This window comes from Felis catus, chromosome C1, assembly GCF_018350175.1.
Source record: "Felis catus isolate Fca126 chromosome C1, F.catus_Fca126_mat1.0, whole genome shotgun sequence".
Taxonomy (NCBI): Eukaryota; Metazoa; Chordata; class Mammalia; order Carnivora; family Felidae; genus Felis; species Felis catus.
The window spans coordinates 77,851,690-77,983,965 of record NC_058375.1 but is presented as its reverse complement, the minus strand read 5'-3'; the positions used below and the strand labels follow the sequence as shown (position 1 = coordinate 77,983,965).

Sequence of the window (132,276 nt, the reverse complement as noted above, 5' to 3'; positions counted from 1 at the left end):
TTATCACACATCATGCGATTTGCAAATATTTTCCCAGACTGTCTATGACTTTTCAGTCTTATAACGGAGACTTTTGAAGAGCACAATTTAATTTGTATTTTAAATTTCTATTTATGTATTTATTTTTTAAAGTAGGATCCACACCCAATGTGGGGTTCAAACTCATGACCCTGATATCAAGAGTGGTACACTCTGCTGAGTCAGCCAGGTGCCGCCCAAAATTTCTTAATTTTGATGCCATCCAATTTATCACTTTTTGTCTTTTATAGATGGTACTTTTGGTCTTGTATGTAAGAAATCTTTGCATAACTCATGGTTAACAGGATTTCTTTCTCCTATGTTTTCTTCTAGAAGTTTTATGGCTTTATATTTCATATTTAGGTCTATGAATAATTTTTTTCCAAAACTTTTTACTGTTTATGTAAACATTTTTAATTGCACTATAGTTAACATATGGTGTTCTATTAGTTTCAGGTGAATTCACCTGACAAATGCACTAATTCACCTGAAACTAATAGTGATTCAACCACTCTCTACATTACTCAGGGCTCACCATGATAAGTGTTCTCTTAATCCTCTTCACCTGTTTCACCCATTCCACCCCCCCCCCCACCTCTTCTCTGCTAATCATCAGTTTGCTTTCTATAATTAAGAGTCTGGTTTTTTTATATATTTCCTTTTTTATTCATTTGTTTTGTTTCTTACATTCCACATGAGTGAATTCATATGTTATGAATTCAAAAAAAATTTGAATTTGTCTTTCTCTGATTGACTTATTTTGCTTGACATTATACCCTCTAGATCCATCCATATTGTTGCAAATGGCAAGATGTCATTATTTCTTATGGCTGAGTAATATTCCTGTGTGTGTGTGTGTGTGTGTGTGTGTGTGTGTGAGAGAGAGAGAGAGAGAGAGAGAGAGAGAGAGAGAGAGAGAGGTCTGTTTTATCCATTCATCTATGGATGGATACTTTGGCTGTTTCCATAATTTGGCTGTTATAAATAATGTAATAATGCAGGGGTGCCTATATCTTTTTGAATTGGTGTTATTGTACTCTTTGGGTAAATACCCATTAGTGGAATTACTGGATCATATGGTAATTCTGTTTTTAATTTTTTTTTTTTGAGGAAACAGGTTTATGATCCATTTTGAGTTAATTTTTGTATAGGGTACAAAGTATGGATTGACATTTATGTGTTGCATGTGGATGTATAATTGTTTTGGTACGATTTTTTGAAAAGAGTGTTCTTCCTCTACTGAATTGCCTTTGTGCCTTTGTTGAAAATCACTTGATGTGCAGGACTATTTCTAAGCTGCTAGTCTGTTTCATTGAGCTGTGTGTCTGTATTTTCTCCAATACCACACTTGTCACTACTTTTGAAAGTAGTACAGTAAGTCTAGAATTCAGATGAGTCCTTAAACTTTGTTCTTCTTTATAAAAATTGTTTTTGGGGGTGCCTGGATGGCTCAGTCAGTTAAGCCTCCAACTCTTGATTTCAGCTCAGGTCATGATCTCATGGTTGTGGGATTGAGCCCTGCAATGGACTCCACACTGAGCGTGGGGCCTGCTTAGGATATTCTTTCTCCCCACTACCCTCACTTATTCTCTTTTTCTGTCTCTCTCTCAAAATAAATAAATAAACATTGGGATATAAATAAAAATTGTTTTGGCTACTCTTAAGTTACTTAACCTTTTCCAAAAATTTTTTTTTAGTATTTACTATTTTTAGGCAAAAATTGTTAATTGAAATGCATTGTATCTATTGATTTTGGAGAAAAGTAATATTTTAACAATATTATGTTATTCAGTCCATAAACATGACATATCACTACATTTATTTAGATCTTCTTTGATTTCTTTCATTAGTTTTTTTATCATTTAAAACATGCAAATATTGCATGTATTTTGCAAGATTTATACCTTAGTATTTCTTTTTTTATATTATTGTAAATGCTACTTTTTTCAATTTCCAGTTGCTTATTACTAGATTTTTGGTTTTTGTCTTGGATCCTGAGACCTTGCTGCACTCACTTATTAGTTCTAGTAGCTTTTTGAAAGACTGGGATTTTTTATGTAGATAACCATGTCATCTGTGAATAGAAACAGTTTTATTTCTTCTTTTCCTGTATGTTTGCCTATTATTTCTTTTTCTTGCCATATTGCACTGGCTAGGACGTCCAGTACAATAATGAGCAGGAGTGGTGAGAACGGACATCTTTACCTTATTCCTGATCTTAGGGTGCAGAAAGCATTCAGTCTTTCACTGTCAAACATTGTATTAGCTAAATATTTAATTAGATGCCATTTATCATGTTGAGGAAGTTCTTTTCTGTTTCTGGTTTTAGAGAGGTTTTTTTGTTTTGCTTTCTTTTGTTTTTCATAAATGGAGGTAAAATTTTGTCAAAGGCTTTTGCTTCTCGAGATAATCATAGTTTTTCCTCTTTAATCTTTTTGACTTGGTTAATTACATATAAAATTTTTTAATGTTGAACCAACCTTTCATTCCCAGATTAAACCCTACTTGATCATGAAATATATATTTTTTGTAAGTTGTTGAAATCAACTTAATACTTGGTTGATGATTTTTACATCTATATTTCTTATCTATTTTCTTATATATTCTGGAAGAATTTATATAAAATTAGTATTATTTCTTCCTTAAATGTTTGGAAGAATTATCCAAAAAAACCAGCTAGGCCTTGAGTTGTTTTTTTAATTCTTTTTTCTCAAAGATTTTAAAATACAATTTATTTATTTATTTAAAATATACTTCAAGGGCGCCTGGGTGGCGCAGTCGGTTAAGCGTCCGACTTCAGCTCGGGTCACGATCTCACGATCCGGTAGTTCGAGCCCCGCGACGGGCTCTGGGCTGATGGCTCAGAGCCTGGAGCCTGCTTCCGATTCTGTGTCTCCCTCTCTCTCTGCCCCTCCCCCGTTCATGCGCTCTCTCTCTGTCTCAAAAATAAATAAACGTTAAAAAAAATTTAAAAAATAAAATAAAATAAAATATACTTCAATATGTTTAATAGTTACAGAACTATTCAGTGATCTGTTTCTTCTTTGCTATTTTGTCTCAAGAAAATTATCCATTTCATGTAAGTTGTTGAATTTATGGCCATAGCTCTCTTCATGCCCTTATTATCTATTGAATGTGGATTTGTGATGTCCTCCCTTTTACACTTGACATTCATAATTTGTGTCTTTTGTTTTTCTTGGTAAGTCTGGTTAGAGGCTTATTTTATTATCTTTTTAGAGAAGAAAGAGCTTTTGGTTTTATTTTCCTTTTTTTTTTTTTTTTTTTTTTGCTATTAATTTCATTGATTTCTGCTCTAATTTCCTTTCTTCTGCTACATTTAGGCTTAGTTTGCTTTTCTCTTTTTAGTTTCTTAAGATAGAAGCTTAAATGATTGATTTGAAATCTGTTATGTTTTAATGTAAGCATTTAATGCAAAAAAAAATTTCCTCTTAGTGCTTCCACTGCATTCCATAAATTTGAATATGTTGTGTTTTCATTCTTATAAAATTCAAAGTATTTTCTAATTCTTCATGTGATTACCCTTTTTACAATGTGTTACTTAGAAATGCTTAATTGCCAGGTATTTGAGGGGATTTTGCGGATATATTTTTTGTTGTTAATTTCTAGTTTCAATCCAGTATTGTCCAAGAATTGACCTTGGAAACTATCTATTCTTTTAAATTTGTCAGAGTTTGCTTTATGTCTCCGAATATGGTCTACTTTGGTGAATGTTCCAACTGCATTTGAAAAGTTGTTGTTACCTGGAGTGTGGTATACATGTTAATTAGGTAAATTGGTTGGCAATGCTGTTCAGGACTGTTAGGATCCTTACTGATATCCTGTCTACTTGTTTTATCAATTGCTGAGAGAAGAATGTTGAAATCTATCAATAATGGGGGATTTGTCTGTCTTTCTTTCTATACAATCCTACTGTTTTTGCTTTAGATAGTTATATTTTGGAACATTTATAAATATGATAAAATGAATTTTTATAATTACCTCCATTTATGCCATTCTCAGTGTTCTTCATTCATTATATAGATACAAGTTTCTCTCTGGTATCATTTTCCTTCTATCAGAGAACTTTAACCTTTCTTGTAGAATAGGTCTGCTGGCAATAAATTCTTTCAGGTTTTGTTTATTTGAAAAAGTATTTATTTCTCCTTCAATTTTGAAAATATTTCCAGTGGATATAGAAGTTTAGGTTGACAGAATTTTCATTTTAGAACTTTAAAGATGTCCCTTCATTGTCTTATGGCTTTCACAGTTTCTGATGAGAGGACTGCTGTGTTTTTATCTTTGTTCTTCTGTATTTAATGCCTTTTTTACTTTGAGTATCTCAGTATTTTCTGTTTGTCTTTGCTTTTAGCAGTTTAAATATGATATATCCAAGTGTGTGGGATTAGGGGTGGGTGGGTATTTATCTTGTTTAGCATTTTATAAGCTTCTTGAATTTATGGTTTTGTGTCTTTCATTATGTGAAATAATGGAAGAAAATATACTAGTCTCTGTCCCTAGTTCCTGTCACAGAGCTCCTAAATCCTTGTAATTTCTTAAGTGATGAGACCATTAGGAGCATCGTTTGTTCTAATATTTGCTCTTTAACCTGTACCTGACACGGGGCTCCTAAGACCTTCATAAACTCATAGTGGTGAGAGCACGAGGAACATCTTTTGTTCTAATGAGGTGACTCTGAGTGGGCTCCTGGATGGCTCCTGGATGGTGACTGGTTACCAGAAAGGCCAAGCCATTATTAGAAGCTTGGACTTTCAGCTCCCTGCCTCCTCCAGAGGGAGAGGGGCTGGAAATAGACTTAATAATTGATCATGCCTATGTGAGGAAGCCTACATAAAAATCTCAATTTTCTGGGGCTCAGAAAGCTTCCAGGTGGGTGAATACATCCATGTACCAGGATGATGTACCTCAACTTCACAGGGACAGAAGTTCCTAAACTCAGGACCCTTTCACAACTTGTCCTATGTATCTCTCCATCTGACTTTTCATCTCTATCCTTAATTATATCCTTTAATAAACTGGTAAACAGAAGTGTTTCTCTGAGTTCTGTGGGCCACTCTAGCAAATAATTGAATCCAAGGTGAAAGGAGTTAATGGGAACCTGTGAACTGTAGCCAAGTTGGATAGAAGTTGTGAGTAACCTGGTGACATACTAATTGCAATGGACCTCTGAGGTGGGGGTCAGTCTCATGGGATCTGATGCTATCTCCAGGTAGATAGTGTCAAAATTGAGTTAAATCAGAGGACACTGAGATGGTATTGCAGAGAATTGCTTGGTGGGGGGAAAACCCCTACTATGTGAGTAGTAAAAGAGGCACACAGGAGAAAGAACTGAGGGTTTCCCCCTACTTGGAAGGAAAAACTGGAGGCTTTTTCCAATACATAATAATCTTGAAGAATTCTCAGCTATTGTCCTTTCAGATATTTCTCTAATTCCATTATCTCTCTCTTCTCTTGAGATTTTGGTTTTATGTTACACTGTTTAATGTTGCCCTACAGCTTTTGGACATTCTGTTTTGTTGTTTCCACCACACCTTACTTTTTGTGTTCTTTGCTTTTTTGTTCTGGTAATTTTTTTTTGATCAGTATTTAGGTTCACTAATTCTTTCTTTGGCTGTATTGATTCTATTGATAAGCCCATCAAACACTATCTTCATTTCTGTTACCAGGTTTTTCATGTATAGCATTTCCATTTGATTTTTTTTTTATGGATTTCTTTCTATTCTAATTACCCATTTTTAACTTTTTTAAAGTTTTATTTATTTTGAGAGAGAGAGCAAGCATGTGCAAGGATGAGCAGGAGAGGGGCAGAGAGAGAGAGAGAGAGAGAGAGAGAGAGAGAGAGAGAGAGAATTCCAAGCAGGCTCTGAGCACAGAGCCTGAGTCAGGGCTTGATCGCACAAACTGTGAGATCATGACCTGAGCCAAAATCAAGAATTGGATGTTCAACTGACTGAGTCACTCAGGCACCTCTGAAATTACACATTTGATCACACATTGTCCATTTTTCCTCTAGAGCTTTTAATACGTTAATCATAGTCATTTAAACTTTTAAAAATATTTTCAGCTATGTATCATCCTTTAGTCTTTTTCTTTCTTTTGATTGCTTTACCTTTACCAGTGGGATTTTTGTTTTACTTGATGTTTTGTATGTCTCAAGTTTTGTTGAAAGACATTGTGTGTAAGACTATAGAGAAAGATATCTATTTTTTGCCTGAAAATTAACACGTGTTTTCTTTTGCTATGCTTTTAGTATGGAGGTTGTGTCAATCTAGTCAGATGTTGATTGGATTTGTTGCTATGGTTACCCCCAACAATACCATAAATTTCAAATTTCTCTAGTGTTACCCTGTGTTTAGGGTGGAGACTGGTTTGCCAGTGAATTTTTCTCAGTATCTGCTACATGCTCATCTTTAAGTCTTTCTTTATGCTTGGTGATAGAGAGATGGTCTCTCTCCATGCTTTTGCTCCTCTGATAGCAGTAGACTGCTTCTGTTACTGAATGCTTATTACCCTGGTGGTAGGAAGTACAGGAGGGAAAAGGGCATTCTCTGCTGTCCTAATTCAACCTCACAGGCAGACACTATGGATATTAGGATATCAGAGCATCTTGGATTTCAAGGTGAGATCTTCTCAATGATCTTTCCTGTCCCCAGTGACAGGGTCTCTCTAATGGTCTAGAGCCATAATACATTTCCTTCCCCTGTCCCAGATTAGGTTTATTTCTGTTTTCTTCTCCCCAGTTGTAGTAGGTCATGATCAGTGCCCTATAGGTGGTGGAGTTTGCTGGGGTCATGATCTCACAGCCTGTGAGTTCGAGTCCCACATCAGGCTCTGTGCTGACAAGCTCAAGCCTGGAACCTGCTTCTGATTCTGTCTCCCTCTGTCGCTCCCCCTCCCCTGCTCGCGCGCTCGCTCGCTCTCTCTCTCTCTCTCTCTCTCTCTCTCTCTCTCTCAAAAATAAATAAACATAAAAAAAAGTTGGTCTAAGTTCCTGGATAATATAGTGGTAGATTTCCTTGTGAGGTCCTGCTTTGTCCTTCACAACTTCTAGGATGTGAACTGCACTAGCAAAATCATTTAACCATCTGCATCAATTAACACAGAGTAGCATTAGTGATTTTGGGTTTTTGAACCAGATCATAGCCAAGAAGTGTGTTCATTCCTTTATGACAATTCCCAGGCATCGATATCTGACTTGTTGAAGCATGTTGCCCAGTGAACATCAAACTCGTCATCTGTCTCATGTGACCCCTGGGAGCAGCAGGGAATTGACTGGAAAGCGGCCATGAGGCTGGAGGACAGAGCAGGGTACAGGAGGCCTCAGGGGCTGGCATTGGGGGGTGGCTGCTGCTGCACTGCAAAGGGGTAGAGTGGGCGCCGAGCATGATGGTGATGGCGGCACACAGTCTAAGGCTAAAGGGAAACTGGGTGAGGCTTTGTATGTTTTATTTATAAGAAAGTGACAACTGGTTTCTAGAGTGGCTAGATACCATTTTACATTCCCACAAGAAATGTATGAATGATCCAGTTTCTCTGCATCCTTGCCAGCATTTTGTGTAGTCACTATTTTTTATTTTAACCTTCCTGATAGGTGTGCAGTGAAAGCTCATTGTGATTTCAATTTACATGTCACTGATGGCTACTAATGATGGTGAACATGCTTTCATATGTGTGTTTGCTATATGTATATGCTGTTTGGTGAAATTTTGTTCATGTCTTTTGCCCATTCTAATTAGTTCTTTTTACTGTTGGATTTTGAGATATATCTATATCTATCTATATAGATAGATATATCTTCTTATATGCCATTCCTTGTCAGACATGTGGTTTGTAAATATTTTCCTAATCTGTAGCTTACCTTTTCACAGAGCAAAATTTCTAATTTTGATGAGACCCAGTTTATCAGTTTTTTCATTTATGGACCATACCTTTGGGATCAAGTCTAAAAACTCTTTGCCTAACCGTAGAACCTAAAGATTTTTTTTTCTAAAATTTTTATAGTTTTCTATTTTACATCTGAATCCAAGATCCATTGTGTGTTACTTTTTGGATAAGATACAAGTTTTAGGTTGAGTTCCCATTCCCATGGATATCCAATTGCTCCAGCACCATTTGCTGAAAAGACTGTCTTTTCTCCATTGAATTGCACCATTGTCAAAAATCACTTGAGCCTATTTGTGTGGGTCTATTTCTGAGTTCTTTGCTCTGGGGTCCATTATTCCACTAATACCACATTTTCTTGATTACTGTAGCTTTATAATAAGTCTTGATATCGTACAGAATTATTCCTCTCACCTTTTTTGTCAATGTTCTTCATTCTAGCACCCTTGCCATTCTGAGTTTTAGCATAAGCTTGTCTATGTCTGTGAAAAACTTCACTAGGATTTTATAGGATGTGCATTAAAACAGATTAGTTTGAGAACTGAATCTTTCCTGTGTTGAGTCTTCCAATCTATGAACACAATAGGTTTAATTTTTTCTTCAATTTCTTCCATAAGCATTTTGTAATTTTCAGCATACAGATCCTGTACATTTTGTTAAACATATACCTAAGTATTTCATTTTCTTTGGAGTGATTATAAATGTTACTGTTTTTAAGTTACCGTATGCTCATTAGTAAGAGAGATCAGATTTATTTTTGTATGTTGATACTGTATCCTGTGACCTTGCTTATGTCATTTATTGTAAGTTTTTTTGTAGATTTCTTGGGATTTACCATGTAGAAAATCATGTGCAAAAATTCAGCTAAATTAATTCAGAAACTGCTTAAATGTTACAATTTCAAAAAAAAAAATCCCCATAGCTTATGGTGAAATCCTGTACTTTTCTTTAAAATTGTAAATAAGAATGATTACTATCGCTTCCATTATTTGATATTATTTTGGGAAAGTATAGCTAATGAAATTGAAAAAAAAACCCAACTGAAACAATCTGTATGACTTTTCTTTTTCTTTATTACATTGGGTGGAATTTCTAATTCTATGTTGAATAAGAATGGTTCAGAGTGGATATTCTTGCCATGTTCCCAAATTAGGGGGAAATCATGGAGTCTTAAGTACAACATTAGCTGCAGATTTTTTCTGGATGCTCTTTATACTTAACACCATTAAGTATAACATTAGCTGTGGATTTTTTCTGGATACTCTATCAGATTGAAGAAATTGCCCTGAAAAACTTGCTGAATCCAAACAAGTTGGATTTTTTTTTTTAATTTTTTTTTCCCAACGTTTATTTATTTTTGGGACAGAGAGAGACAGAGCATGAACGGGGGAGGGGGAGAGAGAGGGAGACACAGAATCGGAAACAGGCTCCAGGCTCTGAGCCATCAGCCCAGAGCCTGACGCGGGGCTCGAACTCACGGACCGCGAGATCGTGACCTGGCTGAAGTCGGACGCTTAACCGACTGCGCCACCCAGGCGCCCCTAAACAAGTTGGATTTTGGATTACACTGATTAGTTTCAAATGTTGAGACAGCTTTGCGTACCTGGAATAAATCAATTTTTCATGGTATATAATTATGTTCATCTATTGCAGCATTTACAAAATTTGCTAATATTTTCTTGAAGATGTTTGTGTCTAACTAAATTCATGAGAGATAATGCCTGCAGCCTCTTTTTTTTTCTTTTTTTTGGGATTTGGTTCTAGTATCAGGGTAATACTGGCCTTATAAAATGAGTTGGGAAGTGTTCCTTCTTCCCAATGATAAAATTTGTCCTGTCATGGGACACGTGGCTGGCTCAGTCAGTACAGCATGAGACTCTTGATCTTGGGGTTGTAAATTTGAGCCCCACACATTGGGAATAGAGATTACTTGTAATCAAAATCTTAAAAAAGAAAATTTTTGTCCTGTTGCTAAAAATTATATAACCAATTTCTGGAAGAATTTTCTGGAATAGATTTTTCTGGAAGAGACTGTCTTAAATTAGCATTAATTCTTCTCTAAATGTTTGGTGTAATTTTCCAGTGGAACTGTATAGGCTTGGAGATCTCTTTCTCAGGAGCTTTTAAATTATGAATTGAAATTAATGTTACAGGGCTACTCAGATTATTTCATTTTGAATTTTGGTAGTTTATTATTTGAAGAATTGGTCCACTTCAATTTTTTTAATGTAGTTATTGGTAGTGTTCCTTTCTATTTTTTTTTAACAGTTGTAGGATCTTTGGTGATACTCACTACTTCATTCTTACTGTTGGTAATTTGTGTCTTTTTGTTAGTCTTGCTAGCTGTTTAAACACTTTACCTTTTCTCCCTCAACCACCAGCTTTTTTTTGTTTGTTTTTTTTCAATTTCATTAATCTCTGCTCTGGTCCTGCTTTGGATGTGCTTTTTCTAGGTTGTTGAGTTAGGGAATTAAGATTATTGATTTAAGACTTTTCCTTGTTTCTTTTTTTTTTTTTTAATTTTTTTTTCAACGTTTATTTATTTCTGGGACAGCGAGAGACAGAGCATGAACGGGGGAGGGGCAGAGAGAGACGGAGACACAGAATCGGAAGCAGGCTCCAGGCTCTGAGCCATCAGCCCAGAGCCCGACGCGGGGCTCGAACTCCCGGACCGCGAGATCGTGACCTGGCTGAAGCGGACGCCCAACCAACTGCGCCACCCAGGCGCCCCAACTTTTCCTTGTTTCTAATGCAAGCACTTGGCACTTCTAAATTTAGTACTCTTTAACAGCATCCTACATATTTTAGTATGTTGTATGTTGACATTCATTTCTGTGTTTTTAAAATTTTCTTGTAAGATTTCCTCCTTGGTGGTGCCTAGGCAGCCAGTCAGTTAAGCATCTGCTTCTTGATTTTGGCTCAGGTCATGATCTCGCAGTTCATGAGTTCGATCCCCACATCAGGCTCTGCACTGGTGGCACAGAGCCTGCTGGTGATTCTCTCTCTCCACCACCCCCCCCCTTTGCTTGCATTCTCTCTCTCTGTCAAAATAAACTTAAAAAGATTTTGTCTTTGATCCATCAATTATTCGTAAGTGGATTGTTTAGTGTTGTGATTTTCCTATTGTCTGTTATTGATTTATGATCTGATACTATTATGATTAAAGAACATACTCTACATAATTTCAATTGTTTTAAATTTGTTTCATGACCCAGGAGATAGTGTCTTGGTGAACATCCCATGGATGCTTTAAAAAAAAAAAAAAAGTGCATTTTGTTGTTGGTTATAAAATGGCAGTATCTATTTACACTCCCCAATAGCAGCATATGAGTTCCCATTGATCCTCTCCAACATTTTATAATGTTAGAGACCTTATTTTTGCTAATTCAATAGGTAAAAACTGGTATTTCTTATGGCCTCAAATTTTCATATGCCACACATAAGAAGGCTGAGTATCTTTTCATGTTTATTAACTACATGACTTTCCTCTTAAGTGAAATGCCTGTGTATGACAGAGAATTACTTATATTCATATGTTGCTCTGTAGTCAAGTATGCCCAAGTGGGTTGTGGCCAGAAGGATATGAGTGCAAGAAGTCTAAGTCTCTACCAAGTCTGGCCCTTAAAAACATCCAGTGTGATCCTATCTTGCTCTGCCACATCAATATTAGAGACCATATGTTCCAGGTGGCATAATTACAAGATGGAATAGGGCATCTCACACTGCCATACTTTCCATGAAAATGGAATATCCTTTATACATTTGCTTTAGAGTAAAACATTTTGTAGTAAATTTTTATTTCACTTTCATTTTGATAGTTTTGCTGGGTACAGAATTCCAAGCTGGTAACTTTCTTTTTTATTTAATCAAAGACTAGTGATAAACATAGATACAGCACAATTACCTAAGATCATTCTTTATACACACAATGTATATAGATTACATACAATCTGAAAGAAACCTGCATTCAGCAGTGAAATGTTTAGATTTTCCTTCCCTCCCTAAAGAAATTTTTTTTAACCACCCAAATTTAGAATTTCATCAATACACACTCTCCTGTGACAAACAGTTCAGACATAGAGATTGCAAAAACGAGATGCTAACATTATGAAACTTTGTTAATAAAAAAAAATAAACAAACAAACAGAAGCAGCCATGATTGAGATACATTGTTACTGACAACTGTGTCCTAAGGGACAGTATCAAAAGGTTGTGATGCGAGGAAAGCTATATATACATACACAATAAGAAAATAAACTTCACAATTAACACAGGCATGTTTAATTCTGGAAAAATCATAGCCCTTCAAAATTTCTTTGCATTTCAAGCTGACAGTTATTTTTCTCTCAAAAATTTGAAGATTTAATTCCACTCTTTTTGGTGGTCATTGTTGCTAACAACTCATTATTTCTATTTGGTGATCACTCCATTTCTCTGACTGCCTGCTTATGGTATTGTTAAGACCATTGAAAAATAGGTATGGATTTCTTTGGGATGTACTCTGCCAATCCCTGCTATAGATCTCTTAATAGCTCTTGCATTTTCTTTCTCCTTGTCTGTGCTATATCCTGGTACATTTACTGTATATAATTTCTAGCTGATTTTCTCTTTATGTGTCTAATTGTTTTAACCCATCCATTGAGTTTTGCTTTTGGTTTACTTCAACACTTTCTTTCCTACAAATCTTTTTCCAGATCTGCCCATTTTCCTCCAAAAATCTTATTTCTTTAAACATTTTACAAATAGCTAGTCTACTGCAGTCCTGGAAAGAAGGTGATGAACTATATTTGTTGTTCATTGTTTCTGCTAACTCTCACCCACTGTGGCTTGCTTTTTGTATCATTCATCTTTGATACTAATTTCTTGACCTTAATTTGTGGTGATCCTGCTTATGTCTCTAGCCAACCTGGGACCACTCCAGCTTCTTGAAAACAACATTCCCTCAACATTGGTCCTGGCATCTGACCTCAAGAGAGCCCTACCATTTCAGTTGCTTACTGCTCTCCTCCCAACTAAATGTGTGTGTGGCAGGGAGGGGGTTGGTCCTCAGAGAATTTCCCCTGCCTCTGAGACTGGTAACGCCTTAAAAAATGGGTCTCATGCAGGATATATTTGTAATACTAGAAACAAAATTGGTAGGTCTCTAAACTTAATTATAATCTAATCCCAATCAAAATTCTAATTTTTATTTTCACTCAACTTTTACAAACTGGATAAAGTGATTATAAATTTCTTAGAGTGAGAGCTATTGCCATTCAAAGGTTCGCTAAGTAAACTGTGGCAGCATAATTGATAGTTCATTTAGAAAAAAAGAAATCTGGTTCCCTATCTCTTACTATATATAAAAATGTCTTTAATCCACCTGGAATCTTAGTGTAAAATTTAATTGTCTGGATTTTAGTTATTGGCAATGACAAAGGAGTGGTTAAAGTTAATTAGCTGTTTTGATCATTAGCAGGGAGGTCAAGGGACTGTCCATTAGAGAGAAATATTGAGACAGAGACTAAACTCTCTGGGAAACAAGGAGTGAACCAGGGATAGTAAATGACTATGGGTGGTATAGTCTGATGATCATGACAAACTTAAAGCTGAGGATAAAAAGGAGGAACTGCGAAGGTGTGGGGGGGAAGATGGTCTGCAAGTGGCACCCCAAAGGTAAGAAAAACACCAGTGAAGAAACGGACTAAATGAGAGCTTGCAAGGGAGAGCCCAGGTTCAGTCAGAGCAGTGGTTCTCCAACTTTAATGTGTATTAGAATCACCGTTCAACTAAGGATTATTGGACCCTGCACCCAGAGTTTCTGACTCAGTAATTCTGAAGTCTGAAAATTCGCATTTCTAAAACATTCTCACATGATGCTAATGCAGCTGGTCCTGGGACCACATTTCCAGACAACTCAAGAAGAAAAAGAGGGAAAAAACAAGCAAAATCTTGATTATATCGGGACTGATCTCGAATCCCAGAAAACAATATGAAGCAGTTTTAGAAGTTGGAGAGTAGTAAGAGATGGGGACAGAAATGGGGTCCTCACAAAACTAGGCTTGAGTTGAAGGCAAATAAGTTACATGCAGTATTTCATGCGTAAAATTAACAGAAATAAACTCCATACAAGAAGTTAAAAAAAAGCGACAGTCTTTTACTAAAAAATAATGCCTAATATAGGAAGGTTCAGTTAGTTAGTAAGCCGATATTTTCTCTGCTAATCACTACATGTATCTGATATAAATTCCTTAAAAAAAAATACACACAGGTATATCTAATCTACAGATGACCTTTTACGAAAATAACAATGCATACTATTCAGTATATATATATACACTAATTTCTTGGTTAAAAAATAGCTATAGTTGAGTGGATATGATTACCACTTTAATTCTAGCTGTTTCCTGAAGGTGTCACCACCATTTTAGCTACTAGTTGATCGTAATTTAAAAAATGGCTGTAGTTTAAAGTATTTCAAAAAATTATATTGATTATAAAACAAGTGAAGTCAAGAAAACTTTTCCTCTTTCTCTCAATAATACACACAAACTTTGAATTTTTACTTTAGATGGTATCTTAATACTGCCTGAATCATTTTACACTTCAAGAGTGCAAAATGTTAAAATATATGAAGCAGATACACATGATTGATACATAATTGCAACTTGAGGATGATGAAACAAAAATAATTTACAGATTTAAAATAAATACTATATAGTTAAGTAAAAATGTAAACATTCATTGCTATCACATATTCACATTAAGAAATGTATAAGTTCCTATAGAAACTTACATCATATTTACTATTATTTTGCTCAAATTTAACATCAACCAAACCATAGGTAACATTTTCTTTAAGCTAGATTTCATTATCAACTTTGTATACAGAATCAGCAGAGAATTTTACATAACCTGATGCTCAAAGCAACCAAGTATTATTTGTTAGAGGTTCTAAATGTTTTTGAAGGCAGATAGATACTTGTTATAAAAGTTAAAAACTCAACAGGAACTGGTTTTTATATACCTTTATATATTTTTTTCATTTTTAAACAAGGGGCTATCTCTTTCGGATTTTCATTGCTTATACAGGCCTATAATACATAGCAGACTATTATTTATAAAATAAATAAAATCTGGGAATTTATTCAATTTTTAGGGATTCAAAATTATAAAATTTCCTGTAAATTACACCATTTAGAAAATGAACATATAGCTATTAAAAAATATAGTGAAAATTGTTTAATCATTTTAGAGCAGTCAAAAATACAATATAAGATTGGTATCCTGGTGTTTGAAAGCAATCATTTTACCATATGCATTTTAATCTTTTAAATCATTCATTTTAAGCTGATGGTTAATTTAAAAAGTTTTAATCAAAGTTGTTTTCAAACATTGTCATAATATCGCTTTGAAGAGTCATATCAATGGTACCAGCCATCTGTAGAAAGAAGGAAAAAATTCAATGTTACTTTTAAAAAATGTATGCCTTCATTATAACTATATAAAAATGATTACACAACATTTGAAACAAATTATACAAAATGAACACTATTTAACATAATGAGTTTATGCAGTTTTCTATTTCTGTTCAAATACTATCTGATTTTTGTTAAAATATTGCTCACATCTGGGGCACCTGGGTGGCTCAGTCGGTTGAGCATCTGACTTCAGCTCAGGTCATGTTCTTGTGGTCTCTGTAAGTTCAAGCCCTGCATCGGGCTCTGTGCTGACAGCTCAGAGCCTGGAGCCTGCTTCAGATTCTGTGTCTACCTCTCTCTTTGCCCCTGTCCTGCTTGCCTTCTGTCTCTCTCTCAAAAATAAATAAACATTAAAAAATATATATTGCTCATGTGATAAGTAAAGGTTTTAAAACTTACAAGAACACTGAGAACAAGTTTAACTTCTCCCTTCAACTAAGAGAGTAAAGTCTCAATGTTGGCAAAATATTAAGAATGTGAACTGAGATTATATTGTTTCATCTACCTCTGTAATCAACATAGTGTGCTAAGACACGTAAAATTATTTTCTGAATAAACCAATAACTTAACTATTTGAGAAAACTATTAACATTAAAGTTACAGGCTTTCCTTGATTCTGCCACTTACTCTGTAACCTAGGACAAATTTTGTAACCAAGTTTATTTTATATATTGTCAAATGTAGGTATTTATGAAGATCGAATCAGATTGCATATGTAACATTTAGCACACTGTTTTTCATTAAATGCTAAAAAGCCATTAAAAATAACAAAGTAAACAAAAAGCAAATTAAGACAAAGGAAATAAATGTTTCCTATATTTGAAGCCTTCTATAAATGCCCATGTGGTACTAGTCTTTGGCATCTGAAATGATACCAACTATGAAATTAAAAAAAAAATTTTTTTATCAGTAAATAGTAACAGCCCAGAGTGATGGATAAATGTGCCAATTTGCAATCAATTGGTTAACTTCCTTGATGAGAATCAGTATTCTTGTTGGCTATGTGGGAGAAGATTTAGAATTATGATTTAGCTACCAAAAAGATAATATATATGTGACTCTTATAAACTATAAATATTTCTTTAAATATGCCATAGGAACAAAAGAATTTTTTTTTGAGAGAGAGAGTGCATGTGAGCAGGAGAGGGGTGGAGGGAGAGAGAATTGTGGGGCTCGACCTCACAACTATGAGATCATGACCTGAGCCAAAATCAAGAGTTGGATACTTAACCAACAGAGCCACCCAGATGCCCCAAAAATAAATTCTTAAAATCTTTACCCAGACCACTTTTTTTTTAAAAAAAAGGTTTTATTTTTTAAGCAATCTCTACACGTAACTTAGGGTTGAACTCACAACCTCAAGATCAAGAGCTGCATGCTCAGTTGGTTAAGTATCTGACAGCTCAGAGCCTGAAGCCTGCTTCAGTTTCTAGTCTCCATCTCTCTCTGGCCCTCCCCCACTCACGCTGTCTCTCTCTCTCTCTCAAAAATAAATAATGGGAAAAGAACACTAACCATCTAGAATTCTATATCCAGCAAAAACATATTTAAAAAAATAAAGGCCAGTTTAAAACACATCCACACAAAAACCTGCACACAAATATTTATAGTGGTTTACTGTAAATGCTGTAAGCTGGAAACAATATGTCTGTCAATAGATGAATGGATAAACTGTGGTACATCCATATAATGGAAGTATTTAGTCAGCCAAAGGAAAAAAAAAAAAGCTATTAAGCTACAAAAAGACATAGAGGAACCTTAAATTCATATTACTAAAATGAAAGAAACCAATCTGAAGCAGCTACATATTATATGATTCCAACTATATGACATTCTGGAAAAGGCAAAACTATGGAGATAAACAGATCAGTGGTTGGAAGGCATGAGTAGAACGCACACAAGCAAATTTTTTTAAAGAAAAACAGACTTAAAAAATGTTTTATTTATTTTTGAGAGAGCACAAGTAGGGTAGGGGCAGAGAGAGAAGGGGACAGAGGATCCAATGTAGGCTCCATGCTGACAGCAGCAAGCCCTATGTGGGGTTTGAACTCACGAACTGTGAGATCATCATCTGTGCCGAAGTCAGACACTCAACCGACTGAGCTACCCAAGCACCCCCAGGTGACTTTTAAGAAAGGGAAATTACTCTTATTTTTTAGTAGGCTACACCCCCAGCGTGGAGCCCAATGCAGGGCTCGAACTCACAACCCTGAGATCAAGACCTGAGCTGAGATCAAAAGTCAGATGCTTAACTGACTAAGCCACCCAGGCACCCCAGAAAGGGAAATTAATCTGATGGTACTGTAATTGCTGATCTATGTCATCATACATTTGTCAAACCCATAAAAAGTACAACACTAAGGGTGAATGTTGAAGTAAACTATGGATTTTGCTTGATAAACCAAGGTTGACAGTGATGTGTTAATGTTGGTTCATGGACTGTGGGGTGCTGATGGTGTGGAAAGTTTTGTGTTGATGGGAGGAGGGGAGGAGTATGTGGAAACTCATTGTATTTTAAGCTCAACTTTGCTGTGAATCTAAAATGCTCTAAAATATAAAGTCTATTACTGATATAAAAAGGCCAAATAAAGATATTTTCAGATACACAGAAGCTGAAAGAATTCATTACCAACTGACCTACACTACCAGAAATGTTAAAAGTCCTTTAGGAAGAAGGAAAATTGTATCATTTGGAAATCTGGAGCTAAATGAACGAAGAGCACTGGAAATGGTAACTACACAGGTAAACATAAAATTTTAACTTATTTAAAACTTTTAAAAAGATTATTTTATGGCTTAAATATTAGCATAAAAGCAGGGAAGGTAGAAATGGAAGTACACTGTTGTAAAGCTATTCTATCAAATGTGAAGTGGTATAGCATAACTCACAGGAACAGTGTGCTAAGCTAATATATGTACTAAAATCCTAAAGCAACCATCAAATAACAAAGTGTTATTGATAATAAGTCAATGAAGAAAATAAAATGGGATCATAAAAATGCTTGATTAAAAGAATTCAGGAAAAAAAGGAGATAAAAAATGGACAAACAGAAAAGAACAAGATGTTGCACTCAAACTTAACCATATCAATAATCATATTGAACGCAGTTGATCTACACACTCCTATAAAAGGCAGAGATTGGATTAAAAAAAAAAAGATCTCAATACATGTTGCCTACATGAAACTCACTTTAAATATAAAAACACAGGTAGGTTAAAAATAAAAGGATGAAAACATTTTTTAAATCATGCCAACACTAGTCATACAAAAGTTGAAGTGGTTATATTTCAGAGTAAATAATACCAGGAATCAAGTAAATCATTTTGTAATGAAAAGGGGTCAATTAATCAAGAGGCCATAAAAACCCTAAATGTTAGGTGCCTAACAATGCAGCTTCAAAATACGTGAAATAAAATAGAATTACAAAGATAAAAAGACAAATCTGCAAATCATACAATCATAGATGCCAATGCCCCCTCTGGTTGGGGCACCAGAACATACATTCTGCTCATGTGCACACAGAATATTTACCAAGGTAGACCATAATGTGGAACATTAAAAAAGTCTCAATGGGGGCGCCTGAGTGGTGCAGTCAGTTAAGCATCGGTTATGAGATTGAGCCCTAAGTTGGACTCTGCACTGAGCTGAGAGTGGAGCCTGCTTGGGATTTTTACTATCTCCCTCTGCCCCTCCCCCACTCATGCTCCCTCTCTCAAAATAAAAATTAAAAAAAAAAAAGTTTCAATGGATCCGATACATTATATATTCTCTGATTACACTGGAATTTAATTAGAAATTAATAAAAAATTACTAGCCAGATAATTCCCAAATATTTGGAAACTAATATACTTCTAAATAAATAATCCATGGCTGAGGGGCACCTGGGTGGCTCTGTGGGTTAAGCATCCGACTCTTGATTTCAACACAGGTCATGATCTCATGGTTTGCAGACTGAGCCCCACATCAGGCTCTGTGCTGAGCCAGCAGTATGGTGCCTGCTTGGGATTCTTTCTCTCCCCCCCTCTCTCTCTGCCCCCTCTCAAAATAAAAAACAAAACAAAATAAAAATGAAAAAATAATCCATGGATGAAAGAATAAATCCTAGTTTTTAAAACATCATTTTCTGTATATTAAGGCTCCTAAGCAAGTCAGGTTTTTTTCTTTCCAATCTTATTAAGATATAGTTGACATATAATAGAAGTCAACTTCTTCCTCTAGTGTTGAACTAAAGAAACACTGACCTGGGGCAGTTATGCAGATGGCATAACTCTGGGCCACAATTTATAGATAGTTTACTGATTTTTTCAAGAGTAAAAACTGTAAGTAATGAACCACTGTATGTGCCAGGCACTTTCCTATGTGTTTATTACATGTAAATTCATTCCATCTTTAGAATAGGTATTATTTATTACCGACAAGTAGACTGAGGTACAGAGAGGTTAAATATATTGCCAAGCCCAAAAGTCTAGACAATGGGAGAACTAGTATTTGAACCACATAGTCTAGTAGCTCTAAGACAATACTCTATGATTATATTCTAGATCTTCGAGTATAAAATTTTTATTTTAGGCTCTGATTTTAAAACTTGATCCTCACTAAGATGTAACTCCACTGTCACGGAAAATCACCCTGAATATATCTTTGAACATGTAAAAGACAGTACTCTGTTAAATCTTTCCTTAGATTTAATGAACTAAAATTTACTTACTGCTTCTCTCCTCCTCCGCTCTTGCTCTTTCTCCCTTGCTAAATTACGGTCTTTGAGAAGCAAGAGTTTGTATTTATCTTGAGTTTCCAAAGACTGCTGATGTTCTTTCTGCTCTTTTCCAAGGCACTGGTTTTGCATTTTATTTGAAAAAGATTGTTGAATGCAGCCAAGGTCCCTTAAAGAAACAGTATAGCTCAAAGTGGGTTTCAAAAGTTCCTTAAAAGTTTTTATTACATTACAAAGATATGTCATTAAAGTATAAATATAAAGCAGTGTTTTAGATTCCCCTTGTCATGTTGTGATGTTGGTTTTTGTTATGATGCCATTTTTAAGCTTAACTTTTGATGTCAAATTTTACAAAGACAATCTATATTAACAAAGAGAAGTTTACATAGAAACTGTGACCAAAGTTATATACAAGTGTATTATGTGCTTACACATAGAATGGAAACATTAACACATTTCTGGAAAACAACGTCTTTCTAATTTAGTTACATTAGTATCTTTGATAGTTTAATCACTTGATAAGTTCTATCCTCTTCAAAGTAGATACTACTTGTTAATTAAAAAAATCAATAAAAATTTGCTTTTTGCAGTTATAATTTGCTCTGTATTCTACTAAATAGCTTAATCATGGTCACTTGACAAAAAAGAAATTTAAAATATTTAAAATTATATGTCCATCATAGGGAATGGAGATTGCTACACATAGTCAATGCATGCAGATATGAATGAATACTTGAATAAAAAGGAACTGATAAATGGAAAAAAAAAAGTCCATATCTCCCAAGTTATAATCCAGTAAATTACAGACCTCTGATTTTCTTGCAATACTTTTGTTTCCTTTGTATTTTGTTCCACATGTTTCCGAATTAGTTCCTGTGTTCGAGCTTTTACTTCTTTTTCTATTGCTGCTTTTCTAAATTGGTTGAAGAGCTCATCTGAGGACTTTAGTACACCTGATGTTTTGACTGGTTTGCCTAAACTTTTCCAAGAGTCTGCATTCTTGATCTTTATATCCTAAAACAAATAGTTGATTCAGTCTGTGTCTACAGATGTCAACATTTTGGAAGGAAAACAATACTTTTTGATATAGTAATAGATCACAGTAAGATTCTAAAGAACTTCCTGTAATTTTATTAAACTTAAGTTAAAGGTAACTGATGTCAGAAAAAATATGAAAATATGATTAACAGATAAACTCAATCATCTAAGACCAAATTAAAATAGCATACTTACCAATTATTTCAATTTAATGTAAAACATATACAGTTGACCCTTGAACAACATGGGGATTAGGGGTGCCAATGCCTGCATAGTCAAAAGTCCATGTATAACTTCTGACTCCCCCAAAAAACTAATTGCCTACTGTTGACTAGAGGCCTTAACCAGTGACATAAGCAGTCAGTTAACACATATTTTCTATGTTATATGTATTATACCATATTCTGACCATAAAGTAAGCTAGAAGAGAAAATGTTGAGAAAATCACAATGAAGATAAAAATATATTTACAATACTATACTGTATCAAAAAACTGTACAAACTGTATCAAAACTATATCAAACTGTATCAAAACTGTATCAAACTGTATCAAAAACTATAAGGGGATCCACACAGTTCAAAACCTCTGTTGTTCAAGGGTCAACTGTATATTTAAAAAAACATATTTTTTAACATTTATTCATTTTTGAGAGACAGAGACGGAGTGTGAGTGGGGGAGGGGCAGAGAGAGAGTGACAGACAGAATCAGAAGCAGACTCCAGGCTCTGAGCTGTTAGCACAGAGCCTGACACAGAGCTCGAACTCACGAACTGCGAGATCATGACCTGAGCTGATGTTGGATGCTTAACCGACTGAGCCACCCAGGTGCCCCAAGGGTCAACTGTATATTAAGAGTACGAGAATCTGCAAGGAATATAAACATAAGTAAACCAGTCACTGTAAATAAAGATATTTTTGGTCCTATAGGGAAAATAAACCAAATATACAAATTATTAATAAGAGGCAAAGAAAGATAATGCCATATTTGTTGGGAACCCTCTGACATGCCTTTGTTTTTCCTTTCTTAATAATTAACTGATTGTGACTGCTGTTCTTAAGGGAGATGTGTCATGATCTAGATCAGTGCAATCCAACAGAAATATATATACTTTAAAATTTTCCACTACAGGGATTATATCTGGAAGAAGGTGGAGGAGGAGGATCTTAAGCTTACCTTGTTCCATGGATACAACTAGGTAACAAGCATATAAATGTAAGTAACCTTGAAAATCACCAAAGACTGGCAGAGCAGCCTCTACACAGCTAAATACAGAGAAGAGGCCATGTCAAAGAGGGTAGGAAGGGCTAGAGGTGGTGGGGAGCTAAACAGACCCAACAGACTCTCTGTGGGACGGTCTGTGGGAGGGAGGATGCTGAGCATAGGGAGAAGAGAGAAACGGACACCCTAGGCACCAGGAAGATGAAGCTCCATAATATTTGGCTTTGAAAGCCATAGAGGCAAAATTTCACAAGTTCTTACAATCAGCAGGACTTTAACACTTGAAACATTAAAAATAAGAGGGCTCTGAACTCAGAAACCAGGAAAGCAGAGTCCAAGTCCTTAAATATTCCCTGGGCACTGAGACCATCCAAAGTGATGCCACAAGCCTGGCAGTGTGCAAGCAGCCCTGAAAGGGGCCAGCACCACTCCAAAGTGACCCCTACCATGGGAAGAGAAAAAGATAACCACACACACCAGTTCAAATGCAGCCCCAGCAATAGGGTGGGGGCAGACATCTAGTCTGGCTGCAGTACCCAGCCACTAATGAAAGCTTGTCATGGTGGGGATCCTTGGTGGTTCAGTCGGTTAAGCGACTGACTCACTGTTCATGAGATTGAGCCCCGCATTGGGCTTGTGCTAACAGTACAGAGCCTGCTTGAGATTCTGTCTTCCTCTCTCTCTCTCTCTCTCTCTCTCTCTCTCTCTCTGACTCTCCCCCACCCTCTCCCTCTCTCAAAATAAACAAACATTAAAAAAAAAAAAAAGAAAGAAAGCTTGTCAGGGCAAAACACCTATGCTACTGTGTCTCTGGCAAATGCTGGGTCTGAGTCAACTCAAATCCAAGGCAACCAAAGACTGGCTCATTAAGAGCACTGGGACTAAATCCTACCTACAACAGGCACAGAGAGCCATTGCAGATGACTGGGCTGAAGGCAACAGTAAGGCACACACAACACACATAAGAGACACCTCTGAAACTCCAGGTTCTGGTGAACAGGGAGCAACTGTGTTACAGGGCTCTATAGAACCTCTTTTTCAAAAGGCCATTACTTTCAAGTATAAGAGGTGTAGCTGACTTTCATAACACACAGACACAGACATACAGAGTTGGACAAAACAAGGAGACAGAAGAATGTGTCCCAAATGAAAGAACAGGAAAAATACACAGCAAGATACCTAAGTGAAACAGATAGGTAATATGCCTGATAGAGAAGTTAAAGTATTGGTCATAATTATACTCACTGGACTTCAAGACAAGAGTGGAAGAGACTTCGGTGAGACCATTAAGAAAGAGATAGAAAATATAAAAAAGAACCAATCAGAGATGAGAAACTCAGAAACTGAAATTAAAAATAAAACAGGTGGAAGAAATAGTAGACTAGAGGAAGCACAAGAAGAGATTAGTGACCTGGAGGAAAGAGTAATGGAAAACAATCAAGCTGAAAAGGAGACAAAAATATAAATAAATAAATAATGAAACGACACTTAGGAAAGTCAGCAACACCATCAAAGGTAATAATGTTCACATTATAGGGATCCCAGAAAAAGAAGGGACAAAAGGGGGGCAGAAAATTTGAAGAAATAATAACTGAAAACTTCCAAAATCTGAGGAAGAAACCAGAAATCCAGATCCAGCACAGAAGGCTCCCAACAAAAATCAATCCAAGGAGGTCTACTCCAAGACATGTAGAAATTAAAATGGCAAACTATAGTTTTAAAAGCAGCAGGAGAAAAAAAAGTTACATACAAGGGAAAACCCCACAAGGCTATCAGCTGATTCTTCAGCAGAAACTTTGTAAGCAAGAAGGGAGAAGACATGATATATTCAAAGTGCTGAAAGAAAAAAACAATCTGCAATCAAGAATACTCTAGGGGTGTCGGGGTGACTCATTGAGCATCAGATTCTTGATTTTGGTTGAGGTGATGATCTCCTGGTTCATGAGGTCAGGGCCTGTGTCGGGCTCTGCGCTGACAGTGCGGAGCCTGCTTGTGATTCTGTCTCCCTCTCTCTGCCCCTCCCCACATGCTGTCTTTCTTTCACTCTCTCTCCCCCAAAATAAATAAATACTTAAAACAAAAGAGACAGAGAATACTCTATCCTGCAAGGCTATCATTTAGAATATAAGGAGATAGAGTTTCCCAAACAAAAGTTAAAGGAATTCAGCCCCACAAAACCAGCCCTACAAGAAATATTAAAAGAGGATTCTTTGAGTGGAAAGAAACATCCTAAGTAGGAATAAGAAAAGTAGGAAACACAGAAGTAGTAAAATTAAGTATAGCTATAAAAATCAGTCAAGGGATTTACAAAATAAAAGGATGTAAGGTATAACACCACATACCTGAAACATAGGTGGGGAAGACAGGAGTGAAGAATGGGTCCAAACTTAAGGGACCATCATTTTAATATAGACAGCTATATATAGAAGATGTTATATATAAACCTAATAGTAACCAAAAATCAAAAACCAGTAATAGATAAGCAAAAAAATAAATAGATGAGAATCCAAAGTCTGTCACTAAAGAAAGCTGGCAAACCTTGAGAGAAGGGAGCAAGAGAAGACAGGAACAGGGAAGAACTACAAAGCAAACATAAAACAAGCAATAAAATAGCAATAAATCCATTCTTATCAATAATTACTTTGAATATAAAAGGACCAAATGCTTCAATCAAAAGACAGAGGGTTTTGGAGTGGATGCAAAAAAGCAAGACCCATCTATATGCTGTCTCCAAGAGACTCATTTCATACTAAAGATACATGCAGGGGTGCCTGGGTGGCTAAATCAGTTGAGTGACTCTTCATTTCAGCTCAGGAGGGTTCCCCAGGGTTGTGGGATTGAACCTTGCATTAGGTGTAGTAACAGAAAAGCAGTTCTCATGCAAATGGAAGTAAAAGGAGAGCCAGGGGAGCAATACTTATATTAGACTTTAAAACAAAGACTGTAACAAGAGACAGAGAAGGACACTATATAATCATACAGGGAAAAATCCAACAAGATAGAACAACTGTAAATATTTATGCAGCCAACATGGGAGTATCCAAATACATAAAACAGCTAATAACAAACATAAAGGAAATAATCAATAGTATTACAATATAGTAGGGGACTTGAACACACCACTTACACCAATGGATAGATCACCCAAACAAAAAATCAACAAGAAAACAGTGGCTTTGAATGACACATAGCACCAGATGGATCTAATAGGTATATTCAGAACATTCCATCATTAAACAGTAGAATACACATTCTTTTCAAGTGGAAACACAACACTCTCCAGTATAGATTTCATGTTAGGCCACAAAACAAGTTTCAAGAAATTCAAAAAGAAGTCATACCATACATCTTTTTCTGACTACAACACTATGAAACTAGCCATCAACCACAAGAAAAAAAATCTGAAACAACACAAATACATGGAAGTTAAATATCATGCTACTAAACAACAAATGTGTCAACCAAGAAATCAAAGAGGAAATCAAAAAATACATTGAGACAAAAGAAAATGAAAACGTAATGGTCCAACATGTTTGGGATGCAGGAGAAGCTGTTCTTTTTTTTATTCTACAAATTATTATTTTTTTACATGTAAATTTTTTTTTTAATATACATACTAGTTAGCATATACTGCTATAATGATTTCAGGAGTAGATTCCAGTGATTCTCCCGAGTATAACACCCAGTGCTCATCCCAACAAGTGTCTTCCTTAGTGCCCCTTACCCTATCCCCCCCCCCCACCTGCAAAAGCTGTTCTAAGAGGCAAGTTTTTAGCAATACAGGCCTTTCTCAAGATGCAAGAAACATCTCAAATAAGCAACCTAAACTGACACCTACAGGAGCTAGAAAAAGCTTTAAAGCCTAAAAGTCATCAGAAGGAAGGAAATGATGAAGATTAGAGTAGATATAAATGAAATAGAAACTTTTCCCCTAAGATCAGGAATAAGGTAAGGATGTCTGCTCTCACCACTTTTATTCAACATAGTGTGGGAAATCCTAGTTACAGCAATCACACAAAAGAAAGAAATACAAGGCATCCCAATTGGTAAGGAAGAAGTAAAACTTTAGCTGTTTGTAGATTACATGATACTATATATAGAAAACCCAAACATTCCACCAAAAAAACTACTAGAACTGATAAATGAATTCAGTGAGGTCACAGGGTTACAAAAAAAAAAAAAATCAACTTACATAAATCCATTGCATTTCTATATGCTAATAATGTAGTAGCAGAAAGAGAAATTAAGAAAACAATCCCATTTACAATTGCACCAAAAACAGTAAGACAGATAAGAATAAACTTAACCAAGGAGGTGAAAGACCTGTACTCTAAGAAGTATAAACTATTGATGAAACAAACTGAAGATGACACAAACAAATGTAAAAGTATTTCATACTCATGGGTTGGAAGAACAAATATTGTTAAAATGTCCACACTACCCAAAACAATCTACTGATTTAATGCAATCCCTATCAAAATATCTATAGCATTTTTCACAGAGCTAGAAGAAATAATCTTAAAATTTGTACAGAACCACAAAAGACCCCAAATTCCCAAAGCAATATTGGACAAGAATGAAACTGGAGGTATCACAATCCCAGATTTCAAGATATACTACAAAGCTACAGTAACCAAAACAGAATGGTACTGGCACAAAAATAGACACATTGATCAATGAAACAGAATACAGAGCCCAGAAATAAACCCATGATTAATCTTTGACAAAAACAAATCTTTGACAAAGGAGGCAAGAATATGTGCTGGGAAAAAAGACATTCTCTTCAACAAATGGTGTTAGGAAAAGTGAACTACTTTCTTAGACTATACACAAAAATAAACTCAAAATGGATTAAAGATTTAGACGTGAGTCTTGAAACCATAAAAATCCTTGAAGAGAGGAGAGGCAGTGATTTCTCTAACATCAGCCATAGCAACATTTTTCTAGATATGTCTCCTGAGGCAAGGGAAACAAAAGCAAAAATAAACTATTGGGACTACATCAAAATAAAAAGCTTCTGCACAGCAAAAGAAACAATAAAAAGAACTAAAACACAACCTACTGAATGGAAGAAGATATTTGCAAATGTCATATTGGATAAACAGTATCTAAAATATATAAAGAACTTAACACCAAAAACCACAAATAATCCAATTTAAAAATGGGCAGGAGACATGAAAAGGCCATTTCTCCAAAGACAGACAGATGGCCAAAAGATGCATGAACAGATGCTCAACATTACTCATTAGGGAAATGAAAATCAAAACCACAATGAGATCACCTCACACCTGTCAGAATGGCTATAATCAAACACACAAGAAACAAGTGTTGGCAAGGATGTGGAAAAAAACAGACCCTTGTGCACTGTTATTGGTGGACATGCAAACTGGTGCAGCCACTGGGGAAAACAGTATGAGGAGTCCTCAAAAAATAAAAAATAGAACTACCCTATTCCATTACTGGGTATTTATCCAAAGAATATGAAACACTGATTCCAAAAGATATATACACCCCTATTTTTATTGTAGCATTATTTACAATAGCCAAGTTATGGAAGCAACCCAAATGTCCATTGATAGATGAGTGGATAAAGAGGTAGTATATATATACAATGGAATATTACTCAGCCACAAAAAGGAACGAAATCTTACCAGTTGCAACAACATGGATGGATCACTTAGCATCTAGCTAAGTGAAATTAGCTATTCAGAGAAAGACAAATAGCATATTATTTCACTCATGTGGAATTTAGGAAACAAAACAAAAAAGACAAACCAAAAAACAGACTCTTAATTGTAGAATACAAATTAATGGTTACTAGAGGAGAGGTGGGTGGGAGGATAGGTGAAAGAAGTGAGAGGGATTAAGAGTACACTTATCATTATGAGCAATGAGTAATGTATGGAATTGTTGAAATCACTTTTTGCACACCTGAAAGTAATATAACACTATGTTAACTACACTGGAATTAAAATTTTTAAAAATATTCTAATACATTAACAAGTTTAAAAAGTGTAAAATTTTAGCATTTATCCAAATATACTCAAAGCATTATTATTTCAACATATACTCAGTGTAAAAGTTTGAAGATAATTTTATATTTTTTGTAAGTCCAAATTGGTGTTTATTATATATTTATAGCATATCTCAATTCAAATGCTAAACTGATTGGAAACAATCGATTTGCAACTGCATTTCATGAAACATACAGCTGAAAAAGTAGATATGCACAATCAAGCTGTTCCAAACATACTTAAATGTTTCAAAAAGTGAACAGAGTACCAATTTTGAAATTTAATTAAATAAGGATTAAAACTTAGTTCTTCAGTTGCAGTAGCCACACTTCAAGGTTTCAATAACCATATGTGGATAGTGGCTACCATATCAGACATTGGACAATTCAAATCTAGATGGCCCTTCTAAGAGTTAACGTGCCACATCATCTAGTATAGATCATGTGCTATGCCACAAAACAAGTCTGCATAAATTTAAAAAGATTGAAATTTATCTAGCATCATTCTTGACCACAACATTATGAAACCAGGAATCAATTACAAGAATAAAACTGGAAAATTAACAAATATGGAGATTAAACAACATTCTACTACTGAACAACCAATGGCTCAAACAAGAAATCAAAAAGTAAAAAATATCTTGAGACAAATGAAAATGGAAATATACTAAAATGTATAGGATGCAGAAAAAGCAGTTCAGGAGGAAAGTTCACAGTGATAAATGCACACACAAAAAACAAGAAAGATCTCACAAAACCTAACTGTATATACCTCAAGGAACCAGAAAAAGAACAAAGCCCAAGGCTTACAGAAGGAAGAAACAAAGACCAGAGTAGAAATAGATTTTTAGGGGCACCTGGGTGGCTGGGTGGATTAAGCATCCAACTCTTGATTTCAGCTCAGGTCATGATATCATGGTTCGTGGGTTCAAGCCCCACGTTGGGCTCTGTGCTGAGTGTGGAGTCTGCTTGGGTTTCTCTCTCTCCATATTTCTCTACCCCTTTCCCACTCACAGCCACTCTTTCTCAAAATAAACAAACTTAAAAAAAAGAAAGAGTCCTAAAAGACATTAGAAAAGATCAGTGAAACTAAAAGCTGATTTTTTTTGTAAAGATAAAGGAAATAGACAAACCTGTGACTAGACTCACCAAGAGAAAGAAGACTCAAATAAGCAGAATCATAAATGAAAGAGCTATACAACTTATACCACAGCAATACAAAGGAAGATAAGAGTCTACTATAAGCAATTGTATGTCAATGACATGGACAACCTGGAAGAAATGTATAAATTTCTAAAAACATAATCCTCCAAGACTAAATGATGATGAAACAGAAAATCTGAACAGAATAATTACTAGTGAGGACACTAAGTAATCAAAACCCTTCAAACAAACAAACAAAATCTAAAACCAGATGGCTTCACATTTAAAGAATTAATACTAATCCTTTTCAAGCTCCCCCTCAAAATTAAAGGGGAAGTCTTTTTTTTTTTTTTAAAGTGTATTTATTGTGTATGTGTGTGTGTGGGGTGGGGGGGAGGGACAGAGAGAGGGAGACAGAGGATCCAAAGCAGGCTCAGTACCAACAGAGAGACCAATATGGGGCTCGAATTCACTAACTGTGAAATCATGTCCTGAGCTGAAGTCAGATGTTTAACTGACTGAGTCACACAGGTGCCCTGAAGGGAAAGTCTTTCAAACTCATTTTATGAGGCCAGCATTACCCTGATACCAAAACCAGATAAGGACACAAGAAAATTATAGGCCAATATCCCTAATGAACATACATACATACAAAAGTCCTCAACAAAATATTAGCAAACCCAATTCAACAATACATTAAAGGCATCATATATCACAATCAAGTAGGATTTATTCCAGGGATACAAGGATGGTTCAACATCCACAAATCAATATGATATACTAGATTAACTAAATGAAGAATAAAAATCATATGATTACCTCAATGCAGAAAAGGCATGTAACAAAATTCAACACCTGTTTATGGTAAAAACTCTCAATAAAGTGGGCATCAAAGTAAGATGCCTCAACATAATAAAAGCTGTATCTGACAAGCCCCACAGCTAATATAACAGTGAAAAGATGAACGTTTTTCCTCTAAAATCAAGAACAAAATAAAGATGCCCACTCTTGGCAATTCTATTCAACATAGTATTACAAGTCCTAGCAAGAGCAATTTGGCAGGGTAAAGACAAGGCAGTCAAATCAGAAAGGACGAAGTAAAACTGTCAGTACTTGCAGATTACATGATAGTATATATAGAAAACCCTATAGACTCAACAACAACAAAAACCTTTTAGAACTATTAAACAAATTCAGTAGAGTTGCTGAACACAAAATTAAATGAAAATTGATGCTGTTTCTATACACTAATAACAAACTGTCAGAGACACTAAGAATACAATGCCATTTACAACTATATCAAAAAAGAAAAAAAATATCTAGGAATAAACTAAGGAAGTCAAAGGCCTATACACTGAAAACTGTAACCATGGTGAAATAAACTGATGAAAGAAATCGAAGAAGACATAAATAAATGAGAAAATATTCCAAGCTCCTGGATTGAAAGAACTAATATTGTTAAAATGTCCATACTACTCAAGGCAATCTACAGATTCAGTGAAATCCCTATCAAAATTTCAATGGCATTTTTCACAGAAATCAATCTTTAAATTTTTATGGAACCACAAAAGACTTCAAATAGCCAAAGCAATCTTGAAAAAGAACAAAATTAGTATCATGTTTCTGAATTTCAAACTACATTATAAAGCTATAGTAATCACAACACTATGGTATTGACGTAAAAACAGATACATAGGTCAACAGAGCCCAGAAATGAAATTATACAAATTTGGTCCATTAGTGTACAACAAAGGAGTAAAGAGTATAGAATGAGCAAAGAACAATCTCTTCAATAAATGGTATTTAAAAAAAAATTTATTTAGGGGCACCTGGGTGGCTCACTTGGTTAATAAGCATCTGACTTTGACTCAGGTCATGATCTCACAGTTTGTGGGTTCAAGCCACACATCAGGCTCTCTGCAGCCAGCGCAGAGCCTGCTTCAGATCCTTTGTCCCTCTCTGCCCCTCCACTGTTCATGCTGTCTCTCAAAAATAAACACTTAAAATAAACAAAAATGTTTATTTATTTGAGAGAGAGAAAGAGAGCATGTGCATGCATGAGCACAGGAGGGGCAGAGAGAAAGAGAGAAAATCCCAAGCAGGCTCCATGCTGTCATCACAGAGCCTGACATGGGACTTGATTCCATAAGCCATGAGATCATGACCTGAGCCAAAATCAAGAGTCAGATGCTCAATCAACTGAGCCACCCAGGCACCCCTTTGGTAAATAGCATTGGGAAAACTGGATAGCCACATGCTTCTATACAACAAAGGAAACCATCTACAAAATGAAAAGGCCACATATTGACTAGAAAAACTGTGCCTGTGTTCATTACAATACCCAAGACATGAAAACAATCTAGGTGTCCACTAATGGATGAATAGATTAAGACAATGTGGTACACATACAATAATGGAACATTAAAAGTAATGGACTATTATTCAGGCAACAAAAAGAAGAAAATCTTGCCATTTGTATGACATAGGTTGACTTTGAGAGTGTTGTGTTAAGTGAAATAAGGCAGATAGAGAAAGATAAATACTGTATAATTTCACTTGTATGTGGAATTAAAACAAACAAAACCAAACTCTTGATAAAATGAATTGGTGGCTGTCAGAGGAGGGTAGTGACAAGTGGGGAAATTGGGTGAAGAGGGTTAAAAGGTAGAAACTTCTGGTTATAAAATAAGTCCTGCAGACGTAGTGTATAGCATGGTCACCATACTTAATAATACTGTATTATATTTGAAAGTTCTAAGAGAATAGATCTTAGAAGTTTGCATCACAAGAAAAACGATTTGTAACTGTGTGGCACTAGACTTACTGTGGCAATCATTTCACAACAAATACAAATATTTAATCATTATATACAAATACTGAATCATTATGTTGTACATCGGAAAACCAACATGTTGTATGTCAATTATTTCTCAATAAAAACAAAAGATTTAACCTGCCTAGCTATGGTAGGAAAGTATACAATACCTAAACATCCTCTGTTGAAATTTATTTTTTGATAATTTTCTCCTTAATAAGTATGCTTACTTACTCTTTTCACAGATTTCCATGAAATACTAGGAGAACTTGTCAAGAGTCCCAAATAAAGCATAAGAAAATTTATGACTATATATACTCACAGGCCCTTAATTTCTATCCTGAAGTACTAAAGAGAGTCAAACATCACCAGGAGTCACCTAGATATCCTTCACAAGTGCTTCCAAAATTGCCCATGAACCCTATTTTTGTTCTTACCCATGGAATGAGCTAAAAATGAGTTGCAGAATTCCTTTGGATACTTAAGTGATTTAAAGCATGTCATCTTCAGGGGGAGGGGCCCAAGATGGTGGAGCAGCATGGAAGTTTTTTGCATCTCTGGCCCCTGAAATGCAGCTACATCAACACCAACACATCTTTCACACCTAGAAAATTGATCTGAGGATTAACACAGCAATTTGCATAACCTGAACCACAGAACTCAGCAGATGCAGCACAGAGAGGTGAACTTGGGGAGAGAAGTTGCAGAGGGTAGGGAGCTGTTTTTGCTTGCAGAGAGAGGACAGAGATAGGAGGGCAGAGTATAGGAAAAGCACCCCCCCCCCCAAAAGCAGCTGAAGAGAAAGAGTGCAAACACCCATAAGTGACTTAACAAGAAAGGGAGAAAGAAAAAAGGAGAAAGGAGAGGGTTTGGATACCCCTAAGACTCTATGAACAGGGGAGTGCAGAGTCTGAAACTCTGCAGCTCAATACCTGGTGGAGCGCTGGTGGGAAGGGTGAATCCTGAGGAGCAGACAGCAAGGTCTGAGGGGTCCTCAGGCCACATGGGGAGAGGTGGTTCCGAGGCTGTGCAGCCTCCACAGAGGCAAAGGTGCCCATGGACTCCAGCAAACAGCCACATTTGCTAGTGTTGGAATAAGGATGTTATGGGGTGGTGAAGCTTGGCGCCAGATGTGTGTTGCAATTTACCATAATCCCTGAAACACTGCTGCTACACGATTGCACAAACTTTTTTGGGCGTGGGCTGGCATCCAGCTGCAGGCTCTGGGCATTTGCAGCAGCGTGGCTGAGTGAGTGTTTCTGGGGGCAGGCCAGAACCTGGCCATTGCTCAGAGAGACAGTCCCACAGAGTGTCTGAGTGGGTCAAGGCCGCAGGGCTCTCAGAAGTGATGGGTTTGGAAACACAGCCCTATCTGAGATAAAACTCGGGAGGGAGGTACTGCCTGGCAGGCTGATGGTTTGGTAGCAGATGGTGTAGAAGCAGGGAGTGGATAGAAGCTGGAGAAAAAGGAGAGGTGCTTGACTGCCAGTTGGGGAGAACACAGAATTCCGATACCAGAGACAAGGTAGCTGGGTGATGCCATTTTCACCTCTCCCAAGCATGCATATACAAAAATACATGCACCAAAACAATCCACCCCAGTAAACTAAGCAGCACCATTTAGTGGAGAATGGACTGGCTACACAAGCCCTGTCCAACTGTGCCAACCCCAGTCTAGAGGAATACCAAAAATCTCTCTGCCTGCTTAGTTTACAGACTATAGAGTACTTCATAGTTTGACTTCTAGGGAAAACTGAATGTAATTCCAATCGTATTCCATTCTGTTCACTGGTCCATCTATTCAATTTGTTTTCTTTTCTTTTTCATGAATACAAAGAGAAAAAATTATTTTTATTTTCTGTTCTTATAAAAACGAATTTTTTTCTATATTTTTTTACTATTTCGTAAATTTTTATTCTATTTTACTTTCATCATTTCATTTTATGCTATTTATTAATTTTTTTTTTTAATTTTCAAACATTTTCTTTTTTTGTTTCCCTTTTTTCTCAATTCTATCAAATGTCTTTCAACAACCAGACCAAAACACACTTAGGATCTAGCATCCTTTATTTGATTTTTTTGTGTTGTTTTTAATTTTTTAATTTTAATTTTTTATTTTATTCTATTTCTTCCTCCAAAATGACAAGACAAAGGAATTCACCCCAAAAGAAAGAACGGGAAGAAATGACAGCCAGAGCCTTAACACAGATACAAGAAAGATGTCTGAACCAGAATTTAGAATCATGATAATAATACTAGCTGAGTTGAAAACACAGAATCCCTTTCTGTGGAGATAAAAAGTAACATCTAGTCAGGATGAAATTTAAAATGCTATAACTGAGATGCAATCTTGAATGGATGCCAGGTGGCAAGGATGGATGAAGCAGAGCAGAGAATCAGTGATATAGAGGACAAACATATGGAGAATACTGAAGTAGAAAAAAAAGAGGGAAACTAAAGCAAAAGAACACAATATAAGAATTAGAGAACTCAGTGACTCATTAAATAGGAGTAACATCTGAATCATAGGTGTCCCAGAAGGTGAAGAGAAACAAAAGGGGGTAGAAGGTTTATGTGAGCAAATCATAGCAGAAAACTTTACTAACCTGGGGAAAGTCACAGACATGAAAATCCAGGAAGCACAGAGAACTCTCATTAGATTCAACAAAAACTGACCATCAACAAGGCATATCATAGTCAAATTCACAAAATACTCAGGAAAGGAGAGAATCATGAAAGCAGCAAGGGAAAAACAAAAGGGAAGACAGATAAGGTTTGCAGCAGACCTATCCACAGAAACTTGGCAGGCCAGAAAGGAGTGGCAGGATATATTCAATGTGCTGAATTGGAGAAATATGCAGCCAAGAATTCTTTATCCAGCAAGGCTGTCATTCAAAATAGGAAAGATAAAAAAGTTTCCCAGACAAACAAAAAGTAAAGGAGTTCATGACCACTAAACTGGCCCTGCAAGAAATTTTAAAGGGGACTCTCTGAGGGGAGAAAAGATGAAACAGAACAAAAATGACCAAAAGCAGCAGAGACTATAAAGGATCAGAGAATACCACCAGAAATCCAACTCTACAGGCAACATACTGGCAATAAATTCATATCTTTCAATACTCACTTTAAATGTCAATGGACTAAATGTTCCAATCAAAACACAAAAGGTAACAGAATGGTTAAGAAAACAAGACCCATCTATATGCTGTTTACAAGAGACCCATTTTAGACCTAAAGACACCTTCAGATTGAAAGTAAGGGGATGGAGAACCATCTATCATGCTAATGGTCACCGGAGTACCCATACTTATATCAGACAAACTAGACTTTAAATAAAGACTGTAACAAGAGATGAAGAAGGGCATTATATCATAATTAAGGGGTCTATCCACCAAGAAGACCTAACAATTATAAACATCTATGCTCCAAATGTGAAAGCACCCCAATATATATATCAATTAATCGCAAACATAAAGAAACTCGTTTACAATAATACCATAATAGTAGGGGACTTCAACACCCCATTTACAGCAATGGACAGATCATCTACACAGAAAATCAACAAGGAAACAATGTCTTGAATGACACACTGGACCAGATGGACTTAACAGATATATTCAGAACATTTCATCCTAATGCAGTGGAACATTCATTCTTCTGCAGTGCACATGGAATGTTATCCAGAATAGATAATACTAGCACACAAATCAGCCCTCAACAAATACAAAAATATCAAGATCATACCGTGCATATTTTCAGATCACAACGCTATGAAACTCAAAATCAACCACAAGAAAAAATTTGCAAAGACCACTAATACTTGGAGATGAAAGAAGATCCTACTAAATAATGAATGGAATGAAAAGTACATGGAAGCCAATGAAAATAACACCACAGTCCAAAAGCTCTGGGACATAGCAAAGGTGGTCATAAGAGGGAAGTATATAACAATCCAGGCCTTCCTAAAGAAGGAAGAAAGACCTCAGAGACACAACCTAACCTTACACCTTAAAGAGCTGGAAAAAGAACAGCAAATAAAACCCCAAACCAGCAGAAGACAGGAAATAATATTAGAGCAGAAATCAATGGTATTGAAACCAAAATATCAGCAGAACAGATCAATGAAACCAGGAGCTGTTTCTTTGAAAGAATTAACAGAATTGATAAACCCCTAGACAGTTTGATCAAAAAGAAAAAGGACCCAAATAAATAAGATCAAGAATGAAAGAGGAGAGATCACAACCAACACTGCAGAAATACAAATAATAAGAGAATCATGAGCAAGTATATGCCAATAAATTGGGCAATCTGGAAGAAATGGACAAACTCCTAGAAACATATAAACTACCAAAACTGAAACAGGAAGAAATAGAAAATTTGAACAGACCCATAACCAGTAAGGAAATCAAATTAGTACAAAAATCTCCCAAAAAACAAGAGTCCAGGGCCAGATGGCCTTCCAGGGGAATTCTACCAAACATTTAAAGAAGAGTTAACACCTGTTCTTTTGAAGCTGTTCCAAAAAATAGAAATGGAAGGAAAACTTCAAAACTCATTCTATAAAGCCAGCATCACCCTGATTCCAAAACCAGACAAATACCCCACTATAAAGGAGAACTACAGACCAATTTCCCTGATGAATATGGATGCAAACATCCTCAACAAGATACTAGCCAACCAGATCCAACAATACATTAAAAGAATTATTCACCATGACCAAGTGGGATTTATACCTGGGATGCAGGGCTGGTTCAATATCTGCAAAACAATCAATGTGATACATCATATCAATAAAGGAAAGGACAAGAACCACATTGATCCTCAATAGATGCAGAGAAAGCATTTGGCAAAATACAGCATCCTATCTTGATAAAAACCCTCAAGAAAGTAGGGATAGAAGGATCATACCTCGAGATCATAAAAGCCATATATGAAAGACCCACCGCTAATATCCTCAATGGGGAAAAACTGAGAGCTTTCCCCCAGGTCAGGAACAAGACAGGCATGTCCACTCTCACCACTGTTATTCAACACAGTATTGGAAGTCCTAGCCTCAGCAATAAAAGTCATCCAAATAACAAAGAGGAATAAAGCAATAAAGGAATAAAAGGCATCCAAATCAGCAAGGAGGAAGTCAAACTTTCACTCTTCGCAGACGACATGATACTCTATATGGAAAACCCAAACGATTCCACCAAAAAACTGCTAGAAATGACCCATGAATTCAGGAAAGTTGCAGGATATAAAATCAATGCACAGAAATCAATTGCATTTCCATACAGCAATAATGAAGCAACAAAAAGTCAAGGAATCTATCTCATTTACAACTGCACCAAAAACCGTAAAATATCTAGGAATAAACCTAACCAAAGAGGTGAGAAGTCTATACACTGAAAACTATAGAAAGCTTATGAAAGAAATTAAGACACACAAAAAAGGAAAAATATTCCATGCTCATGGATTGGAAGGACAAATATTGTTGAAATGATGCTACTACCCAAAGCAATCTATACATTCAATGCAGCCCCTATCAAAATAACACCAGCATTGTTTACAGAGCTGGAACAAACAATCCTAAAATTTGTATGGAACCAGAAAAGGCCCCGAATAGCCAAAGCAATCCTGAAAAAGAAAGCCAAAGCTGGAGGCATCACAATCCTGGACTTCAAGATGTATTGTAAAGCTGTAATCATCAAGACAATATGGTACTGGCACAAATAAGAAAAAAAATAATAGAGATTACAGAGATGGTAGGAGACCTCCACTATAATAAATCTGCTGAATGCAAGAGAATTAAGAACAGAGATGAGTTAGTCTTGGTAATGAAACATCTTTTCCTGAGGCAGAAGAGAAAAATGGCAAAGCTAGGGCTTCCAAGTAAAAAGACAAGAGTCTGAGCGTTTGTTGAAATTTTTTTGGTTTTAGTCCCAGCTCTTATTTGGGCAGGATGCTTGAACCATCTGGGTTGCAGTTTATTCACATAGACTAATTCTCAAAGAGCTCTTCTAGCACCAAAATTCCATAGCCTCTCTTTTCAATAGGAGGTAATACTACTGACAGTGAGTGAGCAATGGTAGGAAATGTCAAGAATGGAAAGTCTGTCGTGAGAGAACAGTCCCCAGAATCCCATTCTTCCTTTAGCTTTCATGTCAACATTTTAGTTCCTGCTACCTGCTAGACATTGGAAATAATCAGAGTGGTCTTATGTCACTTTCACCTATGGCACAAACTTCAACTGTATGACATATACTAGATGTTTTGCTGCTTATTTTTGCCCTTTTGGAAATTTTCTTATTGTTTTTAAACTTTATTTTGGCTCAATCAAAATTATAAACAGGGTTGTTAAATTAGAAACATAAAGATTACAGTAAACCAAATATTTAAGAAATTTTGGAGCACTGGGGCACCTGGGTGGCTCAATCAGTTAAATGTCTGCCTTTGGCTTAGGTTATGATCTCATGGTTTGTGGGTTTGGGCCCTACATCGGGCTCAGCACACTCTCAGCACAGAGCCTGCTTAGGATCCTCTGCGTCCCTCTCTCTCTGCCCCCTCCTGCTCTTGCTCTCGAAAATAAAATTTTTAAAGTAAATAAATTCTGCAGCGCTATTCTTTCCATCGTAAAGGGGATAGGTGACACTTCTGTTATTAAAACAAAAACCAGGGGGCACCTGGGTGGCTCAGTTGGTTAAGCACCTGACTTTCGCTCAGGTCATGATCTCATGGCTCATGAGTTCGAGCCCCACATCAGGCTCTGCACTGACAGCTCAGAGCGTGGAGCCTGCTTCGGATTCTGTGTCTCCCTCTCTGCCCTTCCCCTGCTTACTCTCTCTCAAAAATAAATAAATGTTAAAAAAATTGAAAAATAAAACAAAAACCAGTAAAATAAAAAAATTAATGTTGGATTATCAGAAAAGACACTTTTTTAAAATGGTTCTTATCAATAACAAGACACCCAAATTAAACATAATCTTTGATGATAGTAATTATTAGCACATTATCAAAGAGAATTAAAGATACTAAGAAAACACAAGGACCAAATCAGTGTGTTCCTTATGGTAAAATCATATTCCTAAGTGTGCTGAAACATAGGAAAAATAAGACTTGTCCTCTGAAGTATTTGCAAGGAAAAAATAAAGGAAAGAAAGGGAGGGAGGGAGGGAGGGAGGGAAAGAAGGAAAAGACAAGGTATATAAACACCTCCTTTACAGTAAGTTTCTGAGAATGACTCAAATGCCTAGAATAGTAGCTGAGCTATTTAATGTATCCCAAACATCTATAATATTTGTTGAAAGGATGATCAATGTGTGGTTTGAGATTAAGTACACAAAAAGACTCCATTAGGAAATCCCCCACCACAAATTCTAAAAGACAGCTTTATGACATGCTTTAAAATCTGGATAGCTGGCAAATGCAGCATTATAAAACTTAAACACAAGCATGGGAACTGATGATAGAGGATGGGGGGGTGGTGCTGCTCACAAGTAAATTTTTTTAATTTTATTAGATAGGTAAAAAATTTTATTAAAAAGGCTTAGAGATCCAAAATCTCATTCAAGTTAAGGCTTAAAATACCTCTTGTGCCACTTCTATATTCAATTTTAAATCCCTTCAAATTTGTTAGGAAAAAAAGTAACATCACTCTTACCTTCTGCACAGGTACTGGACCTTCAGATTCTAACACCGTTGTGTCATTATCACCAGACTGATGCATCATAGTTAGGCCATTCAAATGTTGTTCACAATCACCTAGATGCACACATTTTTAGAATAGTATAATCAAGGTATTTCATCTTGTTTGTCCATAATTTGACTTCTTCTCCCCCCCAACCCAGGTCAGAAACTACGAAAACAAAAGGATTACTTTGTTTATGCTGTTTAACTTTGGAATATTCTTAGTTGAGGAATTGTTCTACTGAAAAATAAACATTTTTTTGCTTGGAACTTATGTCCTCTTGTTTTGTCTTCATAAAGGATAGCTGACACAGTGGCCACCCACCAAAATCTGTTCTTTCTGTCCCCATGGTATAGCAGTCCCCCAGTGTGCAGAATGACCTCTGCTCCAAAGATGGGTTTTCATTAGGCAAACCAATCATGGTAATCCTACCCCAACACAAGTGAGTCATTTAGTAAAGAGCAGGCCTACACCAATGCAGGGATCCTAGGGAAAGATACTTCTTGGTGGTCAAATTGAAAACAAAGAAAACACAAAGAATGGAAGAACTAAGACACTAAATACCTAGACTAGCTAGTGAGAAGATAACATGTACAAAATGCAAGAGGTTGGCTTGACTCTGAGGTAAAAAGAACAAACTATGCAATTGTATTAGCTGTTAAACTTTCATACAAATGTTTCACTTATCACCAGTAAAGATAACTACAGAAAAATACCTTAAGCTTTGGTCAAACCATGCCTAGACTGACCTACCTTTGGACCAGTGGTTGTATATAACTAACAAAATTACTTACATCATTCATGTCATCTCGAACTGAGTTTTCTGGCATATGCAACCATGAATATCCGAATGAAGAAACTTAGTTGAGTCATTTCTCTTTCACTTCTCCCTAGTTCTTTACTACGGGCCCTAACAAGTAGCAAAAGGTCAGAAGAGACAAATGACAACTAAGTTACTATCTCTGTTAACTGATTCCAAGGTCACAAAATCCTGGCCACTTACATACTATAATGTAGGAACTTACATTTAACCTTCTACCATCCGTCAATCCCTTGACTGATTCTCTGGCCAAATCCTACTAGTTGAGGTTGAGGCTTGAAAAAGAGAGGAATGTTAAGATATGGGAGTGATCATGGAAGGGTGAGAAAAAACTGTTAAACTAGAGGCATGAATGAAAGAAGAAAGTTTAAACTTGTATGTCCCTACATGGCCTAACATACCTATGTTTTCTCAGTTCAACAAGGAAGGGAAAAACAGGGAGTATAGCTTTAAGTACATAACTACATCCCTTCTGTGCTTGAGGCCACATATTATTTAAGATGTAGAAAGAGTATGCATGTCAAGAGAATTAAATTCTAAATGACTCAGTTTGCTGAAATAGGTGGTGGCAGTGCTGTTATTAAGAATGAAAGAGGAGCTGGGAATGCAAGCTGGTGCAGCCACTCTGGAAAACATTACGGAAGTACCTCAAAAAACTAAAAATAGAACTACCCTATGACCCAGCAATTGCACTACTAGGTATTTATCCAAGGGATACAGGTGTGCTCTTTCGAAGGGACACATGCACCCCCATGTTTACAGCAGCACTATCAACAATAGCCAAAGTATGAAAAGAGCCCAAATGTCCATCGATGGATGAACAGATAAAGAAAATGTGGTGTATATATATATACAATGGAGTATTACTTGGCAATCAAAAAGAATGAAATCTTGCCATTTGCAGCTACGTGGATGGAGCTGGAGGGTATTATGCTAAGTGAAATTAGTCAGAGAAAGACAAACATCATATGACTTCACTCATATGAGGACCTTAGGAGACAAAACTGATGGACATAATGGAAGGGAAACAAAAATAATATAAAAACGGGGAGGGCGACAAAGCAAGAGACTCATAAATATGGAGAACAAACTCAGGGTTACTGGAGGGGTTGTGGGAGGGGGGATGGGCTAAATGGGTAAGGAGCACTAAGGAATCTACTCGTGAAATCATTGTTGCACTATACGCTAACTAACTTGGATGTAAATTAAAAAAAAAAAGAATGAAAAAGGAGCAGTGCTGCCACTGCCTGGTCACAGGCTCCATGCCTGCTTCACATAGACATGGCAAAAATATCCAGCCCTACTGAGACTGAGCAGTGCATTGAGCTTCTGATTGCTGTTTCCCACAAGTATGCTGGAAAGGAGGCTAACAACTGCACCTCTCCAAGAAAGAGTTCCCAGGCTTCATGAATACAGAAGTGGAAGCCTTCCTAAAGAACCGGAAGGACCCTGGTGTCCTAGACTGTATGATGAAAAAACTAGACCTCAACTGTGATGGACAGCTAGATTTCCAAGAATTTCTGCATCTTTCTGGTGGAATGGCCATATCTTGCCATGACTACTTTATTAGGTCTACCCATTTCTAGAAGCAAATGTGAGGTGCTCTTGGGCCTGGCCTCCAGACCACACTCTCTCCTTCAAAAGAGACTCTCAATCATTATCCCCTCCTCACATCCTACATGTACCCTGAGCCCAGAGCATCCACTGCCCCATGTAGGCCAGCTCTATTGGTAGTTAATAAAGTAATAGTGTTTTTTATTTCTCATAATTTATTTTTATCTTTTTAAGTTTATTTATTTTTGAGGTGGGGGAGGGGTAGAGAGAGAGGGAGACAGAGAATCCCAAGCAGGCTCTGCACTATCAGCATGGAGCCTGATGTGGGGCTTGAACTCACGAACCAGGAGACCATGACCTGAACCGAAACCAAAAGTTGGACACTTAACCCACAGAGCCACCCAGGCGCACCAGTTATAGTGTTTTTTAAAGCAAAAAATTAAAAAATTAAAGAGGAAAGATTAAAATTGGGAAATTCAGTTTTGGCATGCTGTGCTTGACATACCTATGAGATGCTGAAGGAAAGATGGTCAGCAGAGGTGTATAAACATGCATGGGGCCTTGATGCTTGATTTGTAAAAATGAGACCAGAAGTAACAGACACCAAGATCGCTTAGGCACAATGTATAGATCACTGCCTTTCAACCTTTTACATGTTATAATAAGTAGAAAATGATCAATGTATGAAAAATCTGGGTAAATGGGAAGGCTGCTCCAAGCCTATTGCTATGAAAGTGTAGAGGATCACTGGCTCAGTAAACCTAGGCTTTGGAACATGGCTGGAAAGCCCTGAAGTAAAAAGATATTAAGGGCTTAAGGCAGATACAGAGATATCTGTAAGGAATATTCTGAGAGATGGGACGATCAAGAAAATAGTATCACAGAAGCCTGGGAAGTATGTTAAGGTCCAACTTTCCGAAAAACATTTTTATGGGGATTACCCTCTGGTACCCAAAACACTACAGAACTCATCTTTCCTAAGACTTATGTTCTGCAACCCGGACTAGTATCTAGCCCATATTCTCTGAGTCACTGAAGCTTATATTCCTTTGTTCTTAAAACCTAGCATATATTCATCTTTTGCAGACCTGCTTGTTCGACGCTTATAATTTTTTAACCTTTCCCTTTTCCTTCTTTCCATCACTTCGTTTTTTTCTGCTACCGCAAAAACGCAATTGCTATTTTCTTTCTGTTCCCTATGGCCCATTCCTCCAACTGGCCTACATAATATTGGCATATTAATTACTTTGAAGCACACCTTTGCTCCAAAAAAAACAAAAAAACAAAAACCCTTCACTGGCTCCCCACTGACTATACCATTATCATTAAGTCCAAAGTCTCTAGATATCAAGGTTCTTTATGATCTGAACTGGTCTACCTTCCCAAATTCATTTCCCCATATTCCTATTCATCCAACCAAAGGTTTAATCACATCCAATTACTGATTGCCTAAATACCTTCATTCATGTTGTTTTCTCCATCCAAAATGCCTTTCAGTCCTAGATATACATAGATAAGTCTTACTTCTTCCTCCAATATCCAGCTCAAATGATAACTTAATCTGTAAAATACACATCTGCCAAAGAGATCAGGTAATTTTGCCTTCCTCACCTCCTTAAATTTCATTTTGATTCTTTTAGGGAACATTATTTTTATTTCACATACCCAATAGTTTATTTCTCCTACTTGATGGCTAACTCTTTGATTAACCTTTTCATTTGCCATGTTAATTCACAATGATATGACAGCGTAAGTATTTTTTTTAATTCTTAATACAACTGAGTGAAGATTTTTATAAGCTGGGAAATGGATAAGTAATAAGAATAAGGCTAATAATCCTTTATAACTAAGAGCTTCAACTTATTTTAAGGGGAAAAAAAGAGGCTTCTTCTAGTTCATATGGAGATGATGGCAGTAATTCTGGGAAAAGCTGACAACACTTGATTCAATTTCTTAAAGCTTTTCTGTACTAACATTTTTCAAGCTTTTTTAAAGAAAACTTAAGTGAAAAAAATCTTTATTGTTTAAAAGACTTAACCAAAAATTTATTTCCATCGAGATTAAACTCCAGAAAAGTAAACTTCTATGTATATTTTAGCTTATATACATTTGTAGTTTCCCTTGGGCATAGTGCCACCTACAGTTAGCGAATGCAAACCACTGGGTTTTGAAAAACCTGGTTAAGTGCAACAGAATAGCATCTGTGGCATCATACAAAATTCCTTTTACAAACTATGTTACTCACAATCACATATAAGCCCAAACTGAAGTAAAATACAATAAACTTACCCCAACTGAAGACTTAGATATTGAAAGCCTGACTTTTCACAGATAGGGTGTTTTCTCAAAATAGGAACAAAAGACCATCATGAATGCACTCTTTTGGTTTTCCATTGTCTATTTCTTCTTCAGGGCTATCCCTATCAATTGTTCTACAAAAGTGCTATAATGAAAACAGCAACCTTTCCCTACTGTGGCTCTTTCTGATCAACCTTCAATCATGCTCAAATCTGATTCAAAAACTCAAACATAACAAAACAACTTCTCCCAGTCTTAGAAAACAAACAAAAAACAAAACACCAAAACCCCCAAAAACAAAACAAACAAAAACCCCACCTATCTTCCTGTTAAAGTTACAGCTATGCTCTCCAACGAACTTCTTGAAAGACTGGCTACATTCAGATTATTTCTCAATTTACAAAAATCTGGCTTCTACCTCAATCACAATGGCCACTAAAAAACCTTTTGCAAAAGTAAAAAATCTCAACTGCCAACTTTAAGCCTCACTCCTCATCTTGCTTTAATGCACTGTAGTATACTCTTCTGGCGCTTTTGTACTCTGGTGATTTGATAACATCATCTTTTAATTTTTTAAAATTTTTACTGAGGAAGTTTTGTTTCCTAGAATTTCGTCCTTAACCTTCCTCTTCTTCCTTTGTACATTTTCCTGGATGTTTTCATCCATTCTCACAGCCTCAAGTAGCTTCTATATGCTGGTGATTCATAAATTATGAATCTTGCTATACCCTATTAGTTCTAGTCGTATATTAGTCGTATATTTCTAATCAGATACTCTAGTACCTCAAATATGCCCAAAGTGAGCACTGCCTCTTATTTTCAATCTAACTATTGGATGATACCTTGGTGACACATTCATTCTAACAAAGCCTATGCGCTGTGCCACAAAAATATTCTTCTAATTTATCCACGTCTTTCCATGCTTACTGCCTCAGTTATGGTCCTCGTATAATTTCTCTCCTAGACTATATAGCACTCAGCTTCCTTACTTGGTTCCACCTACATCAGAGCATCTTCATCTTAAATCTGTCTGTCCCCTAAACAGTTAAGCAGCAATCAGTTCCGATTATAAAATCTGATTTTGTTAGGCTACTATTTAAAGCTACTTGTTGTTGAGGGGCGCCTGGGTGTCTCAGTCGATTAGGTGACTGACTTTCGCTCAGGTCATGATCTCGCGGTTCGTGGGTTTGAGCCCTGTGTCAGGCTCTGTGCTGACAGCTAGAGCCTGAAGCCTGCTTAAGTTTCTGTGTCTCCCTCTCTCTGCCCCTCCCCTGCTTGCGCTTTGTCTCTCAAAAATGAATAAACGTTAAAAAAAAAACAAAGCCACTTGTTGTGTGCAAAATAAAAGACCCAAATGGAACACTTGCATTCAAGATAATTCATGACCTAGAATTAACACATCTTCAGTTATGCTCCTGCATACTTTGAAAACCTTTTTCCACAAAAGGATGGATATAAATATTTTATACTTTGGATCTTTTTTTTTTTTTTTTTTTTTTTTTTTAATTCCTGGGATGCCTGCCAGTGTTGCTTTAGGTATTTTCTCTTTTGATCTCCATTCCCTTCTCCACACTGAAGAGCTATAACTTGAGTTACATACAAAATGAAATACTGAAACACAAAACAGAGAGCTTTCACTGGAAGCACTAAAGGAGGATCAAAACTTCTCTCTTCCTCCTAATCTGTACTGTAGTAAAACAATTTAGAAACTTCTTCTGCTTTGGAGAAACCCCTGCCCTTGGAAGGCCAAATAGAAACTGGTGGGCAGCCTCCTAGAGGGAAGGCGACATGGATGAGGAATATTCACACCTGATTCTAGACTAGACCTGAATACCATCTCAAGGTTCAGGTACTCCCTAGGCTGGGCTCATCAGTATCGGAGAATTATCGTTTGTGGCATACACGGCAGGAGAATCAGGACGAGACAGGCAATAACTCCACTTCTGACAAGACTAACAGACAAGATATTTGTAGTCAAATGAATGTAACAATATAAAAATTTAGCCAGGTTTGGAAGATGATTTTGGTAAATGGGAACCACCACTAGGCAAGTATTTTTGTCCTAAGTTTCCTTAGTTGTAAACTACTTCTCATGTATAAAATTTAATTTCTCTACCTATAAAACCTCTATCTTTTCCTTATTCCATCCTACCTTTCCAACTCAAATAGGAATCATGGAAATTAGAGCAACATTTCCCAAATCCGCTCAGAACTCAGTAGTATGGGCTCTGGCAGTGAAAGGTTTTAGTATTTGACCCACAAGCCAATGTATATAATCTATATGAAAATAAATTGCACGTGAACTGTACATATAATTTTCTTATTCAAATGTAATGAATACCTTTAAAAATAAAGCAGATAATTTCTAACAATGTGCTTCAGTGATTATTTCTAACCTGAAATTTACTAGTTATTAACTAGTTATTTTCTTACCTGAAGGAGGCAGAATTTGTAAAGATGAAATGTTTTTCACACTGTGTAAATGTTCCAATTCTTGATGATTAAATGCTAACTGATGGTGATCTGCTGGTGTTTCACATGAATATGAAGTCTGACAAAAAAGGGTAGTTTTTGCAGAGGCTTGATCTTGTACAGAAGACTGTATCTGTTAAGACAAAGATAAAGACAACTGTCTTTCAGAGTTTTAACCACACAAGAAGTTTAACTAAAAAAGTAGAAACAGAGAGGCAAAGAATATAATTTAAAACTACCTTCAACTATGATATAATTATTTAAGTCATACAAACTTATAGGGTATAATTATCCCATTCTTACAGATGAGAAAAATAAGGTGTGGAAAGATTAAAAGACTTGGCCATCCTATAGTTTTAGGTAGAGTTAGTCAAAGCCTATAATCTTAGTTAATAATACATACAAACTTACATATGTTATTAAATAGTGCTGCTTATTTCCAAATGCTTTCCTGGGAGCTTTTATACCAAATCTAGAGACTAATCTGCTTTCTTTTACCCCCTTTACCTTACTAAATTATAGGCATACTGAGAAGGGTGGGTAAAAATCACATGATAGTTGACCTGTAAGACTATCAACAAAATTCTGATTTAGTAAGTAAAAACTGTATTATATAGCTAACATTTATTTAATGCTTACAATGTGTGAGGCACCAGGCTAAACCCTTTATATAAAGCTCTTCAACCAATAATCTCATGAGTTCAATGTAACTATTATCCCTGTTTATAGTTTACAATAGGACTCAGATATAATAAAAGCAACTTTCCTAGAATCTCACAACTATTTAGTCACAAGCTAAGTTGTAGTACCAAAGCCCAGGTGTCTTATCTACTAAGCTTTGAGTTGTAGATAGTACAGAGATCAGTAAGACAGTCTTTCTCCATCTAATAAAGGGGTTAGAGTGAGTAAATAAGGCAAGTGTATGAATACCTATGCTAGCTTGAATAAAACTAATGCCATAGAAATGTCCCAACAATAATATAGACCCAAGCCGCAAAGTTAAAGTCAAATGCTGAGGTTTAAATCAACAAAAAATCACTTTCTGAAACACACAAATATATGCATTTGCTCATATTTCTAAAAAAAAATCCCTCTTTTATTATCAATGGGCATTTTGTTCCTCAGTGAGTGACAATGAAAAAATTCTGGCCACAAACAGATCATTAAGAGAGCATTCTAGAGGCGCCTGGGTGGCTCAGTCAGTTGAGCGTCCAACTTCGGCTCAGGTCATGATCTCAGTCTGTGAGTTCGAGCCCCACATCAGGCTCTGTGCTGACAGCTCAGAGCCTGGAGCCTGCTTCTGATTCTGTGTCTCCCTCTCTCTCTGCTGCCTCCTTTCCTCCCTCCCTCCCTCCCTCATAAACATTAAAATAAAAAGACAGCATTTTATATGCTATGTATTGAGGATGCTTTCAAAGTTCATTGATATAGTTTTGATTTCACTAAAATCTATGACAACAGACAATCTGTAACTTTGAGAACTCACTTTTGTCTACCAAATTAATTACCATTTCATCTAGGTGTTCAAAGCCCTCTTTATTATGTCCCCCAAGCCAGCTAATCCCTGACAAATACCCTCTGCTGCCATTTTTCCCTGAACACAACTTCTGTGCTTCTTTGCCTCTCTTCACACTACTACCTCTGTTTAGAAAAAGTAAGTCCCTAATCTGTGTCAATGTACTATCCATTTCTTTCCCTTCCCTGTAGTTTAAAAGCCATTTTAAGCATTTTCTCCTTCAGATAGTATATATATTCCTTCTACATTTTCTCAATTATGAAAATAGATGATCGCACTAATCATGCAACCTCTTAGGGTGATTATATATATATCTCTTCTCATAATAGAGAGCTCCCTCAACAGAGGTATTTATGTTGTACATCCCTAACCTAGTTAGATGATGTTAATTTATAATTTAATAAAGGTATATACCTGTAATTCTATATTCAGGAAGGTACAGAGGATTAAAACTTTAATGAGAATTACAACTTGAATTAGTAAGAGATAAAATTACTTCTATCCTTTTCAAAGCATGTCAACTACTAATGATAGATGTGCTAAAATTAGTAGCTGGTAATTATAAGCTTTATCTTTAGAAACCCTACCTACCATTTTCCTACCCCCTTTAGAAATCCCACCTTACTGTGTGTACCCTACATCCTACTGTGTGCACATAGGGAAAGCAAGGCCTTTCTTCTGTATTTACTCTCAAGACTAACTCAAAACTTCTATCATTTGTTCTACTAATATGATTTATAGAACAGTTATATCTTATTAGAAAAATGTAGCCAAATACTTCCTGTATTCAATTTTAAGAAGAAATCTTTGAGTATTTAGTTGACAAACTGAAAATGTGACAGCTCTTCATTATAAACAAAATCAAAACAAATTTTAAAGAAGCTACTACTATACCAGTTGAGTTATAACATACATTTTAAAATTCTAAGGTAAAAAAGGAGGAATTAACTTACCTTTACTTGTTCTTTAGGAGAATCATTCTGTTTTGCTTCAGTAAATTTAGGAAACATTTCTGCAAATGTATATAAATAAATATTTTAATATTTGTTAGCTTAAAACCTTACCATTTAAATTATAAATTGTTTTCATATTAGAAATAAAATGGTCATCTCAAGAAAATGTCTTTAATACCAACCTCTTAAATCAAGAAATTCTTACAGTTACCAGGTTTTTGCCCTTTGAATCAGTCAAAATTCTAAAGAGATACTTGCGTTTTAAAGGGGATATTTTCTTTTCCACATAACTGAATAAATACCCACTCACAAATTTCAATTTGGATTATTTAGGCAAAAAAGAACAGCATAGTAAAGAGCTTGAATAAGCGACAGTTTAAACAGGAACAAGTTACAACACAGATAAGGTTTTAAACAAGTAGAATGAATTATAGCAAAATCATCTTTTACCAAGTAGCCATAAATACAGCCACAAGGAACTTAATTAAAATAATTAAGAACTTACTATAAGAGAAGGATATATCACTGATCTGAGAGGATACAGTCTGTTATGAAAAGTGAAGCTATTTGATTTCATGGTAAAGTCTGCTCTGCTTACTAAGCATTATGGGAAGATCCCAAATTCTTTATTTCTTTATTTACTCTCTAGCTATTTGGCAGCCTCAACTATGTTGTAACATATGTAACCAACATATGTTGGTTTTTATAGTACCTTCTTTACCTTTAGAAATACCTTTACAGCAGACACTGGTGGTACAGTAGATATAAAAAGAGATCTCTGACATGCTACTCATAAGTTCCTTTCTTTATCTTACAAGATTTTCTGGTGCTGTCCTCCCCAATCATAAGCCTAGGCCAGTGCAATAAAGCACCAAACTGCCAGTTAATGCCTTGACCCATCTCTCCAGGTGGGCACTGATGAGCCACCTTAGCATTATTTGTTTCAGGCTCCAGGGCACCAAAGCTGGTTAATACCAAATCTTATTCAAACTTAAAACGTTCTAATTTTGATAATTACCTTCTGCTTCCTGAAATGCCATCAGTTTCCACTGGATGTGTTACTGTTCTTTCCTCTCCTAAAATGTTTGATGCTGGACACTGTTAAAATTGCTAAATGCCACTCAATGACGTGCTTTAGTTTAAAGAATTCAAGTTTTGAAATGACACGAACCATCTTAATGTCACTCCACTAAGTATTATTTAAGTGTTGGGGGCTAGGTGGAAGGGAAGGGAAGAATATAGACAGCAAAGATTGAGGGTATAGATCCAAGTAGCTTTCACATTTAGGGGATAAATTATGGTTTCAGCTTTGAACAAAAAAAACAGACTTCATTAATATGATCATATAATATATGCACATCTACACAGCTATCTTAAATATTCAAATATGCACCTAAACTACATTATTCTACAATTTACATAAACTCTTAAGTATAATAAAATATGACATATATTAATGTTCTACTAAAAAATTTAAGGGCATTATCTTAGTTTTCTGACATAATAGCTCAGAATTTTAAAAATTCTCTGAATCTGAAGACACTAGGAAAAGGCATCAACATTTTTTTAACTAGAATGGTAACTAGACTTACTGTAGTCATTATTTTGCAAAGTACACAAATGCCAAATCACTATGTTGTACACCTGAAACTAATATTGTATGTCAGTTATACTGCAATAAAAAAAGGTCAAAACCATCCGATACAGTATGTTTCATAAAAGTCTTAGACTATGGACAGAAGAATAATTAATGACAGCCTAAAACTCAGCATTTTGATTCTCATTCTACTTTTACATAGTTGACTTTCTAGAAACATAAAACATAAAACATAAAACTGTTTATGAGTTCCTGGCCCTTGTAGTTAAAAGGCAAACATATACATTTTCACTATCAACTTTAAGATCCCCTTTCAATTAGTGAAGAAGCTCTTCAGGTCTTGCAAATCTTAATGAAACTAAGCACTATAGTGACAACATATATACTGTCAACTAATTTCTCCAGGGAACTGTGATAATATGCATACCCACCTTAAGAGAATCAAATTGGGTAATATATGTGAACTACTAAACAAATGCATATTATGCATGTTATGTAATATGTTCTATTTTCACATCTCCCCCAAAACCTCAACATAAAACTCTGATGGAAAAGTTTTTATTTTAGGGGCGCCTGGGTGGCTCGGTTGAGCATCTGACTTCAACTCAGGTCATAATCTCGCAGTTCGTTGAGTTAGAGCCCCTGTGTCTGGCTCTGTGCTGACAGCTTAGAGCCTGGAGCCTGCTGTGGATTCTGTGTGTGTGTCTCTCTCTCTGCCCCCCTCCCCTGCTCGCTCTCTGTCTCTCTCTCAAAAATAAACATTAAAAAAAAGTTTTCATTTTAAACTAAGGCAAAAAATTTTAATTATAGAATAAAAGAGAGCTGGAATTGAATATCTGATTAAAGAGTTGGTTTAATATCCATCACCTCTCAAAGCACTGAGATAAATGCTCCAGATATAGCAAATGTTATCAGGAAGACAGTATAGACTAAGAAAAGTTTAATAAGCTGAATATGAATATAATACCATAATGCAAAACCAGAACGTTATGCCATATATATCAGAAAAAAATTACTGAAGATTTTTGAATTAGAAAACTAAATCACACTTCTGTTACACAGAACAAGATTTAAAAAGGTAGTTGGAATTCACTACCTGCTTCTGTTACCTTATTTTATAGGAAAAAAGCATGTCCAGAGATGTTAAATGATTTGCCCAAACTTATCACCTAAGACATGGTCTGTTGGTTAAAAAACCAAAACCAAACAAACAAACAAACAAAAAAACCAAATAAGCAATTTGTCTTTGAACTAAAAAAATGTGCTCCCTTTACAGACTGCTTTGGCAATTTTCATTGAAGTGTCTGGTACTTATTTTAATATATAAACACAACCCAAGTACAAAAAGTGGAAACTGGGGTGCCTGAGTGGCTTGATTGGTTTAGCATCAAACTTCAGCTCAGGTTTGTGGGTTCGAGTCCCGCATTGAGCTTTGGGCTGACAGCTCAGAGCCTGAGGCCTGCTTCAGATTCTGTGGTCCCCCTTTCCCCAACACTCCCCCATTTGTGCTATCCCTCCCTCTCAAAAATAAATAAACATTTATAACAAAAAAAAATTTTTTAAAGGTAGAAACAAAAACGCCCTAGATCAATGGTTCTCAAACATAGCAGCGTATTAAAGTTACTTGGAATACTTAGATATCACATATATCTAGCCCCATTCTATATTTAATTCAGGTTTGGACACTAGTTTAAAAGTTTTGCAGGTGATTCTAACATACTGAGAAAATACTATTCTAGACAGCCTGCTTATTCAGGAAGACCCATTTTTGAACAGATAATTTTTAAATACACAAGACAAAATTTATCACTCTTTCAAAGACTCAAGGCTCAAGTGTGGACCTCAATATATATAGGTTTTTAATCAAAGCTGAGTCTTTGAATTTATCTTTCTAGTGCTTTGAAAATACTTTAGTTGATGAGAAAGTCATCATAGTTTTAAAATTTTAAGTGATAAACTAACCATTTCTCTTAAATGCCAAAGAGTATTCCCCAACTGTCATTGTGTACTTCCTACATGCACTAAACCATTCTCCGCCTAAAAAAGGTATAACAAAATCTGGACTTGAACCAAGTCCATTTTGTCCTTTTTCCCCTTGCATGAAAAAAAAATCATATCCTCATCACTTCTACAGAAAACCTAGGTTGTAAAACTAAAAAGAGAAATTGTTTTAGTCCTGTTTGTAAGTCACCCATAACTAAGGAAGTGTTTTTAAAAAAGAAACGGTTAAAGGGCTTCATAAATTTCCTCCTCTGAATATTACACTGAAGCCAATAAAAGCAAAAAGTCTAATGAATGAAGTGACAAATTTACTTTGTCTTAATCAGGTGAAGAATTGATGCCATAACCACTGAGTTTGAGTGTAACTATTAAACAACTGAAATTATAAACATTCCTGAAAAATATTCCTTGTTTTGTTTTTAATGTTTATTTTATTTTTGAGAGAGAGAGAGAGATTCAGAGAGAGACAGAGCATGAACAGGGGAGGGGCAGAGAGAGACACACAGAATCTAAAGCTGGCTCCAGGCTCTGAGCTGTCAGCACAGAGCTTGACACAGGGCTCGAACCCACAAACCCTGAAATCATGACCTGAGCCGAAGTCGGACGCTTAACCGACTGAGCCACTCAGCTGCCCCCCTGAAAAATAATTCTATTCCACACTAATCAAGTATCTGAGCTAACATTTAGACAGTTCCTTAAGTTATTTTAAGATTTCAATTAAAAGTGCTACCACCAATGAGCTGGTCCCATTTGATTCTCAGTAATATTATCGATGGAATTGAATCTATTAGTTATATTCCTCCCTATTATATCACTCAAGATAGCCAAAGCTGTTGAGAATTAGAAAACTATCAGTAGGAAGAAAAAAAAAAAAAAAAGAAAAAGAAGAAGAAGAAAACTCTCAATAGGTTTTGTGTACATACTAGCAAAGCCCAGCTAACATAGGATATAAGCATCTGGAAATCATTTTACTGTCAAATCTCATTTACGTATTTGATCTGATATTTGATGATATTTTGAAGGTTATGAAAAATCATTTAGAAAAGGGTTACATTTTTACCAATGTTTAATAAATGTTCTTGACTAAGCTACACATGACAATTTGCATACACTGATGTCAGTCAAGAAAATAATTTAAATGATAAAACCAAAAAACAACAAATCTGCAGTCAAGTACTGCTTTTACTCCAAAGATATCTCATTTATATTTTTCAAAGATTTGGGATTTCATTCCAATTCCACCTTAGAACTGATTCAATATCTTATTTGAAATTTTAATTAAAGAATTTTTAAATAAAACTTTCCTTGGAAATCACAGCTTGGCCATTTAATTAATCTTATTTAATAAAGCAGAATTGAGCCTGTATTTTTCAAAAGTGCATAAAATAAGGTTTGAAAATACATGAAATATAATCATTTAAATAATGTGGAATAAACAACTGTAACACAATTTACAACACTTAAATGTTTTTCACAGATGTTACCATTCAAACATTTCACACATCTAAACAGAATGCTACTGCAGTAAAGACAGAGCAGCTCATAATAAGGATAATTAAAGAACTATGAATCAATATTAAGGAACTAATAAAAGTTAATTTAGAGCTCCATCCTTGATAACCAAAATTATAAAAGATTATGATTTTGCTAAGGAAATTACATATAGCCAAACTGCTATAAAATTCTAGAAGGCAGGTATTAAAAAGATTAAGAAAAATTGCTAAAGATCAATATCTTTCTATCAGAAAAGTTTCCTCTATTAAAGTTTTGAAATGAAAATATATTCATATCTCCTATCTTGAATAATCAAAAGCCTTATTAACCAGAGTTATGGCAATGAAGATATTCTAACTCTAAGTTCTGAACAAACCACAATAAACTTAAAAGCTACAAAACCTTATATATTTTTTCAGTTAATTTGTACTTATGTAACAGATAAAGTTTTTGCTGACATTCCTAATTTTCACAAATTGTATTTTCTCAGTAAGTAGCTCCATTTCCCTCTACCCTGAGACTTGATTTGGGATTTGTTGTCTGCTCTTTGGTAATGTCATACACATAATTAAGAATAGTAGATGCTTTTTACTATTTCGCATTAAGTATTATTATTGCTATGATCTGACTTCATTATTTTTCATAATTTACAATCCTTTCATTTATAGTTTTTGTCAAAAAAGTAAAAAATGTTCTTAGCTTACACACCAGAAGTAAAAAGCCTTATAGTATTTTAATGGGTACAAGTGAAGTTAATATTTAAGACAAAGGTCCTATTGCTTCATTTACTAATTTATTTTGTTAAGCAAATAAAGCAAAACCAAAAAAACAGGAGAGAACTTAATGCTCATTTAAGGTAAGCACTGAGTTTGCAATTTATAACATGCATGTAAGTGTGTTTCCAAGTACACAGTTTGAATGTTTATAAAACAATAAAAATTTCAAAGAAATTCACAAACTCATACTATCATGTAAGAAAAACTGACCTTAGTGTCACAAACCTATATACTCTCATAATGTAGGTTGAAACATAACAATGTGCTACTTTGATTTTAACAATGTTTTTAAAAACAGTACTTGTTATAGAAAGATAACATTAAACAAGGACATCAGTCATAAAATAAAAATTCAACACAAATGTGTTAAAAAAATTATAATTCTGAGGCCAAGTTATTCCACTGGAAATTTAGGAAACCATATATAAGAACCATTCTAAGAACACATAGTAGATGATAAACATCTTTCCTTCAAGCAGTGTGTTGGAAGAATCTATCAGAAACTGAAATTAAGGTATTTTATTGAAGCACTCTGTATATATCACTTTTCCACTAATGCTTAAGGCATTTATTGATCAGTAGCCAATATATAATTAGATAACTCAAACAGCTTTATCTTACAAATAAAAGACAAAGTGCTGAAACTTATTAGGCCACAAATGCTTTATTAGATGAAGTTACAATTGCTAATTATTACAATTTAAAATTCTAAATGCAACTTTAGTTTTTCCAGCATTGTTTTATGCTTTATTGTCAAATATAAGAAAATAATGTATAATTACAGCCCTAAATCAATTTAAAAATTTTCTAGTATGACAAATCCAACAAAAATGTTTACCACTATATACTTTAGAAATGTAAAACCAAAATGCAGCAATCAGCACCACATAAATGCAAACTGGTCTGAACAGAACCAAAAGTGAAACAAAAGGGACTACAAGCCAGCAAGCCCTTACTACCACAGTGAAATAAGAGGGGTGTTCTCACAAAAGGTAAGAATCCCTGATGTGACAATATTCTGTGTAGGATTTTTTTTTTTTTTTTTTTAAAGAGAACTGAATCTCATGGCAAACAAGAAGCATCTCATTCAAAATAAAGCAAAATCTGGGATAGAAAAGTGCTCCATATTCTGAACATGCCTTCTGGTGGATAATGATGGAATGCCACTTGGGCATCCTTGGGCAGTGATTACTTGTCAACTACATGACCATCAGTGAAACAGCACAAACAAAACATGAATGAGTTAAGCTTGATACAGTTGATGCAAATATACCCAAGATAATATGGTACTTCAGCATAACTGGAAATCTCAATTTGAAGTACATTTTTCTATGAATGGAAGATAATATTCTACAATGAAGAAAACACAGAAGTGAATAAAATTCTCCTTTAAACATTTTCTGGGATGACTGGTTTAATTCAAAATGATGAAATCATTCAATATATTCAGTCAGAATATATTGTCACAACGGGACATAACTGCAACATTAGAGTAGTCTGATACATCATAGAGAGTAAATGTTCTCAAATAATCCTTTACTTTATAAAAATATGAAGACTGGAATTTTATTATTTGTTATTTTCTCGCATTAAGATCTGGTGTTATATATTAAGAAACTATCCCACCTTTAGTAAACTTATTTTCGATGTTACACACCTCTAAGTCACATATGTGTAATATGAAGTTTCATTTTACACAGCATCTTTTAAAGAAAATAGTAAGATTTTCAACATGCAATTCAATAATAAGTGTGGCATCCAAACCATAGGTTCTGGGTAAGTGACAGACGTTTCTTAAAAATCGAAGTCTCAATAGTACAAGGAAAAAATTTCCGCACAAACACAAGTACACTTAAGGGGACAGCTAACCTGATTCAGAATCACTGCTGTCTGAGGAGCCTGAATCACTGCTACTGCTTTCAGTCTCCGAGGAGCTGCTGCTGCTGCTGCTGCTGCTGCTGCTGCTACTGCTTTCGCTTAATCGGGAACCACTTCCAACAGCCTTGGATGACTGCGTCTTCTCAGCTACAAAATAGGGAAGGACATTACAAGGCTACCAGAATTACATAATCAAAGGAACATTTAAAGGACTGCCACCTACATTTTGGTTGACGTTTTCTACAGTTTAACCGATTATTGACCTCTAGTAACCGCTTTTCCAACTCCTGTTTTTTCTGTGAATGAAATTCTTCTCTGGACTTCATTATCTTCTTACCTATGGGATTTAAGAGGAAAAAAGAGTATCACCAAAAACAAAAACAAATACCAGACTGACTTCTACTGCTACACAGAAATACATACCATGAGGCTTTAGTGGTCTTTTTCTTAGACACGCAGCAACATACTTTTCTAGTTCTCGCAGTGTTGATGCTTTTAGTGTTTCAAAGTCTATCTCTATCTCATCAGGGTTGGAATTTCTCAGTGAAGGCTCTCTTGATTGTATTATATGAACAACCCGCCCAAGTTTATCTCCAGGGAGTTTGTTTATATCCAAGCTTAACTGCCTTTTCTCATCATAGTTCATAGGTTTAGCATTAGCATCATCTTCAGGTTTCAGAGCCAACACCTGCTGTTTCCTCTTCTTTGGCTGACTAAACAAAAATTGAATTTAATCAAAATTATTTGAGATAATATTATGATTTGAATAAGGCATTTTTTTTTAATTTTTTTTTTCAATGTTTATTTATTTTTGGGACAGAGAGAGACAGAGCATGAACGGGGGAGGGACAGAGAGAGAGGGAGACACAGAATCGGAAACAGGCTCCAGGCTCTGAGCCATCAGCCCAGAGCCCGACGCGGGGCTCGAACTCCCGGACCGCGAGATCGTGACCTGGCTGAAGTCGGACGCTTAACCGACTGCGCCACCCAGGCGCCCCTGAATAAGGCATTTTTAATAAAAGATACTTACTTGCTTTTAGACTTTTCCTTTAATTTCATTTGCTTAAACGTTTTCCTTGGATTTTCATCTCTGTTATTAACCTTTTCTTTCTTCTTTTCCCTTTTAGACTTATTCTTTTTCTTTAGCTTACGGAAAGGTACTTGGGATAGAACTTGTAGCTGTTGATGAACAGCTTTCAGCTGATAAAGAAAAAATTCTTTAAACATTCACGGCTCTAAGTAAAGACATCAGAAAAAAAATGAAGGCACTCAAAAGTCAGGACTATCCTGAAATTCATGTCCTTCAGGTTCTTATTTCATTTCACGAATTCATTATTTTGAAGGGCATACACTAAATTAGAAATACTATCATGTGCTCAACCCATAAACTTAGGTATTCATCTATAACCAGACCATGAAAATTAAATTTCCAGTAATCTTAACTTTTTAATTGTTTTTTTCAGGCTTGAGTTCAGAGAAGGTTAACCTTTTATCACAAAGGGTAGCCATGTTAAAATCTCATCCATAAAATATCTTGGATTACATCATATAAATAGTTTCAATGAGAATCAATTCATTGGGGTTAAGAATATAAATAACAGAATTTTAAGATATATAGACCTTTGGGTAAGAAAGACTATTAAACATTATAAATGTGCCAATAAGTAAATAAAGCCACAGTTGCTAAGTGATCTAAATGTAACAGCTTTTAATCTACAAAAAGCATTTTATAATAGATCTGCATCAAGAGCTCACAAAAATACCAAAACTTTTACCAATACAATCAACTACCTGCTCCTGAAGTTTTGCAAGACGTTGAACTCGTTCATCTTCAGAATCACCAGAAGAGTTATCTTCAGAGGAAGCTTCACTTCTGCTTTCTCTATCATGGACTTCTGTGGTATCTGTTTTGATGTAGCATACAGGCATACTCTCAACAGGTTCATCTGGGATCTTTGCAAAATGCATTTCAAAGACATCCTATAATGGAAAATTAGACTATAAACATTTTCTGTATTTCCAATTTAATGCAGCAATAACACCTTTCAACAAAAGTGTCACATTTTGATAATTCTATTTTTCCTTGTGGTAATCGTTATATAATATATACATCAAGTCATTATGTTGTATACCTTAAACTTACACAATGTTAATTTACCAAAGAAGAAATATAAGACTCGTGCTTCCTTGCTTGCTAACCTTAGCAACTTTTCTCTTCTCTTCTAGGTCTCTTCTAAGACAGACCTCTCAAATTGTGTAGAGAATGTTCTTTCAAGGATCTCCTGCCCCATGTTTTGATCCATCATTCCACTACCTCCCACTGGGTCAGCCTCAACAGTCCTTGAGCTTTCCCTTCAGGGAGACATGGGCTCCAGTCAATCCTATCTCAGTTATCTACTATCCCCTCTTCGCTAATATTTCTCCAATATCTTCTATGTGCACAGCAGCCTCATAAAAAGATGTGCTAATGTATGCTATACCTCAAAAACAAACAATCTCTACACTTTAATAAATTGTGCTTTATTTTGGGAAGTAGGGTGTTCTTTGTCTTTTAAGTTATGGTTCAAAAATTTCCAAACTGTTCAGAAGAAACTCACTTTCAGGAACATGGAAGATGGCAGCGTAGGAGGATGCTGGGCTCACCTCGTCCTGCTGATCACTTATATTCCACCCACATCTGCCTAAATAACCCAGAAAACTGCCAGAAGACTAGCAGAACGGACTCTCCAGAGCCAAGCATAGACGAGAGGCCCACGGAAGAGGGTTGGAAGGGTGGAGAGGCAGTGCGCACTACATGGACTGGCGGGAGGGAGCCGGGGCGGTGAAGGGGCAGCCAGCCCACCTGGCAAGGCAGAGCCCCTGAGTCTGGCTTGCAAAGCGGAGAGGCCGGATGGAGTGTGTTCTGACAGCCAGCAGGACTTAACATCTGGAATGTTATAAGTCAACAGCTTTGCTCCGAGAGTGGGAGGGCTAGAGGACAACGGGAGGGAGAGTTGTTGAGCTCCGGAGAACAGAGCTCAGCTTGGCGGGGAACAAAGGTGCTCGCCAGCGCCATCTCCCTTGCCCATCCCCCAGCCAAAATCCCAAAGGGAACCAGATCCCGTCACCGAACTTGCTTGCACCGCAAACACCCAATGCTGTGCTTCTGCGGATCCATCCCTCTGACGGGTCTGCCTCCCTCCCAGTGCTGCAGGGCCTCTCCTGCAGGGGACCACCTACAGCAAAGTAAGCCGAGCCTGCCGAGCCTGCCACTCCTGCCCCTGTGCACCTTGCGGATCCACCCTGGCTAATACACCAGATCCCATCAAAGCAGCACCACAACTGTGCCTGGCAGTGTTGCAAGCAGCCCAGACAAGGGCCAGACCACTCCACAGTGAGTCCTGCCCCTGGGAGAGGGGAAGATAAGATACACACCAGTCTGACTGTGGCCCCAGCGGTGGGCTGGGGACAGACATCGGGTCTGACTATGGCCCTGCCCACCAACACAAGTTACTCCAGACAGCACAGGGGAAGTGCCCTGCAGTTTGGCGCCACCCCAGGAACTACCCAAAATGATGAAACAGAAGAACTCGCCTCAAAAGAAACTACAGGAAGTAGTGACAGCTAACAAACTGATCAAAAATGATTTAGGCAATGTAATGGAACAAGAATTTAGACTAATAGTCATAACACTAATCACTAGGCTTGAAAAAAGCATAGAGAATAGCAGAGAATCTATTGCTACAGAGATCAAGGGACTAAAAAATAGTCATGAGGAGCTAAAAAATGCTATAAATGAGGTACAAAATAAAATGGAGGTGGCCATGTCATGGATTGAAGAAGCAGAAGACAGAATATGTGAATTAGACGATAAAATTATGGAAAAAGAGGAAGCTGAGAAAAAGATTAAAAAAATCCAGGAGTATGAGGGGGGAATTACAGAACTAAGTGATGCAATCAAACAGAACAATATCCATATCACAGGAATTCCAGAAGAGAGAGAGAAAGGGGCTGAAGGTGTACTTGAACAAATCATAGCTGATAACTTCCCTGATCCGGGGAAGGAAACAGGCATCGAAATCCAAGAGGCACAGAGAACTCCCTTTAGACGTAACTTGAATAGATCTTCTGCAAGACATATCATAGTGAAACTGGCATAATACAAGGATAAAGAGGGAATTCTGAAAGCAGCTAGGGATAAACAGGCTCTAACTTATAAAGGGAGACCCATAAGCCTAGTGGCAGACCTATCTACTGAAATTTGGCAGGCCAGAAAGGAATGGCAGGAAATCTTCAATATGATAAACAGAAAAAATATGCAGCCAAGAATCTATCCAGCAAGTCTGTCATTCAGAATAGAAGGAGAGATAAAGACCTTCCCAAACAAACAAAAACTGAAGGAATTCATCACCACTAAACCAGCCCTACTGGAGATCCTAAGGGGGATTCCGTGAGTGAAATGTTGCAAGGACCACAAAGTACCAGAGACATCACTATAAGCATGAAACCGACAGACATCACAATGACTCTAAACCCGTATCTTTCAAAATAACACTGAACGTAAATGGACTAAATGCTCCAACCAAGACATAGGGTATCAGAATGGATAAAAAAACAAGACCCATCTATTTTCTGTCTACAAGAGACTCATTTTAGACCTGAGGACACCTTCAGATTGAAAGTGAGGGGATGGAGAACTATCTATCATGCTACTGGAAGTCAAAAGAAAGCTGGAGTAGCCATACGTATATCAGGCAAACTAGACTTTAAATTAAAGGCTGTAACAAGAGATGAAGAAGGGCATTATATAGTAATCACAGGGTCTATCTATCAGAAAGAGCTAACAAATATAAATGTCTATGAGCCGATTACGGGAGCCCCCAAATATATAAAACAATCACAAACATAAGCTACCTTATTGATGAGAATGTGGTAACTCCAGGGGACTTTAATACTCCACTTACAACAATGGATAGATCATCTAGACACAGGATCAATAAAGAAACAAGGACCCTGAATGATACATTGGATCAGATGGACTTGACAGATATATTAGAACTCTGCATCCCAAAGCAACAGAATATACTTTCTTCTCGAGTGCACATGGAACATTCTCCAAGATAGATCACATACTGGGTCACAAAACAGCCCTTCATAAGTACAAAAGAATTGAGATCATACCATGCACACTTTCAGACCACAATGCTATGAAACTTGAAATCAACCACAGGAAAAGTCTGGAAAACCTCCAAAAGTATGGAGGGTCAACCCTCCATAGTATGCCTGGGTCAACCAGGCAATTAGAGAAGAAATTAAAAAATATATGGAAACAAATGAAAATGAAAATACAACAATCCAAATGCTTTGGGATGCAGTAAAGGCAGTCCTGAGAGGAAAATACATTGCAATCCAGGCCTATCTCAAGAAACAAGAAAAATCCCAAATACAAAATCTAACAGCACACCTAAAGGAACTAGAAGCAGAACAGCAAAGACACCCCAAACCCAGCAGAAGAAGAGAAATATAAAGATCAGAGCAGAAATAAACAATATAGAATCTAAAAAAAAACAGTACAGCAGATCAATGAAATCAAGAATTGGTTTTTGAAAAAATAAACAAAATTGATAAACCTCTAGCCAGACTTCTCAAAAAGAAAAGGGAGAGGACCCAAATAGATAAAATCATGAATGAAAATGGAATTATTACAACCAATCCCTCAGAAATACAAGCAATTATCAAGGAATACTATGAAAAATTATATGCCAACAAACTGGACAACCTGGAAGAAATGGAAAAATTCCTAAGCACCCACACACTTCCAAATCTCAAACAGGAAGAAATAGAAAATTTGAACAGACCCATAACCAGCGAAGAAACTGAATCAGTTATCAAAAACCTCCCAACAAATAAGAGTCCAAGACCAGATGGCTTCCCTGGGGAATTCTACCAGACATTTAAAGCAGAGGTAATACTTATCCTTCTCAAGCTGTTCCAAAAAATAGAAAGGGAAGGAAAACTTCCAGACTCATTCTATGAAGCCAGCATTACTTTGATACCCAAACCAGACAGAGACCCAGCAAAAAAAGAGAACTACAGGCCAATATCCCTGATGAATATGGATGCAAAAGACACTAGCAAATCGAACTCAACAGCATATAAAAAGAATTATTCACCATGATCAAGTGGGATTCATTCCTGGGCTGCAGGGCTGGTTCAACATTTGCAAATCAATCAATGTGATACATCACATTAATAAAAGAAAAGAAAACCATATGATCCTGTCAATCGATGCAGAAAAAGCATTTGACAAAATTCAGCATCCTTTCTTAATAAAAACCCTCAAGAAATTTGGGATAGAAGGAAAATACTTAAACATCATAAAAGCCATTTATGAAAAGCCCCCAGCTAATATCATCCTCAATGGGGAAAAACTGAGAGCTTCCCCCCTGAGATCAGGAACACGACAGGGATATCCACTCTCACCGCTGTTGTTTAACATAGTGTTGGAAGTTCTAGCATCAGCAATCAGACAACAAAAGGAAATCAAAGGCACCAAATTGGCAAAAATGAAGTAAAGCTTTCACATTTTGCAGGTGATGTGATATTATATGTGGAAAACCCAACAGACTCCACCAAAAGTCTGCTAGAACATACCTGAACTCAGCAAAGTCACAGGATACAAAATCAATGTACAGAAATCAGTTGCATTCTTATACACTAATAATGAAGCAAAAGAAAGACAAAGAAACTGATCCCATTCACAATTGCACCAAGAATCATAAAATACCTAGGAATAAACCTAACCAAAGATGTAAAAGATCTGTATGCTGAAAATTTTAGAAAGCTTATGAAGGAAATTGAAGACGATATATAGAAATGGAAAAACATTCTGTGCTCATTGATTGGAAGAATAAATATTGTTAAAATGTCAATACTACACAAAACTATCTACACATTCAATGCAATCCCAATCAAAATTGCACCAGCATTCTTCTTGAAGCTACAACAAGCAATCCTAAAATTTGTATGGAACCACAAAAGACCACGAATAAACAAAGTAATATTGAAGAAGACCAAAGCGGGAGGCACCACAATCCCAGACTTTAGCCTCTACTACAAAGCTGTAATCATCAAGACAGCATGGTATTGGCACAAAAACAGACACACAGACCAATGGAATACAATAGAGACTCCAGAATTAGACCCACAAAAGTATGGCCAACTAATCTTTGACAAAGCAGGAAAGAATACCCAATGGAAAAAAGACAGTCTCTAACAAATGGTGCAGGGAGAACTGGACAGCAACATGCAGAAGAATGAAACTAGACCACTTTCTTACACCATTCACAAAAATAAATTCAAAATGGATAAAGGACCTGAATGTGAGACAGGAAACCATCAAAACCCTAGAGGAGAAAGCAGGAAAAAACCTCTCTGACCTCAGCTGCAGCAATTATTTACTTGACACATCCCCAAAGGCAAGGGAATGAAAAACAAAAATGAACTATTGGGACCTCATGAAGATAAAAAGCTTCTGCACTGCAAAGGAAATAATCAACAAACTAAAAGGCAACCAACGGAATGGGAAAAGATATTTGCAAATATCATATTGGACAAAGGGCTAGTATACAAAATCTATAAAGAATTCCCCAAACTCAACACCTGAAAAACAAATAATCCAATCGCTCCTGGATGCTCTGGACAAACAAAAGATGCTCAATGTCGCTCCTCATCAGGGAAATACAAATCAAAACCACACTGAGATACCACCTCACGCCAGTCAGAGTGGCCAAAATGAACAAATCAGGAGACTATAGATACTGGTGAGGATGTGGAGAAACGGGAACCCTCTTGCACTGTTGGTGGGAATGCAAACTGGTACAGCCACTCTGGCAAAAAGTGTGGAGGTTCCTCAAAAAATTAAAAATGGATCTATGCTATAACCCAGCAATAGCACTGCTAGGAATTTACCCAAGGGATACAGGAATGCTGATGCATAGGGGCACTTGTACCCCAATATTTAGAGCATCACTTTCAACAATAGCCAAATTATGGAAAGAGCCTAAATGTCCATCAACTGATTAATGGATAAAGAAATTGTGGTTTATATGCACAATGGAATACTACATGGCAATGAGAAAGAATGAAATATGGCCTTTTCTAGCAACGTGGATGGAACTGGAGAGTGTTATGCTAAGTGAAATAAGTCATACAGAGAAAGACAGATACCGTATGTTTTCACTCTTATGTGGATCCTGAGAAACTTAACAGAAGACCATGGGGGAGGGGAAGGAATAAATAAAGGTTAGAGAGGGAGGGAGCCAAACCATAAGAGACTTAAAAACTGAGAACAAACTGAGAGTTGATGGGGGTAGGAGGGAGGGGACAGTGGGTGATGGGTACTGAGGAGGGTACCTGTTGGGATGAGCACTGTGTGTTGTATGGAAACCAATTTGACAATAAATTTCATGTTAAAAAAAAATTAAAAAAAAAAGAAGAAATTCACTTTCAGAGCACACCTATCAACTTACCTGGAGTGTTCTTGCCATTGTCACTACTTCATGGTCTGGAGGATTGTACTTGTAGCAATTCATGAACATTAGTCTAACATCTGCCGCAAATTCATATGCATCTTTATATTCTTGGTTGTCCATTTTTCCCTAAATTAAGGAAAAATTACAGGATTCACAAACAACATAGTTCAAAAATTATTTGAGCACCTACATTACGAAATAGTTCAAATAACAGAAGAACATAGACAATACCAGAAACAGATACCCACCCTCCAAATTTGACATATGTAAAAATTCTGCTATATTTGTTTTGGTATTTTTTGACTTTGAAAATATCCAATGAATTTTGACAAGCAGAGATAAGGAAGGAGGACATTCCAAGTAAAAACAAAAACAAAAACAAAAAACAGAAACAAAATCACAAAAGCAGGAAAACAGTGCATTTCCAGGTAATCTTGGATAGACAAGTTTGGTCCTAGGAAAGTGGTGAAAAGATAAATTCCTTAAATGAACCCTGAACATCTAAATGAAAGGTTTTTACTAAAATTCTCCTAAAAATGAAAAGACGTAAAAAATTGAACAGAATTGGTAAAAGGAAGGAAATAATAAAGATCAAAGCTGAAATAAATGAAAGACAAAAACAAAAACAAACAAACAAAAATTACAGGTCAATATCCCTGATGAATATAGATGTAAAAATCCTTAACGAAGATTAGCAAAATTCATTCACCGTGAGCAAATGGGATTTACTCCAGGAATGCAAGGATGATTCAATAATTTTATACAACATGTGAACAAAATGAAGGATAAAAACCATATGGCCATCTCAAAAAATGCAGAAATAAATTGACAAACTTCAACATCTTTTCATGATAAAACTCTCAACAAAGTGGGCTTAAAGAGAACATACCTCAACATAATAAAGACCATATATGAAAAACCCAGTTAACACCATACTCAATGTGAAAAACTTAAAGCTTTCCATTTAAGACCACGAAGACAAGAATGTCCATTCTCACCACTTTTACTCAATATAGTACTGAAAATCCTAACCACAGTAACTAGACAAGAAAAAGTAAAAAGCACTCAAAGTGGTACAGAAAAAGTAAAACTCACTATTTGTATATGACATGATACTATATACAGAAAACCCTAAAAACTCCACCAAAGAACTGTAAGAATAAATGAATTCAGTAAAGTTGCAGGATACAAAATTAATATACAGAAACATACTGCCTCTATATGCTAATACTGAAGTAGCAGAAAGAAAAATTAAGAAAAACAATCCTATTTATAAGTGCATCAAAAAGCAAAAACAAAAACAAATTCCCTAAAAATAAATTTCACCAATAGAGTGAAAGACCTTTACTTTGAAATTATAAGACACTGATGAAAGAAATGTCTTTTCACAAATGAAAAGATAAACCAGGCTCAGAAATTCGAAGAATTAATATTGTTAAAATATCCATATCACCCAAAGAAATCCACAGATTCAATACAATCCTGATGAAAATGCTAATCATAATTTTCATAGAACTAGAACAAACAATCCTAAACCACAAAGACCTTGAATAGCCAAGGCAATCTTAAGAAAGAGGACCAGGAAGACTGGGTGGCTCAGTTGGTTAAGTGTCAGACTCTTGGTTTCAGCTCAAGTCATGATCTCACGATTTTTGTGGGTTCGAACCCTGCATTGGGCTCTGTGCTGACAGTGCAAAGCCTGCTTGGGATTCTCTCTCTCCCTTTCTCTCTGCCCCTCCCCACTCACACTGTCACTGTTTCTCTCTCAAAAATAAATGTAAAAAAAAAAAAAAAAAAGAACAAAGCTAGAGGAATCACAATCCCAGATTTCAAAATATACTACCAAGCTATAATAATCAAAATAGTGTGGTATTGACACAAAAATAGACCCATAAATCAGTGGAGCAGGATAGAGAGAGCCCAGAAATAAACCCACACTTACATAGTCAATCTATGACAAAGGAGTCAAGAATATACAGTAGGGAATAGACTCTCTTCAAATGGTACTGAGGTAACTGGACCACTACATGCAGAAGAACGAAAACTGAACCACTTTCGTACACCATACACAAAAATTCAAAAACGGATTAAAGACCTAAATAAAACCATAAAACTCCTAGAAGAAAACACAGGCAGTAATCTCTTGGACATGGGCCTTAGCAACATTTTTTGGATGTGTCCTCAGGCAAGGGAAACAAAAGCAAAAATAAAGTACATCAGATGAAAAACCTTTTACACAATGAAGGATATCATCAACAAAACAAAAATGCAACCAACTGAATGGGAGAAGATACTTGCAAATGATTCATCTGATAAGGGGTTAATATCCGAGATATATAAATAATTCATATAAGGAAACAAAAACACTAAATCAAAAAATATATATGCATCTCTGTTTATTGCACTATTATTTACATAGTCAAGGTATGGATGCAACCTCAGTGTTTATCAACAGATGAATGGATAAAGAATATGTCACACAGACAGTCACACACTCACATACACACACATATATCACACACAGCCATAAAAAAGGATGAGATCTTGCCATCTCTAACAACATGGATGGACCTACAAGGTATTATGCTAAGCAAAATAAGACAGAGAGACAAATACCATATCATTTCACTCGTATGTTGCATTTAAAAAACAAAACACACACACACACTTACTTTTCTCACATGTATAAAGTTGCTCCTTCCCTCCAATAAGACCAAAGTTACTGGGGATTGGATAACATTAGCTAAAATAAAACCAAGAAGTCAGAGGAGGAGTTCAGATATGTCAACTCCATACAAACCTAGCTTTTGTGTATATTTAAAAACGGTACTGGGGGGGCGCCTGGGTGGCGCAATCGGTTAAGTGTCCGACTTCAGCCAGGTCACGATCTCGCGGTCCGCGGGTTCGAGCCCCGCGTCAGGCTCTGGGCTGATGGCTCAGAGCCTGGAGCCTGTTTCCGATTCTGTGTCTCCCTCTCTCTCTGCCCCTCCCCCGTTCATGCTCTGTCTCTCTCTGTCCCAAAAATAAATAAAACGTTGAAAAAAAAAAAATTAAAAAAAAAAAAAACGGTACTGGGGTGCCTGGGTGGCTCAGTCGGGCGTCCGACTTCGGCTTAGGTCATGATCTCACAGTTCGTGGGTTTGAGCCCCATGTCGGGCTCTATGCTGACAGCTCAGAGCCTGGAGCCCGTTTCAGATTCTGTGTTTCCCTCTCTCTCTGCCCCTCCCCTGTTCACGCTCTGTCTCTGTCTCAAGAATAAACATAAAAAAAAAAAAAAAATTTAAAGACGGTACTTACAAGGCACATCCAAAACAATTCCTCTGACTTTCAAAGAGACTAGTATTTGGTTCACATGTGAAAACAAAGTCTCAATTATTCTCAAAGTGCCATTAGTAGGTTTTAAAACTTACCCCTCAGAATAGAAGTAAATGGTGTAAGACTTCTCAACCCGTGTGCCCATATGAGAACAGAAAATGAAAAGATCAAGAAGCAGCTTTTAGGAGAATTGTTCTATCAAGTGCCGGGGTTATAAAATATTTTAGGAATATTTCTGATACTTCTCAAGCAAACTTACAGGGCTTAAATTATAATAACTTCATTATGTGTTCAAATACACCTAAACATTTTGTTTATAAAGAAAAATGTGGGAAGACAGTGATGTAGAAAGAACAAATATTGTTAAACGGTCTATACTACCCAAAGCAATCTACACACTCAGTGCAATCCCTATCAAAATAATACCAACATTCTTCACAGAGCTAGAGCAAACAATCCTAAAATTTGTATGGAACCACAAAAGATCCCAAATAGCCAAAGTAATGTTGAAAAAGAAAACCAAATCGGGAGGCATCACAATCCCACACTTTAACCTGTATTACAAAGCTAGAATCATCAAGACAGTATGGTATCGGCACAAAAACAGACACACAGAACAATGGAATAGAGAACCCAGAAATGGACCCACAAATATATGGCCAACTAATCTTCCACAAAGCAGGAAAGAGTATCCAGTGGAAAGAAGACAGTCTCTTTAGCAAATGGTGCTGGGATAATTAGACAACAACATGAAGAAGAATGAAACTGGACCACTTTCTTACACCATACACAAAAGTAAATTCAAAATGGATGAAAGATCTAAATGTGAGACAGGAAACCATCAAAATCGTATAGGAGAAAACAGGCAGCAACCTCTCTGACCTAGCCCACAGCAACTTCTTGCTTGATATGTCTCCAGAGGCAAGGAAAATAAAAGCAAAAATGAACTATTGGGACCTCATAAAGATAAAAGGCTTGTGCACAGCAAAGGAAAGTCAACAAAACTAAAAGGCTACTGATGGAATGGGAGAAGATATTTGCAAATGACATATCAGATAAAGGGTTAGTATCCAAATTGTACAAAGAACTTGCCAAACTCAACAGCCAAAAAACAAATAATCCAGTGAAGAAATGGGCAGAAGATATGAATAGACACTTTTTCAAAGAAGATAACCAGATGGCTAATAGACACATGAAAAGATGCTCAACCTCATCGATAGCACCACACACCAGTCAGAATGGTTAAAATTAACAACTCAGGACACAACAGATATTGGTGAGGATGTGGAGAAAGGGGAACCCTTTTGCACTGTTGGTGGGAATACAAACTGGGGCAGCCACTCTGGAAAACTGTGGAGGTTCCTCAAAAAATTAAATATAGAACTACCCTATGACCCAGCAATAGCACTACTAGGAATTCATCTAAAAGATACAAAAATGCTGATTGAAAGGGGCAGATGCACCCACAATGTTTATAGCAGCACTATCAACAATACCCAAATTATGGAGAAAGCCCAAAATTCCATCAATTGATGGATTAAGAAGATATGGTCTCTCTCTCTCTCCACACACACACACACACACACACACTGGAATACTACTCGGTGACGAAAAAGAAGAAATCTTGCCATTTGCAACAATGTGGATAGCACTGGAGGGTATTATGCTAAGCGAAATTAAGTCAGAGAAAGATATCATGATTTCACTCATATGTGGAATATGAGAAACAACAGACATAAGGGAAGGGAAGGAAAAATAAGATAAAAACACTGAGGGATTCAAATTATAAGAGACTTACAAATACAGAACAAACTAAGGGCTGCTGGAATGGGGTGGTGGGTTAAATGGGTGATGGACATTAAGGAGGGCACTTTTTCAGGATGAGCGCTGGATATCATATGTAAGAGATGAAGCACTGGGTTCTACTCCTGAAGCCAAGACTACACTCTATGTTAACTAACTTGAAAAAAAAAAATTTACAACGACAAGAATACTTTTATAATTAAGAAAAGAAGTTCTTCCTATTAAGAAAACATTTACCTTAATAGTTCCAAGATCCATTGGATTTTTCACAATATCATAGTAATTATGGAGCCCCAAAGCATTAACATCAACAGGATTATAAAAGGGCCATGCATAGGACAAGTGTTTCTTTGCAAGCATTTCTTTAAGAATCTCACTACAGTGCCTTAATTGTTCGGTCACTTCAACACTCTTTATGACTTTACATAGTTGCTGAGAATCCGGCAAAACAGTCTTCAGCACATTTTCTTTCATAGGTGGCATTTTCACTGATTTTTTTTCTGCAAGTGTTGGGGAAGATTCACCACTTGCTTTAACTACTGAAGTTGTAGGAGTAGTGGTATCTGCTTTCCTCTTCACACCCCTTGTAACCTGAAACAATTCAATAACAACAACTGTAATTAAAGTGACATTCACAGCAACAGTTTTCAAACTTTTTTTGATGGTTACTCCTACAGTTAAAAAAAAAAAACAAAAAAAAACAAAAAAAAGGAAAAACTTATCAGTACCATGTCGTCTATATATTAAATATTAGTAAAAGTTAATTTCTTTTCTACAGGTAAATTAATAGCTCAAATATTTTCTTCCTACATCCCAAAGAATGGCTTTATGCAAACCTTTGAGATCAATGAGAGATGAGAAGCAGTAAAAGTCACTGTTATGCAAAAACAAGTTCTGAATACCTGAAATCAGCTACGGTATACAATTTTAAATTATCAACCCATCAAGTTATGATTCAAAAGAAGTTACATAACACACACAAAATAGGTAGTTGGGCAACTGATACTAATATAAAAATATATAAGCCAGTTCAAATTCTACCTAAAAATCTCTAAAATTTGGTTCACATTCTAGATCTGTTAAAAAATGTACACAAAGATTGACTGTGGTATACTGAAGACCAATTTTCAGATCAACTTAAAAAAAGGTTTAGTCATTACAACAATCCCTTACACTGAAACATTTTAAAGTCATAGTAAACTTACTTGGGCCACTGTTTGTGAGGTAGTGTTGAATAGAGTACCTTGTGACACGTTTGAAGGAGAAATAGATGTCTTAGGAAATACAGAGGGAATCACTTGCTGCTTAAATACTTTGTCCAGTGCTTTTGGGGATTGTTTTTCTTTACCAGAAGGAACTGCTACATTATGTTGAATCCCTAGTAAAGTGTGAACCAGAGTAAATATGAGTAAAATATAAAACTATTTTTCTATTAGTATTCTATTTTAATTCACTTAGTTCAGCTTTTTAGCAATATAAACACAGGAAACTCCCATTCTCCTTTGAAACCCTCCCACAGGTACTTGCTAACATTTGTTAGACCAATTTAGATATAATATTAGAGACTTCAAACCTGATATTAATGGAAGACTTATCAATTTTATTCAGAAAGGTGCCTGGCTTAAATTTACACTAATAGAGCTCTGTGAGTAGCTTCAGTAAATTTTAGACATCCTGGAGACAAACTACGTAATACTATGTGAGGTGTCCAGAATGCTCTGCATAAATATCCAAGAACCTTAAAACTATGACAGAGCCCATCATTGGTTAACACAAAACAATAGATATGAACATAATCTTCTTATCAATATATCCTTCAGATGACTCTGCCGAAGGAACCACTGTGTATGGTCTTCTGCCTTGTATGTTCCCAGAGAACACCAACACTTAAGACATTTGGATCACATCGCTCTGAAATCTATTATTTCAAAAGTCCATCCTTGTATCCAGGTAACTCCATTCTTCAGACTATGAGACTAATGTGCTGCCCACTACACCAAGAGGGCTGCTACGGTAACTCCATTCTCCTAATCACTCGGGCCATAAACCTTGGAGTCATCTTTGATTCCACGGTCGTTCAAACCCAATATCCCCATCCATAAGCAAACTCTTTTGGCTCTATCTTCTTATCCAGAATCTGATTACAATTACAAGTGGTAATCACCCTGGTCCCAGGCATCAATTCTTAACTGGATTTCTACAGGAGTATCCTGAGCCCTTCCTTCTTCTGCTTTTACGTCCTGTAGTCTGTTCTCTAAATAGCCCTCGAAGTGATATTTTAAATTCAAATAAGATCATGACACTTCTGCTCAATGCCCAATGACTTCTAATCTTTTCTTTTCAAGTAAAAGCCAAAGTCCCTACAATGCCTTGTAAGGACCTGTGTCATCTCTCTACCTATGCTCCTCCCCCACATCCCCACCTCTGCCCTCCTTCCAACCGCACTTCCTATCACTCCACCCCTTCACTAATTTCACTTGGCCTACTGGCCTACTGTCCTCAAATTTGGTAAGCATAAGCAGACAATTTGCTCTGCCTGTAAGGAGATAGCCTCATCAGCTCACTCCAACATTCCCTTCATGCCTTTGCTGAAATGTTACCTTCTCAAGCCACCCTATATAGAACAACTTTCTCCTTCCACTCCCACCACTTTCTTGTTCTCTTATTCTTATTTTTTTCTTTGCCCTTATCACATTTGACATAGAATATATAGATATCCCTGACCCTCCAAATTCTTAACAAACTCAGGAACCAAATATTTTTGAATATATTTTAAGACAGGGCTGGTATTCCTCAATCTCTTATTTCTCATTACTCACTAACTAAAACTTAGGAACCAAAGAGACTGAGATAACCTCCTATCTTTTGATATTCCAACTGTGGCTATTTGAACTCAGGAGCTAAACTGATAAGTATAATGAGAAATACTTACATTTACTTAATGTTACCAATTTCCTCAACAAAAACAAAAACAAAAAGCTCTGTGAGGGGAAAGGAACTTTGTTTTGATCTCTACAATATCCCTTGTGCCTAATACAGTACTTGGGACATAAGAGGACTCAATGGATATTTATTGTATGCTTATTATGTATCAGGCCACCATTCTAGGTGCTCAGGCACAATAATGAACAAGATAGACAGTTTCTGTCCTTGTTGACCATATTGTCTAGTATAAGAAATAGAAAAAAAAAGTAACCAAATTGATTACAATTGATGCTAAGCACTAGAAAGGAAATAAATGGGAGTACTGACAAAAGATAGAGACCTACTATAAAGAAGATAGCCAAAGAAGTCTCTTTGAAGAGGTATCAATTCAGATGTTACTGGAAAGAAGTAACCAGCCAGAGAATGGGGTGGCAGTAAAACTGTATTCCAAGACAATCAGTAGGGAAAACTTCAATGAGTGAGATGAAAGTAGTTCAGGATGAGAATAGAGAAATGGGCAAAGGTTTAATCCCAAAAGGCCACGGTAGGAATTCAGACTTCATTTTAATATGAGAAGCTACAGAGGAGGTTTTAAGCAGGTTAATGATGTATTTTTATTTTTTGATGTATAGTTTATTTTTAAAAGACTGCCTTTGCAGGGCACCTGGGTGGCTCAATCAGTCAAGCGTCCGACTCTTGGTTTCAGCCTTGGTCATGATCTCGTGGCTCATGGGTTCAAGCCCCACATCAGACTCTGTGTTGATGGTGGAGCCTGTTTATGATTCTCTCTCCCCTCCTCTCTACTCCTCCCCTGTTTATGCTCTCTCTCTCAAAATAAATAAACTTAAAAATAAATAAAAATAAAAGACTACTTTTGCTATTGTGTAGAGATCACAGAACAATCGAGATCACAGGGGCTAAGAAGATTGTAGCCCAAGTTAGTATTATTGCAAAAACAATCTTAGGATTGAATTCAAATGATTACTAATGAACAGAAGGAGAGAAAGAATCAAAGAAGGAAGGAATCAAGAACAACTTCTAGGGGCACCTGGGTGGCTCAGTCGGTTAAGCAGCCAACTTCGGCTCAGGTCACGATCTCACAGTCCGTGAGTTCGAGCCCTGCGTCGGGCTCTGTGCTGACCGCTCAGAGCCTGGAGCCCGTTTCAGATTCTGTGTCTCCATCTCTCTCTGACCCTCCCCCGTTCATGCTCTGTCTCTCTCTGTCTCAAAAATAAATAAATGTTAAAAAAAAAAAAAAAGAACAACTTCTACTATTCTGGCTTGAATAACTGTTTATTAGTACCATTTTCTGTTATACAGAATAACCTAAGAAGTTCAGTGTTTAACTATAAGCAAGGTAAATGAGAGATGTGTATAAGACACCCAAGTGGAAATGTCCAGTGACTTGAAGATAATAATTGGTTTCTCCGGGAGGACTGTGTTAGAGATATAGATTTGAGGATTAATAGCATACAGATGGAATTTAGAAAAAGGATACCTAATATCAAGCCCTGAAAAGAAAACCCCAATACTTTAGAAATCGAATAGAAAAGAATAGGGGCACCAGGGTGGTTCAGTCACTTAAGCGTCTGACTCTTGATTTCAGCTCAGGACATGATCTCATGGTTCGTGAGTTTGAGCTCCATGTCGAGCCCCATGCACTAAGAGTGCAAAGCCTGCTTGGGATTCTCTTTCTCCTTCTCTCTCTGCCCCTCCCCTGCTCTCTCCCTCTCAAAAAAAAAAAGTTTGTTTTCAGTATTTAGAAAAGAATGATAACGCCAAGAGGACTACAGAATGGGAAGTAAGCTCACACAACTAGAGTGTGCACAAAGAATAAAGGCATTTCAAGAAAGAGACAGTAGCCTTCTAAAGCAAATACTGATTAAGATCAAGTAAAATGAGAATAGAAAAATATTACTTAAATATTGTCACATGAAGACTGATCCAGCTCATGAAGGCAATGGCCCAAAGTGACAGAGAGGGAAAGGATCCTTTTATAGACCTTTGCTCTAGCTGATCCCCCTGCCTGGAATGTTCTTCTTTGTTCAAATCTTAACTTCTTAATGAGGCCCACTCTGAACCCATCATGTTTGTTTGCCTCTCTTTTCCTACTACGATGTAAACTCCAAGATGGCAAAAGTTTTTGTTTTGTTTGATATATCTCAAGAATGCTGACCAGTGTGGTGGCACCTAAAAGTTACTCAAGTATTTCATCTATCAATTCAGTTTAATGTACTAAATTTAAATTTCTTCTTTGCCATAATGTATCAACACATAACTACATTATTTGGCTGTCATATGACAATTTCCCTACCACTGTGCATAAAAATGACATGACTCTGGCAGTAGAAAACTCCTAAAAAAAGTTATTTGGAAATTCTACCAATCCTTCAAGACCAAACTCAGCTTCTATCACCCCTAAAGCCTTCTCCAGCTTTGCCAGTGTGAATTTCTTACTCTTTTGGACTATAGCACATACTATGTGTAATTTCATCTGACATCTATTATAATGCATGTCTTATTTTTTTTTTAAGTTTTATTTATAACTAAAACGTAAATTGAAGCTGAGAGTTAGGCTGGTTATGCATCTTTGTAACCATCACAATATGTGCATTTTAAGTGACAAACACCCAAATACATTAATGACAGAAAAACGAAGTCAAAGAACTTTTGTCTGACGGAATCTTATGCTTTTAGCAATAATCTGAGCATCTGAAACAAGTAGCTACAACTTAACCACCAAGAAAGTATTAAATATTTTTTAAGGGAAGCATTCTAAAGATAAATAATTTTTACCATGCTTGATAATTTAAGTCAGCAATAATTATCACTTTGCTTTAACAATTTAAATGGCATACTGATATACTCTTGCAGAACCCTAGGCCATTTACTGTCAGACTTAAGAACAACCTTTTCCAAAGGTGAGAATCAAATAATAACTTTAATAAACAGTGAGTATCTCACAGGATTGGGTAAAGCTTTAAGTCATGACCCATCTTAAAGATCTATCAACAACAAGGAAAAAAGCACACATTATTATCAATTAAAACAATCTTATAGTGGTATAAGTCTCCTATATCCCAGCCACTTAACTATATACTTTACAAACACAAAAGCTAAATATTTTTCCTGATATTATACACGAAGAAACTAACATGGAATGGTGATTAAGAAACTTAGCCAAAATGTACACCTGCAGTGATCTAAAAATAAACCAACATTTCATCTATGACAATTTTGGTTAACCTCTACCATAAATCCAACTGAATACCTAAGATTAGTTTTGTAACTCCATACTTAAATATTATGATTATTAGCTGTAAAATATTTCCCTCTAAAGTTTGTTTGTTTGTATGTTTTGAATTAAAAGATAGGAGAATCCTCAGACACAACAGTAACATTTCTTTCTTAGCTATGGGATCTTTGGTACAAGGAACATTGAAAATTTTTGCCCTCTTATTAGTATAGCACAGATACAAGATCCACTAAAAATACTAATAAATTTATGGGGTGCTTACTATGTGAATGGCACTGTGCTATAGGAAATCTCAGACTCCAAGGCCATAATCGAGACAATCCTCTCTAATCTTTTATGATAGCCATCCTTGTTTTCAAAGTTTGCCTTAGTGTTTAAATGGACACCTCATACCAATAAATAGGATATAGAAGGACTTCGGATTGCCTATCTCCTTTGAGGGATTTATTTAGTTCTAGTCATTATATTTATACATGCACATGTACACATTCATATAATATAAAACACAGAGAAAGAAAGAAAACATAAAACTTTTCTGTCTTACCTTTCTTTATTCTTTCCTTACCACCTATAATTTGTTCTTCTTGTGGCATCTGAGATAATTTCTGCCTAAACAACTTCTCTAGAGCTTGTGCCATAAGAACAATGTCATCTCCAGGCTAGAAAATATGTAAGATTACAACATGATCAACAATTCAGGCTACCTTAGAGAAGACAGTGACACAGTACTCTTAGTATTTACTAAACAGTATTTATGGCTTCTAAATTAAGTTTACAAAATAGTGCAGTGGCTCATATTTTAAATTCTAACAAGTCACGTTAGAATGTAACATGTAACTTCTAAAAATAACCCAGGTAGCCTTTATGAGTAATAGAGGATTACAATCCAACCAATCCTACTAATACAGAAAGGTTTTAGAAATTAAAATTTCTACCTCACAAATAAGTTAAAATATATTCATGGCTGTGCAAAGTACATGACTTGACTTGATGTGATTGTTTTCAATTAACTATAAGTGATAAAATGACACTGCAGAGCTAATTTAGTTTTTAAATCTTTTTTAAAAATTTATTCTGAGAGCGTGTGTGCATGGGCGCAAGCTGGGAGGGACAAAGAGGCTCCACCCTCAGCAGAATCCCAGGGTGACCTGAGCCTGACCTGAGCCAAAATCAAGAGTTGGTCACTTAAATGACTGAGCCATCCAGCTGCCCCTTTTTTTTTTCTTTCAGTTTTTAAATCTTAACTACCTGCTTGGAAGTCTTCCACTTGCTTTACTCACTACTGATAAAAAGCCTAAAGCAGAGAACACTGACTTCGAGTTAAGTATGTCAGGAAAATTACTGAACTTCATTTTAATATGTTAAATGTAAAAATACACTTGACATTGTTAAATTAAAATGAAGTTTCCAATGGCACTTTCAGAATACCATTAGTTCTGATTTTTTAAAAAAAATTCATATTGACTAAGAGTCTTACATTTTTTATTTTTATTTTATTTATTTTTGATTTTATTTTTAATTTTTTAAAATTTACATCCAAATTAGTTAACATATAGTGCAACAATGATTTCAGGAGTAGATTCCTTAATGCCCCTTACCCATTTAGCCCATCCCCCTTCCCACAACCCCTCCAGTAATCCTCAGTTTGTTCTCCATATTTATGAGTCTCTTATGTTTTGTCCCCCTCCGTTTTCATATTATTTTTATTTCCCTTTCCTTATGTTCATCTGTTTTGTCTCTTAAAGTCCTCATAGGAGTGAAATCATATGATTTTTGTCTTTCTCTAATTTCACTTAGCATAATACCCTCCAGTTCCATCCACGTAGTTGCAAATGGCAAGATTTCATTCTTTTTGATTGCCGAGTAATACTCCATTGTGTGTGTGTGTGTGTATGTGTGTGTGTGTATATATATATATATATATATATATATATATATATATGCCACATCTTCTTTATCCATTCATCCACCAATGGACATTTGGGCTCTTACCATACTTTGGCTATTGTTGATAGTACTGCTATAAACATGGGATGCATGTGTCCCTTCGAAACAGCATACCTATACCCCATGGATAAATGCCTAGTAGTGTAATTGCTGGGTTGTAGGGTAGTTCTATTTTTAGTTTTTTGAGGAGCCTCCATACTGTTTTCCAGAGTGGCTGCACCAGCTTGCACTGACACCAACAATGCAAAAGAGATCCTCTTTCTCCGTGTCCTTGCCAACATCTGTTGTTGACTCAGTTGTTAATGCTAGCCATTCTGGCAGGGGTAAAGTGGTGTCTCATTGTGGTTTTGATTTGTATTTCCCTGATGATGAGTGATGTTGAGCATTTTTTCATGTGTTGGTTGGCCATCTGGATGTCTTCCTTGAAGAAGTGTCTATTCATGTCTTTTGCCCATTTCTTCACTGCATTATTTGTTTCTTGGGTGTTGAGTTTGTTAAGTTCTTTATAGATTTTGGATACTAACCCTTTATCTGATATGTCATTTGCAAATATCTTCTCCCATTCTGTCGGTTGCCTTTTAGTTTTGCTGACTGTTTCCTTTGCTGTGCAGAAGCTTTTTATTTTGATGAGGTCCCAGTAGTTCATGTTTGCTTTTGTTTCCCTTGCCTCCAGAGATGTGTTGAGTAAGAAGTTGCTGTGCCCAAGATCAAAGAGGTTTTCGTCTGCTTTCTCCTTGAGGATTTTGATGGCTTCCTGTCTTACATTGAGGTCTTTCATCCATTTTGAGTTTATTTTTGTGAATGGTGTAAGAAAGTGGTCTAGTTTCATTCTTCTTCATGTTGCCGTCTAATTATCCCAGCACCATTTGCTAAAGAGGCTGTCTTTATTCCATTGGATATTCTTTCCTGCTTTGTCAAAGATTAGTTGGCCATACATTTGTGGGTCCAATTCTGGGTTCTCTATTCTGTTCAACTGATCTGAGTGTCTGTTCTTGTGCCAGTACCATACTGTCTTGATGATTACAGCTTTGTAGTATAGCTTGAAGTCTGGAGTCTGGGATTGTGATGCCTCCTGCTTTGGTTTTCTTTTTCAAGATCGCTTTGGCTATTTGGGGTCTTTTCTGGTTCCATAAAAATTTTAGGATTATTTGTTCTAGCTCTGTGAAAAATGCTGGTTTGATAGGAATTGCACTGAATATGTAGATTGCTTTGGGTAGTATTGACATTTTAACAATATTTGTTCTTCCTATCCAGGAGCATGGAATCTTTTTCCATTTTTTTGTGACTTCTTCAATTTCTTTCATAAGCTTTCTATAGTTTTCAGTGTATAGATTTTTCATCTCTTTGGTTGGATTTATTCCTAGTATTTTATGGGTTTTGGTGCAACTCTAAATGGGATCGATTCCTTGATTTCTCTATCGCTTCATTGTTGGTGTATACGAATGCAACTGATTTCTGTGCGTTGATTTTATATCCTGCGACTTTGCTGAATTCATGGATCAGTTCTAGCAGGTTTTTGGTGGAATCTTTTGGGTTTTCCATATAGAGTATCATGTCATCTGTGAAGAGTGAAAGTTTGGCCTCCTCCTGGCCTACTCGGATGCCTTTTATTTGTGTTTTCTGATTGCAGAGACTAAGACTTCCAATACTATGCTGAATAACAGTGGTGAGAGTGGACATCCCTGTCTTGTTCCTGACCTTAGGGGAAAGCTTTTAGTTTTTTCCCATTGAGGATGATATTAGCATTGGGTCATTCATATATGGCTTTTATGATCTCGAGGTATACTCCTTCTATCCCTACTTTCTTGATGGTTTTTATCAAGAAAGGATGCTGTATTTTGTCAAATGTTTTCTCTGCATCTATTGAGAGGATCATATGGTTCTTGTTAAGAGTCTTAAATGTAAGGTGGCACTGATAGTTTGGGAACCAAATTTCTATTACATTTCAGCATCACTAGTGATTTTGAGTATATGGGATGCAAGTTTTAAAATATTTAGATATGGAACAGCTTAAAAAGGATGCAGTACTCTAGGAAACAGGAATACTATATGGAGAAAAAGCTTAATACACAAATCCAGTTTTACGGATGAAAGCAAAAGTGAAAATTAGGGTCAAAATGTCCGCATACAGTATCAGACAAGTGAATGCATCAACACAAATGCAAACACTACTACTGGAATAGAACACAGTATCTTTAGGTTAACTTGCCATGTCATGAAGTTTAGATGTACATAATTTGTTTGAATCCATACCATGAACATTTAACTTAGATTGGTTTATCATTTATAACTGAAATGGCAGAAGTATGGTAAAGAACACATAAATGATACTTTATTCACAGAAACCAGCTATCACTGGCATTTTGGCTCAGGTTATGTTCTCATGGTCTGTGAGATCAAGTCCCATGTTGGGCTCTGCACTGACAAGTCCCATGTTGGAGTCAGCTTGGGAATTTCTCCCTCCCTCTCTGCCCCCCTCCCATTCACACACATGCTCCCTCTCTTTCCAAATAAATAAATAAACATTTCAAAAAATGAAAAAAAACATAAAAACCATTACAGGTATTCAGGCAAAATTATGGCAAATAGATCGTGAAAAAATATCGATACATGAAAATTATGAAATCCAGCAAAAAAAACACCCCTATCCTTAAAAATATGTAAAATACCCCAGGGGCGCCTGGGTGGTTCAGTCAGTTAAGCGTCCAACTTTGGCTCAGGTCATGATCTTGCTTTGGCTCAGGTCATGATCTCGCGGTCTGTGAGTTCAAGCCCCGCGTCGGGCTCTGTGCTGACAGCTCAGAGCCTGGAGCCTGTTTCAGATTCTGTGTCTCCCTCTCTTTGACCCTCCCCCGTTCATGCTCTGTCTCTCTCTGTCTCAAAAATAAATAAACGTTAAAAAAATTTTTTAAATAAAAAAAAAAAAATGTAAAATACCCCAAATCAAGGTATGAAAACTGAAATCAGCACACTTTTTATTCACATCCTGTATATGTAAGACCAAAAAAATAATTAAGTATAACATAAACCTTACATACCTTGTTGTATAAATAGCAATTTGAGAACATTATGTTGAAGTCTTCTATACACTCTGAAGCCTTCATATAATATTTATGTTCTAAGCGCTTCTTAATTGTATTTAAATCCATAGGGGTTTTTATAATGGTGTAATAATCCTGTGGTTTTCATGAAAAAAATTCTAAATGTTAGTAGTAAGAACAAATTCATTACAACTATTGGTACACAAAGAAACTTAAGAAGCTATATACGTGTAACTAGAAAGAGCAATTGATTACCTTTAAAAGGCTATAATCTAGAAAACAAAACTTTTGTGATGAGAAACAAAGCTGACTGCCATGGCATTTTTCTTCAGAGAAAAAAATAAACAACAAATAAGACTAACAAAGACAAGAACATAAGAGTAGAACTATCCTGGAAAATAAAAAGTGAAAGGCGTGAAGAAAAACCTAGGATTTAGGAAGTATGACAGACCCAGAGTATAATCCCAGTGCCATGGTTTACTACTTAACAAATTACTTAACCGTTCTGTTACCAGATGGCTAAAAATTCCTAACAGAAGACCTAAAATTGAATTCTATGTATGATGCCTCTAAGTCTTATGTATGATGCTTCTAAGACAAGAAGTGTCAAGAGCAACTTCATGGAGAAGGTGACATTCATGACAACCTTGCATCAAAAGGTCAAACGACATTCAAAAAAAAGTGACACATTCTATAACAAGAAAGCATTAACTATAATTCACTACAAACTGTTAAAATAAGAATTAATGCTTAGAAAAATGAGCTTTGTCTTTTAAAAAAAATGCTCATTGGGAAATTCTTCAGTGGTACGGAATAAATCATCTTTATTAAAGATATTTTATAATATTAAAGACTAGTTTATTTCTTTTAGAGATTTATGGGATTTTTCTTTTATAATTAACATAATCATAGGACACACTTACAGGCAACTTTAGTTTCACAGCATCGACAGGCTGCTGAAAAGGCCAGGAAAAATTATGCCTCCATAAAGCCTTCAGGACAACTTTTTGTAGATACTGCAGTTGATTTGTCAATCGCCCATTTTTCTTAGTATTTATATATTCTGGTGGTGGAGGGTTAACAATTGCTGTTTGTCGACTTGACAGAGACATTCTTAACTGCGTCAAACACTGATAGTACAATGTTGCCTACAAATACACGTCCTTAAAACACAAATACAAAACTAAGTTACTTTCAAAGCACATTTAATATAGTTTCTATAGGAACTAAAAAGGGTTAAAGAGTGGTATTATATTTTGCAGTACATCATGATTAAGACAAAAAAGCCAAATGATAAATGAATCCATTTTTACACAAATACAAACCTTTTTCTATGTAAGTACTAAGAGTTCTTTCATTATGTATGCCTTAGTTTTGGATGATTTAAGGTATTTAAAATTTCACAGTATTTCTTCTGCCTTTCTAAAACACAAACTGAGGTCTTAACAGGAAAAGTCTGTAAGTTCCTGGTAAAAAAGAATTAACAGGAATGTTTATAGTTACTCTACAATTATTAATTCAGTGAAAGAAGAAAGGCAAAATAAAGGATTTTTCTGGCTAATTTAAGTGATTTATTTTTTTTAAGTATGCTCCATGCCCAACGTGGGGCTTGAATTCATGACCCTGAGATCAAGAGTCACATGCTCCAACAGAGTGAACCAGCCAGGCACCCCTAAAGTGTGCCTTTTAAAACCTATTAGAAAGAAATATGACACATATTAAAATGCTAGTCTTTAGTGCATATTACTATATCTAAAGTAAAACTTCGTATTTCAGTAAGACAATATCTAAAATTCCTACACAGCATTATTACTTTAAGGATAAAAGAGCAAAGGTACTACGAAGTACATCAATGAAACAAAAGGCGAGTTTAAATAAATTGTCCATTTTTTTAGAACAGTGTTAGATTTAGCCAGTGTATTTGTTTGCATTAAAGCAGTGTTAGTTAGGGGCACCTGGGTGGCTCAGTCGGTTGAGCGTCCGACTTCAGCTCAGGTCATGATCTCACAGTTCATGGGTTCGAGCCCCGCATCAGGCTCTGTGCTGACTGCTTGCTCAGAACCTGGAGCCTGCTTTGGATTCTGTGTCTCCTTCTCTCTCTGCCCCTCCCCCACTCACACTTTGTCTCACTGTTCCTCAAAAATAAATGTAAAAAAAAAAAAAAATTAAAGCAGTGTTAGTTCTCAACCACGTATTAATCACTTCTGGATCTTTTTAAAGAAATTGTGATAAAATACATAAAATTTACCATTTTAACTATTTTTAAGTGTACAGTTCAGTGGTATTAAGTATACTCATTTTTGAGCAACTAATCTTTAGAACCTTTTCATCTTGCAAAACTGAAACTCTATACCTATTAAATAACTCCTCATTCTCTATTCACCCCAGCCCCTGGCAACCACCATCCTGTTTCTACGAATTTAACTACTCTAGGTATCTAAGTGGAATCATATAATATTTGTCTTAGTATAATGTCCTCAAGATTAATCTATATTGTAGCATGTCAGAACTTCCTTCATTTTATAAAGTTCAATATTTAATTATCTGTATGTCACATTCTGTGTATCCATTCATTTCCACCTCTTGGCTATTATGAATACTGCTACAAACATGGGTGTATAGTTATCTCTTCAAGACCCTGCCTTCATTTCTTATGGATACACCCCAGAAATGCAGAAGTGAGAACTGCTGGACCACATGGTAATTTTTTTTTTTGAGGAGTCCCATACTGTTTTCCATAGCACCAGCAATATTTTACATTCCCATCAACAGTCTACAGGGTTCCAATTTTCTCCACCTCTTCACAACACTTTTATTTAATTTTATTTTTTTATTAAAAAAAATTTTTTTTAACGTTTATTTATTTTTGAGACAGAGAGAGACAGAGCATGAACAGGGGAGGGGCAGAGAGAGGGAGACACAGAATCAGAAGCAGGCTCCAGGCTCTGAGCCATCAGCCCAGAGCCCGACACGGGGCTCGAACCCACGGACCATGAGATCGTGACCTGAACCGAAGTCGGACGCTCAACCGACTGAGCCACCCAGGCGCCCCTAATTTTATTTTTTTAATTACCAGCCATTATAATGGGTGTGAGGTGTTGTGGATCATTTTAAAAATACCAATGACAAATGCCCAGGCCCCTTGGAGACAGGGCTTGCAAATCAGTTTACTCTTTACAGATCCCCAGTGCTTGTGATGTATAGCCAGGATTAAGAACCACTACACTGAAGTGAATTAACTTGGAGGCGATTAACAATCTTATAATTTATTTCACTTCATTACACTCTTCTCATGTCATACAAATGCGAACTTTTTTTTAATTTTTTTTTTTTAATGTTTTTATTTTTGAGAGAGACAGCATAAGCTGGGGAGGGGCAGAGAGGGAGACACAAAATGTGAAGTAGGCTCCAAGCTCTGAGCTGTCAGCAGAGCCTGACACAGGGCTCGAGCTTGTGAACCACGAGATCATACCTGAGCTGAAGGCAGAGGCTTAACTGACTTATCCACCCAGGTGCCCATGGACTACAACCATTAATGTCATTAACAAAGGGGATAGTGTTACAACTGAAACTGATTCTGTTTTGCAATTAAAGTTAACCTATCTTTGGAGTGTCCCAATTACTAGACCCTCTTTTTCACAAAGATAACCACTAAGATAACTTCTTTCCCATAGATTAAATTGTGACTGCTTTTGACCTTTACATAAATGTAGTATTATTTACTATGTATTACACTGTGTATGGCCTTTCATCAATATTATGTTTATGAGATTTATCTGTTATTTGTTCGTCTTCATTGCTGTATAGTATATTATGATTGAATTGGACTATACAATCAATCCAACTCATCTTGCAACTTTTGGGTTGCTTACAGTGTCTGACATCTTTGTACATGCTATGAACATGCTTGTGGTGAATATGCACATACATTATTTTGGGTATAAACTCAGAAGTGAAAATGTTGGGTCATAAGTTTTGTGTATTCAACTTTAGGAGATACCAGATTTCAAAAATGTACCAATTTATAGGAGCAGCAGTTTCAGAATCCCACTTATTCCATATCCTTGTTAATATTTAGGGTTAGCAGGGTGCCTGGGTGTCTCAGTTGGGTGAGCCTCTTTGACTCTTGTCATGAGCTCATGGTTTGTGGGTTCCAGCCTGCATCTGGTTCTGCATAAGCAGTGAGGAGCCTGCTTGTCTCCCTCTCTCTGCCCCTCCCCTGCGTGCTTTCTCAAAAAATAAATAAAAACACACAAAAAATTGTTTCAATTAAAAAAAATTATCAGTGCATTCCATTTTAGCCATTCTGGTGAACGTATGATGGGATCTCATTGTGATTTTTATATTTCACTGAGGATTCATGATATGAAAAACCTGTTTAATGTCTATTGACCACATGAATATCTTCTTTGTCAATCACCTGCTGAAGTGTCCTACCCATTTTTCTATTCGGTTGTCTGCTATTATCTTACTGATTTTTAGTTCTTCATATAGTCTGAATACAAAACCTTTGTTATGTGTGGTCCAAGTATTTCTCCATGCGTTTCCTTCACAACCTTATTTTAAATAGGCATTTTTAAAAAAATTTGTTTTATTTATTTTTGAGAAAGACAGAACACAAGTGGGGGAGGGGCAGAGAGAGAGAGAGGGAGACACAGAATCCAAAGCAGGCTCCAGGCTCCAAGGTGTCAGCACACAGCCCGATTCGGGGCTCGAACTCACATACCATGAGATCATGACCTGAGCCGAAGTCAGACACTTACCCAACTGAGTCACCCAGGCACCCCATAAATAGGCATTCTTGTCTGCAATGTTAATCCATCAGCTACTACTGTTTTGCCACTACCTTGTTTATCTACTGGTTTACTATCTGTCTCCCAAACCCTCTCTCCTGCTTTGTTTGTATTGCTATAGGACAGACTGAGGTCTTGTTTGACTAATGCCTAGGACAGAGCCTACAGAGGCTGAATTAAAGTGTTCAGATTCAGTTTTATGTTAGAGATAGAGAAGATGTGACTTTTTATATAGGGAGAAATAGGGGAAGAAATCAAGAATGTTTTACTTTTGGGGCACCTAGGTGGCTCAGTCTGTTAAGCATCCAACTTTACCTCAGGTCATGATCTCATGACTTGGGAATTCAGGCCCTGTGTAGGACTCTGTGGACAGCTCAGAGCCTGGAGCCTGCTTCAGACTGTGTCTCCCTGTCTCTCTGTCCCTCCCCTGCCCATGCTCTGTCTCTCTCAAAATAAACATTAAATTAAAAAAAATTTTTTTAAAGAATGTTTTACTTTTAAGTCTCGTTGCTCAGGAATCTGCCTTAAAAAAAAGATGAATGAATGACTTAATGAATGCTTATCAGTTAAAAAAATGCCTTTTCCAAACCTGTTCCCCTCATCAAAACCTCAACTCCACTATACCCTTTTGCAAAGGATCTCAGTTTACAAGAGAAACCATTTAAAAAAAATTTTAACATTTATTTTTGAAAGACAAAGACAGACAGAGCACTAGTGGGGGAGGGGCCGAGAGAGAGGGAGACAGAATCAGAAGCAGGCTCCAGGCTCTGAGTTATCAGCAGAGCCCGATGTGGGGCTTGAACCCACAAACCGAACCATTAGATCATGACCTGAGCCGAAGTTGGATGCTTAACCAACTGAACCACCCTGGTGTCCCAAAGAGACACCCTTTAAAAATTAATTTCCCTTGACTTCTTTTATTTCCTGTTCTATTTCCTCTTACTTCATAAGTGCCTCCCCTTTTCCATGAAGATCTTTCCCCTTTTCCAGAATCCTATTACTTCATTAATAATTCCTTTATTTCTGCTATTGTAGGTTCCTTTTTTAATTAGGTTTAAGAAAGTTTTCCTCTAAAGATTATACAATACATAATTATATTTCCTGCTCTTAAGACTATATTTTCTATAGTTTTATTTGTAATTAAGTCTTATTTGTAATTTGCCTTTAGAAATTAGTTATTTATAATTAATTTCTGCTAGTATTTATGTCTGTAGGTATGCTCTAGTCAGCCTTAAATTTTTTCCTTAAAAACACCTTTCCACACAAAAACCTGCACACAGTTGTTTATAGCAGCTTTATTAAAACTTTGCCAAAACTTGGAAGCAACCAAGATGTCCTGCAGAAGGAGAATGGATAAACTGGGAAACATCCAGAAAACGGAAGGTTATTTAGCGCTAAAAATAAAAGAACTATCAAGCCATGAAAAGACATGGAGGAATATTAAATGCATATTAAGCAAAATAAGCCAATCTGAAAAGGCTACATACATACTGTATGATTCCAACTATGAGATTCTGTAAAAGGCAAACTATGGAGACAGCAAAAAGATCAATGGTTACCAGGAGTAGGGGAGAGGGAAGGAGAAAAAGATGGAGAGCACAGAGGATTTTTAGGGCAGTGAAAAGACTTCATATTAGATCATAATGATGGATACATGCCATTATACATTTGCCCAAACCCTAAGAATGTACAACATCAAGAGTGAACTCTAAAGCAAACAAAGGACTTTGGGTGATAATGAGCTATCATTGTAGGTTCATCTACATATTTTGCCAAAAATATCTAACAATCTTTTAGATTTAATTTTCATGTAACAAAATTAAAGGGCTAGGGCATCTGGGTAGCTTAGTGGGTTGAGCATCTGACTCTGTTTCGGCTCTGGTCAGGATCTCATGGTTTGTGATTTGGAGCCCCATGTCAGGCTCTGCGCTGACAGTGCAGAGCCTGCTTGGGATTCTCTCTCTCCCCCTCAAAATGAAATAAATAAACTTAAAAAAAAATTAAAGGGCTAGAGCTGCACTGTCCAATATAACAACCTCCAGCCACATGGAAGTATTTAAGTTCAAATTAACCAAAATTTCCTAAGTCAAAAACTCATCCACATTTCAAATGCTCAATAGCCATAAGTTATAAGTCTATTGGCTACTATATGGGACAATGCAGCTATAAAACATTGCTATCAGTGCAGGAAAGTTCTGTGGGACAGTGCTAGAAAAAAAATGAAACAAAACCATTAAGAAAACAGACAAATGTAGAATATATAATATTCTATAAGACAAATGACCTAAAACAAATAAAAAAAGACAAATGGTCTGTCTTTTATAAAAAGATTATAAAAGAAAATGTCTGAAGACATAACAGAACTCAATTTTATCATCCTAGATCAAATATTGGTTTGAGATCAACTATTAAATATATTTTGGGGACAACTAGGGAAAATTATGGAATTGTTCATTTTGACAGGTTTGAGAATACGTTATGATAGATATGAGAATAGTATAGTGATTATGTAAGAAAAGTGTTTAAATGTATGCTCAAAAAATTTGATGTGAATAACAACATTAAAATAGGTTCTAAATGATTTGGGAGAAAAACCTATATACACAAGCAAACAGGGCAAAATATTGACAATTGTTGGTAGATATACAGGTGTTCTTGGTCTATTTTTTCTATATATTAGAAATTTTAAGCAATAAACTTATGGTACACTGTGGCTGAAGGCTGCAGATGGACTGATCATGAACAAGAGCTCTGATTTATCATTGGGCAAAAGAATAGTTAATTATTTCCTTTACAAAATATTCTTTGTAATTACCCCAGTCTTTCTGTTAAATGTATTTTAATCTTCCATTTCTTATTAAAAAATTTTAATTTTTTAATGTTTATTTTTGAAAGATAGGGAGGGAGGGAGAGAGAGGGAGAAAAAGGGAGAGAGAGAGACAGAAAGGGAGACAGAACCCAAAGCAGGCTCCAGGCTCTGAGCTGTCAGCACAGAGCCTGACATGGGGCTCGAACTCACAAACTGTGAGATCATGACCTGAGCCGAAGTCAGATGCTTGACTGAGCAACCCAGGCACCCCCTTATCTAAAAAAATTTTTAAAGGAGTTGTGGTGGGGGCACCTGGGTGGCTCAGTCGGTTAAGTGTCTGACTTCAGCTCAGGTCATGATCTCACAGTTTATGAGTTCAAGCCCCGCGTTGGGCTCTATGCTGACAGCTTAGAGCCTAGAGCCTGCTTTGGATTCTGTGTCTCCCTCTCTCTCTCTGCCCCTCCCCTGCTCATGCTGTGTGTCTGTCTCAAAAATAAATAAAACATAAAAAAATTTTTTTAAGGAGTTGTGGTATTTTATAGTTGGCAAATTTCTGTTAGCTGACACGATTCTACTTTCTCTAAAGCTTTTCTTTTATTATTAATCCTAATAATTTTATTATTAATTTTTATTAGAAAATGTTCTCAGTAATAGAAAACAAAATGCCAGCATAATAGTTCAGCAACACAAACCCCCAAAAGATTTTCACCTTATTTGATATAATGGTAGGTTCTAATCAGCTGAAAGGTGTCACTTACTTATACTCCAACATGATTAAACTATGGAGTTACAAGTATACTGCCAAATATACATAACCTGTAGCCTCTCTTATCTCTGTGAAAGTTCACTGTTGTTTCCAATGTTCATGGTGAGTTGTCATTTTATTATTGTTTCTGCTTTCAGACACTTTTTATCCATGGAAAGACAGCAAAGGCAGATGAAATCTTATCTCATCTCTTAAGAATTCATCTCTTAAGAATGAGAATTCATCTCTTAAGAATCTCTATCTCTTAAGAATTCAATGTTACATAACAACCACCACTGACAATTGCACAGACAATGTAACAAATTCTGAAAAGTTCTGGTTTACTTTGATGAAGATAATCACATAAATAGTATCACCTTGTCAGATCATTCTATGGTTCCATGAACAAATTGGCTGAAAATCAGATGTTTATTTTATTTTATGTTCTATTTTAGAGAAAGAGCACATGCAAGCAGGGGAGAGGGGGAGAGGGACAGAGAAAGAGAATCCCAATCAGGTCCCACACTCAGCACAGAGCCCAATGCAAGGCTTCATCCTATGATCCTGGGACCGTGACCTGAGCTGAAATCAAGAGACACTCAATTGAGCCACCCAGCTGCCCTGAAAATCAGACCTGTTTTGTTCACTTAATAGCTCATTATAAAATAATCTTTTGAGTTTTGGAAAAATTCTTAAGGATGATATACTATTTATAGACTTCATTAAAAAATGAGTTTATTTGAATTTTAACATCCATGTGGCATACAAAGTTTCCTTTCCCATTCTTCTTCCTTAGCCAACTAGGACCCCTCCTTACTGTTAGCAGTTTCTTGTGCATCCTTTTAGAAACTTTTTTACACTTAATTCATATTAGAAATGGTCCCAGAGCAGCTCCATTTTTAAATTTATTTATTTTGAGAAAGAGAGAGAGGAAGAGGCAGAAAGAGAGGGAGAGAGAGAATCCCAAGCAGGTTCCGCACTATCAGTGCAGACCTTGATGTAGGGCTTCACTTCACAAACCATGAGATCATGACCTGAACAGAGATTGAGTCACTTGCTTAACCAAATGAGCCTCCAAGAACCCCCAACCCCTCTATTTTTAATGGCTTCCCATTAAATACATATAATGTTGCAATCAATATCCTCATAAATACATCATTGCTTACATCTGCCAATACCTATTAGAGATATATATATTTTTTTGGCCTGGCCTTTGGATATATTTCTATTAATGATTTTTAGGACAACACTTTTACCTATTGCTATATGTTTAATTGCCGTTGAGAGATTCTAATTTATATCTCTACCAACAACATACAAGAATAAAAATTTAAACTTCTAAGAAACAAAAGTCTTTGAAGTGGTTGTTAATATTCCAGTCTTTCCTGACAAAAGTTATAAACGAAGCCAAAGGTTTCCTGAAATGCACACATAGGCTAAAACATGTTTCCAAAATGTTACAAGAAACATACAAGTTCACCTCAAATTCAGTGTAGGCACAGACATATCAGGAAGAGTCTGATCTCTTTGGCAAAAACCAACTTCTTGAGTTTGCCAAGAAAAAAATGTTTACAAAATTCTTCAATTATTACCACCTCAATGGTGCAAGTATTAAATTGTATTGTGCTATATGCTTACTGAAGTCTCAAGGAATTGAGCTGATTGTAAAACAAAATAATTGGGCACCTGGGTGGCTCGGTTGGTTAAGCATCCGACTTCGGCTCAGGTCATGATCTCACGGTCTGTGAGTTCAAGCCCCGCGTCAGGCTCTGTGCTGACCGCTCAGAGCCTGGAGCCTGTTTCAGATTTTGTGTCTCCCTCTCTCTCTGCCCCTCCCCTGTTCATGCTCTGTCTCTCTCTGTCTCAAAAATAAATAAACGTTAAAAAAAAATTTTTTTTTAAAAAGCAGCCAAACTGTTTAAAAAAAAAAAAAAAGAAAAACAAAATAATGTAAATTAATGTATTTTGAGCCTAAGACTCAATTTTGGATGGAACTGAACTTTGAGGTTTTGAATAAAGATTGTTCAAAAACATCTTCCATCATTTCAATAAATAGCACAGAATAAGTTATTCTGCTGTGTGGTGGTACTTCTGGTTGAACTTCATGGTAGATTTTACACATGCAGGGAAGCAGTACAGCAAGGAACTCAAGAGTTTGATTCTGAATACCACGTGGTTCCAGGGCTCAGAAAGGTCAAAGACAATCCACCCAGTGTGAGCTCAAATAGGGACTCCAAATCCTGCCTCATCAATTGAGCAGTCTCCAATTCAAGGGAGAAAATGGTTTCTTCAAATTAAAATCAGGCTTCACTTAAAGTCAAACAGATAATTTCTAGAAAATGTATACTCTTCACAATGATTCAATCTTCTCATCTACTCCTTTCATTCTAGAAATGGGACACCTTCCCTGTCTAGAACTTGGTTCCCAGGTACTCTACATAATGAGATAACAATGGTCCTTGATCTCTCTTGCTTGTATCATCAACATTTCTGTACTAGCTTACCCTCCATATACACTTTCTCAAGTCTCCTTAAAAATTCTTCTCTTGATCTTATTGTCTCCTTGAAGCCTCAATCTTCTCTCTTCTGTACCTCACACCGGAGCATCCTAAAAAACGACACTGTTTTTACTCCCCACCTCACACTCAATTCTGTCCCAGCCATGCCTCTAAAATTCCCCCTACACTAAGGCTAATACTTACCATCCTTAGTTGTTAAATGGATTCTTTTTGAGTTACATCTTACTTGACCTCTCAGCAATATCTGTCACTAGACTATCTTGACTCTCTTGAAATTCTTATCTGGTTTCCAGGATACCACTATTTTTCCCCCCAGATTCTATTTGTTCTTTTATTACATACTTATAAAGCACCTACAATGGTGCCAAGCACTGAACTAGGAATTGAGGATACAGTCTCTTTATAGAGACTTACAAATAGGTAATTACAACAGGATACCGATAATTACTGCTTTGACAGAGATAGGAACTGGGTGATATGGGAACAAATGGAGTTAGGCTGGAAGTCCAGAGGATGTTATCTCCTTCATCATCTCATTTTCTGCTAACCTATTAATATCCTCCAGGGTTCTTCCCTTGCTCTTTGGGTTTTTTGTTTTTTTTGTTTTTTTTTTTGTTTTTTTTTAAACTCCATCTACACACTCCCTGAGTCTGGGATATAAATTTACATATTCTGAGTACATAGGGTATTTCTATTTTCGATCCCCCAAACCACTTTTTTTGTTCAATCACTTGTTACTCCCACCTGAACTGATACAAAAGTGAGGTTTTGATTTTTGTTCAGGAATTTACAACCACACTGTTCAACCCACTGCTGTTCGTGATATACACATATATAACCCCCCTTGCCTATTTCCTTAGACTCGTATTGCTACTATCCCAATCCCCAACCTGCATAAGCCACACCCAAAAATTTACACTTCTTCACTGACCCCCCCGCCCCCACTTTGTGCTCACACCTGTCCATGGTTTTGAAATTTTTCTCCTGCTTACCAGAGCTCCTCCCATCACTCTTTAGGCTAATTTCTATCTGTCTTTCAAGACCCAGCTCATTTATCATTTCTACCCAGATACCTCCCCCATCCCCTTCTACCCACTCGGGTCCTTCCCAAGGGTCCCAAAGCACCTCGTAGATACTTGTAGATACTTCATCTGAATTCTTAACGTAAGCCAGTGCCTTGAGGTTAGGTGAGCCTGACCTGCCGCACTCAACAGAGGATTAATTAAGCATGTTAAGAGCTTAATAATGTTAAACGAATAAATAAAGGAATAAATCAAGGCTGGGGATCTTCCTGTCCCAAACGATGATACCCAGGATGAACAATAAAATGCCAGCAACAGCTAAAGCTCCGTACTTTATTCTGCACACCCAAAACTACAGTACATCTAGAGACCCACCAATCCTAGGCCTAAGAGCTGCACAAAGACCAGGAATGTCTTTCAAGAGTTGGGAGTAGGCGGTTGCGTAACCGGAACGTCACCCCCTCGCCCTAACCCCCTTCTTCCCACCCCTTCCTTGCAAAAAATGCCAAAGCGTTCAAGAGGAAGGTCCCAGTTTTTAAAAGGGTCCACTGGGGCAACAAGCTTGCAGTTGGTAAGCCAAAGAAAAGCAACTGGCAGCTCACCTGGGCAGCAACGCACGCACCGGTATGGCCTCCCCAACTGCCTCGCCAGTCGCAGTGTTGATGGGGGAGGGGAGAAGAGAAAAAAACGGCTGTTTCCTACTCAGGGTCCCGCCGAGGGCCCGGATCCCAAAGCAATGCTCCAGGTAGAGGCTCTGTCACCTTTGGTGAAAAAAAACCTTATCTGATCGTCCCCTCCAGCTTGCACAAGATGAAGCGGTGCGAGGTAGCAGTCCTTCACCGACCGTCGCCGCCAGCTCTCGCCCTAATGGCGGCGGCCACTAGCCGGCAGCGACAGGCGCCTTTATGGGAGACCTGCTGCAGGCGGCCCGCCCATTGGCCTGAGCGTGTCACGTGGTCACGCCTGGAGCCCGGCGGCAGGTAAAGTGCGCGAGGTATCAGCTCCGCAGTCCGGCTTTCGCCGAGGTTCAAGGTCTTTCACCCTGGGAGTGCACGTTTGTTGACCCTTTACTGAATGCCAGGTATGGTGCAAAGAGCTGGGGGTTTAGGAGGAGGAGTGCCACCCAAGAGTTTATCGTTAAAACAATTCAATGCATTAGACCTGTGTTGTTTTGGGGGGGAGGGCGTCCTGAGTTTTGGCTTGCATTGTTTTCGTCGTTTTCGTACTTTTCTCCAGTTCCCCCCAAAGTTCTCATCTCTTCCACGTAGTGAATGCTCAGTATTAGATAGCAGGTGAGGTGGGAGCCCACATGAGCTCATTGGTTTTAAAATGGCACTTAAGAGCAGCTTAAAGACAGCTGCGTGAAGAGAGTGATTTAAGATTTTGAGAGTCTTGGCGACTACCTCCTTTTTATTTGTGGACGTGTATTAGAAGAGTGTATTTAACACCGAAGAGTCAATACCGTAGCGTATACTTGGTTTAGATTTGATGTTTGTGTTCTTGTTTTTGTTGTTTAAACCCTTATTAGGTAGGAAAAAGATTGGAACTAGGGTGTGACCTAGGTATAGACCTAGGGTGTGACCTTTACACTGGGAAAGGCCTTAGGGAAGTCGAAGTAAAAGCCAGGAATGACTCTGTGCAAATCTTGTTCAGCTGTCAACTTTTTGGCTCTCCTCCTGAGAACCAATATAAGGGAGAAGCGCATAGTCCACACTCCAGTGATCTTTTAAAAAGCTAAATCTCATCTTGTTAACACCCTTAAAACCTTTCAATTACTGTCCATTACTTTTAAGATAAATATCAAAACCTTTTAGATGAACTACAAGAGGGGGCACCTGGGTGGCTCAGTGGGTTAAGCATGCGACTCTTGATTTTGCTGCAGGTCATGATCTCACAGGCTCAGGTCCTAGATCTCACATCAGAGCCCAGGCATTGGGCTGTGTGCTGATGGCCTCAGGGCCTGCTTGGGATTCTGTCTTTCCTTCTTTCTCTGTCCCCCTCCCCCACCCCATGCACACACGGGCTCTCTTTCAAAATAAATAAACTTAAAAAAAAAAATGCTACAAGGTCTACATGAATTCTCTATCTCCAGCTCCAACCACCCCACCAACAGTTCCCGTATTTCCAGCCACACTGACCTTTTAGTTCTTCCCAGTACCCTATTACTCTCTCCTCCCTTCCTTCCCCCTCTCCCCCCAGGGCTTCCACGATGGTTTCTTCTCTCTACTCCCATCCTACCCTCAGATCTCAGCTCAGTCATTTCCTCAAGGAGGCCTCCACTAGATTGGTCTTCCTATTATACACTCTCATTACAACCATATTACATAGCACCCATTACAATTGTAATTTTACATCCAGGCAAATAGTTAATGTCTATTTTCCCCACTACACAGTAAGCACCATGAACGCAAAGTATCAAAAGTCAGAGTGTATTATCATTAAGTACATTATCCTTTGATCCTGCCAAGTTTTAAGGACTGTGACAAATCAGATTTGAATTAAAGGTGGGGGAGGTAGAGAGGGGGAGAGTGACAAAAACAGATTTGAGTTTTTTAAAGAAACTTAAAATGGTTGTAAAATGGAGAATCTGGAGAATGGGTTTATTTGGGAGGTAGACTCCCAAAGATTTGCTGTTAGAGTGGATGTAAAGATGATATGGTGTTTCTGGCTTGAGTGTTTGGAGGAAGGCACCATTTACTGGAAAGGGAATTGTAGGAGGGGAGCAAGTTTGGGGGAGGAGGAAGATAATGAGTGCAGTTTTGAACATGAATTTAGGGTGCCCATAAAATATCTGGATAGAGGTTTTGAATGGTGAGTTTATTATACAGCTCAAAATTCAGTCTAAGTTAAAGATGGGAGAGGAAGGCAGGAAAGAAGTTACAAGAGTAAAATAGTTTTGAATATTTTTGAATAGTTTTGAAATAATGTTTATGGAGAACAGGAGAAAAAATTGACTGGGAAAATATTTTGAATATTTTTTTTTAATTTTTTTTTTCAACGTTTATTTATTTTTGGGACAGAGAGAGACAGAGCATGAACGGGGGAGGGGCAGAGAGAGAGGGAGACACAGAATCAGAAACAGGCTCCAGGCTCCGAGCCATCAGCCCAGAGCCTGACGCGGGGCTCGAACTCACTAACCGCGAGATCGTGACCTGGCTGAAGTCGGACGCTTAACCGACTGCGCCACCCAGGCGCCCCTTGAATATTTTTGAATAGTTTTGAAATAATGTTTATGGAGAACAGGAGAAAAAATTGGGAAAATGTCTTAGTAAGACATATCTGAGACAGTTAAGATGGAGAAATTTGTAATTGTTCATGGAGAAGATAATTGCTTTTCCCCAGTATTGAGATTTTCCAGGGAATGTGTGACAGATAATACAGAAAAGTTGCTTCTAAATTATTGGTAAAAAAGTGGCTGAAGACCAGTAACAGCATAATATAGTAAGACTAGGATATCACAAGGCTATTCTGTGACATAAAATGGTTGTAATTATGGGGTTTTTTTTAGAAAAACATAAAAACAGTTCCATTTTAGTTTAAATCAATATATCACATGAATATAGATGAGAGACATTTTCAACTTTCCATCTTACATTCTAGCATCACATTCAACAAGAGGAAGCCCATCTTTCTGGTCTCCTATGGATTTACAAGGATCCCCAGATAACTGAGAGAATTTAAATTTACAGGGTGTCTAGGTGGCTCAATTGGTTAAGTGTCTGACTCTTGATTATCTGGCTCTGGTCTGAAGTGGGTTGTGTGCTGGGTGTGGAGCCTTGTTGGGATTCTTTCTCCCTCTCTCTCTCTACCCCTCCCCCACTCTGTCTCTTTCTCTCAAAATAAATAAACATAAAAAAAGAATTTAAATTTATAAATGGTTTTGTATAGGAATTTGGAAGCAATTTAATACATACAGCTGTAAAGGATAATTTGTTACTAAAAATAAAAATATGTTAACTCTGTGTTGCTAAATCTGAAAGTCAGCTCTTGCTAGTTCTTTCTTCTCAATGTTGGAATTATCCAATGCTCACTCCTTGGACCTTCTCCCTACTGAAACACCCTTAGGAACAGCACATCCAGTCTCAAGGCTTATCTGTCCTTGGCTCCCAAATTTACATGTCTATCTTGAACCCTTTTCCTGAACTCCATACTCATACTTCCAACTGCCTACTGCACATCTCCATGTGGAAAGTCTAATGAACATCTTAAACTTGGTATTTATGTCCAGACCTGAGTTCCTGATAATCCCCCTTCAAACTGCTCTGCCCACAGTCTTCCACATCTCAGTGTATGGCAGCTCCAGTCTTATAATAGTTACTTAGGCTAAACATTTCGGGACTCCTGGGTGGCTCAGTTGGTTGAGCGTACCACTTTAGCCCAGGTCATGATCTCGCGGTTTGTGAGTTCGAGCCCTGCATCGGGCTTTGTGCTGACAGCTCAGAGCCTGGAGCCTGCTTTGGATGCTTTGGATTCTATGTCTCCTTCTCTCTCTGCCCCTCCCCCACTTGTGCTCTGTCTCCCTCTGTCTATCAACAATAAATAAACATAATAAAAATTAAAAATTAAAAAAATTCAGTCATCCCCTGTCTCACATCTTATAGCCAATCAAGTTTAAAAGGATTTGGTTCATCAGCAAATCTTTGTGGCTACATTTTCACAACCTATCCAGAATCCAAACTAGTCCAAGTCCATATAATGTTTCATCTAGTTTATTGCAGCAGACAGATCGCCAATGCTTCTGCTTCTCCCTTTGGTCTTCTTCAGTCTAGCCTCAATACAGCAATAGAATGATCTTGGTAATCATCTCACGTCACTCCACTCCCTGTCAGAACTTTTCAATGGCTACCCATGTCCCTCATAGTGAAAAAGTCTTGCAGTGATCTCCAAGGATCTACACCATCTGCCTATTAGTTGACAAAGCATGAAAAAATGTTTTGAGTCAAATAACACATACACTTAACTCAAGGGGAGGTATGGCTTGTAGTCCCCGTGTTGCTTCCTCCCTATTCAATTTCATAGTTGAAAACTTTGACCTTTGGGGCGCCTGGGTGGCGCAGTCGGTTAAGCGTCCGACTTCAGCCAGGTCACGATCTCGCGGTCCGTGAGTTGGAGCCCCGCGTCGGGCTCTGGGCTGATGGCTCGGAGCCTGGAGCCTGCTTCCGATTCTGTGTCTCCCTCTCTCTCTGCCCCTCCCCCGTTCATGCTCTGTCTCTCTCTGTCCCCAAAAAAAGAAAAGAAAACTTTGACCTTTTACTTACTTGCCTTAGATATCAATATTTTTACCAGCAGACTTTCCATTCTATTTTAAAAGTAAAATTAAACGAGGGGCACCTGAGTGGCTCAGTCAGTTAAGCGGCCAACTTCAGGTCAGGTCATGATCTCAAGTTCAGGCCCCTCATTGGGTTGTGTGCTGACAGCTGGGATCCTAGAGCCTACTTCAGATTCTGTGTCTCCCTCTCTCTCCGCCCCTCCCCTACTTGTACTCTGTCTCTCAAAAATGAATAAACGTTAAAAAAATTTTTTTAAAGCAAAATTAAACGAGTTTTTAAATGTTAAACATTTTAACAAAATGTGTAATGTTTTTCCATAGGTATAAGCTTGTAATTTCCTTTATCAAATTTATTTTGGAAATAGCATTAAATATAATTGAATATATATGTCTCAAATGTAACTTAAATGTGTAGAAGATTCAAATTTGGATGTGAATGTACATGTGTAACAAACAATGAGTTATCTTAATATAATCATTTCAAATAAAGATTACAAATAATTTTGGGGAGGTGGGCAGTAATCATGAGCCCCATCTGTGAGAAAAGAGCCACAAATTTTATATAGTAGTATCACAAAGCTTGAGTTTAGTTAATCAGCTTTGTAAGATTTGGTCCCATTAACCCTGTCAATCAAGATTTTGTAAATAATAAAATCACAATGGAAAATACTAAAAGTTAATTTTGCATCTACAATGCTGAAACTATATGATATAAAGAATTTCTATCAGCATAAAAAATATAAATCAGTAGGAAGTTACAGAGAATCTGTGAAAAGGCTATAACCTAATCTGGAAGTCCTCAGAAATTCCCAGCCCTCTAGAGTAACAAGGATGCTTGTCTGTTTGGCTTTGATTGCACTTTCAGGCTCTTTATGAGAAGACCCATTATGAAGTGTCCATTTGTCCAAGTCTAGATTCCTAAAGGGCTGAAGAGGGGTGTTGATGAGCCACATACTCCAAAATAAAAATGGAGGATCAAATTTCAGTGGGGCTTCTGATTTCCGTCCCAGGACAGTATTAGGAACTTAAGGACTCTGACAATCCTGCACCTCCTCACTTACACAGGAGTCAGTCAATAACCCATTAATTCTATCACCTTTTTGCTATCCTTCCACCTACTGTCCCCTATTCCCTTCTTATCCAGCTTTCATGATATCCCTTCTTCAGTCTCCTAATATGGATAAGGAAAGGGATTATGATTATCCCTTTCATGATAATCCCTTCTTGCAATCACTCCTAACTCCTCTACCTCCTCTTCCTTATTTCATGCTTGGGAAGATTACAACGTTCATTAAACCCTTATTAAACCTTAAATTTAATCCTTTTTAGGTCTACATCTACTCTTTGCCTTACAGTTTAGTGTGACTGAAGGAAAGGTCACAACAATGCTTGTCAAGCTGCCTTTTTTAAATTTTCTTTTTTTCAACGTTTATTTATTTTTGGGACAGAGAGAGACAGAGCATGAACGGGGGAGGGGCAGAGAGAGAGGGAGACACAGAATCGGAAGCAGGCTCCAGGCTCTGAGCCATCAGCCCAGAGCCTGACTCGGGGCTCAGACTCACAGACCGGGAGATCGTGACCTGGCTGAAGTCGGACGCTTAACCGACTGCGCCACCCAGGCGCCCCTCAAGCTGCCTTTTAAAGAAAAGAACAGCTACCACTGCCATCCCGCACTCCGGAATCATTTTGTGAGCTATAGTTTTCTCCATAGCACATATAACCATCTGATACATTATAGAATCGTTTACTTAATATATCTCTCTCTCCATAGAATGGAAGCTCGGAAAAGAAATTTTTGTCTTTTGGGGTGCCTGGGTAGCTCAGTTGATTAAGTGTCCCTTCGGCTCAGGTCATGATCTCACGGTTGCTGAGTTAGAGCCCCGCATCCAACTCTCTGCTGTCAGCACAGAGCCAGCTTCAGATCCTCTGTCCTTATCTCTCTCTGCCCCACCCCCGCTCCTGCTCGTATGTTTTTTTCTCTTTCAAAAGTAGGTGATGGGCATTGAGGAGGGCACCTGTTGTGATGAGCACTGGATGTTGTATGGAAACCAATTTGACAATAAATTTCATATTAAAATAAATAAATAAAATAAAAAAATAAACATTAGAAGAAATTTTTGTCTGTTTTGTTCACTGCCTTATCCTCAGTACCTATTAGAGTATCTGGCACATAGCAGGTATTCAGTTAATAGTGGTCTAATAATGAATAAATGGTTTATGCCTGAAGACCTACTCTTCACCAAAAGGGACAAATATGTAAAGTGATATATATTTCTCAGTTGAGAAATCCACTGTCCAAAGTGAAAAGTAAGAGGTGGTGCCCTGACTTATGCTTGAGAAGAGGCCTGAAGTTCCCTGACATGGCCTGTATTAAGTACAGGAGACTATCTTGTATTGGAGTGGATTAGGGAGTTCCTAAATATTTGCTGGTGTTGCCCAGCAATTTAAACAGGCTACCAGCTTTCAAATGTCATTGAAATTATGAAAACTCTATGGATCTAAACCCCTACCAATTGGCTGGAAATTGGCACATATATTTTCTATTGTACTGAGAAAGCAAAGAGACCACAGGAAAAATTTACGTGTGTAATAATGACCGGTCTTTTGGCTGCTTTCAACAATTATAATCCATATTAGGAGACTGAAGAAGATCCCTTCAGTGATCCAGTGGGTCTTTCCCATATCTGAACTCTTTTATCAGAACTAAAATAAGTTATTCAAAAGGGCGAAATTCCCCTCTGACAGAATCAGAGAAAGAGCCATTAGTAAAATGAGAGCACTTAAATTCAAAGGAAACCAGGCCTTTTTGTCAAGATTCTTTTGTTGTCTACTCATTGCTTATTCTTTGTTTCTTAGGAGCCTTTTATGTTAACTTTAGTGAATTCTGACCCCTTGTCCTGACCTAATACATTCTAGGGATTCGTTTCTATTGGAGAATTGCACATTGTTACTCAGCCACTTCCTAAATTGTTATTGGCACATAGGTAATTTTTACAGTGTACACAAAGGCTCCTCAGAGAAAAATAAGCAACAGAAGGATTTTATTTTGACAAAGTGGAGTACAGATCATGAAAAGGGAGGAAATTCTTATTCACTCATTTTGGTTAGTTTTCCTTTGAATTTGTTTTACTTTACTTTGAGAGCTAATTATTGACATGTAGATAAATTTTACATGTTAGTAGTTGTTAAAAAAAAAAGGATTTTTGACTATGTTTAAAATGGTAAAATTTTTTATTTAAAAATTTTTATATAGCTGAATCTATAACTTCTATGTATTCACCTAGAAATGCTGAGGTTTGAAGTCAGAATTAATAATGCCTATATTTCTTTCCTTTTTTTTTTTTTTTTTTAAGATTTTTGTTTGTAAGTAATCTCTATACTCAGTGTTGGGCTTGAACTCACAACTCTGAGATTGAGAGTCACATGCTCCACTGACTGAGCCAGCCAGGCACCCCATTAATGCTTGTATTTAAGAAATTTTTTTGAGTGTCGTTGACACACAATGTTACACACATTAGTTTCAGGTGTACAATGTAATGATGCATCTCATCTCTATAGCTTATGCTGGGCTGGCCACAAGTGTAGCTACCAACACTGTTACAGTATCAATGCTTATACTTCTTTATCCTAAGTTCTACCAGAAGATGAAGCAATTCAAATTATAAGTAATGAGATAATGTGTTATAACCTATGATCCCTCAGGCTAATGGAATAAGCAAATTGTCTCTCGAAAGTACAATAAGGTAATATAATTTCAGAGAGATAATGCTACTTATTTAAAACCCGTATATGCCTTTCATTCTATTTTAATCAATGTTGTTACTGTCTCTTTTATGAGCGAAAGTCTCCAATGCGATAATTGTTGAAAATGAACAGTTTTGTTGTTTTTTTTCACTATCATCTATTTAACAAATACTTGAGTATAGAAATCTAATAGGTGTATGCTTTTTATACTTTTGAATGGCATTCAAAGAACTTATTAAGTTCAATTTTTAAGAAGTCTTAGAATCCCAGATGATAAGTTTCAGCTGTAGGGCTTTGGATTGTGTCTATGGGCTATGCTCATGCCAGCATGTATGCTCACGCCTAAGTATGTAGGGAACCTCTAACCAGGCCCTGCGGGGCACTCTGCACAAAAAAAATGAGGTCAGTAGCATGAAGGACTCTGGGCTCTGAAGCATTTGGAACAGGGTTTTACAACCCTTTCCCAATATTAGATCCTTTTTAGGCAAAGGATCAGGGAAAGAGAAACCGGAAATGAGGTCATCCAGCTGGTTTGATAAAAAAGAGAAGGGCAAAGGGACCAGAGTTAAAACAGGGAAAAGCAGGTCAACAAACTCAGGCTAAGGGGAAGGAAGAGGGATGTGATCAGAGAAAGGAAACTCCCTTTGAAGCCCTGGAGGTCATGCGGTTCTGAGTGAGGGCTGGGTCCAAGGTGGATGGGTGAAAAACGGTAGAAATGAAAGTCTCTGGAGTTGAGGAGATTGAGAAACAGGGAGGCAAGAGTGTCCTGGAAGGAAAAGCCATCTCTGCTCTTCTCTTTCTATCTGTATTCACTCATTTCCTTGTATTTGTGTCTTCTCTATCTCTGGTGCCTTCCTTTAGTTCACTAAGTGACAAAAACACGTAAATAACAGCTGATGGCATAAAGTCTAGGTTTTTCATTAATGCTGATTTTACTTAACATGGAATCTGTGTTGAAATGCTGCAAATCAATGGATTAAAGTGTGGGAAGAACTCACTGGTGAGTGATTTGAGATGCTTCGCAGACAATAGCAATAAAAAACAGGGAGTCACAGCATCATGAAATTATTACATGTTTTTTTTTTTTAATTTTTTTTTCAACGTTTTTATTTACTTTTGGGACAGAGAGAGACAGAGCATGAACGGGGGAGGGGCAGAGAGAGAGGGAGACACAGAATCGGAAACAGGCTCCGAGCCATCAGCCCAGAGCCTGATGCGGGGCTCGAACTCATGGACCGCGAGATCGTGACCTGGCTGAAGTCGGACGCTTAACCGACTGCGCCACCCAGGCACCCCAAATTATTACATGTTTAATTCTCTTTCACCCCTTGTTAAACCCAAGAGAATAGGTCAGTTTGGTGCTGGTTTGTCTTGAATACAAGGCTCAAGAAATAGCATATAAGGGGTACCCTGGAGATTCTGATGTACACATCCATAAATAACATTTAGAAAACACTGGCATAGACCAATCCAGTTTGTGTGTGTGTATGACCAGGTATCCCATGAGTAAAAATTTTAGCATACACCTGTAATATTTAATGTAATAAGTGATATAGTCAGAGTAATGCATTTGTACATATTTGTTGCTTTTTAAATTAATGTTTTAGATAATTTTTTGCTTTTCCTTTTTTTTATTGAAGTCTATTTTACATACAAATTACATTAGTTTCAGGTGTACAGCATCGTGATTTGACACCTCTATGTGTCATGTGGTGCTTACCACAAGTTTAGCTGCCATCTGTCACTATACAATATTATCATAATAGCATTGACTGTAATCCCTATGCTGTCTCTTTCACCCCTATGACTTATTCATCCCATAACTGGAAGCCTGTACCTCCCACTCTCCTTCACCCCTTTTCACTCATCCCCCCACCTCCCTGCCCTCTGGCCATCCTGAGTTCTCTATATTTATGGATCTGTTGCTCCTTTATTTGTTTGATTTGTTATTCAGATTCCACATGTAAGTGAAATGATGTGGTATTTGTCTTTCTCAGGCTGACTTATTTCACTTAGCGTAATACCCTCTAGGCCATCTGTGTTGTTGCAAATGGCTAGCTCTCATTCTTTTTTTTGTCGGAGTAATATTTCAGTGTGTGTGTGTGTGTGTGTGTGTGTGTGTGTGTGTGTGTGTGTGTGTGTCACACCTTCCTGATCCATTCATTTATCAGTGGGCACTTGGGCTGCTTCCATATCTTGGCTATTGTAAACAATGCTGCAGTGAACAGAGGGATGCATGTATCTTTTTAAATTAGTGTTTTCAGGGGCGCCTGGGTGGCGCAGTCGGTTAAGCGTCTGACTTCAGCCAGGTCACGATCTCGCGGTCCGTGAGTTCGAGCCCCGCGTCAGGCTCTGGGCTGATGGCTCAGAGCCTGGAGCCTGTTTCCGATTCTGTGTCTCCCTCTCTCTCTGCCCCTCCCCCGTTCATGCTCTGTCTCTCTCTGTCCCAAAAATAAATAAACGTTGATAAATTAGTGTTTTCATTTTCTTTGGGTGAAATACTTAGTAGTGGAAGGGCGCCTGGATGGCTCAGCATCTGACTCTTGATTCCAGTTAAGTTCATGATCCCAGGGTCATGGGATCGAGCCCTGCATTGGGCTCCACACTGAGCATGGAGCCTGTTTAAGATTCTTTCTCTCTCCCTCTGCTCCTCTCCCACTCGTGCTCTTGCTCTCTTTAAATTAAGAATAAAAATTAAAAAAAAAAAAAAACCCAGCAGTGGAATTACTGTGTCATATGATATTTCTATTTTTAATGTTTTTAGGAACCCCCATACTGTTTTCCACACTGGCTGCACCAAATACATTCCACTGACAGTGCACATAGTTACTTTTTTCTCAACATCCTTGTTTCAACTTGTTATTTCTTGTTTTTTTTGACACTAGAAATTCTGACAGGTGTGAGGTGAAATCTCATTGTGGTTTTGATTTGCATTTCCCTGATGATTAGTGATGTTGAGCATCTTTTCATGTGTCTGTTGGCCATCTGGATGTCTTTGGAAAAATGTCTGTTTGGATCCTCCACACATTTTTAATGGGATTATTTGGGGGTTTTTTTGTTGAATTGCATAGAGGTCTATATTCCTATATTTTGAGTATTAATCCCTCACCACATATATCATTTGCAAATATTGTCTTCCATTTAATAGGTTGCCTTTTTGTTTTGTCGATTTCCTTTGCTGTGCAAAAGTTTTTTATTTGGGTGTAGTCCCCGGAATTTATTTTTGCTTTTGTTTCCCTTTCCTGAGGAGACATATCTAGAAAAATGTTGCAAAGGCACTGTCAAAGAGATTACTGCCTTTGTTTTTTGTTTTTTCTTTTGTTTTAATGTTTATTTATTTTTGAGAGAGAGAGAGAGAGAGCGAGAGAGCAGGTGAGGGGCAGAGAGAGAGGGAGACACAGAATGTGAAGCAGACTCCAGGCTCTGAGCTGTCAGCACAGAGCCTGATGCGGGGCTCAAACTCACAAACTGTGAGATCATGACCTGAGCCAAAGTTGGACACTTAACCACTAAGCCACCCAGGGGCCCCTGCCTCTGTTTTTTTTTTTTTTTTTAATGAGTTTTATGGGTTCAGTCTCAGATTTAAAGATCTAGTTCAGTTTATTTTGGTATTGGTTTTAATAACAATTCTATCTGATAAAGATATCTCACCAAGATACAAAGATTCAAATGGAAATACACTGTTGCCCTTACTTAGTCTTTTTTTTTTTTAAGAGAGAGAGAGAGAGAGAGGATGCAAATGAGTGAGGGGCAGAGAGAGAAAGAAGCGGGGCTCACCTGAAGCAGGGCTCGGGGTCACCCAATGTGGGACTTGAACTCACGAACAGTGAGATCGTGACCTGAGCCGAAGTCAGATGCTTAATGACTGAGCCACCCAGGCACCATGTACTTACTAAGTCTTGATACTCATTTTTATAATTCATTACACAAATTTTTCAGTTTTTAAGACCTGGCTAGTAAATTTCTTTCTTCCCTGGTGTTAACCAATGTTTTTGTGAACCAGGAGATTTTGCATTTTTAGTATTTTTAGCAAATAGTTTCAAAACCTGTATCATAAATTACATCTCCAAGTCTTTTTACTGTCCAGGCAAGACTTCAGAGGTAACAGTTACATCATTTTGGGGAACAAAATTGCCAAACGATGGAGATAATTTTATAGATCAACTTTCAAAATGTTCTTTCCATAGCATGAGTTCTTAAAAAGCAGATATTTTATTCTTCATTCTATAACTGCTTGTTATATGTAATCAAGTGCCACAGTTTTTACCTGGAAAACTCATAATATACTTCTGTTTATTAACACTGCTGTTTATTAATACTTCTGTTATAATACTGCTTCTGTTTATTATTTTCAGTTTGTGTCTTATTTGCAGAAACCTTTTAAAGTCAAACTATATAATGTGTGATTTTTCTGACACCAACAACCAGTTCTCCAACAACAGGGTTTCTAGTAATTTAATTCAATTCTGACACTGTCAGGAGTTAGCACAAACCCAGCAGGTTAAGGGCTCAGTCCCATACGACTGCCCGTACTTTAGATGCCACTCACAAACGGGGTACCCAGGCCATCCACACTTCTGCCCGTGGGGTTCCCATGACCCCTCCTTAAATGCATAATTTGCTAGAATGCCTCACAAAACTCAGAAAAATACTTTTCTTACATTTAGAGGTTTATTATGAAGGATACAACTCAGGAACAGCCAAATGGAAGACATGCACAGAGCAAGATAAGGGGTGGAGGTGAGGGGAGCCTGTGTGGAACCTCCATACCCTTCCTTGGCAGCCAACCTTCAGACCCTTCAGTGTGTGTTGACTGACAGGGAAGTTCCCTGTACCTTCTTGTTTAAGAGTTTTTACGGAATTCAATCTCTGGCCCTCTGGCCCTACTTGGAGGTCGGGGATGGGGCTGCAAGTTCCAACCTTCTAATCACTGGTCTTTCTGGTGACCAGCTCACATTTTGAAGCAATCTGGGGGCCTTGTTAGCACAAACTCAGGTGTGGTCACAAAGGGTTTGTTTTGAGTAACAAAGGCACTCCCATGCTTCTATCTGGAGATTCCAAGGGCTTTAGGAGCTCTGTGCCAGGATTGGGGAACAAAATTAAATACCTATATTTTATTATGCCACATAATATCCTGTGTGACTCTTAAGCAGAGCCATGAAAATTGCAACTACAGTGTGCTTAAAATGAACGATTTTATTCCTGTTAATACTCACTATTGAGTAAGGTTGCGACTATTAGCTCCCACTTACACTCCCAATACCTCGCTGTATCAGAGTTTCTAATTGCGAAGAACAGAGTCTACCTTAGCTAATTTAAGCAGCAAAAGGACCAGATATTAGGGAGCTCACAAAATTGTTGAGAAGTCTAGACTCAAAGCTAAACTTCAGGAATACTCCACACCTGCTGTGGAACTAGCCTTAAATGAAAACTGTTGCTATCAACTGCCCCACTAAACTTTACTCAAGTTGCTCCTTCTGTCTTTCACGGTGACCTCTCTGCATCAGGAACTTGACCTTACAGTCCTCGCTACCCCCCCAAAGTTGGATGCCTCTGCCATCAACTGTGCCATCAAGGATAGACATTCCTTTCAGAGCCCAATTAATTTCCTTTCTTACTTACTCCTGAATCAATGAATCGAAGTCTGATGGTATCACTAACCGGCTGAGCCACTGCACCTGCTGTGTGTTCAAGCGAGGCGAATGGCCTCATAATGTGGGAATTTCTACCCATGTGGAAAGGCTAATAAAAAAATGCTGGGCATCCATGAATACAACAAATGTCTACCTACATTCCTTAGTCTAGGTACCTGTGTCATTGTGTATGTTAAATATTATAATAGTTTACTTTCTTTTTTTGATTAAAAAGCAGATATGGAGCAGGGGACAGAAGCCCTGTTAGCTCCACCACTGAGGAAACTCTTCAGGTATGTGGAATGTCTCTGCTGGGGCTGTGGGTCCCTCTGGCACCTTCGAGCCCCAACTGCCACAGCAGATGGCTGCAAAGGATTGAGGCCAAAATGAACTGTCCAAATAAAGAAGATACTTGCTGGTGCTAAAAGCTCTTAAGATATTGAGAGGTCATGGCAATGCAGCAGGATCTCTTACTGAATAATCTGTGGATCTAAACAAGTGAATAGAGGAGATGAAGCAGTATTAAGAAGATGTCTAAGAACTTAATAAAGTTGAAGACATTAACTATAATCCACACTAGTAATATGCAAGAAAAAGACAAATCAGAATTGCAATAAGAAAACTAAGGATTGTGTATGTTGCCGGAGAAACTTAACATTTACTTCAACACTTAAAATGAATGAGTACGAAGAATAAAAGTTTAGGTTGCTAATACCTAGCAAAAGAAATGACCCTTGTATAAAAAAGCAGCATTCCTAGGGGTGCCTGCTGACTCAGGAGAGCATGCAACTCTTGATCTCGGGGTTATAAGTTCAAGCCCCACGGTGGGTGTAGAGATTAGTTAATATTAAAGAAAAAAAGCAGCATTCCTAGGTTGGCATATGTTATAACTACACCAAATTCTTCCTCGATAAATCCTTGAAATACCTCAACGTGAAGGGCTTGCAAGCAAATCAGAATAAAATACATCATGTGACCAAAATATGGAAATGGCAGCAGTCATTTGCAAACCTGATGAGCAGCATCAGGAAAGAGATTTTCAATCGGAACGAAAAAACAAAGGGTGGAGAGACATCTCTCAAATGACTCCAGAATCTGTTTTGAGCCTCAGGAAAGATGATACATAATGACCCACAGTGGCATGAGCTTGAGAAGAGCTTCCCCATTTCTGAGCTGCTTTTACATGGTTACAGACTGTCATCAGAGTTGGTCTACTTACTGGACTAATTGAGTAACAGAAAAGCACAATCCCAATTAAACCTTCAACTTTATTTTTCTATTATGCTGATGATCTCTTAATCTCTCAACAGGAGCTTTAGCACCTCACCTATTTTATATAATTCTCTGACACTAGCGTTTATAAGAAGGTAGCACCAAATACATAGTTAGTGGTCCTGGGCCATATTCCTATTAAAACATAACTGAGAAGCAGAAATTTAAGCCATTGTTAATAGTGAACATGTAGAAAGCCTGGGTACTCACACTTCTGCCCAGCAGACTAAAATTTAGGGGTTTCCATGAAGCCCCTTGCCCCACCTCAAGTTTGATAATTCCCTAGAATGACTTAGCACAGAAAAAAACACCTTATTTATTATACTTACCAGCTCGTCATAAAGAATACAACTCGGGAAGAGCCAAACTGCAGGGTTGCATAGGGTGAGGTATTGGTGGGAGAGGTGAGTGTGTGTGCACAGACTTTCCATGCTGTCTTGAACAGGTCGCCCTCTGGGCCCATCATCGTGTTTACCAGCCTGGAAGCTCCCAGACCCCATCATCTAGGGGCTTTTATCTAGGTTTCGTTACACAGGCACAGCTGATTAAATTATTGGCCATCAGTAATTGAATTCAGTCTCCTGACTCCTTTCCCCTCCCTGAAGACCAGGGAAGTGGGGCTAAAAGTTCGAACTCTCTGGTTACCCAGTGGTTTATTTGACGGCTAGCCCCCCATCCTGGAACTAGCTAGGGGCTCCCACCTTGAATCATCTTGTTACCATAGCAAAGTTACTCATCGGGGCGCCTGGGTGGCGCAGTCGGTTAAGCGTCCGACTTCAGCCAGGTCACGATCTCGCGGTCCGGGAGTTCGAGCCCCGCGTCGGGCTCTGGGCTGATGGCTCAGAGCCTGGAGCCTGTTTCCGATTCTGTGTCTCCCTCTCTCTCTGCCCCTCCCCCGTTCATGCTCTGTCTCTCTCTGTCTCAAAAATAAATAAATGTTAAAAAAAAAAAATTAAAAAAAAAAAAGTTACTCATCGCTGTACAGATTTCAAGGGTTTTAGGACCTCTATGCCAGGAACTGGAACAAAGACCAAATATTTAATTTTTATTATATCACAATCTCATTTTAAAATTACAAAATTTGGGGTACTTGGGTGGCTCAGTTGGTTAAGCATCTGACTTCATGTCTGGTCATGATCTCACCGTTTGTGAGTCAGAGCCCCACGTCGGGCTCTGTGCTGTTAGCTTGGAGCCTGGAACCTGCTTCGGATTCTGTGCCTCTGCGTCACCCCCCCCCCCCCGTTTCAAAAAACAAATGAATAAACAAAATTTAAAAAAATAAAAAAATAATAAAAATACAAAATTTGCCACAGCTTTGTGAATGAAAGATTCTCCTCTAAGTTTTATCCTTCCTGTTAGATGTGGAAGTTAACAAATGGCTTGTGTAATAAAAAAAATTTACATATAGTGATTTGACTGTCTACCTGCTACTGATGCACACATCTTTATCCAAGCAAAGTCCATTTTAAAAGCAGAATAATGATGGGGCACCTGGGCGGCTCAGTTGGTTAAGCATCTGACTTTGGCTCAGGTCATGATCTCACAGCTCAGAGAGTTTGAGCCTCATTGTGGGCTCTGTGCTGACAGCTCAGAGCCTGAAGCCTGCTTCAGATTCTGTGTTTCCCTCTCTCTCTGCCCCTCCCCTGCTCACACTCTGTCTCTCTCTCTCTCCTTCAAAAAATAAGCATTAAAAATTAAAAAAAAAAAAAAAAGCAGGATGATGATTAACGTACCCACTTCAACTTTTCTTAAGAGAGAGTCCAAACAAAGCATCATAAATCCAGTGAAATTAAATTACCTCTGTATTTGGTTCCTGGTAAAATAAATACTTACATAAAATAAAATCCAATGAAATTAAAATACCTCTGTATTTGGTTCCTGGTAAAATAAATACTTACATAAAATAAAATAAAATAAAATAAAATAAAATAAAATAAGAATGATGAATGAGGTTCTAGAACAGGCAAAAGGATGAAAAACAATCAGAAAAGTAGTGGCTTGGGAGGGGTGGGGGTGGGTGGGAAATGAACAGGAGGGGTATAAGGGAACCTTCTTAGGTAATGTTAATATTCTATATTTTGATAGAGTTTAGGGTGACACAGGCATATTACTTGTCAAAACTCTGTTCACTTAAGATCTGAACATTTTATTGTATGTACATTTTACGTCAAAAGAAATTAAGCTGAAAAATATTTGACACTAGTCAGTTATACACAAGTTGAAGTATGTAGGGGGAAATGTACTGATTTCTCAAATTTACTTGGAAATGCATCAGAAAATTAGATGGACTAATGGATCAATAGAGGAATGGATAGGTGATAAAACAAGTGTACAAAAATGTTAATTGTAAAATGGTAGAATGTGACATACTGGTACTCACTTAAATTTATTTCATCTTTGCTATTTGTTTGAAAAAATTCATAATAAAGTACTGGGAAGAAATAGACACACACACAAAAGCAGAATGAATGTTTTTTATGCACAATAATCAAAAGAAGTGCTTTAATTTTAACTAATGTCTTGCCATAATTGGTACTTGCCTAACAATTGTACATAATTTGTTTAAAGTGGAGAAGTATATAAGATGCAATCTCAGAAGTAAAAGACAAAGCAATCGTACTTTCTAAGAAGGTAGACCTTATAAAATACATAACCAATAGGTTAAAGAACTCAAAAGATTAATTTTAGGCTTTGGGTCTATCACTAAGATGTTTTCCTCTTCCCTGCTGGATCTTTAAGGCTATTTGTGTGACATTTATCTGACAAAGTTTTTTTTTATTATTTTTTTTTTTTAACGTTTATTTATTTTTGAGACAGAGAGAGACTGAGCATGAATGGGGGAGGGTCAGAGAGAGGGAGACACAGAATCTGAAACAGGCTCCAGGCTCCGAGCTGTCAGCACAGAGCCCGACGCGGGGCTTGAACTCACGGACCGAGAGATCATGACCTGAGCCGAAGTCGGCCGCTTAACCGACTGAGCCACCCAGGCGCCCCATGACAAAGTTTTATATAACTAGCTGGGAATGAATTTCAGAGTAAACTGGAAATCTTGTGATTTAGAGAGGCATTTACTCTCTTTAGTAAAGACAGTTATTTTTTATTTTTTTTTAATTTTCTTTAATGTTTATTTTTGAGGGAGAGAGAGACAGAACATGAGTGGGGAAGAGGCAGAGGGAGAGGGAGACACAGAATTTGAAGCAGGCTCCAGGGTCCGAGCTGTCAGCACAGAGTCCCACGTGAGGCTCGAACTCAGGAGCCGTGAGATCATGACCTGAGCCGAAGTTGGATGCTTACAGGACTTAAGAGATACTGTATTTGTTTGCAAATACAAAGTACCACGGGCTGGATGATGGGAAGCAACAGAAATATATTCTCCCTTAATTCTGGAGGGTTGAAGTCTGAGATCGTGATGTTGGCAGGGACATGCTGCAGGGGAGAATCTACCCATGCCTTTCTCTTAGCTTCTGGTTTGCCAACAATCCTTGGCATTCCTTATCTTGTGGACAGTTCATCTTACATCTCAATTATGTCTGCAAAGACCTTATTTCCAAATAAGATGACATTTACAGATATGGGGATAGGGAGGTTAGGACTTGCATATGCTTTTTTGGGAATACAATTTAATCCACAACAAATACCAACAATAATAAGTAAAATTATTATTATTATATTATTTTCATGGATCAAGTCTTGGGCTTCTGTTCATTGCACCCCATTTTTAAAACCCATGAGAAAGGAGCTGAAATGTCCGTGGATTTAAATTTCTGCTTAAAAAAATTTTTTTTACAAGATTGCAAACTTTATGTAAAATAAATTTTTTTTAAAGATTACCAAATTCAGGAGTAGGCTTTTACTTGACACAAATTGGAAAAACTTTTTCTTGCTTTGTGCTGATTATAGATATAGGGGAGGAAAAATAATTTTCTCCGTACCTTCCTGGGTTCCTAGTTGAGACCCTTGTAATAAAAGATTAACAAAAACAGAAGTTTATTAGCATATATGCTTCATGTATTTATGAAAGATACCCAGGGAAAAATGAGTAACTCTGAAGTGGCTTAGAATTTAGACTTAAATTTCATCTTAACAAGAAAAGAGGAGGGGGAAACATAGGCCCATTAGGGAGGAATAACTGATTTTTAGGAGAGGTGAATGAGCCCTTGGAAGAACAGATCTGAGGTATGACAGCTTGTGACAAAGTTTGTTAGGGTTTGGTGTTGGCTTCTCATCTCCTGTGACAAGGGTCAATCCTCCCTGGTTGATGAAACTCCTGGGGAGGGGATTTGTGACAAGTGAATTCCTATTAGAGGATCTGTCTTTAGGCACATATTAATTCAGAGAAAACTTTTCCCTGAATTTGCTGTTTCCAAGTACATGCCATCAAAATAATCAGTGTACCAAAGGGATATATTTTAGGGTGGTCTATTTTGCTACCCTTCATAGGATAAAGGGGGTGAACCTGAAAGAAGAGTGACAAATAAGTTTGAATATAGTATACCGACTTATAATAAACATATATTAAAGTTAGCACAAGTGAAAATAATCACATTAACAGTTAAAGGAGGAAAACAACACGATCTTATCAATAGATGCAAAAAAAAAGCATTTGATATAATTCAATTTCCATTCATATATCAACTTTTAGTAAATAAGGAATAGAAGGTGTTACAGGCTGAATTGTGTAACCCCCTTACCCTGCAAAATTTGTATGTTGATGTCCTAACCCTCAGTACCTCATAATGTGACTGTATTTAGATAGAGCCTTAAAAGAGGTGATTAAGTTAAAATGAGTCTGGGGTGCCTGGGTGGCTCAGTCGGTTAAGCGTCCAATTTCAGCTCGGGTCATGATCTCACAGTCCGTGAGTTTGAGCCCTGTGTCGGGCTCTGTCCTGACAGCCTGGAGCCTGCTTTGGATACTGTGTCTCCCTCTCTCTGCCCCTCCCCTTCTCATGCTCTGCCTCTCTCTGTCTCAAAAATAAATAAAAACATTAAACAAAATTTTTTAAGAAGTTAAAATGAGTCTGAAGAGAGCATATTGATGAAACACTTTCAGAAAGTTTGGCGTTCTTTTCTTTTTTTTTTTTTTTTGTATTTTTTTTAATGTTTATTTATTTTTGAGAGAGAGAGTGAGACAGAGCATGCGCAGGGGAGGGCCAGAGAGAGAGGAAGACACAGAACTGGAAGCAGGCTCCCGGCTCTGAGCTGTCAGCACAGAGCCCGACGTGGGGCTCAAACCACAAATGGTGAGATCATGACCTGAGCCAAAGTCAGACACTTAACTGACTGAGCCACCCGGGCGCCCCATATTTTCTAAAATTGAAATTTCACATACTCTACAACCCAGCAATTGCACTCTTAGATAAATCCCCAAAAGAAACTCCAGCCCATCTACACCAAGAAACATGTAGAGAATGTTCCTAACAGTACAGTTAACAATAGCAGACACCAGGGAATAACTCATCTGCTGACAGGAGTGTGAATGAATAAACTGGCATATATACATACTGGCATATCATACAACAGATTCAGTGAAAAAATATATGTCCCAAAAGCTTATGACATGGTACTCTTTGAAGAAAATCATAAACAACTAAAAAGTACTTTTAGGAAATATTTATCATCTATCTGTTAAAACAAACCTATTAAGAAGAAAAGTAAGGGGGCGCCCGGGTGGCGCAGTCGGTTGGGCGTCCGACTTCGGCCAGGTGACGATCTCGCGGTCCGTGAGTTCGAGCCCCGCGTCGGGCTCTGGGCTGATGGCTCAGGGCCTGGAGCCTGTTTCCGATTCTGTGTCTCCCTCTCTCTCTGCCCCTCCCCCGTTCATGCTCTGTCTCTCTCTGTCCCAAAAATAAAAATAAACGTTGAAAAAAAAATTATAAAAAAAAAAAAAAAGAAGAAGAAAAGTAAGGAGGGGGCGCCTGGGTGGCCCAGTTGGTTAAGTGTCCGACTCCTGATTTCGGCTCAGGTCCTGATCTCACAGTTCAAGAAATCGAGCCCCTGTCAGCTCCGTGTTGGGGATGGAGACTACTTAAGATTCTCTCTCTCCCTCTCCCTCTGCCCCACCCCTGTGCGCGCGCGCGCGCTCTCTCTCTCTCTCTCTCTCTCTCTCAAAAAGAAAAAAAGAGATGCCTGGGTGGCTCAGTCAGTTGAGCGTCTGACTTCAGCTCAGGTTATGATCTCACAGTTCGTGGGTTCAGGCACCATGCTGGGCTCTGTGCTGACAGCTCAGAGCCTGGAGCCTGCTTCAGATTCTGTGTCTCACTCTCTCTCTGCCCCTCCTCCGGTCATACTCTGTCTCTCCCTGTCTCAAAAATAAACATTAAAAAAAAATTTAAAAAGAAAGAGAGAGAAAAGAAAGGCAATTATGGAGACAAGATTGAGGAGCAGGATTCCCCCTGGAGGGTGAGGTAGGGGGTAGGAAAAAAGGTGTGCACAGATAGACAAAGTTAAGTGGTAGGTTTTATGTTGGGGCTGGGTTCATGGATGTTTATTTGCCTTGTTAAAACTAGTTAGTTTATTATTTAATAAAGGATGATCCAATGATGAGAGTATGTCATGAAACAAGGATGATTCTCAATCCAATTCTATGCACCTGACAGTCTTTAAATAAGCAAAAATAGCGAAAATTTAGCTTGTCATCCAAGGCTCTTCAGGTTTTCACCTACTTTTCCAGTTTTGTTTCCCATTCATTCATTCATTTAATGTTGCCAAGGACCAGGGAGCAGCCCATAGACAAAGAGAAAGGTCCTCCATTTATAGAATATACCTTCAACAACTAGTACATTAAACATTTAGTGCTCTGTCAAAGTCCTTACTCTCTTCTTTCTGTTTAAGATATTTGCCATACACATTCTCTCCTCACCATCAGACTCAGAGCAAGACCTAATGTGACCCAATGTCCCTTTCATTTTTTGCATCTCTTGTAATGACTAACACTGTCTGCTTGGCATGAGTTCAATATTGTTTAATGAATGAAGATAATGGAAGAGTGGAGAAGTGAAAAGAAAAGAGAGAGGAAAGTGGACCCAAGTTAGCCTTGATTCTTGTCCTTCTCTGGGACGAATAAGATTTGGCTCTCAGCTCACTTTCCTCTCCTGCTTGGTATTCTCTCTCTCGCTCTCTCTCTGCTCCTCCCCTGCTCGTGCACGTGCACTCTCTCTCTCAAAATAAATAAATAAATGTTAACAAAATAACTAAGATAAGGGATACAGATGAACAGCCAGATGAAAGAGATGTGAAGGACAAGGTATGTGGAAAGGGGCAGGGAAGATTCCATGCCCTCTCCAGGGACACTACTCTCCCAGCATTTCATGTGTTCACCAATCTGGAAGCTCCCTGAACCTCGTAACTTGGGGATTTTTTTTTTTTTTTGAATCCTTATCCATAGGCATCATTGATGGTTAACTCCATCTTGAGCTCTTCTCTAAGAGAATGGGGGTGGTCTGAAAATTCCAAGCTTCTAATCATGGCTTAGTCTTTCCAGTGACCAGCCTTCATCCAGAGTCACCTTCTTAGAAGAAGACAGTCCTATCACCCAGAAAATTACAAGGATTTAAGGAGCCCTATGTCAGGAAGCAGGGTCAAAGACCAAATACTAGAACAAAAGATGCTCCCAGTGCTCTTGTCACTTGGGAAATTAACAAGGGTTTTAGGAGCTCTGTGTCAGGAGCCAGTGGCAAAGACCAATAGATATTGTCTATTATCTTATGTCTAGTTGCTTTCCATCTACGTGACCATCTAGCTGCTATCTCTGTATCCTTTTTCTAACCAGCATACTGGTCATTCTCTCCATGGTCCCATGAGGCTCCATTCCAACCTTGATGAATAATTTTGAGAATTCAATAAGCTCACTGTCATTTTCCTGGTGGTGATGTGCAAAAGCAATGGACTGAAACTCAAGAGCCTTTGTTCTAGGTCCAGATCTGTCACTAAGAGTATAGGATCTTGATATGATTTTCCTCTTTTATAAAACAAGAGCAATAGATTGAAGCATCTCCAATTTTTTTTTCTTTCTTACCGAGGTGTGTATGATTGACATATAACATTATGTTATTTTCAGGTACACAATATAATGATTCAATATTTGTATACAGATCCTCCTCAACTTATAATGGTATTATATCCTGATAAACCCATCCTAAGTTGAAAATACTGTAAGTCAAAAACATGATTAATACACCTAACCTACTAAACATCATAGCTAGCCTAGCCCATCTTAAATGTGCTCAGAACACTTAGGTCAGCCTACAGGTGGGCAAAATCATGTAACACAAAACCTATTTTATTCCTTCTTTTTTTAAAAAAATATTCATTTATTTGGGGGGGGAAGGGGCAGAGAGAGAGGGGACAGAGGATCTGAAGCAGGCTCCTTGCTGACAGCAGTAAGCCTGACATGAGGTTTGAACTCAAACCATCAGTCAGATGTTCAACCAATTGAGCCACCCAAACCTATTTTACAGTGTGTTAAATACCTTTTTAAAAAATTTAAAGAATTTTTTTTTATATTAGAGAGAGCGTGCATGCGTGAATGGGGGAGGGGCAGAGAGAGATGGGGAGACATAATCCAAAGCAGTCTCCAGGCTCTGAGCTGTCAACACAGAGCCCAATGTGGGGCTTGAACTCATGCACCCTGAGATCATGACCTGAGCCAAAGTCGGTCGGTCAACAGACTGAGCCACCCAGGCACCTGAAATATCTGTTTTTTAAAGTTTATTTATTTTGAGAAAGAGAGCAGTGCACAAGTGGGGTGGGGGCAGAAGGAGAGGGAAAGAGAGAATCCCAAGCAAGCTCCACACTGTCTGCATGGAGCCGGCCGAGAGACTCAATCTCATTAACCATAAGATCGTGACCTGAGCTAAAATTGAGTCAGACGCTTAACTGACTGAGCCCCCCAGGCACCCTTATAAGTGTTAAATATCTTATGTAACTGATTTGAATACTGTACTGAAAGTGAAAACCCGGATAGTTGTATGGGTACAGTGTAGTTGTAGGTGTATTGGCTTTGTACCCTTGTGATTGTGTGGCTGAGTGGGAGCTTCGGCTCCCTGCCCAGCATCACGAGACAGCATTGTACTGCATATCGATAGCCTGGGAAAAGATCACAATTCAAAATTCAAAGTGTGCTTTCTACTGGATGCATATCACCTTTACACCATTGAAAAACTGTAACTCAAACCATTGTAAGTCGAGTATCATCTCTCTATTGTGAAATGATCACCACAATAAGTCTAGTTAACAACCATTACCATACATAGACACAGATTTTTTTTTCTTGTGATGAGTTTCTTCCAGTTCTAAAATTTTGTGAGTCTCTAATTCCAGGCACAGCTTCTTGACTTTTTTGGGTTCTGTCCTAGACCCAGGCCACCTCTCCTAGACCCTGCCCCCACCGTGTTTCCTGCCTCAGTTCCTGCAGCTCACAAAGCCCTTTCTCCCATGAACTGTGGCCTTGGCACCAGCTCCCCTTCAGCATTTATACATTGCTTTGTGTTGTCTTTTATGTGCATGCCTTTTATCTCCTTAGATGTCTTCTGAGTGCTTTTAAGGTCAGAGTCCTGTCTTGTGTGATCCAAACTGAACTTGCCAGGTCACCTACCTGTAGTGGACATTCAGTAAATATTTATTTTCTGCGTTGAAGAGTGTCTTCAGCATTTATGCACAATTGTTACCAAAGTTTTTTGTTTGTTTGTTTTTGTTTTTTTTGAGGCAATCGTGAGTGAAAATAACTCTGGCTTTCCTGACTTATTTCAGTGTAAAGATGTTAATGCATTCTTCTTGTATCACCCTCCCTGTGAGTTCCCTTAAAAGAGCTGCTTGTATAAACGTTTTGAGAAATTTATGTTCTTACGGGAACCATTTCTCCCCAGGCATTCCATTAAACTTGTCTGTCAGGTTATTTGGTATTTTATTTTGTTTGTCAGAGGGTTACTCAGAATGATTAGGTCATTCCACTACTCATAACCCTCCAATGCCTTCCTATTGGACTCAGGGATCCCAATGCCAAATGTGAATTCCTAACCATGGCCTCTACCAACCTGGCATCCCTACCACCCCCTTATTCTCTGCTCCACTGGCCTTGCTGTTCTTCAGTCATGTCAAACTTACACCATTTTCAGGATTTTGTACCTTCTGTTCCGTCGGAGTCAAATACTCTTGCCTCCCAAATTTTAGCATTTTTCTCCTTCACTTCCTTTAGGTTTCCTTTTTTTTTTTTTTAATGTTTATTTTATTTATTTTGAGAGTGTGAGCACGAGCAGGGGAGGAGCAGAGGGAGAGAGAGAGAGAGAGAGAGAGAGAGAATCCCAAGCAGGCTCCATGCTGTCAGCGCAGAGCCTGAAGCCAGACTCGATCCCGTGAACCATGGGATCATGACCTGAGTCAAAATCAAGAGTTGAACACTTAATCGACTGAGCCACCCAGGTGCCCCCACTCACTTTAGGTTTCCTATTGAGAAGCTTTTCCTGATAATGGTATCTGAAGTGGAACGTGTACTGCCTTGCCAGTCACTCTCTATTCCCCCTACTCTGTTTCTTCTCATACAACTCGTTATCAACTAACATATTTTATATTTATCCGTGGATTGCCTCTGCCACTATGATGTAAAAGCAGGAACTTTGTTTCATTGCCTGCTGTAGCCCTGGCACAAGGCAGCACCTGATAACTACTCTCATGTTAAATGATTATATGCTGGGGTAAAAAAAACCCCAGATCTGACATGGAAAAAAATGTGGTGTTAGGCAGGTTATAAATTTTAGTTCGAATAGATTAATGTTTTGTAATTATGTTTCTGATGATTATTTTTTCTGCTCCATCGGTGATAAAACATAGAGTCAGAAAAAGTTGATGGGATATTTGATAAGTTGAGTGGATTGGGTCAAAGTTTCTAAAAATATTAACAAAGTTTATATCTTTAATTTGATCTTAATACCAGGAGCAAAATTAAAAATAACTTCATGTGGCCACTAGGTGGCAGGATATGCATATATACTTTGCAAATGGAGGCTCTTTTTTTTTTTTTCCCTCAGGTTCACCTTTTGGGAGCAGTAATATTAATTAATTATTTGAGGAATACTTTATAGTAGCAAAATACTTTCACAAACAATATCTCATGATGCCCCTGTGAAGTAGGCACGACAGATATTTTTCTGTTTATTATGTATTTATTTATTTTTAATTTTTAATATTTATTTTTGAGAGAGAGAGAGAGAGAGAGAGAGAGGGAGAGGGTGAGCAGGGGCGGGGCAGAGAGAGGGAGACACAGAATCCGAAGCAGGCTTCAGGCTCTGAGCTGTCAGCACAGAGCCAGATGTGGAGCTCAAACTCACAAACTGTGAGATCATGACGTGAGCTGGTCAGACGCTTAACCGACTGAGCTGCTCAGGTGCCCCTCTGTTTATTTTTAATCTGTTTTCTTTTTCAAGCAGGGAAACTGAGGCTCGAGTTTAAGGGATTTATCCAAGTAAAGAAGCTAAAACTGGAGCTAGAACTAGAACCCATGTCCTGGGCCTTGTAGTCCAGGCCTCTTTCCACAGTTTCACTCAAATTGAGGGAAATGACCTTCCTGGAAATTTGCTAGTCAGTCTAAATTTCCCATGGTGAAAGAATCTGAAAATATAAATCCATTTTAGCTTTTAAAAAGGAAACAAACCAGGGGCTCAGCTGGTGGAGCATGTGACTCTTCGTCTCGGGGTTGTGAGCACAAGCCCTGTGTGGGGTGTAGAGATTACTTAAAAATAAAATCTTAAAAAAAAAAAAGTAAACAAACCATAAATGCTTTCCAACCTCCCCTTTTGGCTTGGGATTGATCCTGAAATGCATCTTTTTGCATCTTCCCAAACTTCAAAGTATGTTCAGGGGAAAAATAGTTTGAGTTATGAAGCTTACACACTATGTCTGCAGACAGAGTCAGTGGGTAGCAGGGTGCCTAGTCACATGACTTCTTGTGCCTGACTCTTGGAAGTTTCTGCCTCTTAAATGGCTGAGTGCTTTCGGGTGTGTTTTCTGTGAAGAGCTGGCGTGTGCGATTCACATTAGTATTAATGAGAACCGCACATGCACTGAGCCCTGGATGGATCTGGAAGACCACTAGAGTGGAATAGCAGAAACTATCACTTCAATTCATCCAATGATTGTTCTTAAGTTTTCTAAGTTGCTAAGTTTTCTGTCAGTATGTTTTTAGCTTACACTTTTATTGGCAGAAACGTGATTTGACAATGTTCACTTCATTAATTGTACCTTGCTGCAGTGTGGTGTGGCATATTAGAGACAATTTAGGCTTGGGGCTCAAGTCTTGGGTGTGATCCTTGTTTACCTGCTCACTTGGTTGTGAGACCTTCAGCAAGTGATTCAGCCCCCCTGAACTTCACTGAACTTTCACTTGTGTGAAAAATAATATAATAATACCTGCCTCACAGAGTTGGTACAGAGGTGAAATAAGATGATTATGGAAAGGTTTATAAACTAAAATCCCTGTAGGGGCGCTTGGCTGGATCAGTCAGTGGAGCATGCAATTCTTGATCTCAAGGTTTTAAGTTCGAGCCTTGTGTTGGGTGTAGAGATTACTTAAAAATAATAAGATCTTTGGGGCCGCCTGGCTCAGTCAGTTAAGTATCTGACTCTTGATTTCGGTTCAGGTCATGGTCTCACAGTTCCTGAGATTGAGCCCTGTGTCAGGCTGTGTGCTGACAGCATGGGTCCTGCTTGGGATTCTCTTCCCTTCTCTTTGCCCATCCCCTATTTGAATGCTCTCTCTCTCTCTCTCTCTCTCTCTCTCTCTCTCTCTCTCTCAAAAATAAATAAAGAAACATTTAAAAATAAATAAATAAAATCTTAAATTATAAAATCTCTGTATGTAAGGTGACTGTTATTATCACAACATATTATCACGTGTTATTATCACATGGGAAAGCTTGTTTTTTTTTAAGTTGGAGGTCATGGGCTTTGTCATTACCTGCTGTTGACCTTGGGTTACTTTATTTAAATCCCCAAGCCTTCATTTTCATGCTGGAAAAAAAATAAATAAATAAAGTAACCAGCAACTCATTTAGTGAGGGCTTTCTCAGTTCCTGGCACTCTTCTGAGTTCCTTATATAATAACTAAATCTCTATAGCCACTTCTGAAGCAAATTTGTTAAATAAATTGATTGATTATTAAAATTTTGTCATTTTAGGACTAAAGGAGGCTTTCCATAATATGGTCTCACCCCTTATTTTACACATAAAGAAAATAAACTGAGAGGTGAGGTAAAGTGCCCCGGGTCACATGGCTACTTGTGGACAGAACTGAGACTAGAAAATAGTCCCAGCTGGTTTCTGGGACATTGCATTGTCTCAGTTCCTATAATGTCGTTCAAAGAAGCATAAAACAGAGTTACTCTTATACCTTTTAGTCCAGTTGGAGGCAAAGGTGAGAATCACTTAGAACAGTTTGTGCCACAAAGTAGCCAGAAGAAAACAGAGGTGGGAGAGAATAACATAGGTGGAGGTGATGTCAAGAAGGCTTCCTGGAGGAGGAGAGATTTCAAATGGTCTAGAAAAACAACCAAGATGTAGTAAACAAAAGGAGGGAGTAGACATTCCTGAAGGAGAAAATGGCATGAATCAAAGTGGGAAGATAAGACAGAATATGTAGAAGCTGGGGCTTCCCACTGAGAGTGGCCCATGAGCAGCCTACGTGGTAGGTGGTGACTAGAGGCCAGGGACCTGGAATGCCAGGCAAGTTTTGTTCTTAGTTCTATAAGCAATGGGAACCATTAATTAATCAGCTCAATCATTTGTTTAACAAATTACGTATTGGGCGTCCACCATGTACTTAGCCAATCACTGGATATATAGTGCTGAGTAAGAGGGGCTTGGTTCCTACCTCTGAGGGGTGCAGTGCCAAGAGATGGCGACTAAACTGGTAAATGAATTCCAAGTGGAGAAATGTTAAGGGGTCACGGATAGGGTGCTGTGTTAGAGGGCAGCCGAGAACACCTTACGCAGGGCAGCCAGAGGCAGCCTCTCTGGCCAGTTAGAAGGAGGCCCACATGGCTGGGCCTGTTCGCAGGAGAGTCTGGTGGATGGCTGGGTATGGGAGCAGGCACTGGATAATGCCACATTTTGTACTAAGTGCAAAGGGAGTTCTAAGTGCTTTGGAAGTTTCTAAGCATGTGAGTGATATGGTCTGATTTATATATTTAAAAAGCTGCTCTATAGGGAATGAACTCTGAGGAGAGGGCCAAGAGTAGAAGAAGCCGGAGACCAGTGGCTAGGCAGCCATTGCAGAAATTCTCAAGAGACACAAAGTACCTTTAGTGGGGGTCATGGCAATAAAGCAGTGGAGCATAGCATCTTCATAGCAATGAGGAGAGAGGGCTGAGAGATAAAAATTGAAGATGCATTCTCCAGGACTTATGGATGAATTGGCTGTGAGGGGTAATGGAGAATGTATTGGATTGAGTGGTGGCCCCCCCAAAGATATATGGCCCCCCTCAGATTCCTCCCATCTCTGCCATAGCCTGGAAACTCACTGTCAGACTTCCTTCCCTCTCCCCCTGGTGTACTGCTGATAGAATCTAAGCTGGCAGACTCTTTTCCAGAATGAGTAGAAAAGTGGAAGAAACCCCAGTGACACAGCAGATGGCTTCACTCTATGATGAGAGAAAAATCTATTGCATGGAATTTGCAGCATTTTAAGGGATGACGTTTCTACTTTCTCCAAGGTGATGGTTACATTTACTGGCCAGTTGATATTACCTTCTCTTGTCTCCGCTGCTCCCGTCCTCAGTTTAGCAGCAGACCCCCTGTGACTCTCCTACAGCAGAAACACTGCGAGAGATCCCCACACCTAGCCCCACTGCCCCAGACCCTCCTGCGAGCTCTGCTGCCAGAGTGAGGATTTCAGCATGCAAGCACACTTCTCACCCTTCAGTGTCCTTGGAGAAAAAACCATGAAGCTTTCCTTGATCTAACAGTTGCCTGTGTTTCTGAGTTCATCTCCTCTTCCATCCCTATCAGCTTTGCATGTGAGATTCGGTGGCACTGACATTTCTCCAGCTCCCCGGGCACCCTCCTCACTGCTCCCTGAGTCTGGAATACTTTCTTTTCTCCCATATTCTCACTTTATTAGGGAAGCTAATAATACACCCACTTTATTAGGGAAGCTATCCTGACATCTCTCTATTCCCACTACATCAGATCCCCTATTTTCAGCCTTATGGCGCTGTATACTGTTTCTGCCTAGTCCTTATGATAGTTGTAAGTGTGTATATACGTTTAGGGTGTGTGTGTGTGTGTGTGTGTGTGTGTGTGTGTGTAGTGAATATGTGAATATAGTGTACATATAGTTACCTATCAGTGTACATATGTGAATATAGTGTACATATAGTTACCTATCAGTGTCTACTTATGAACATCAGTTCCCACACCCAACAGAAGAAGACACATTCTACATTCTTTCAGGCCCCAGGAGAAATGGTGTTGCTTTTGTGATATGCCTGTCAGCATACAGAGCCAACCCTCACCCGACACTCACACCTTAATAATATGCATGGTTATTTGGCAGTGTGTTTGGCTTCCCTAGAAGAAGAAAGATGATAACCAAACTCAGTTACTTCAAATAAAAAGGAGAACACGGGGGCAAAGCTTGATAGAATTACCAAAAAACATTAATCTAGGAGAAGAGTCAATAACATGTCTCAAACATAGTTCTTTTGAATATTAAATCTCCAAATAAATGACTCTAGTCTTCAGAGTGATGAAAATATGGTGTACATCTGTACATTTGTTTTCTCATGGCTTGTGTTTAATTATCCACAAAGAAAAATAATTCACAAAATATTTCATGTTCTTCTCTTTTAACTGCCAAAATAGGAACTTCTGAGGCTGACAGAATTGGTTGCGATCCCTTTGAAAGTTTTATTAATGTAGACAGAGTATGTTTTTAATCTTTTGTATTTTGATCACGAAAATGTATTTTCTATGATTCGTTCATGCTTGCTTCTACCATATTTTAAGTAAACAAGGAGTCAGCAGTTTTGCTTTGTAAAACATATTGGGCTTTTTTTAAATGCAGAGCTAAGATGATTAATGAACAAACTAAATATTAAATCAGAGGACTCTACTTTGTCTAGGACAGAAAGGAAGTCTTCAGATTCTTTGAGAGATTAGTATCTACATTCATTTAATATAAACATCAGAGACATTCCACTGTGAGCATATTTCTTTCCTCTAAAAAATAATGCTGTATGGATGCTGTGTTTTCTGGGTATTTGTAGATGTAGAAATATAAATAAATGAAAGTGCTTACTTTTTGGTTTCAATTGATATTTTGGGTGGGCAGTTGAAACTTAAAGCAACAAGTGTTTTTAGTAGAGTACGAAACATATTAGTACTCTCAAACTAGTACTGTTAGTTTTAAACATAAAAGTGTGCATGAGAAAATATTGAATACTGCAGCTAATCTTTTATCATAATTGTCGTTGTTATTCATATTTTTCAAAGCTTCATTCCAGTTTCACAGATCTCATTGTTTGGGGTGTGTTCGAAGTGTTTGGAGCATAAACAGCTGGCTGCTTATCAGTAGATGCCTGAACAGAAAAACAAGATGTCTTCTCTTTGAGATGAATCTGTAAGAAGAGTTTATCTCAAACAAAATAGAATTTTGGGGTTAACAGTCTCAAAGTTGACGTACAGTTTTACTGCATTGCCCAAACAAGAAGGTGCTTTAGCAAAAATAGAGGTCAAAACATTTTATTGAAATAAGGTAATCTCTTTTTTTTAATAAAAAAGTTTATTTTTTAATTAGTGATTTTGACCTTGTAGAGTTAAAGCCTCAGATCCTCATTTTTTTTCTTGTTATTGTTAAAATTGCACTATAATCTATACAAAACAAACAAAAAAAACCCTAGTACTTGACTGGATCCTGCTTGTGTTACCAGATTTTACAGAGACGTGAACCCTCTTGCCTAACATGTCTATCATTTAAGGGTTGAAAAGAATGCTTAGTAATGGGAAGTTGCCCAACAACTTGTAAACATCAGGTGATCTGAGATAGGAGCCCTGACTGCATGTCATAAAGAACCATTTTCCATCATCCTTTTGTTCACTACTTGAGCAAGTATTATAGGGCTTCCCACATACCAGGCACAGTTCAACATGTTGAGGACACAGAAGTGAGCTAAAGAGATGGTTTTGGGTAGCTTTTATGTTGGTAGGTGGAAGTGAAATGCTTAACATTTAACCACATCTTAATCTAAGAATAAATAACATGCTATCAAAATGCTCTTGAGATCATTATAGATTGAATCCAAGAACACCTATAGAATAAATATATCATGATATATTATTTTTCTTGACTTAAAAAAGTAGGAAAGTTCATCACGTTAGCTCATAGTTTACTATATACAAGTGATTGCTTTCTCTATGATTAAATCTATATACATCTCCATAGAAAATTCTGCTTTTCTCTGTAGGAGAGCCAAAAAGTTTAAGATTACTCAGCTAGCTAGTGGCAGAGCTGGTAACAGATTTTGCTGTTTTATTTGCTATCCCTTGATCTAATTAGTCACTTTATCTTCAATTTAGAACCTTGCCAGAGCGATCTGTTCTGGATTGGAGAGTGAGAACTGACATTTATAAAGTATTTGCTATGAGCCAGTACTTGACATATATGGAGAGGCAGGTCTTATCAGACATAATTCACAAAAGAGAAGACTTTTCTGAACAGATAAATAAACAATAAGTAACAAGACTGAAGTTTGGACATAGTTCCTCAGCTTTCCTCTGTGCCAGGCTACAGCTGAGTGAAAACCATACATCTCTTTACATTTAGATTGCCTTTTGAATCCAAAGTAGGGATAATAATCAACATTTAAATTCATGTCTGACAACAAGTTCTAATGATAATTGACGTGTAATAGCACTTATTGTGCTGGGTACTTTATATGGAGTGTGTCATTTCATCTTCACGGCAATAATTACTAACCCCCAATTATGGCTGAGGAAACTGAGCTTCAGAGAGATTCAGTGGCCTGTGGTCACAGAATTAGCAGAGCCAGGACTCAAACTTGACATTGTTGTTGGGCTAGAGCCCAGACTTCTAACCTATTTTTTCAATGAATGTCACCAAAAGGAAGTGGTGAGGGGGAGGGGCAAATGAGGGAACACTGCTTAATCTAGGACAACATCCCACATGATCAGAGAACCTCTTCCCTAGTAGCCAGGTCCCTAGTAGGATGCACACCGAAGTGGGCTGTCCCTCTCTTTCCCCTTGGATTCACTGATCTAACTCAAGGGGACCTAAAGGAAGGAAACTTTGGGGTACCGGTAGCTCTGTTGGTTGAGCGTCTGACTCTTGCTTTGGGCTCAGGTCGTGATCCATCCCAAGGTCATAGCATCGAGCCCCAAGTGGGCTCTGCACTGAGCATGGAGCCTGCTTGGGATTCTCTCTCTCCCTCTGCCCCTCTCCTGCTTGTGCGCTCTCTCTCTCTTAAAAAAATAATATCCCTTAAAGAAAGAAAAAAAACAAAAAAGAAAGGAAATTTCAGCTGGAGACTTGCTGACTTGCTGTTGTAAGTTGGGGCAGATGGGGTGAGGGTCTGCAGTGGGTTTACCTGGGAGGTAACAGAAAGCAGTAGTTCTCTGCTTGAGCCATGAGCATTTCCTGAAGGCGCCAGTGAAAGAACTGAATGCTTTCCTCATACTCATTCAGCAAAATAGGGGTTGGCAGCATAAATGCTGGCTAAAAATGCATGTTGGGAACAGTATCTTCCCTTTTTTTGGAACTTTTTGGGACTTTTAGTCATTCACTTAAGGAATATATCTGAACACCTAGGCGTAAGTGGCTGTATGCTGGACAAAGTGGGGGACCCGAAGGCATACTTTAAGGGACATATGTAAGTGAAAAGAGAGAGCTACAACAGAGTGAATTTTAATCCAAATCTAAATGGATTGAAAAATCTCAATCAAAAATGGAAGAGTTTACAAGAAAATTAGAATGTTAAGGAAAGAAACTCCATAATTCAAACACAGATCTAACGTGGAATTATACAGAGTAGAATAAATATCTGTCTTAATTGTATTGAGTGAATAAGCTGTCCAGTCTACCTTTCACATTTGGTTGTATAGACATCATGACTAAAGGCTGGTGGTGTTACACTATACCCTATTTAGGTAAATTGAAATGGTACAGATAAGGTACCAAAACTGTCAGGATAGAAGTTAAGAAATAGTTTTTTTTTTAAGTTTTTATTTATTTTTGAGAGAGAGCACAAGCAGGGGAGGGTCAGAGAGAGAAAGACACATAGAATCCGAAGCAGGCTCCAGTCTCTGATCTCTCAGCACAGAGTCCAACGCAGGGCTCAAACTCACGAGCCATGAGATCATGACCTGAGCCAAAGTCAGATGTTTAACCGACTAAGCCACCCAGGCATTCCTAGCTTAGTAAATATTTAGAGAATAGTTGAGGAAAAATTAGATTTTCATAAAGTGATATAGTAACTTACCATGTATGATAGGGTGTACAGTGTCCATTGACCTTCAAAAGGGCTCTGGAGATAAACCAAAAAAAAAAAAAAAAAGAAAAAAAGAAAAGAAAAGTCTTGATGTTCAGCTTATGAGTTGCAAAAGCTTCCTCACTGCGATATTTCATTTCTGGGATGCCAGTTTATTACATATTAATTAGTAAGTTGATGTTTGGATGTGATACCTTCCATATGGGATTTTTAATGTAATATGTTGGTGATTTAGGGAGACACTGTGCACTAGGTTGGTAATAAGGCATCAAATTTTGGGTGTGTCCCTCTTGGGAGGGTGTCTTCAGATGGCTCATCTCATTCTTTTTCATGTTTCCATTGCAAAGGGTGGCTGTTTTTTCAAACCTCTTCCCCATATTCTGTGACTATTCCCTATTTGGATTGTATCAGAGAGTTTATATATATATAGCATGGATTTCTTTTTGATTTTTAGAAAAGTTGTATTATGGGGCTTATGTAAATATTTTCCTTTTTTTCCTCCCTGATCATAAACTTGCCCTCACTCCTGGATTTGGAATGTAACCAAGCTGAAAGATGAGATCATGTTTGTAGAGCAGAGTGAGGTCTCAGCAAGAATCTTCTAATTTGAAAGGCATCAGTATTTTATGAACTTGCTTACTGAAATGCTGGGGAATGAAATCAGGAGTTTAAAAGTTATTTTCATCAATGGGGCTAAACAAAGAAAATAGAGTTTTCCTTTTTGCACTTTGTATTCACAGTAACTTATTTTCCCTTGCAAAAAGAATTGTACTGTTACACTTAGAAAAATGGACTCAACAGTCATCTGCTAATGCAAGTAATGCTAATGTCTTCTTTTTGTTTTATTTTTGGTATTATGTAAATCGGTTATAGAATGGTAACTCTTTTGTTCTTATTTTGAAGTTCGCAAAATTTTAGACTATTATTTATTAATATCCCAATGTCCTTTTTTTATATGGAGGAATATTTCCTTTGTTTCTTTTTCATTAATTGTATGTGATTATTATTTATTAATAGTATTATTTGCTTTTGCAATATGGAAAAATAATTTCCTTTTTTTCCATGTAATCACACACATACTATACTGCTTAGGATACAGAACACATGAGGATAACAAGTTCCTTTTTTTTTTTTTTTTTTTTTGCAGATGTTTACCACATGTGGAGCTTAGCATGAAGCTAAGTCATGAGTCAAGCATGTCCCATCCCAATGCCCTTTGAAACATTTTTATGTGGTTCCATGAAACAGTGTATATTTTAATAGATGCCGTGATGGCCTTGCTCGGGTCCTTGTTTTCAGACAATCCAATTCAGACTATCTGCTGTGGGTATCTCTTGCTTTACCATCCTCCTTTGTCAGGAATCAGATCTTGATTTTCTTTTGGGAATCTCCTCTCCCCAGGCCATGTGGTCCCAGTCAGATGACCGCAGTGCCCCACCTACTCTGAACTAATAAGAATCTTCTCTAAGATTTGTTTCTCTCCGATCTGTAGCTGCCAGGAGAGAGAGGAGCTCCTTTTACTCTGTGCTGTCAAGCTGAAAGAACCACATAAGCCTGCAGCTTATGGTCCTAACCCCAGGCTTCATGGAAGAAGCTCTCTGCAGAATGATGCCAACACACGGAGGGAGCCAGAGCTCTGGCAACATTTACCACCATCTGAAGCTAAACCAACCCTTCAACTTTCCAGTTGCTGGAGCCAATACATTCCCTTTTTCTTAAGCTAATTTGAGTGTCATTTCTATCACTTTCAACCAAAAGAGCTTTGAATATTGCTTTCCATCTAGAGGTGAGAATGATCAACTCAGTACAAGCAAAAGTAACTCGTCAACAGTTGTGAGTAATAGAAAATCTTATCAAAATTTCTTTTGGAAAAGTATTAAGTTTTTGTTGGTTTGGAATACTAAATTTAGAAAGCTCAAATAACTAACATTTTCCTGTACCCTAGAGACAAGTGTTAAGTAAACTGACCCTAAGGATTATTCAAATATGTAATTCTAAGTTATGTCAGAGTGTCATTATAGATTCAGCTTAATCACCTATATCTTCAGCCTTAATAGGATTATTCTATAGGAATTGATGCCAAGAGAAATGATCGGAAGGCTCTGTGCTAATAACAGCTACAATGTATTGGCACATTCTATGTGCCAGGAAGTGTGCAAAGCCTGTCATTGTTTTGCATTTAATTCTCACAGAAATTCTAAAAGGTAGATGTTATTATTTCCCTTTTACAGATAAGGAATCAGGGTCAGCAGTATGCCCAAGTTCACACAGCCAGCAAGTAGGAGAACCAACATGTAAGCCTGTATCTTTCTAATTTCAAAACATAGGCTTTTACCACTGTTCTCTCTTTAAGTTTCCAAACTTCCTAAGAATTCATTCAATTCTCAAAATTTCCAGCATATTTTGGAGAGATTCCTGGCTCCTAGTGGATATATCTGTATCCATATACAATTATATAATATGTAATATATGTACTTCCCAGTAGATATTTCTTATGAACTTATAAATATATGTATATGAATATATGTATGCTTTTTATACCTACTATGAGCCAAGTTTAAGAATTTATAATTCACCTGAGAGTCCTATTTCAAACCTCTTATGGGTAAATCACAATTTGCCATCAGCGATTCAATATCTGAATTTTATTTATTTTTATTTTTTATTTTATTTTATCTTAGTATTGATTGATTGTATGATATCTGAATTTTAAATTCTTTCTCTTATGAGAGAAAGAGGCCTAGGCTGGCATAGAAAAAAAAAGTGAACTAACCAATCCGTTAGACTTTTAGCAGAACCTGGGGTTGCTGTTGTTTCCAGAATTGCACA

The 132,276-nt window shown here is 37.4% G+C and overlaps 1 protein-coding gene, 2 long non-coding RNA genes and 1 pseudogene across 9 annotated transcripts; 3 read left to right on the top strand and 1 right to left on the bottom strand.

Moving 5' to 3' along the window:
* Positions 1-15,123: 15,123 nt before the first annotated feature.
* On the bottom strand, positions 15,124-94,887 carry BRDT (bromodomain testis associated). Of its 7 annotated transcripts, none has more exons than XM_019837426.3 (20): positions 94,642-94,887; positions 93,003-93,106; positions 83,477-83,617; positions 83,075-83,314; positions 82,149-82,286; positions 77,708-77,822; positions 72,188-72,360; positions 71,220-71,573; positions 65,862-65,990; positions 59,143-59,331; positions 58,382-58,551; positions 57,775-58,064; positions 57,575-57,688; positions 57,343-57,498; positions 49,606-49,664; positions 47,098-47,269; positions 39,966-40,066; positions 20,901-21,106; positions 20,087-20,261; positions 15,124-15,337 (listed from the first exon to the last, which is right to left on the bottom strand). In XM_019837426.3, exons 4-20 carry the CDS (start codon positions 83,261-83,263, stop codon positions 15,269-15,271), a joined length of 2,799 nt encoding a protein of 932 aa, XP_019692985.2. In that variant the 5' UTR covers positions 83,264-83,314; positions 83,477-83,617; positions 93,003-93,106; positions 94,642-94,887; the 3' UTR covers positions 15,124-15,268. The 7 variants fall into 7 exon arrangements, with proteins under 7 accessions (XP_019692985.2, XP_019692983.2, XP_044892118.1 ...); XM_019837424.3 differs by lacking the exon at positions 94,642-94,887 and adding an exon at positions 93,201-93,346; XM_045036183.1 differs by lacking the exon at positions 83,477-83,617.
* LOC123379697 lies at positions 17,442-33,032 on the top strand. The gene is made up of 3 exons (XR_006584545.1): positions 17,442-18,120; positions 22,260-22,343; positions 32,566-33,032. It is a non-coding gene; the product is annotated as an uncharacterized LOC123379697 (long non-coding RNA).
* LOC102902591 lies at positions 42,094-42,649 on the top strand (annotated as a pseudogene).
* A 107-nt stretch (positions 94,888-94,994) lies between the features above and the next one.
* LOC111561771 lies at positions 94,995-131,171 on the top strand. The gene is made up of 2 exons (XR_002744602.2): positions 94,995-95,120; positions 130,940-131,171. It is a non-coding gene; the product is annotated as an uncharacterized LOC111561771 (long non-coding RNA).
* The last annotated feature ends 1,105 nt before the right edge of the window (positions 131,172-132,276 follow it).

Bases quoted from the DNA above. Each gene is read 5' to 3' on its own strand.
- BRDT (XM_019837426.3), bottom strand. From the start codon at position 83,263: ATGTCTCTGTCAAGTCGACAAACAGCAATTGTTAACCCTCCACCACCA. The intron at 57,689-57,774 runs GTATGTATTTCT...TAAATCCCATAG, and splicing joins AAGACCACTAAAGCCTCATG to GTAAGAAGATAATGAAGTCC. The intron at 15,338-20,086 runs GTAAGTAAATTT...TTCTTTCTACAG, and splicing joins AGCGGAGGAGGAGAGAAGCA to ATGGCTGGTACCATTGATAT.